The sequence below is a fragment of the Salarias fasciatus genome, chromosome 8 (genome assembly GCF_902148845.1).
Source record: "Salarias fasciatus chromosome 8, fSalaFa1.1, whole genome shotgun sequence".
Lineage (NCBI taxonomy): Eukaryota > Metazoa > Chordata > Actinopteri > Blenniiformes > Blenniidae > Salarias > Salarias fasciatus.
Window position 1 is genome coordinate 7,384,664 of NC_043752.1, and position 144,179 is coordinate 7,528,842.

General features: G+C 42.6%; 2 protein-coding genes across 3 annotated transcripts; both read right to left on the bottom strand.

The window, feature by feature from the left end:
- Positions 1 to 33,758: 33,758 nt before the first annotated feature.
- LOC115393735 (zinc transporter ZIP11-like) lies at positions 33,759 to 38,990 on the bottom strand. The gene is made up of 4 exons (XM_030098844.1): positions 38,968 to 38,990; positions 34,220 to 34,318; positions 33,989 to 34,147; positions 33,759 to 33,897 (listed from the first exon to the last, which is right to left on the bottom strand). Exons 1-4 carry the CDS (start codon positions 38,988 to 38,990, stop codon positions 33,819 to 33,821), a joined length of 360 nt encoding a protein of 119 aa, XP_029954704.1. The 3' UTR covers positions 33,759 to 33,818.
- Positions 38,991 to 43,927: 4,937 nt separating this feature from the next.
- On the bottom strand, positions 43,928 to 113,968 carry LOC115392880 (zinc transporter ZIP11-like). Of its 2 annotated transcripts, none has more exons than XM_030097540.1 (6): positions 113,853 to 113,968; positions 86,730 to 86,897; positions 80,689 to 80,758; positions 45,502 to 45,600; positions 45,268 to 45,426; positions 43,928 to 45,176 (listed from the first exon to the last, which is right to left on the bottom strand). In XM_030097540.1, the coding sequence occupies exons 1-6, from the start codon at positions 113,866 to 113,868 to the stop codon at positions 45,098 to 45,100; spliced, it is 591 nt and encodes a 196-aa protein (XP_029953400.1). In that variant the 5' UTR covers positions 113,869 to 113,968; the 3' UTR covers positions 43,928 to 45,097. The 2 variants fall into 2 exon arrangements, with proteins under 2 accessions (XP_029953400.1, XP_029953397.1); XM_030097537.1 differs by having other exon boundaries at positions 113,832 to 113,968.
- Positions 113,969 to 144,179: the final 30,211 nt, after the last annotated feature.

Below are 144,179 nucleotides of genomic sequence, written 5' to 3' on the forward strand. Positions count from 1 at the left end.
CTTTTGACAGTCTTTCTTCTAAGAGATCTGACAACTGTTTATTTATCCAAGTTCACACACATATGATCCACAGATCATGTGCTGCAGTACTGTCGGCCACAAGGACCAGTGCTGAGTCGCTCTGACCAGCAGTAAACTTCACAACACTGCCCCAACAGGTATTCAGTGGTATTGCTGTTATCTCTGGAGCTGCATATCAAATTGCACAATTAATGAACACTACAGATGGACAGAAGGCAACCCCACTCACTGCTGTGTCATTTTGAAGTAATTATTTCATGTGCTTTTCAAATTTTTTGACTCATGAGTTTCCATGACTTTTTTGTGTTCTGTTTGTTTGATTCATGCTTCAGCCCTCACATTAAACGTTTGACCACTGAACGTGTCCTTGTGCTGTGTTCATGGTAATCACCCTGCAGCAGGAAGCTGTTTCATGGATCGTAGTTTTTCATCCAAGAAAAACTGTCTGCTCTATTTAAAGCAGTCACAAAGCACCCAGTCAATTTATAACAAGATGGCTTTGCCTTCCTGTGCTCATTGATTATTAAGGACAAGGATTTGTGGTCTTGGACAAGCTGATATCAGGTCAGGATTCAAGTGTCTTTGTGGCCCACTGCTCCTGATGCAGTGCATTTCATGAGAAGTGGCGATGGAAAAGGCCAGGAGGCTGGCTTCAAATTACAAGTAGTCAGAAAAAGACACTTCCTGGGACTTACTACGAACAGGTGATCTGTTGAAAGGGTCAGTACAAGGGAAGGATGTTTACAGATTTTAAAAATTCTATTTTTTTAATGAGGAAGCTGGAGTTCAATTACAAGTAGACATGGTAGCAGGAAGTGAAAAAGAGACTTCTTGGGAGTTTAATCTGTTTGAAGGATCTGTTTGAAGGACCAATACAAGGCAAGGATGGCTCCTGAGGATTCGATTAGACCGAAATGGGCAGAACAGGTGAAAGTTAAAAAAATATTGACTGGACTGCAATTGGATTTTTTGATACAGGAGTAATGTTTTTTTCCTTTGAATTGCCAGTTTTTCATACACTGTCTTGCCTTCAGGTGAAAGTAGAACTGCCTGATTGTTTCATTATATAAATACCTCAAATGTTCTTCTGTTAATTTAACAGACTGAAACATCAACAGAAAACTTGAACGCAGAAACATCTTCTTCGTGTTTTTGTAGAAAACATAAAGTGCTGCCCCCATGACCCGGCCCCGGATAATCTGTGGAAAATGGATGGATGGATGGATGGATGGATGGAAGTTAAGAACAGTCAATGAGAGTCGTTAAAATTATGTGATGTCCAAAATCCGTAGCTTCAAAAAGTCAAGTTTTTATTTTTTGTACTGCATGAATCACATTGTGCTTCACTGGTTCTACTTCGTGTGGTGCTTAGCCACCTACGGGCTTCGCTATTGGTACCCTCCTTTAGCGCCAGCCAGACACAGACAGATCAAAAAAAGTTACCGTGACAATCATGTCTGGGCGCTTTCACATGCCCCGCCCCACTCCAAGGGGATATGACCGAGCGGCTCCGTACAATCTCCCTTTTTCTTTTTCCCAGCCTGAGATAAGATCATTCCTCGATTAAAGAAAAAGACAAAGATGGACAAGCCGGCCCGAATCAAGTCGCCATCCAGCGTTGAGCTCTTCACCGCAGCTGCAAGACTATGCTGCACAAGAGGGGCCGACACAACCGCTGCTTCTGAGGTAAGCCTCTAGCTCAGCGTGCTTCCTGGTCGGCCTGCCTCCTTCTTCCCGCTGGAAGAATTTGAGTGCCCAGCTGCCTTCATTGGAGCCGTGTCTCCCACTTCCGCACCACGAACCGGGGGAGCGTCTCACGGCTCTGTTCACCGCAGCCTCCCATGGGCGGCGAGCGCGCGAAACGTAACAAGGTTCCGGCGTCACGTAGGCCTCATCCCAATCGCTCCTCTAACGTAATATATGTAATAGGCTGTCAGGTCTGTTTCATCACTAAAGAGCAATCCTACTTGCACCAACTGATCGTGCCACCGCTACAGAGGCGCACTGAGCTCAACAGAGGTGTCTCCTCTTTGGCCGCTACACGGGAGAAGCACCGGACAAGGACGGGACAAGGCCGGACAAGGGTTGGAAGGACACCTGACTTCTCCTCCCACCCCTAGCTGAGGCCGCGCATGGCCAATTCCAGGGAGGGAGGGAGGGAGCCCCCCCGCTTCTGCACTCAGAGACGGCGGGCGGGCCGGAGTTTCTGGATGTGAACGCGGTGCAGCCAGTGACGCTTCACTTCCACATATGGAAAGACATGCTGGGCCCACTCTCAGGACGCTGAGAAACAGTCACGCCTTGCGGTTTGCACGTCTCACCCCTCACCTACGCCGAGCTCGCGGCGGAGCCGGGGAAGATATAACGTTCACTCCCTGCCGTCATGATTGGAGTGCCAGGACGGCCGGGGATGTTGTGGCCGCGTCCAAGCGTCCCGGGCCCTCTGAAGCACACAATTCCTCGCATCATGTCATGTTCGCACTGCAGAGGTGTGCTGAGCACGGCTGTGGCCTCTTCTCCTCCACGGCTGCTGCTCCACCTGCGGTCACCTGCCGATGTGTGACGCGGAGCATCTTGGCTGCTGGGGATGCTGTGGCCATGGCCAAGCGTCCCGGGATCTCTAATGAGTGCAATTCCTGGCATCACACCGTGCTGAGCCCGGTTGTAGCCTTGCCATTTTCCCGACGGCCACCCCACCAGTGGTGTCTCACCGTCGCATGATGCGGAGCACCTGGGTTGCCGGCCGAGGATGCTGTGGCTGCGGCCAAGTGTCCCAGGGCCTCTAAAGAGCACAATTTCTTGCACCACACTGTGCTCGCACTACAAGGATGTGCTGAGCGCTGTGGTGGCCTCTCCTCTTTCACTGCGGCCACCCCACGCATGGTCGTTTCAGCCCCTCGTGTTGCGCTCATTCCATGGAGGTGTATTGTGCTTGACGCGGCTGCTCTCACATCTGCTCCGGCGGTGGCGGCTTGCTCGACCGCCGGCGCACACAGGGCGCAGAAGAGGGGCGCCTCTGGTGACGCAGCAACTGTTCACAAGCGTGTCAAACTGGTTTCCACGGGGATGTATTATGGCCCCCATTCGTGCTGGTTGGCTGTTTACCGGCTAGGATTGCTGAACATCCTTTCCCTGCGCCTCTCACCCACCCTCCTCCTACAGGTTCAAAATAGGAGTGGGGAAGACTTTGAAGGCGCCGGGACTGTGACTGACAGCCCCCCTGTAGTGGGAAAGCTTGGTGCTGCCTTCCCGCTGCCCAGGGTTTTCAGCGGGGTTGGTGGCCCTACGCGGCTTGGGACCACGCCCCCTTCACCTGCTTTGGCTGCCCCTGAGCGCCGGGGACCGGCCGAGCGGCAGGCTTCCCCGCCGCCTCCGGATCTACGCCACAAGCAGCCCTTTTGTGACAGGCCCCCCACCTCTTTGTTCCAAGAGGGCGAGCAGGCCAGGGCTCCTGGACGTGAACGCGGTGCAACCACTGACACGTCACTTTCACGCATGGCGGGAAATGCTGGGTCCACTCTCACCCTGGTTGTCCAGGATGGTGAGGAGCGGTTACGCCCTTCAGTTTGTAAGCCGTCCTCCTCCTTTCTATGGGATCCTCCGCACGTGGCTCATTTGCCCCTCGGTGACAGCCGCGCTTAGGAAGGAGGTGTCTTCACTCCAACGCCGGGGCACGATGACGGAGTTGAGTGAGGAGGAGGTGCACTCGGGCTTCTACTCCCCTTATTTCCTGGTTCCAAGAAACAAGGGGGAGTAAGACTCATTCTAGACTTACACATCCTCAACACTCACGTGGCCACCAGCAGGTTCCGCATGCTGACTTTCAAACAACTCCTGGAAAGCGTCCACCCTGGGGATTAGATGATGTTGATCGACCTCAGGGACGCCTATTTTTATATCCCCATCTTGATGAGGCACAGGAAGTTCCGCAGGTTTGCCATTGAAGACCGGTGTTTTCAGTATGACCCACGTCACCACGTCAAACGCCTTGGGTTTGTGGTGAACGAGGACAAGAGCACGCTTCTTCCAGCCCAGCAGATGATGTATCTGGGCCTGGAACTGGACGCTGTGACCATGAGGGCTCGTCTCTCCAAGGAGAGGTGGAGCTCACTCCTGTCTCTACTACGGGCCCTGGTTGCATCACCTGTGGTACGGGGCCGCCAGGCAAGGGCCGTTCTGGGAATGATGGCTGCGGCCCACCCCGTGGTGCACCGAGGTCTCCTTCATATGCGCAGGCTCCAGAGATGGTTCCAGAGATGGAGTCCTATCCTCAGTGCAGGACAAGCACAGGAAGGTCTTGATTCCACCGCAGGCGAGCGAGGACCTCCAGTTCTGGCTGGACCCAGTTCTTCTCCAGCACAGAGTCCCCATAGGCTGCGTCACGCATCACGTCGAGGTGTTCAGGGATGCGTCGCTCGCAGGTTGGGGAGGCACTCTAGGCCACTCCACAGTGGGCGGTGTCTGGGAGTCCTAACCCACTCACAACAATGTGTTGGAAATGACTGCGGTGCAGCAGGTGCTACTTCATTTCCAGCCCAGGCTGCGGATCAACCATGTGTTGGTCAGGTCAGACAAGACCACGGTGGTGGCCTACCTGAACAGACAGAGGAGGACCAGATCCCCTCCCCTGCATCGCAAGGCGGTGGAGATTCTGCTATGGGCAGATCTGCAGTTGTCTTCTCTGAGAGCGCGACACGTGCCAGGGGCACTCAGTGTCGGCGTGGACAGGATGTCTCGGGGAGGCCCCCCCTGTGACCGACCTTTTCACCAGTGCAGAGAATGCACAGTGCCCACTCTGGTTCTCGCTCAGGTTGTCAGACCAACCCCCTCTCAGGATAGATGCTTTGGCTCACGGGGTCTGGCCCGGGCCTCCTGTACGCCTTCCCTCCGACCCACCTCTTAACCCCTTTGCTGCACAGGTTGAGGTTGCAGGGCTTTCATATCCTAGTGGTAGGCCCAGACAACTCGAGCGCCAGGTGGTTTCCGGACCTGGTACAGCTGGCAGTTGGGGATCCCTGGCCGATCCCCGATGAGCCCGATGCTGTACTCCAAGCGGGGGAGCCCTGCGGTCCCGCCCTGTCTTGGGCAGGAGACTCCTGGTTTGGATGCTGAGAGGGTGAGACTAGCGGGGCTAGATCTCCCCCTGGCCGGTGTTGGCCACTATCCAGAGTGCCAGGGCCCCCTCTACTGTCAACGGGGTGAGTATGTTGTGTTTGTTAAAATAGTCATAGAGTCTTTTATAAACTATCTTTTCCATAATTTTGGAGAAAGCTGGCAAAATTGCGATAGGACGATACTGCTGCAGATTGTTTTTATCTCCAGATTTAAATACTGGAATGATTTTAGCGATTTTGGCCATCTTTGGTACCACTCCGTGCTGAAGTGAAAGATTGATGCAATAAACAAGTGGATCTACAATGTCGCTAACAATGAATTTTATTATTTTGCTGCTAATGCCATCAACTCCTTCTGTGTGGGAGCTTTTCATACCGAGTATAATTTGTGTTACTTCTAAGTTGTTGGTGGGTGAAAGAAAGAAAGAGTTGGGATAATTCCCAGTGAGGTACTGATGGTAGGTGGCGCCCCCTTGTGGGCTTATGTTTTTTGATAAAGTCTCACCAATACAACTAAAATACTCATTGAAACACGTCGCAAGGTCACCAACACTGGGATCACCGTTTTTTTGGAACACTGTGGTGTCAGGGAGGACATTTGGTTTATGGCCCCGGCTGAGGACTTCGTTGAGCACTTTCCAGCATTGCTTTTGATCACCGCAAGAAGCCTTGAAACGCTCGGTGTGGTGGTTGCGTTTACTCATTTTGATCACTTTAGTTAGTTTATTTCGATACTTACTGTATTTAATTTTATTTTCTTCAGAAGGGTCCTTTATATAGTTTTTGTACAAAGCATTTTTCTTTTTGATCGAAGTCATAATTCCTTTAGTCAGCCAGTTTTTCTTGTCCCCGTGATTTCTTTTTAGTGTCTTTTCGGGAATGCACAATTTTATACTCTCACCTAATTCCTGAATCAGAGCATAATATGCTGCATCAGGACATTTACACTCATACACTGAGTTCCAAGATTTATTTTTTAGATTATTGGATAGTTTACTTAAGTTTCTCTTAGTTAATGCTTTTGCTTTGTTTTTTGTATGAGGTTTGTCATTTTTAGTAGTAAGATCTGCGAGAAGAATGATAGGGAAATGATCTGTAATATCAGATAATATCACACCCGAGTTAAAGCTAGTATTTTGAATATTAGTTATGATGTTGTCAATAATGGACTTACTGGAGTCTTTTTCTCTAGTGTATGTGTTTATTGTGGGGTAAAAAGAAGAGGAATAAAGAGAATTTAAGAAGTCTTTTTTTTCCAGAATTGTCTTTGGCTAAATTTATATTGAAATCTCCAAGAATGAAGCAATTTTTGTTGGAATTATTTATACTATTCAGTAGTTCATCCAGATTAACAGTGAAATTATGTGAGTCGGAATCTGGTGGTCGATAGATCACCCCAACAATTATGTTTTTGCCATTTTTGATATTAAGTTCGATAATTAAAGAATCGGAGTGCCCATCATTGATAAATAGATCATCTCGAGTGGTCACTGAATGGCGTAGGTCTACAAACAGACACACCCCACCACCAGCTTTCCCAACCCTGTTTTTGTTGAATAGTGCATAACCATCAAGATTGAGGGTGTCAATATAAGTTTTCTGATTAATCCATGATTCGCTACATCCAATGATGTCTAACTTGTGATCAAGACTGGCCAGTAATGACAACAGATCATCGTGATGCTTACTTAGGCTTCTTGTGTTTAGATGTAATAAAGAAAAAGCATGTTTTTGGTTGTTGGTTATATCTTTCAGCTTTTCAGGTACAAATCTTTTGCAGTTTATCGTTTCAAAGCAATGCTGGTCAAGTGCGCCACAATTATTGTTAAATGCTATTATGTCATCTGGGCCCATGGATGATACATAATACATAGTACCAGAGACGTGATGTGTACATCAGGAGGGTAATATCATATACAACAGCCATTGTTATACAGGTCAAGCCTAAGCCTAAGCCTACCTATCCTAATCTAAGCTAAAGTGTCAACAATATTGCACAAATGGGAGTTAATGCGAGTAGTCGGAGAGAGAGAAAGAGAGAGAGAGAGAGAGACAGAGAGAGAGAGAGAGAGAGAGAGAGAGACTCCAGAGAACAGGGAGAAAGGGGAGACTCAGACACAGATGGACACGGACAGAACAGCAAAGCAGACACGGACAAGCACACAGACAAGGACACACGTACAACTCAGGAACACACACACATACAAAAAACAAAAATGCAAACAATACTGAAAATTAAATAACGCAGTCAAGACAAGGATCACAGTAAAAGGCTGGATCCTATCAACTTTCAGGCAGTCACTTTAGGAGAGTGACACATGATCCATACTCACAGATATGTGGCATGTTGTTCAAAATGATACTTTTTAAATGATATCACTTTTCCAGAGTTAGGTGATGCGCAGCTTCTTGGCGTCCGATAATTTGTTGAGGACATGCCGCTGGTTTGTTTTAGTGAGCAAGTAAAGATGCCCATCCTGTGTCCAGCTCCCGGCAAGACTCTCTTTGTATTTCTTCCGTAGATCGTCCAAGAGTTTCGCTCGTGTAGCAGTCAAACTCTCCAGAATGTGCATCTTCGGCGTTTTCCCTTTTAGTTGTTTCTCCGCCCTGTAAACTTTGTCTCTGAGATTATAGTGGGCAAACTTGACGATAATTCCCCGTGGTTTGTCCCGCCTGGTGTTTTTGGGACCGAGGCGATGGGTCCTGTCGATATCTCCAGGTTGCACCACTATGTTCAGGTTGTTTTTCAGAACACTCCAGGCACATTGTCCACTTCTAACCTGTTCCAGCTGACACAGGAACAGGTGAACGAAGAGGAATGATGTGTCGCCAGACCCCAACGTGCTCTCCATCAACTCCGTCAACAACCGTTCTGCGTGCTCTGCGTTCGACAGCTGGAACAAACGGAGGAGCTGCGTCTTCAGGGCGGCGTACTTGTCCTGGGCTGGCGGATCCCACAGGAACCCCATCACACGGCAGGTGGTGGACGAATCCAGAGCCACCACCACGTAATAGTACCGTGTTTCATCAGTCGTGATGCCTCTCAGCTGGAACTGGGTCTCGACGTGCTGAAACCATGGTTCTGGATCGTGCTGCCAAACCCCTCAATGTACTTATTTTGTATGTTTTACTCTTCTACTTAGGGATAAGGGGTATTTTGAAGATAGAAGTACAAATTGTAATGGCGGGAATGATGCAAGTCTATGTGATGACGTCACCGATTTTGTAGTTCCTTATGGGGTTTGAACGTAGGGTTACGTTTATGAGCTTATGAACGCCAATAAACCATATGAACAGCTGAACATGTGCTACTGGTAAAGGGTAATGCGTGTCTTATGAATTGAGTGTGAAGAAACACATCGATCTGGATTTATTTCTGTGATTTGCCAGCAACTGTGTGACTGCTAATGTTGCTATTCCCGCGAGATCTTGTGTTCTCGCGATACCGACAATCCCGCTCTCTGGATGAATGGTTTTTGTCCACTAACAGTCTATAAGATGATTTTGGCGCAGCGTCCCGGGCAGATGTGGAAGCACGGATGATCTGGTGCATAAACCTGCCGAACAGATGTGCATATGAGACGCACGCGGCGGGTTATTGTGCATATCGGACCACCTGTCTTGTTTTTCACTACGATTCCCATGATGCATTGCGGTTAGGTCACGTGAGCAGACAGAGCCTGCGTGCTTGTAGCTAAGCTAGCCGGTGCACGCAGAACGGCGACATTAAGCTCCAGGCACATTGTCCACTTCTAACCTGTCAGTCACCAGAATCACACAATTTGTCCTCCAGTCTCCCAACCGGGGAGCCCGGTGCGCGGCTGCACAGCCCAGTCGCCCGCCCGCCCGCGACGAGCGGAGCAGCGGAACCGGCTGCCCGCGGCTGAGCTGTCGGCAGCCGGTAACCAGTCGTAGCTACTTCCTGCGCTGCATGTCCGTTCCTCCCCGGTCAAACTCGCTTTGTTATGTCACTTTGCTCACTATTGAACACATTCGAACTGAGAATGTAACCACGTAGATCGCCAATATGTATTTCCACCATACAGAGAGTGGATAATTTTTTTTCTCCCCTTTTATATTTGAATGGATACTATCGCGATGTTTCCAGCATGTTCCTGTTCAGCTATGTGGGTGCACATATCTTTAAAGTTGCCTTCAGCATGGACAGGGCAATAAAACAGTAAAACTGGCTATTATTTGAGTGTCTGGATAAAAGAAACAACAGTTTATGCCTCATTTAATCGCGAGGGGGGCGTGGCCAGGCGACTCTCATTGAAATGTATTAGTTTGAAAAGAGTGACATGGGACACGAAAAAACTGTGCAAGTCGTGCTCCCGGACACGATGCAATAGATTAATTAACGTGACTCATAGCACGAATTGCCGTGAGACTGGGTTGTTATGGGACAATAGCAATGAAGAGTTTCTTGGAAAAAACCAAGAATAAAAAAGGTGTTAAGGTGGAGGACTACTTCTCAGATCTGGAGGATTTTGCTTATTTTGGTACAGTCAACATAAAGTATAAAGGAACGGGGGAGCTGACGGACCGGGAAAAATACAGACTGAAAAAGCTGGTGCAGAGAGTGAGAAAAGAGCTAAAGGAACAGACAGAATGCAAGTTACCATGACTCTTCTTTTTTTCATGTCGAGGATTCTGTTTGCTGGGACTGATGCAGGCTTTAAACCATGGAGGGAGTCTGTGACCGATCCTGATATGAGAACTGATTAACTACTTGTGAACATGAGAATGGTTATGGAAATGTAAAGGATTTTTTGAAATGTGAATAAAGTGTGTTTTAAAAAACGAAATCTATCTCTCTCTCTCACACACACACACACACACACACACACACACACACACACACACACACACACACACACACACACACACACACACACGAGTATCACAGCCACTTTATTGAAACTTATCTTTTACTTGCTTTATGGCATTTATTAAGAACTCGTATAATAACTTGATTTCACCAAGTAGCTGACGGTCAGTACTCGTACTTGCGGGGGATCATCTTTTTACCTCAACACTGAACTCAACAGAACACTCAGCATAACCTTCAATGGTTTTAATGCAGTTGTACATAAATCATCCATCAGGTTTGGCTTTTGGGATATCGTAATCCAATTTTGCATGGATTATATGTGTTCAATTTCCCCTTTCAACTATTTTTTCAAGCATTATTATTTGGTAAAAATACCTTTCAGTCCCATGCAAATTTGTATTTGACATATTTCATTTTTTTCTTTGTAAACTTGGTCAAAGCGCTCCACTTCTTCTACAACCAGCAATTCCTGGAAAGCAACACACAAACCAGGAAGAATTCAATCACAGCTTCATATAGCAGGAATAAATATCACAAGGATTTTGTTCTTTGTCTTTAAGCTGCTTTCAAAAATCCCCGTTAGTTAAAAACACATCAGGAATTAAGAACTGACAGCATTTTGTACGAGAAGACAGAGGATTTAAATCTTATTTTATTTGGTTTAAGGCGACGACAATAGCTTTTTTTTTTTTTTTTTCTTAAAGGGGCTGTATCATGCTTTTTTAGCTAGTCCAAACCCCAGAAAAAGCATTAACATGGTAATAGTTTATTTTTGGCGCAAAGGAAAAGTGATTTTGTGTGAAATAAAAGATTTTCTGGGGCTAATTCTGAAACCCGGAAGAGAAAACGCTCTGTTTCACTGAAAATCCCACCTCTCCCCCTGTGGACTTTGACTGACAGCGTACTTCAACCAATCAGCGCTTCGTTGGCGTCTCTAAGGGTTAGCTTTAGCTCTTTAGCTCTAGCTTCTCTACACGGAAATACACGTGAAAACGTCTTTTCCTGTTAGAAACTCACCAAGCGCAGACCCTTCAGACTCTTGCTCTTGCTTGACTGTTGCTTTCAGACGGTGGTTAAAGTTTATCTCCGTAATCAGAGGTAGAAAAAAGCGGCAACGCTGATTGCCGAGGGCCTGCGGGAGGGGGGCTCAGGGGAGCCATCTTCTCCGTGTGACCTGAACGTGGGAAAACAGAGCATTTTCACGGGTGCGGGAGGGGCTGCCTCTCTGAGCAGCACAAAAACAAGAAAAGCTCAAACATGCAGGCACGAAGGAAAAAAAAAATGCTTTGGGGGTGTTTTTGGTGAGTACATAACTATATAACAAGGTTAAAACGTACAAAAAGTGAATTTTGCATGATACAGCCCCGTTAAAGGTTGCAGAACCCTGACAAAATTCTGATTCTTCATTTATCTGACCGATATTCACCGGGAGGGCTTGAAGCTGGTTTTGTGGGAATTAATTTGATTTCTAATATTCTTATTCTAATGCTTGCATGCTTCCATATATTTGAGGGGAAAAGTACTATAATATGAATGCATATGTTGTTGCTTGTGTACATTTTGATAAACTCTAATTATGACACTGAGGAAAGCACACGAAGTCCCGGGAAGTGGTCTCGTCTGAGCTCCTGCAGATCAACTTCCATTGAGTATGACTGGATACTTTCCACTGGATGTGGATTACAGTCTTCCGTTTACCGATCGACCATTTATTCATCCTTTTTGGTGCTTATTCCACTAATCAGAAGCTTGTATGAAAGACATTCAAGCCTGAATGAAGCGTAACTTTCTGCTTGTGAACGCAGAGCAAACATCGGTTGTTTTATTTGGTCTAAATCGGTGAATACTGCTGGGAGGTGACACTGGCGTCTCTCACTCACCATGTTTCACTCATCACTGTTTCATGTCGCTGTCGTTCTGCTTCTGTCATGCAGTGTGTACGCTGTAGTTCTCTCTCTCTCTTCAGTCAAGTTTTTCTCAGTGCTGTGACAAGGCTGTTTTGTATTCAGAGCTATAGAAATAAAACTGAAATGAATTCCTTTAATTTGCCTTTAATGTCTGATTGTTTTCCACAGCAGAAGACATCAGCTGGTAAAAACCCAACGATTCACTCTCCAGGACCCTGCAGAATTCAAACTTTCGTCTTGGCAGGTGTATAGACTCAAACCCTTGAACCTCGGTACCGGGAGGAGGTGATTCCAGCAAAAAGCAACAAGCAATTAGGGATGGGTACCGAATTTCGGTAATTTTTTGGTACCGACTGAATTCCCGCTGAAGTACCGAGTATCGATTCACGGGAAATCCGTCGGTACCACATTTTGGTACCCGAACGCACCTTTTTTTTTTTTTTTTTTTTACCCTGAACGCACCTTGACATTATACATCGGCAAGAGCAGAAGACGCGGTTACGTGGGTCCAAAATCTTCGGAGTGTTTTGACTCGCAGACCGGGAGCAAATATATAATATACCGGGAGAGCGGACACGCACACGGGCCGTGAGAGCAGGCGGGGGGGGGGGGGGGGGGGGGGGGGGGGGGGGTGGGGGGGGGGGGGGGGGGGTGGGGGGGGGGGGGGGGGGGGGGGGGGGGGTGGGGGGGGGGGGTGGGGGGGGGGGAACACACCGGCCGTTCGGGAAACCTCCCGATGGCCACCCCGCTCCTGTTCGGAGAGTTGTTCGCAGGGAGGGACAAGCCGCTTCTGCTTCTGCGATGGTCGCGTCCCGCTGCATGTCACTTCCTAAACATGCTCTGCGCATGCGCGGCTCGAAACAAGAGCGCGCATCGAGGCGGCGACTCGACATGATATGTCATCACTGCAAAAGCGGTCCCACGGGGCTTTTGATTGGCATTATGACTGCCTAATCACGAGTTGGAACCATACAATTCTGATCCTCCAGTATAGGCTCTATGCAACACTCAGCCACTTCCTGAACTTCAGGAGGCTCCTTGTTTCCTGTCTTTCATGATAGGATGAGCTGATTAATGCAGGTGTGTCTGAAGCTGTTCCAGAGGTCAGACACACCTGCATTAATCAGCTCGTCCTATCATGAAAGACAGGAAACAAGGAGCCTCCTGAAGTTGTGCATAGAGTCCATACCTTTGAGTGTTTGTTTACTGTAGAGGTGCCTGGTGCTGCTAATGTGAAACATTTCATACAGCTATTTATTTTGAGTCTATTTTTATTATGTTATTTATTATTGTTATTTATTTAAATTTTTTACTTTATCCCTACACACATTTTTCTCAAGTTCTATGTTGGAGTTATTTCAGTTGATGTTATTGAAGCATAAATGTTGAAAATTCCGAAGTTTTGACTATTTTTTTAAATATACAAAATAACTTTAATTACCAAATGCATATTCCCCCCCCCCCCCCCCCCCCCCCCCCCCCAAAAAAAAAAAAAAAAGTATCGAAAACAGGTACCGAAAAATACTGGTATCGATTCGCAGGTACCGAGTATCGGTATCGTATCGATTCAGATGTGAAAGGTACCCATCCCTACAAGCAATGAACATTCACTCTACTTTGATATAAACAGCAACAATTCTCCTTGTAGTTTGCTTGATCTGAAAGACACCTCTGATGTATCAGTAGTCGCCTAAATTCAATTTAATCATCCTGGCTGCAGATAATGAGCACTCTTCAAAGGCATCTCCAGACTTTCTCCAAACGGTTGCCAGTTAGCATTAGCAACCCGTTAAAGTCCACCATGAGGGCATTTCAACAGCAATAAAGATGGGGGCCAATAGGCAGGACTTTATAAGCTGCGAGTCTCCATTTCCAAGCTTGTTTTAACTGATCAATGAGTCCTTGCAAAATGATGCTGCAAAGGCCACTGAGCGACCTCCTCATGTGGTTGGAACGTTGTGGAAGGTGGCTGATTAGCTTCCACCAGGGTTTTGAGTCATAAAAAACAACAAAATAATCGAGTACTCATTACGGATGATGCATTTTTGCCGAATCCGAGTACAGCCCGAGCATTGTCCGTCATTTTTCGTACTCGTGCTGACGGGAGATCCTCATTGGTCTTTCATTCTGCTCCGTGCTCCACCGAGACGACAGGATCCTCGTGAAAGAAGCCAATCGGTGCTGGCAAGTTAAAAATTCGGTATTTTATTTCTGTCGCGTGCATTGTGGCCGAGGAAAACCTTTAAAGGGACACAATATGCTTTTATCACTTTGTGAAGAGTTTTTTAAAGCTCATACTGCACATTTGAATATTTTTTTAAGAAAGTACAGTGTAACACGCTGCAGCTGCAAAACAGAGGTAGAACATTGTTGCTTGGGTCAGTGTGTCAGATTAGATGGAGTCTGTTGCAATTATGTTACAGGTGAAAACGGCTTATACTGTGAGCTATTAATTTATTCAATTTAGGTGCAATTTAGGAGAAGCACACTCGACTGCGACTCCCATCTGCTCCAATGCATTTTGGAGAGAATTTTTCTTGCTGAAATCCAAGTGATCACACATTTTGACAAGATAAACACTTGCGTTTTAATATTTATTTTATTTATTGATTTTTTTTTTCTATTTAATGCTCAAATTGACTCTTTTTTTGTGGGGATACCACAGCACCTGCAGCTGCAGAGGAGCTGTGTGCACATGTCCAATGCAAATTGCCATTGCTATCATTTTCACAATGTCTGCATGTGAAAGTAAAGCATTGTGAAAATGCTAGCAGATGCGGAGCAGAAGCATTGCATGACGCAGCAGCAGCTACAAGCTTTAGCCCCCACTGGAATAAATCTGTTGTGGCTGCAGGTTGAATCCAGCCGTCAGTAAAATGTATCCAGTGGAAATACAGCCGGTGTGAAGTTCCTCTTCAGTTCTGTGTGCAGATCCCTTATGCGCCCTCGGATTTTAACAGTGTAATGGCCCCATCGATGTTACTGTTGTAAACTTCTTGTGTCTGTCTTGGATGGTAGAAGCGCCGGCCCCCCAGCAGCAGCCTCCCTCCTCTTATTGACCAAGGTCACTCTTCTTCCTCCTCTGAAACAGCCTTCTCCAGAAACCCTTGTGCCCGTCGGTCTTGTGGTCCCTCTTGGTGTCCTGTTTTGTTGCCAGCGCCTCCAAATCTTTGAATGCTTCGGTCTGTGAAGCTGTGATCGTGCCCTCAGTTGTCCAGTTGTCATCGAAATCTTTTGTCTCTTCAGAGACAACTTTCTTTTTCTCCACCTTCTTCTCTCCATTGTGTCTCTTCTTGCCTCGACGCCTCCAGAAGCCTCTTTTTTTCTCTTTCTTGGCCTGAATTGTCTCCTCTAAAACCCTGTTGGCCTCCTGTAATCTGATCTTCTCAGATTGGAAGCTATCTTTCTCAGCCCGGAGGCTCTCCTTCTCAGTGCGGAGTTTCTCCATTTCAGCCCGGAGGCTGTCTTTCTCAAACTGGAGGGTCTCCATCTCTTCCTGGAGGCTCTTGTTTTCAGCCCGGAGGCTGTCTTTCTCAGACTGGAGAGTCTCCATCTCTTCCTGGAGACTCTTGTTTTCAGCCCGGAGGTTGTCTTTCTCAAACTGGAGGGTCTCCATGTCAGACCGGAGCGTCTCTGTGTCAGACTGGAGGGACTCCATCTCAGCACGGAGGGACTTCTCAGCCAATGACATCTCATTCTCCACCCTCTTCCTCTCCTCCACCTCCTGCTCCAGCTTCTTCTCAAGAACTTCATGCTTCATTTTCCATTCCTGTTCTTTTTGCAGTTCCTGTTTTCCTCGGTCAGCCAGCAGCTCGGATGATTTCTTCAGCATTGCACACATCCTCCTATTTTCCATCTTATACTGAGACAGCATCAAGTCTGAGTCTCTCAGCTTCCCCTTCAGTTCATCCACTTCTCTTTTGAAGCCTCCAATGTGCTTCTGGAGTGTGAGGTTATCTGTCTCGGCCCTGGTCGCCTTCGTTCTCTCTGCCTGCAGCAGTTCAGACATCTTGTGAAGCTCCTCTTTCACTGATTTGTCTTCACTGTGTTGCCTCTCCTGGTTTATCTTTCCCTGGTCCTCCTCCAGTTGGCCAGTTCTTTTCATCAGCTCCTTCTGATCTTCAAGAAAATCCTCACATTTTCCTGTTTTCTCCCTCAGCTCATTTTTTAAGTCCAGAATCTTCATTTCGCGGTCTGTAACCGTCCGAATGAGCTCATCAATATGAGCGCGCATTTCTAAAAACTCAGGAGGACATTGATTACGATGGCGGGGGTTCCTGGGGAATCCTCCTCTCCCCCTGGGATGCTGATAGTCAGTCATTTCCGCAAATGTGCTGAACAAAACTCAAATGTGCTGAACAAAACTCAAATCTGCTAACTAATTCGTCAGTCGGTGCTGTCGCTGTTCACTCTGAATGGGTCTTCAGTGAACGTGAACTTTTGACTCGAAAACGGCTCTGTCTGTGCTCTAGCAGCTGCTCCACTGGGGGCTTCTGGTAGTTGTGACAGGAGAACCAGACCAAGCTGCAGCTTGAAGCTGTCTGATGACATCACAGTCAGAGCTAAGCAATATGCAAATGAGGCTGCCACTATTGTCGTCGCTAGCAACGGTTGCTAGGGCAGCTCTCTCTCTCTCTCTCTCTCTCTCTCTCTCTCTCTCTCTCTCTCTCTCTCTCTCTCTCTCTCCAACGGTCAGTACTCGTACTTTTTAAAAAGGGGGACCTTCCATCCCTAACAATCCTATTTATTTGCTAAATATGTGGACACAAGATTGATTGTTAAAATAAAGGAACGTTAGACAAATGCCTGTTTAGGGTTCTGGGCTAAAGATTGTGTTTAGGTTCTCCAACATTAACAAATTAACATTCACTTCTTATGGTGCGTTCACACCGGACGCGTCGCGGGCGTCGTCGATGCTTGGGACGCCTCGAAGCTGATGCTTGTGACGCTTCAAGCACGACGCTTGACACCAGGTGGTCACAAAGCTCTTGACGCTCGCGACGCTCTTGACGTCAGTTTATTGGTGCGCGGAAGGCTGATTTCTGTTTCCAGCTATGGCGGATCGCATCAGGAGAGCGGCTTGGCTTTATTTTTTTAAATAAAGCTAGACCGCGTCGTCGTCGGAAAAGTCGCTATTGGCTGCTCTGCTCCTCTCTGCTCTGACTGCAGCAGGGAGCGCTGCGTGAAACTGACCGCTGTGAGAGCTTTGGGACGGGGGAGGGGCTCACGCAGCATCCGCTGCTCATTGACGACAGCAACGAGACGTCCTGTCACGTCTCCAGAGCACCAGAGAAGGTCGCTAGATTTGTCGCTAGTTGCTTTTGACAAAAAAATCGTCGCCAAGAGCCTTTGGAAAGTCGCCAGATTTAGCGAGAAAGTCGTCAAGTTCGCAACACTGGCCGGCCCGCATCGGTCCTCGGTTCACTTGTAGTGACGTAGCAGCGGAGGGATCGTCTCTGATTGGTTGACGCTCAGCGGCAGCGCATCGAAAGTTCAGTTTTCCCAACTCTCAAAAAGCGACGCTCACGACGCCGGGGACGTGGGTCGTGGGCATCGACGCTCGAAACGCTCGAAAAGCGAAGCTCATGACGCTCCTGATGCGCCGCCCCGCCGCCCACCGCTCCACGACGCTCGTCCACCATAGACTTTGCATAGAAAAGCGCCGCTCACGACGCTTGCGACGCGTCCGGTGTGAACGCAGCATTATACTTAAGTACAGGAAACTGTTGGAAATACAGAATATGGATTAGAAATAACCAGCCCATTTAACATTTGAACTGAGAATGTAACCACGTAGATCGCCAATATGTATTTCCACCATAGAGAGAATGGATAATTTTTTTTCTCCCCTTTTATATTTGAATGGACACTATCGCGATGTTTCCAGCATGTTCCTGTTCAGCTATGTGGGTGCACACATCTTTAAAGTTCCCTTCAGCGTGGACAGGGCAATAAAACAGTAAAACTGGCTATTATTTGAGTGTCTGGATAAAAGAAACAACAGTTTATGCCTCTTTTAATCGCGAGGGGGGCGTGGCCAGGCGACTCTCATTGAAATTTATTAGTTTAAAAAGAGTGACGTGGGACACGAAAAACTGTGCAAGTCGTGCTCCCGGACACGATGCAATAGATTAATTTACGTGACTCATAGCACGAATTGCCGTGAGACTGGGTTGTTTGAGGGTAGTAGGAACCAGTTTGGTTAAGGAGCAGCAAGGAACAGATAGAGAAAAAGGCCGGGTGAGAAGAGGTGAAATGTGCGCATGTGCAGGATTATCTTTGGATTAGTGTTTGTTGCTGATCAAAGAATGGAGTTTCAGCCAAGTTTGTCACTAAAACAGTGAGTACAATCAGGCTGCAGAGTGGTGTTTTCCACGAGGAAGCTGAGGAGTTGTCCCTGTCTGCTCCTGACTGTCACTGGGCTGCTGCTGCCAGCCGGCTGGGGGGTGAAGGAGCCTGGGCCTGCACAGTGCTGAGGCCTGCAGTCTGTAGAGGCCTGCATCCGGCTCAGACCTGCATCCTGCACTCAAGACCAAAGGCTGGTGTCCATCAGACAGTTCTTTGCACAAAAGGTACCAACTTTTATTTTCATTGCTCTTCAGAGTGAAGCGGCCATCCAGTTTTAGGACACACCAATCACGAGCATCGCTTCAGGCCTGCATCGGAACTTTTATTTGAGGTCTGTGTGTGCGTGTGAGTGTGGGCCCACTGAGTTTTTCTTTTGCATTTGACGGACGTTATTGGTAATTGGTTGACTGTGGGAGAGGGCACAATCTATTCATTGTTCATTGTTTGATATAATTTGTGGGAAAAGGCTTAATACAAAGTTGGTTGTGATAAAACTTGAGAGAGTGACGGCTGGTCATTAAATTCTTTTTTCTATTTGATTCAGCTGGTAAGTTTAAAAAAAATACAACTCAAGCACATTAAAAAAATTAATCAGTTTAATCGAACTCAGGGGCCCTCCCCCATAAGTATATGAGGAATAGAGGGGCTACATGTGCAACAAGTTGAATGAAGGTCTTTTGTCTTATTTGTTCAGTAGCACAAAATAATTTGTTTAAAGAGACGATTCTTTGGTTCTAGTTTCCTCTACGACGACAAGAAGAGGAAGAGGAGATCAACATAGGGCACGAGCTTTCATATCAAAGGCCGCCACTCAACTACCCCAGATATGTCAATGCACTGCTGTCTCCAGACCACTGGGAGGGTTTTGGAATTGACAGGTTGGAAAGTTGGCAAAAGAGAAAAAAAAAAAAAATCTAGAAAAAACATCTGTCCATTTTAGGTTTAACAAAATATTTTGTTAATTATTTTGACACATTTTGACCACAATTTGCACAAAGACATGTCAAAGCTGCATAATTAATGTTCCAATGAAAGTAATTATGATGCAAATATCTAACAAACCGACATCTCCTCTCAGTTCCCTGCAGAGATTCTCTGGACTCAACTCGAATGCAGAGCTGATTGCTTACAGAGACCAGGTCTTGTATAAAGTGACACCGACAGATATTGGAAATCCTGTCGCAAGTCTGGGTCAAGCATTGAGTGGCTTTGCAGCGGTGCCTCATGCTGTAGGACTGGGGGCTCTCGTCCTTTCCATTATCTTGGAGATAGTTGGAAAGGGCATGCATAAACAGACCCTGGGAACAGCTGAGATGATAGAGAGGGTGTTTGCCCAGGAGAAAGCCAGAGAGGTGAGAACTTTCAAGTCTTCGCAGTAATAAACGCATATTTTGAGCTTGTCACACAACATAGTATGATAATTGACCAGCACTTCAGTTGGAAAAGTTAAAACTTTCCCTAAATAAACAGAATCAGCTGATTAATTAATTTGTATTTAATCATTCATGTGGGATTTCTTCTTTGCCCAAATCTCATGAATTTCAGGAACAAACAATAACTTCGAGTAAATGTTGAGTACTCTGTTGATCATGCAGCAAGCAAATGTTCAATTTGAGAATGAAACCTGATTAAAATCATAAATACACTACAATTCCTCATCATCTCCAGTCAAGGTTGAAATACGACTGAGTGAACAGCTGCTAATCCACAGCTCTCAATCAATCACAAAATATAGTTTGGTGTTTCACAACTCTTATTCACATTCACACAACTATGTTTTGAAGATGTGCCATTTCCTAGAAATCCACTGACACATGTAACCCACCTGGGTTAACTGATTACAAGGACCAGAAACTAGGTTCAGAGGAGGGTTTAAAAGAGAAGTGAATATTCACTATGAATAAATGGAGCCACAAAATGATTGAACTTGAATAACAATGAACTTTATATGAAGTAGAAAACATAGATTCAGTGCATGGCTCAATTCTTTAACAAAAACATAACCATCTCATCAACAAAAACAATCACTGTATCGCCATATCAAAATCAGTTCCTCAAAAAATAAAATGTTCTCAAACGGGGATGGAAATTTCCTGCCAAATGTTCAGTTCAGTGTTCCTTTAGATCCTGGTTTATCTGTTCAGTTCAGTTTCAGTCAAAAGTCAAGTCTAAGAGCTCTTAAGTTCAGTCGGAATAGTCAGATGTGGTTGGGCGATCCTACCACACATCCTCTGCTCGCTGGGTGATGAAGGATTCCCACCCTCAGGAATTCTTGATCTGCTTCTTGGATTAAGGAGGGTTCTGGTCACTCGCTGGGGCTCGCCATCTCCTTCGTCAAGGAGAATCCAATTCTCAAACATCCAAAGGTTTCTGAAAGTTTCAAAAAACCGAGCCTGTATAGAAACAATTCTTTATGGCCATTATGAAATAAAATGAAAATCTGTCACACATTCTTGCAACATAACGGTGATCCAATGAATTATTTATCCATCTTCACCTTTTACTGTAGTTTCTTCTCTTAATAGAACAGTTTTTAATCCCATTTTTAACCAACAAATCCATTTCAACTTCATGAATTAGTATTTAAACACTTTTTTGACTCTTCAATGCATAAATTATGAACTGAATAACAGCACAAACACACTTTCACATTCAATACCAATCATAAAAAAACAGAACTGAACACAATATTTCACACAAAGAATATATCCAAAGTGAAAACAAAACTTAAATTCTTCCTATATCTTTTCCTTATCAGATCATCAGTGTATAATGCATCTACAATTAATTATAACTTCAACACTCAAAAATATAATGAAACTAAGAGTAAAATGAGATGCTTTGTTAAGTGCCTTGTGTCAATTGTGTGGCTAATAGAGTTAGCTGCTTTAGCTCAGCTCCAGCACTCACCAAGACTCACGCTCAATTGAAACAAAACAACTCCTGACGCACAGGTCCAAGAATCATCCATTCACTCAGGTAGAGGTCTTCCTCCAGCCACCCGAGGGATAACAAGCAGTTTAACTTGTTTCTTTTTCCAAAGATGTTAATAGCTTTCGGCACGGCAGCGCACATGTGAGCTCCTGCCGTCACTCCAGCACTTCCGCGAAGGGGCGGGACATGCGCTCCTCTAACCAATCACATGCGTGCATACTGGTAGCTCACGAGAATCAAATACACCAGATATAAATCAAATAGAACAATATAGAAATAAAAAAAACAAGACAAATAAATCAAAATAACTACTGGGTTACACACAGAAATGGCAGAGACGCTAACAATGTACTTGATATTACAGGCCTCTATTTGGTTGTTTCTGTAGTGCATCCATACACAAACACACAGAGAGTAATACACCATAAACATTAACAATTTGAATTTTTATGGTTTACTTGACAAAACTAAGTCCCAGGAGAATATGGACGGGATGTCGTGACACTCTGGAGGCTGCTATTGTTATTGTCAATCTACTTCTGAATTAGAAGAACTATTTAATACCGCTGAGGGGTGCATTTACAGTGTCGGTGGTTTTAAAAAGTTGTGTTTTCATTCATTTTCATGGAGTTGGAGGGTTTTCAAAAAGTTGCACTTTCAGTGGCTCCATAAACAGACACCGAAAATACAGTAAAAGTTTTAAATATTCATATAAAACACAGTTTTCCACCCAGAGACTTCAGGATTGTTCTACTATGGTCACATATGTCTGAGCTACATTATTCATGTTCAGGATTTCTCACCAACTTGGTGAATTACATTCTGTAATTTTCAATTCTCTTATTGTCGTCTGTGAAGGTCCGAGACCTGATGGAGGAGTATCTAAGACAGCTGCAGTTCAACGTGAGGAACCCACAGCTTCAGTTAGAGTCAACCCGGCAAATACAGTCTGATCTCAGTGTCCAGCTCACACGGCTCAAGGTGCAAACCAGTCAGGTTCTTTAATCTGTATTTGAAAGATGATCCCAAGCTTTCAGTCTTTGGGCATATGTATTAATACTGTCAAACTGTGTATTTGTCTTTACTAAAGAATTCCATGCTGGTGGACGGACACATGAACACTCGGTCTCTAAAGCAGTGGGTGAACGGAGCTGCTTTCCACACCCAGGTATTGATCCACGAGGATCGACTACAGGGGGCAGCTGGATCCAGAGCCATTCAAGCAGCGAGAGTCTACCAGCAAGAGATGAATGACCTTATTAAGAAATACAAGGAGTATGTACGCACTGTTCTTCAATTCAATCTATACCGTTCTGTGTGTTTTGAAGTGTGCACCAGGCCAGCAGATCCATATTGTGAAGTGTCATTTCCTGAAAGTTTCAATCCAAGTCCAAAAATTCATCAATTTTCTGGCTGCGCCCACAACACAGAGAAAGATGAAATAGTTGAACAACTTTTTTCTGATCCACGGATTACTTGGGCGAATACATATTTTTCAACCTTACAATCAAACATTCCAACACTTCTGCGCCAAAAGAGCTATTTTTATATCATTTAGTAAGCTCAGCCTTATGGATAGAATCAGAAAAACAGGCTGCTGTGGAGAAAGGTGCAGAAGTTAAAGTTAAAAGAAGCCTCAGTTCAGTAGTGACACCACTGGAGGTCAGACCAGTGTCACCACGTTTGGTCTCATTGGTGTTTTTATGGATGTTGAGGCCAATGTAACACAAAAAAAAAAACGTTTCAACCACTTATTTCTTTTTTCTTTTTAATAGTCTCTTCGTCCAGATGCTCAGGCCAGATAATGGCAGATATGCTTTTTCCAGGCTCACTTTTTGATAGTGTTTCTTCTAAGGAATCTGACAACTGTGTGTTTTTCCAAGTTCACACATGATCCACAGGCCATGAGCTGCAACTGGGAGAAACCCAAAACGTGCAGAACTGCAGGCCACAAGGACCAGTGCTGAGTCGCCCTGACCAGCAGTAAACTGCACAACACTGCCCCAACTGGTATTCGGTGGTATTGCTGTTATCTCTTGAGCTGCATACCAAATTGCACAATCAGTTTGAAAGAATTGATTATTTCATGTGGTTTTCAAATCTTTGGCTCGTGAGTTTTCATGACTTTTTTGTGTTCTGACTGTTTGATTCATGCTTCAGCCCTCACATTAAACGTTTGACCACTGAACGTGTCCTTGTGCTGTGGTCATGGTAATCACCCTGCAGCAGGAAGCTGTTTCATGGATCGTAGTTTTTTTTATCCGAGAAGAACTGTCTGCTCTGTTTAAAGCAGTCACAAAGCACCCAGTCAATTCATGACAAGATGGTTTTGCCTTCCTTTGCTCATTGATTATTGAGGACAAGGATCTGGAGTCTTGGGCTGTGGTCACACCAAAGCATTTGGCTCGACATAAACAGTGGCGTAGCTGGGATTTATTCCACATGGGTTTTCATGCGTTGCCGAGAGTTGCGGGTGTGGGGGGGTTGGCGAGTCCGAGCGATGCCGAGCGGTGCGGTGCGCGCACGGAGTGGCGGAACGGCACAGAGAAGTGCTAACTCGGAACATGGAGCGTCGGTGCGCCCCCTGTACAGCCACGGCGCCCCCCACACTGCGCCCTAGACGGCCGCCTCGTTCGCCTATGCCTGCAACCGGCCCTGCTTTGATGCAAGCCGGGTAGTAGAACATTAGGCACGTTCCAGACGCTGATATCCGCCAAACCGGTGAGTACTCGGAAAGGGCCCCATACGGGGGGTCTTCGACACGCTGTCATTGCAGCGTCTAGTGTGGCGCCCTTAATTTGTCATTGAAATTCACTGATGTCAGCCGTCCCTCGGGGCCCCCTTCAGCTAGCTCAGGACCCTATGTGTAGCGGCGCCTCTGGCCGGAGAGAAGGCAGCTGCTGCGTTCACTCTGCCTCCGATTTAAACAAACAAAAAACAAACACAAAAATCGTCGGCAGTGTGGTGGTGGGACAAGATTTCACCACAAGTGGGTTTTCATAACCCACCAACCCTATGTAAATTACGCCTTTGGACATAAATGATGTGGTGGAGCCGGTAGCGACAGTGTGAACACGTTTTTCACGTTGGAGCGACTTACTTTTGGGCCCAGCCGGGGCCCCTTCGAGGAGGAGGTCCGAGGTCGGCACCGGCTCGATCTACATGCGGTGAGAACACGGTCGCGCCCCGGGTACAGCCAGCTTTCCTCGTTTGTCACACTTTTGTCCGTGTGAGGCTTCCTTAAACCTTTTAAACTGTTTAGATTTTAAACACACAGCCAACACACAGCCAACTCACGACAGAGGACACACCCTGGACCTGGTTATAACCCACGGTCCTCTGTTGTTGACCTGGCTGTGTCTGACCACTTCTGTGTGTTTTTTAACATCACCAGTTTCAACCAGCAGGAAGCCCCGGTGAGAACAGTGAGGAGACGCTACCTTACTTCTGAAGTGGCTGCAGATTTTACAGAGATTTTACAAAGCACTCCTGCAGCGATTTTACCTGCATCTTGTGATTTTATCGTTGATGATTTCAACAGTAAACTGAAGTCCAGCCTGGACTCAGTAGCTCCACTTTTAACTAAAACTATCAAGGGCCATTCTAAACCCCCGTGGAGGAAGGATGATATAATCAATAAACTGAAAAGAAACTGCAGGAGTGCTGAAAGAAGGTGGAGGAAATCCAAGTTGACTGTACATCACCAGATTTTACGTCAACAACTCAAAATTTACAATAATGCAGTTAAACAGGCCCGAACTTCCCACTTCTCTCAACTTATTTCAGAGAATAAAGACAACCCCCGGTTCCTTTTCTCCACCTTCAACATTTTAACTGGCACTAATTTTAATAAAGCTTTTAAGGAACCAACAGACGCTCTCTGTGAGAACTTTGCAGACCCCTTCAGAGCTAAAACCATGGACATCAGGTCTAGTCTTTTACCCCAACAGGTTTTATCAGTGAACACAGCTGAACCGTTGTCCATGCCTGAGGAAACACTGGACAGTTTTGACCTGGTTGATGCGAGGACTCTTGGTCGAGTTTTCTCCCAAGTAAAATCAACAACCTGCCTTTTAGATCCCATCCCCACACCACTTTCTAAATCACTTTATGGATTCCTTGAGGAACAGATTTTAAATATCATGAATTGCTCTCTTCAGACGTGTGTCTTCCCCACTGCCTTTAAAACGGCGGTGGTGAAGCCCCTTCTGAAGAAGAGCAATTTAGACCTCAATGTTCTTAATAACTACAGACCAGTATCCAACTTACCATTTTTAAGTAAAGTTTTAGAAGGACTGGTTTTTAACCAAGTCAATGACTTTTTAATGATAGATAACATTTTAGAAAGGCATCAGTCTGGTTTTAGAGTGAACCACAGTACCGAGACGGCCCTTTGGAAGATTTTAAATGACATCAGGTGGAACTTAGATAATAAAAAAGCTCACAGTGTTGGTTCTACTGGACCTGAGTGCCGCCTTCGGCACAGTAGACCACCACATTTTAATAAACAGATTGAGTCACCTGGTGGGCCTCTCTGGTACTGTTCTTAACTGGTTCAGTTCTTATCTCACAGATCGATGTTTTTATGTAAGTATGGATACTTGTTCCTCAAGAATCCATGAAATTAGGTGTGGGGTTCCCCAAGGTTCAATTTTAGGTCCCATACTTTTCAATCTCCATATGCTTCCACTTGGGGACGTCATCAGGAGACACGGCATCAGTTTTCATAGCTACGCTGACGATACTCAGCTGTACATCGCCTCTCCTGGTGACTCAGGGCCAATAGAAACCCTTCTTAACTGTATTTCAGACATCAAGTCATGGATGGCAGTGAATTTCCTGCAGCTCAACCAGGACAATTCTGAGGTTTTAGTTATCGGTCCCGAAGGTCAGAGAGAGAAAATTTTACCTAAATTACGGGATTTTAAACCAGCACAATCAGTTAAGAACCTGGGCGTGATTCTTGACTCTGAGCTTAATTTTATTCCACACATTAAAAACATAACTAAGATTGGATTTTATCACCTTTAGAATATAGCCAGAGTCCGCCCGTTTCTCTCTCAGGCCAGAACAGAGGTGCTAATGCATGCTTTTATCTCCTGTAGATTAGATTACTGTAATGCCTTGCTCTCTGGTCTTCCCAAAAAGAACATTTTTAACCTACAACTATTACAAAACTCAGCCGCACGCGTGCTGACGAGGACCAGGGGGTGGGCCCACATTACACTGGTTTTACAGACGCTGCATTGGTTCCCTGTCCGCTTCAGGATCGATTTTGAAGTTCTCTTATTAGTTTTAATATGTCTTAACGGCCTTGCGCCCTCTTATTTAAAGCAGAACTATGGAAGATTTGCTTTAGCGCTCCCCCTACTGGTCTCCTGTGAAAGCTCACTGTCGTAAACGTCCTCCACATCACCCCCACCCCCACCCCCCCTCCCCGGCCCCGCGTGCAGAGGGGGTCCCACTCCCGTTTCCTTTTTTTCCGCTCGTTAGACAAAGTTTTTTTTCTGTCTTTTTGGTTCTGCCATCCGTGAGCACCCAAGGGTGGCGTTGCTAACGCTAGCGAGAGTTTCATGTTTGTTTTACACGCTTTTGTGAAATCCTCTGCAGCGGCAGTTCCTCGCGCTGCCCGGGAACTTCCTCTGGTTGCTCCCTCTGTCGTAGACATGCCTGCCTCGCACACTCTCACAAACACAACAAACAAACAAACACACTTCTGCTCAGTGCAGCGAACTCACTCGCGCTCGTTTCTACGAGAGGAGGCGCCACTCCTCTTTATTTTTCAGTTACCAAACGGAAATTAGAACCAATCAACACATCATGCAAAGATCGTCTATTGCAACACAACGACAGATATCGCACTCCAACAGCTTTTATACTTGTAATCCCGTATGAGTGCCGTAAAGCAGGTTTGTTCTCGCGAGATGTAGTCCGGTCCGCTCCTCTGAAATTGCAAGCGCTGTTTTCAGGACACAGACAACGGGGGGAGTGGAGGAACAGGCGAATCAACGTGACAAGTCTTTGTTTACCCCCACGGGGTTTGTGAAACACATTTATTGAGGTAAAAAAGTTGCAAAGTTCTGCTTTAACTGACCTGTTTTTACCCTATCGACCCTCGCGGGCCCTGAGGTCCTCTGGCAGTGCCTTATTGTGTGTTCCTAAAGCTAGAACCAAGACTCATGGCGAGGCGGCTTTTAGCCACTATGGCCCCCGCCTGTGGAACAGCCTGCCAGAGAACCTCAGGACCGAGACTGTTGATATTTTTAAAGGGAGGTTGAAAACACACCTTTTTAATCAGGCTTTTAACTGACCTTTTCTAGTCCTCTTATTCCATCTTTTTTTATGTAATTTTATTCTATTTTATTATGTACTTTTAACTTGTTTTACTTATTTTTACTTTGTAATTCTATCTTAGTACTTCATTTTAATTTCGTATCATATTTTATCACGTTTTAGCTGTTTAATTTCAGTGTTTCCTCAGGGGGGGTCCTTCACACCGGGAGTTGGTCACGGTCTGGTGTTGGGGTTACTGTGCCCGGGTCCTCTGGTCCCGGCAGGCCTGGGGGTCTCCACACTTCGGTGTGCGGGTTTCCTTGGTCTGGCGGGGTCGGAGGTCGGGTGCTGGAGCCCCAGTATCAATGACCCTCGATTTCTCCTGGTGTGAACGGCCCCACTGGTGGTGTTTTCCCAAGATGCTCAGTGCCATGCCATGTCTCCTGTGTTCTGTGACATATAATGGGAGAGTGTGTGTGTGTGTGTGTGTGTGTGTGTGTGTGTGTGTGTGTGTGTGTGTGTGTGTGTGTGTGCGTGTGTGTGTGTGCATGCTTGCGCGTGTGATGCATAATGTTTTTAATTCTTCTGGCTTTTATATGTTTTTAATGTTCAGCACTGTGGTATAGTCACTGAATGCATTCCCGGTTTATGTCACCAGAGGGCGTTATTGTCTTGATTGTTCTTGTGTGACGAGTGAAGAAGAGTGTTCTGAATACAGTGAAGTTAAGCCCTACATTGCCGCTCTCTGCCTCGTTCTTTTGTACTTTTACTGCCTCCAACACAACATATTGGCGACGAGGATATGGCCCTGCTTGGTATTTCGCCACCTCCGGCTTTTTTGCAGAGTCCTGGTAAGCCTGCTGTGCATTTTGAAACATGGATTCGCATGTTCGAAAATTACGTGCTTGCTCTCGCTGATGACATGGAGGACAAGAGGAAACGCGCCCTGCTCATTCATACAATTGGTGCGGAGGCACAGCGTATTTTTTATACACTACCAGGGGTTGGAGATACTTATGATGGAGCTCTGCAAGCTTTGAAGAAGTATTTTGTTCCGAAGCTGAACGTTGTGGCGGAGAGGAATAAGTTTCGACGGAGAGCTCAAATCGTGGGTGAGTCGACTGCGCAGTATGTTGCTGCTTTGCGTGAACTCGCTGCTACTTGTGAGTTCGGTGCACTTACAGAAGATATGTTGAGAGATCAGATTGTGGAGAAAACAAACAATGCAAGGATCAGAGAACGTTTACTGCTTGAGGACAATTTAACACTGGAGAAGGCCATTACATTATCTGCGCAGATTGAGCATGCTGTCGCTGAGGCCAAAGCAATAGCTAATGCACAACAGGGGTCGTCAGCAGCTGAGGTCGGCATGGTGCATGGGGGGTCCAAGTTTCGCAGTGGGAAACACAGACATGCACAGAAGCATTCATCATCTGCGTCCCACCCTGCTCCAAAGACAGCTGCTGATGGTAAGACCTGCTTCCGGTGTGGCTCCACACAGCACCTGGCAAACTACACAAATTGCCCAGCAAAATCAGCAATGTGCAGGCACTGTGATAAAAAGGGACACTACGCTAAAGTTTGCAAAAGCAGATCTACGTCACACAAAATAAAAGAGGTGACTACTGAAAGTGCGGAGAGTGTTGACACTGTTACAGTGCTGCAAGTGGATGAGACTGATGTGAATGCATGGGAGAGTAAACTGAGGTGCAGCGTTTCCCTAGAGGCTTCGGGCAGTCCTGCAACAATCACTACTGAGTTGATAGTAGATACGGGATCCGGTGTTTCTATCCTCCCTGAACACATATACAGAAAGCACTTCAGTCAAGTGGCCCTCTCAAAGCCCAAAAGAAGACTCACCACATATACAAAGAGTCCCATACAAGTGCTTGGTTGCCTAGAACTGAAGGTAACATACAAAACAATCAGCGCCTCCGCACACCTTCATGTGGTGCCAGCAGGAACGCCCATATTAGGCATGGATCTCTTCACTGCTCTGCGGCTTCAGATTGTGGATGGTAAAGTGACTGTCAGCACGCTGCCGACGACAACCCCTGCATCTTCTGTATGCTATACAACTGTCAGCACTGAGCCAACGGTCTTCACAGGGAGACCAGGGACGGTGAGCAGCTTCGTCCACAAAGTGAAGGTGAAACCTGACGTACAGCCTGTGCAGTTGAAGCTACGCCGTCTGCCTTTTGCTGTGCGTGAAGCAGTTTCAGAGGAACTGCAGAGACTGGAGAAGGACGGAGTGATTGAGCGCATCGACTCCTCCCCGTGGGTTTCACCCATTGTGGTGGTGAAACGCAAGTCAGGCCGGCTCAGAATATGCCCAGATCTACGAGAGCCTAACAAAGCTGTTGTTGTGGACAGTCACCCACTTCCGCATATTGAGGAGATGTTTCATTCACTGCGGGGAGCACGCATGTTTTCATCCATTGACCTACAAAATGCATATCACCAGGTACCACTCCACCCTGAGAGCAGAGACCTTACCAGCTTCATCACCCATGATGGACTTTTCCGCTTCACAAAAGTTCCATTTGGCCTTGCCTCAGCTCCAAGTGCGTTTCAGCGCATGATGACACAGATGTTGTCTGGCCTCGATGGCGTGAAGTGCTACTTAGATGACATTGTGGTGTATGCTGACAGCCCAGAGCTGCACGAGAAAAGGCTCAAGGCTGTGCTGCACCGCCTGAACGAGAGTGGCCTGAAACTCAACATGGAGAAATGTTTGTTTAGGAAAACAGAACTCTGCTATTTGGGCCATGTTGTTTCTGCATCAGGCATTCGTCCCAACCCGGAACATGTCACTGCTATCAAAGAAGCTCCGCCTCCTAAGGATGCTACTGCTCTCCACTCCTTCCTAGGCCTTACGGGCTGGTACGCCAAGTTCATTCCCTGCTATGCTTCTGTGGTGGAACCACTCCGTGCTCTTCTGAGAGGAGGGTCTGAGTTTAAATGGACTGATGCTGCACAGGATGCATTCACCCGACTCAAGGAGCTAATCGCTACAAGCCCAGCACTTACCCTGTTTGACCCCACTCTCCCGACGCTGGTCACTACAGATGCCTGTGATTATGGCATTGGGGCTGTGCTCACCCAAATGCATGGGGACACTGAAAAGACTGTTGCTTTTGCGTCCAGAGCCCTTACATCTACTGAACGGAATTACTCAATCATCGAAAAAGAGGCTCTAGCCTGTGTGTGGGCAGCAGAGCGTTGGCGCACATATCTGTGGGGAAGACACTTTACTCTGCGCACGGATCACAGCCCGCTTACAACACTCCTGTCCACAAAAGGTTTCGGGAGAGCAGGTATGAGAATAGCGAGGTGGTCTGCTCGTCTCATGTGGTTCAACTATACTATGGAGTACAAACCTGGTCGTGACAATGTTGTAGCGGACTGTCTGTCACGCCTGCCCCTACCTGCTCATGAGCAACTTGAGCTGGGGGAGGACATGATTGCACTTGTGTCTGTTGACCTTACAGCTGTCACCACAGATCAGCTACAGACAGCCTACAGAGACTGTCCTGTGATGCAGCAGGTGACTGAGCACCTGCGTAAGGGATGGCCGCGTACTCCAAAAGGTCTGGACTCTGCCCTGTTACCCTTCTACCACGTACGCACAGAGTTGGCTGAGCTGGATGGCTATCTGGTTCGAGGTACTCACCGTGTTGTCATTCCCCCAGCACTCCAAACACAACTCATGCAACTGGCCCACGATACTCACCAAGGGATAGTGAGGACCAAACAGAGGCTCAGGGAGCTGTACTGGTGGCCGAGTATGGACTCTGATGTTGAAGCTGCCATTAAGTCGTGTGTCACCTGCTCCCAGCATGATAAAACTGCCAAGACAAGAGCTGCGCCCCTACAACCAGTGCCCCTTCCCAATGCAGCCTGGGAAAAACTTGCCATGGACATAGTAGGCCCATTCCCCTTGGCTTCTCCCGACTGCCGGTTTGCTATTACACTTGTGGACTATTACAGCAAATGGCCAGAAGTAGCGTTCACGTCCGATGTGACTTCTGCTACTGTTATAGCTTTCCTGTCTACCGTCTTCAGCCGTGAGGGTAACCCCCTTGAGCTTGTCACCGACAACGGCTCCTCCTTCGTCTCTGCTGAGTTCGAGGCTTACTTGAAAGCTCAGGACATTAAACACTGCCGCAGCTCCATCTACTACCCTCAGAGTAATGGTGAGGTTGAACGCTGGAACAGAGTTTTCAAGGACTGTCTCCAGACTGCGAACATTGAAAGGAAGCCCTGGAAGTCCTTTGTCTCTGATTTCCTTCTCACTTATCGCGCCACTCCCCATGCAGTGACCCAAATCTCCCCTGCTGAGCTCCTGCATGGTCGCCCCTTCCGTACCAAGCTGAACATTAAAGGGGTCGCGCCGCCTCCTCCCTCTGCTAGGCTTGAGACTATGAGACACACTGTGGCGCTTAAACAAGCCAAAGTGAAGAAATACACTGATGAACGTCGGAGTGCACAGTTCCCTGCGTTTAAGTGTGGATCTTACGTGCGGATTAAGAAGCCTGGCATAACACGAAAAGGATGCTTCAAATTCACCAAGCCTCTGCGAGTCGTGGCTCTTAAAGGCCCTGCCACATATGAACTATCTGACGGCAGAGTGTGGAACGCTGTGCACCTGTCACCTGCATCTGCCCCGGGCCCTGACTCTTGCACGCATGCACGTGCTGTTGTCCAGCCAGAAGATGTGTATGTGCCCCCTCCTGCACCCCCACCTGCTCGGGCGTCTCCTGTTCCCAGGCGGGGTCGCAGGCACATTCAGCCGCCTGCTTGGCTGGAGGACTATGTTGCCTGAATTTTTGATTTTCGGAGGGACAGATGATGTGGTGATGTGACTGAGGACATTTGCATTTTCGTAATGGACTGTTCATTTGTTATACAGAAAAATCAAAGTGATTAAATGTAAAAAAAAATCCTCACTCAGTTAAAAGAATAAAATGTTGCTATGTTGTTGCTATGATAGAATGGCTTATATCAGTTGCCTTACAAGTCTTGGTTGTTTTTCATTTTAGAAATGTTTATTTTACAAGTCCTGGTTGTTTTCCATTTTAAAATGTTTATTTTCTGAATACAGGACTGTTATTCTAAAAAAGAGGGATATGTGGTATAGTCACTGAATGCATTCCCGGTTTATGTCACCAGAGGGCGTTATTGTCTTGATTGTTCTTGTGTGACGAGTGAAGAAGAGTGTTCTGAATACAGTGAAGTTAAGCCCTACATTGCCGCTCTCTGCCTCGTTCTTTTGTACTTTTACTGCCTCCAACACAACAAGCACTTTGTGTTATTTTTATAAATATGACAAGTGCTATATCAAATTTGATTTGACGCACGACACGAACTGTTATTCTGAGCGCGCACATCAAGCATGGCAGAGAGCCTGTGCTTCCTTCTGAAAGTCGGCGATTTGTACGGCCTGCAGAAAAATCATGTACAACAGAACAACCGTTCTTCTGGCTGCGTTTCGTCCACAGAGCAGAATCACCGCAGCACCGTCTGCGGTGCTTCTACAGTACACTGGAGGAGGTTGCCAGATATGTCGATCTCCCACCATAAACCCGTTTAACTCAATAGAAAGCAGCCCAAACCGCCATCTCGGTTGAAAATGTACGTTAAAACCGAATTTGTATAATTAAAAAAACACTTCATAAACACATAATCATTTCATCAACCCGTCAGACGTGTTCAAAAAAAGAAGCTTGATTTGGCGGAAACCTGCCCAATCTGGCAACACAAAGCCGCTCCGGTCAGAGAGCTGTTTTGTGCAATTTTGGAGTCGTTTGACTTTCCTGCAGTGACGAGGCACAAAACCGTTCATTCTTCTAATGCGTATAATGACTACATCACGTTGTTTGTTCTGTATTCGACCAGAAGAAGAAGAAAAATAAAATATTAAGGCAAAAATATGAGAGATTTTATTTTGAAATCACTTATTTTGGAACAAGTATCGCGTTTCCTTCCGGCATCTGACTTGCTTCGGACTGGTTTGACACCCTTTCGGTTCGATGCCGGTGAGAACACGATTCAGTTATTTATGAGGAGGCTGATTTACAAATTCACACTTCCCAAAAGGGGTCCTGGCTCGACTCAACTCGGTGTGAACATGCCCTTGGACAAGCTGATATCAGGTCGGGATTCAAGTGTCCATGTGGCCCACTGCTCCTGATGCAGTGCATTTCATAAGAAGTAGCAATGGAAAAGACCAGGAGGCTGGTGTCAAATTACAAGTAGTAAAAAAAACAACACTTCTTGGGACACACTACGAACAGGTGATCTGTTGAAAGGGCCAGTAAAAGGGAAGGTCAGCATCATTGTGATGTGATCATGGCCACCGAGGGTTGGACGAACGTCACGGTGGAGTCAGCCGAGCCCTACGTCCAGAGACATCATCACCACGAAGCCCAGGATGGAGGTCCAGGAGGCCAGCTTCCCGTTTCCACTGGAGGGAAGGAGCAACAGAGCAGGAGGAAGACGTGAAGGAAACCTCTGATGTATTTTCACTTGAAACCATCCACTCGCTTCTCTCTCACCTGACTTGAGCTTCTGGAATAATGTCGTCCACCACCACGTAGACCATCGCCCCGGCAGCGAACGCCAATGCGTAGGGCAGCAGAGGTTCTGCCAACACGACAGCGAGGGCGCCCAGCAGCCCGGCAGCAGGTTCAACCATGCCGCTCAGCTGCCCGTACCTGAGGGTGAAACACTGGCGGTCATGAAACAACCTCTCGACCTCTGCAAACAACAGGTGGGACGTCTTTGACCAGAAAGCTGTCCATGTCGACACTCCTGAAGCCCGGAGCGGCAGGCTAACCGCCAAGCCTTCTGGGAAGTTCTGGATGTCAATGCCGATGGCCAAATTTCTGTCGAAACACAAATAACATCAGTGATAATCAGTGAATAAACACATGATGCTAAAAATGTGTGCAAATATTGACACACACTTTTCTCCAGTTTCAAAGTTCTTGTTTTTACATTTAGAGGTCATTTGAAGAGAACCACAAAGAAAAAAAAGGATGCCGGGGCACCAGGACTATGAGAAAAAGCATGTATTTTGTTTAAAGAACTATTTAAACATCTAATATAAGCACATTCCTCTGAATCTCTCAAGATATTCCATGACAGAAGTGAAAACTTTGACTTTCTCGTGAGGAAAAACGGAAAACAAAGATCAAAAACATTTTGAACACTCATCTTCACAAAATAAAATAATGAAGAGATTATTTTTCAAACTGTGAATCGGTCAAATCCATGTCAAGCAAACTGAGAAAGGAATTTCATTGATTTGCTGAAGAAGTCAGCAGTCACCACCTCTCCTCTGTGGCGGACATGTCATGTCAATCAATCAATCAATCAATTTATTTTTGTATAGCCCAGTATCACAACAACAGTTGCCTCAGAGGGCTTCAAGATGTTACATTTGTCGGTAAAAGTAAAAACAGTGAATAAGCATAATGGTAATATGTCAATATTTACAGTAACGAGACAGAACGAAGCAACCACCGCCTTCGACCCTCACATCCGGCAAGAAAAAACTCCAAAAACCCAGTGGGAAAAGAAGAAATCTTGGGGAGAACCACAGTATGGAGGGATCCCTCTCCCAGGGACGGACAGCTTTGGCAACAGCTAGCATGAGACAATAAAGAAGTAAAGATAATAGAGAAGTAAAGCCTAGGACTATGTTGAGGACAGTCCGTTGGACGGTCCAGCACAAGAACCACGGATCCCAGCAGTAGAACCGAAGCCAGTCCACGGGCAGGACCGACAGGGGTGTCCTCCCGGTCCGGACGGAGCTTGTTCATAGGCCTTCGTAATAGTGGAGTCAGCAACTGAAACTGGAGAAGACTCCCCCTCGAAGGGGGGGACAACAGGTGAAAAGCAATGAACGGACTAAAGGGAATAACATTCAGACATTAGAGGAGGACAGGGCTCAGTGCACCGTACTTCCCACAGCATTCTAGCTCCTGGGGCAGCTTTGTGGATACTTAACCTGTTTAAACTAGTATTTAGTTAGTATAGTTTAGTTTAGTTTAATTTAGTTTGGTTTAGTTTAATTTTGTTTAGTGTAATTTGGTTTGGTTTGGTTTAGTTTAATTTAATTTAATTTAGTTTAGTTTAGTTTAGTTTAGTTTAGTTTAGTTTAGTTTAGTTTAGTTTAGTTTGGTTTACTGTAGTTTGGTTTGGTTTGTTTTAGTTTAGTTTAGTTTAGTTTGGTTTACTTTAGTTTGGTTTGGTTTGTTTTAGTTTAGTTTAGTTTAGTTTAGTTTAGTTTAGTTTAGTTTAGTTTAGTTTAGTTTAGTTTAGTTTAGTTTAGTTTAGTTTAGAATCCCTAGCTGACCTGATCATAGGCTGCATCGAAGAGAAACGTCTTGAGCCTAACCTTAAATGTGGAGACTGTGTCTGCCTCTTTGACACCACTTGGAAGCTGGTTCCATAAAAACGGTGCCTGATAGCTAAAGGCTCTTCCACCTAGTGTCCATTTAGAGACTCTAGGAGTCACCAGTAACCCTGCATTTTGAGAGCGAAGTGCTCTGATTGGTTGATAAGGCGTTAAAGCATCTTGGAGATAGGTTGGAGCCATCCCATTTAGGATTTTGTAAGTGAGGAGAAGGATTTTAAATCTAACTCTAAACTCGACTGGAAGCCAGTGAAGAGATTTTAGAACGGGAGTAATGTGTTCACGTCTTCTAGTTCCAGTTAATAATCTGGCGGCTGCATTTTGAACCAACTGAAAGTTTTTTAATACACTTTTTGGGCAGGCTGCGAGAAGGGAGTTGCAGTAGTCCAATCTCGCAGAAACAAATGCATGGATGAGTTTTTCTGCATCGCTTCTAGGTAAAATGTTTCTTATTTTAGCTATGTTGCGCAAGTGGAAATATGCTGTTTTACAAGCCAGGTTGATGTGTGCTTTAAATGAGATATCCTGATCAAATAAGACCCCGAGGTTCCTCACAGTAGAGGAGGAGGATACACTGACGTTATCTAAGGTAATAATCTGTTTGGATAGACACTCTCTCAGTTTATGGGGGCCTAGTATAATGACCTCTGTTTTGCCAGGATTCAGACGGAGATAGTTCGTAGTCATCCAGGTTTTAATTTCTCTGATACAGTCACTGAGTCTGTCTATTTGATTAGTTTGATCAGGTTTCATAGATAAATACAGTTGTGTGTCATCTGCATAGCAATGAAAATTGATATCGTGACTTCTAATTATGTTCCCTAAAGGAAGCATATATAACAGAAATAAAATTGGCCCGAGCACGGACCCTTGAGGAACCCCATAACTGACCTGGGAGCACGGTGAGGACTGTTGGTTAACGTGAACAAATTGGTACCTATTAGATAAATAGGATTTGAACCAGCAGAGGGCTTTTCCTCTGATGCCAACCTCACATTCTAACCTCTGCAGGAGAATATTGTGGTCGATTGTATCAAAAGCTGCACTGAGGTCTAAGAGAACCAGGATTGAGACTAGACCTGCGTCAGCCGCCAATAGCAAGTCATTAGTGACTTTAACTAACGCAGTCTCAGTGCTGTGATAAGCTCTATATCCTGACTGAAATTTCTCAAATAAACTATTGTCCTGTAGGTGGCGGTAAAGCTGTTTAACCACAACTTTTTCCAGGACTTTTGAAATAAAAGGCAGATTTGATATCGGTCTGTAGTTAGCTAGAATATCAGGATCGAGATTAGGTTTTTTCAGCAGTGGTTTGATTACTGCGAATTTAAATGACTGTGGCACATAGCCATTTTCTAGAGAGGTATTTATTATAGTTATGATCGTATTTAAGATAACTGGAAGGATATCTTTGAAAAGCTTAGTTGGAATTGGATCTAGGAGACAGGTTGAGGTTTTAGAAGACATTACAATTGAAGTAATCTCAGCCCCATTTACTAATGAGAAACTATCTAGTATTTCAGGTATTTCAGGTGGAGGCAGTGGCTGGATTCCCTGAGCTTGATCTGAGGAAAGCGCTTCACTGATTTTACCTCTAATGGTTATGATTTTATCATTAAAGAATTTAAGAAAGTCATGGCAGTTTAAAGATTCTGGGATTACTGGTTCCACTACAGTATGACTGGTTGTCAGTCTGGCTACAGTGTTGAATAGAAACCGAGGGTTATTTTTGTTTATTTCTATTAAACGAGAGTAATATAATGTCTTGGCTTTAAAGAGAATTTGTTTATAGCTTAGCAAGCTACATTTCCAGGCCTTCAGAGATTGTTCTGATTTAGATTTACGCCACAGTCTTTCTAATTGCCGAGTTTTTTGTTTGAGAACACGGGTTTCAGAATTAAACCATGGAGCAACGCGCCTGGGTCGATTGGTTTTCAGCTGCAACGGGGCCACTACGTCAAGGGCAGATTTTAGTGAGTGCATAGCACTGTCAACAAACTGATCACTATTATCACCACTGGCCAATAAGCTCATTTCTGTGAGTTCACAAGATAATGCAGCAAATGCAGGCTGGATCAATTCTTTGTACCGAGCCACAGATTTTTCAGATAATGTCCGTATCAGCTTAATTTTATCTTTTTGAGCACAGTAGTCTTCAATCAAAACCTGAAAAGTAATTAAAAAATGGTCTGAGAGAATAGGGTTCTGAGGGAGAACATTTAGGTCACTGACTTCTATCCCATATGTTAAGACCAGATCCAGGGTGTGCTTGTGACTATGAGTGGATTCATCAACATTTTGAGTGAAACCGATACTATCTAATACTGCAATAAACGCATTACTCAAACTATCACCAGAATCATCCACATGGATGTTAAAGTCACCTATTATAAGGATCTTGTTATGAGTCAATACTATATTGCTTAAAAACTCTGAGAACTCAGTTAAAAAGTCAGAGTAAGGACCAGGAGGTCGATACACAATAATTAATAGCACAGCTTTTTGATTCTTCCAATTTGGACAAGTAAGCGTTAGTATTAAGCTTTCAAAAGAGTTGAATTTAACATTAGTTTTGGGTTTAAGAAGAAGACTGGAGTGGGAAATCACTGCCACACCTCCACCTCGACCTGTTGATCTAGCTGTTTGGAAATTAACATAGGTTGGAGGGGTACATTCATTGAGCCTCACATAATCATCTTGCTGGAGCCAAGTTTCTGTTAGAGCAAGGAGATCAATGTTATTGTCACCGATAAGGTCATTAACTAACAGAGATTTAGTGGAGATTGCTCTAATGTTTAGTAGACCACATTTTATGTATTTCCTACTGGAAAAGTTATTTTGTCTTGTACAGATGTTAAGCTTTTTACCCATTGACTTTTTTTTAATGCTTTGAGCACTTTGGACAGACTCAGTCTCTGTTAGCCTAGGTAAACCTCCATGCTTGACTTGTAAAAATCCGGGAGCAGGATTAGTGACGGGATCAACAAGATCAACAGAGGAGTGTTCTACACGACTGCTCTGCGCCCGGGGCTCATAGCTGGATTGTCAATTTAGAGTTCGAAGCCGATCATGTCTTACTCGGAAATCCAAATCAAAACTGCTCCTCCTTCTCACCTCTGATAACTGCCGTCATCCATCTCTAGAATCTGTTGCTGGAACTCAGATTTTGAATATCTCAGCTCTGACCTCAACAGCTTCATTTAACCTCGTCCCCTTTCTAATCTGCACTTTTCTATATCTTTGAGCAACTCAAGTGAACTGCCTCATGTCATGTCCAGAAACAACCTCTCTAAACAGTTTCATTCTGTTGTCCTTCATCACAGCACAGACACAGCCCTCGTGAAATCAACAGCAATCTCTTGATTGCAGCTGAATGTGGATTTTTATCCATCCTCCTCCTCGATGTGAGTGCAGCTCTAGTCTACTCTTCCTCGTTCATCTTCCTCCACAGACTAACATCTACTAGAGTATCCAACCCCCCCGCAGACTGGTTATGGTCATGCTGCCATGCTTCCTATCCATCGTCAATGTGCCCCCAAACCCCCCCCCCCACCCCCGGGCCATATTTTCTTTCAATAAAACATGCAGAAAATATCCTGTAATTTCTGAAGGAGGGGGGAAAATTCTAAAGGCCTCATTGGAAAGTAAAAAGAACATTTATCTGTTCTTTTATCTGAACACAGCGATCATGACTTCATTGTACAGCAAGTCGGCAGGAGAGGAAAGAAAAGTCTGCATCTGGTGACAGATCACTGAGAGAACTTTTATATTAAGAGTGAAAAAAAAAACGTGCAGAGTAAACAGAGTAGTTACAACAGATTTCGGAAAGTCCTGTTTGGACTTTCAAAGTTCTCACCTTTTGATGCCTTTCCTCTAATCTCTTGGCTATGTCAACAGATCTCTTCATTGGTGCAATGTGAACTTCAATCCACACTGTTCAAACTTTCCACTAATAAATAAAGAAAATTTACTGGATCGTCTCAGACAGAAGAAATTAACCAGAACTACTCATCTTTGGAGGTGCTTGAGGTAAGCAGTTATCTGTTTTCAGCCTCATTTGATAGTTTTGGTGAGTTAATATACTTTTAATTGATGTTATCATTACAATTATATGTATTTATTGATGTTCAATTAAAAAAAAATCAGCCAAGAACAAGTGAAGATCTTTACACTGGGAGTCACCAAGAGTTAATTTAACCTTTTCCAGTTCTTGCTCAATAACCAAGTCATTCATGTTGAAGATTTATTCTCGTGATTTTGTGTGAAAATACTTTCTCAATACAATCCAGCTACCTTGACATTGACAGGTAGTTCGTCAAAAAGGAGTTCCAATATACTTCTGATAACAGAACAGAGATAACATGAAATGGAACGGAGCGACACCAGCAGCTTGTGTTACATGACACATTGCTGGTTCTTAATCTGCACAGGGAATTTAAGTTTTTTCTGTGCAACAAGTTAAAAGAAGGTCTTTGGTCTTATTTGATCAGCAGCACATAAGAATTTGTTTAAAGATACGGTTCTTTGGTTCTAGTTTCCTCTACGACGACGACAAGAAGAAGAAGAAGAAGAGATCAACATGGGGCACGAGTTTTCATATGAAAGGCCGCCACTCAACTACCCCAGATATGTCAATGCACTGCTGTCTCCAGACCACTGGGAGGGTTTTGCGATTGACAGGTTGGCAAGTTAGCAAAAACAAATCCAGAAAAAACATCTGTCGATTTTAGGTTCACAAAATATTTTTTTAATTATTTTGATACATTTTGACCACAATTTGCACAAAGACATGTCAAAGCGGCATAATTAATGTTCATATGAAAGTAATTATGATGAAAATACCTCACAAACTGACATCTCCTCTCAGTTCCCTGCAGAGATTCTCTGGACTCAACTCGACTGCAGAGCTGAATGTTTACAGAGACCAGGTCTTGTATGAAGTGACACCGACAGATATTGGAAGTCCTGTGGAAAGACTGGGTCGAGCATTGAGTGGCTTTGCAGCGGTGCCTCAAGCCGTGGGACTGGGGGCCCTCGTCATTTCCCTGATCTTGGAGATAGTTGGAAAGTCCATGAATAAAAAGACCCTGGGAACAGCTGAGATGATAGAGAGGGTGTTTGCCCAGGAGAAAGCCAGAGAGGTGAGAACTTTCAAGTCTTTGCAGTAATAAACTCATATTTTGAGCTTGTCACACAACATAGTATTAAAACTGACCAGCAGTTAAGTTGGAAAGGTTAAAACTTTCCCTAAATAAACAGAATAAGCTGATTGATTAATTTGTGGTTAATCATTCATGTGGGATTTCTTCATTGCCCAAATCTCATGTCAGCATGAACAAAGCTGAGACCCAGTTCAAAGTTCAGCCCCTAAAACTTGAAGGTGCTGTCGGCAGGATTTGAAACCCAGCACAGCCAATCCTGTCCTGTTTTCTCTGACATCACGACCTTATGCAAGTTAAGCCCCTCCCACAAGAACGTGTGACGAACGCCCCTCGACCAATCACGGTTAGAGCCTCAGGGCTCTTCTGATTGGTCAAAGATACCTGGAGCTGTCGAGATTCCTTTTCAGCTCAGAACAGAGACAGATGGAAACGCTGCGCCCTCGTGGTAGTGCAATTATGCTACACTCGTAAAGGATTATCCATGGGTACTCTAACATTTAATCCAAAGAAAACACAGAAAAATTTGCATTGACTAGCAAAATCCTGCCTGCAACACCTTTAAGTAACCACCAGTGAATACCAAAATAAGCAAATTTCAGGAACAAACAGTAACTTAGAGTAAATGTTGTACTCTGTTGATCAAGCAGCAAGCAAATGTTTGATTTGAGAATGAAACCTGATTAAAATCATAAATACACTACAATTCCTCATCATCTCTCGTCAAGGTTGAAATACGACTGAGTGAGCAGCTGCTTATCCACAACTCTCAATCAATCACAAAATATAGTTTGATGTTTGACAACTCTTATTCACATTTACACAACTATGTTTTGAAGATGTACCATTTCCAAGAAATCCACTGACAGAAATGGCAGAGACCCTAACAACTTAGTTAATATTCCAGGTCTCTCGTTGAAACTGTTGGTTCTTCCTGTAGTGAATCTACACAAACGCACAGAAAATAATACACCATAAACCTTACCAACTTGAATTTCTATGGGTCACTTGATGAAACTAAGTCCCAGGAGAATATGGACGGGATGTCGTGACACTCTGAAGGACGCCATTGTTATTGTCAATCTACTCCTGAATTTGAAGAACTATTTAATATCGCTGAGGGGTGCATTTACAGTGGCAGTGGTTTTAAAAGGTTGTGTTTTCATCCATTTTCATGGAGTTGGAGGGTTTTCAAAAAGTTGCACTTTCAGTGGCTCCGAAGACACCAAAATGCAGTAAAAGCTTTAAATATTCATATAAAACTCTGTTTCACATCCAGAGACTTCAGGATTGTTCTACTATGGTCACACATGTCTGAGCTACATGATTCATGTTCAGGATTTCAAACCAACTTGGTGAATTACATTCTGTAATTTTCAATTTTCTCATTGGCATCTGTGAAGGTCCGAGACCTGATGGAGGAGTATCTAAGACGTCTGCAGATCAACTTGAGGAACCAGCAGCTTCAGTTAGAGTCAACCCAGCAAATACAGTCTGATCTCAGTGTCCAGCTCACACGGCTCAAGGTGCAAACCAGTCGGGGTCTTTAATCTGGATTTGAAAGATGATTCCAACCTTTCAGTCTTTGCACATATGTATTAATACTGTCAAACTGTGTTTTTATCTTTACTTGCAAAGAATTCCATGGTGGTGGACGGACACATGAACACTCGGTCTCTAAAGCAGTGGGTGAACGGAGCTGCTTTCCACACCCAGATATTGATCCACGAGGATCGACTACAGGGGGCAGATGGATCCAGAGCCATTCAAGCAGCGAGGATCTACCAGCAAGACATCAATGTCCTTGTTAAGAAATACAAGGAGTATGTACGCAATGTTCTTGAATTCAGTCTACACCCGTTTTTGTGTTTTGAAGTGTGCACCGGTCCAGCAGATCCATATTGTAAAGTGTCGTTTCCTGAAAGTTTCAATCCAAATCCAAAAGTTCATGAATTTGCTGGCTGCGCCCACAACACAGAGAAAGATGAAATAGTTGAACAACTTTTTTCTGATCCACGGATTACTTGGGCAGATACTTATTTTTCAACCGTAGAAACGAACATTCCAACACTTGTGAGCCAAAAGAGTGATTTTTATGTCACAATCTAAACTCGACCTCATGGATAGAATCAGAAAAACAGGCTGCTGTGGAAAAAGGTGCAGAAGTTAAAGTTAAAAGAAGCCTCAGTTCAGTAGTGACACCACTGGAGGTCAGACCAATGTGACCACGTTTGGTCTCATTGGTGTTTTTATGGATGTTGAGGCCAATGTAACACAAAAGATCAACGATTCAACCAATTATTTCTTTCTTCTTTTTAATCGTCTCTTTGTCCAGATGCTCAGACCAGATAATGTCAGACATGCCTTTTCCAGGCCAGCTTTTGATCGTCTTTCTTCTAAGAAATCTGACAACTGTGTGTTTTTCCAAGTTCACACATGATCCACAGGCCATGAGCTGCAACTGGGAGAAACACAAAACGTGCAGAACTGCAGGCCACAAGGACCAGTGCTGAGTCGGAGCTGCAAACCAAATTGCACAATTAATGAACACTGCAGATGGACAGAAGGCAACCCCACTCACTGCTGTGTCGGTTTGAAATAATTGATTATTTCATGTGGTTTTCAAATTTTCGGCTCATGGGTTTTCATGACTTTATTGTGTTCTGATTGTTTGATTCATGCTTCAGCCCTCACATTAAACGTTTGACCACTGAATGTGTCCTTGTGCTGTGTTCATGGTAATCACCCTGCAGCAGGAAGCTGTTTCATGGATCGTAGTTTTTTTTATCTAAGAAGAACTGTCTGCTCTATTTAAAGCAGTCACAAAGCACCCAGTCAATTTGTAACAAGATGGTTTTGCTTTATTTTCCTCAATGATTATTAAAGAAAGTGATCTGGAGTCTTGGACAAGCAGATATCAGGTTTGGATTCAATTGTTTATGTATCCCACTGCTCCTGATGCAGTGCATTCTCTGAGAATTACCAGTGGAAAAGACCAGGAGGCTGGCGTGAAATTACAAATAGTCAAAAAAAGACACTTCCTGGGACTTACTACGAATAGGTGATCTGTTGAAAGGGTCAGTACAAGGGAAGGATGTTTACAGATTTTAAAAATTCTCTTTTGATGAGGAAGCTGGAGTCCAATGACAAGTCGACATGGTAGCAGGAAGTGAAGAAGAGGCTTTTTGAGACTTTAATCTGTTTGAAGGACCAATAGAAGGCAAGGATGGATACTGAAGCTTCGATCTGACTGAAATGGAGAGAACAGGTGAAATTTAAAAAAAAAAACATTGGCTGGGCTGAATTGGCTTTGTTGATGCAGGAGTAATGTTTATTTCCTTTGAATTGCCAATTTTTCATACACTGTCTTGTCTCCAGGTGAAAATAGAACTACCTGACTGTTGAATTATATAAATACCTCAGATGTTCTTCTGTTAATTTGACAGATTTTAACATCAACAGGAAACTTGAATGCAGAAACGTCTTCTTCTTAGTTTGTTATAGAAAACAAACAGTTCACAAACAATTAATGAGAGCACTGTTAAAATTATATGAATTCCAAAATCTGTAGCTTCAAAAAGTCAAATTTTCATGTTTTGTACTGCATGAATCACATTGTGCTTCACTGTTTTCAAAAGGCAACATCAAGTCATTCATTTGGAGAACCAGTAAACATCAATCAGAGCATTAAACTTTAAGCATCACCACCTTGAGAAAACTGGAAAAAAGCAAACTGAAACACACTCATTCACCTTTTGAATGATGTTTTTGAGAAAGACTTCAAGAAGAAACATTCACCAGTGTTGACATTTGAATTATTCCTTCAAGATATGATTTTAAATTAAAGAAAAGTGTCCACTGCTCTTCCACTGCACATATTAATTGTAATAAAGAGAGATGTTCAAGGACGACTGCATTTTCAACTTGTTTTAAAAAACACTTCTACATTTCCGGCCGTCAGCTTCAAGTGGCAACGATTCTGACTGAAGTGAAAAACTTCATTTGGTCCTTTTATAAAAAACGGAGGTCAGCATCATTGTGATGTGATCATGGCCACCGAGGGTTGGACGAACGTCACGGTGGAGTCAGCCGAGCCCTACGTCCAGAGACATCATCACCACGAAGCCCAGGATGGAGGTCCAGGAGGCCAGCTTCCCGTTTCCACTGGAGAGAAGGAGCAACAGAGCAGGAGGAAGACGTGAAGGAAACCTCTGATGTATTTTCACTTGAAACCATCCACTCGCTTCTCTCTCACCTGACTTGAGCTTCTGGAATAATGTCGTCCACCACCACGTAGACCATCGCCCCGGCAGCGAACGCCAAAGCGTAGGGCAGCAGAGGTTCTGCCAACACGACAGCGAGGGCGCCCAGCAGCCCGGCAGCAGGTTCAACCATGCCGCTCAGCTGCCCGTACCTGAGGGGGAAACACTGGCGGTCATGGCACAACCCCTCGACCTCTGTAAACAACAGGCGGGACGTCTTCTCCTACCAGAAAGCTGTCCATGTCGACACTCCCGAACCCCGGAGCGGCAGGCTAACCGCCAAGCCTTCTGGGAAATTCTGGATTCCAATGCCGATGGCCAAATTTCTGTCGAAACATAAATAACATCAGTGATAATCAGTGAATGAACACTTGATGCTAAAAATATTGACACACACTTTTCTTCAGTCTCAGAGTTCTTGTTTTTACATTTAGAGGTCATTTGAAGAGAACCACAAAGAAATAAAAAAAGGACACCGGGGCACCAGGACTATGAGAAAATGCATGTATTTTGTTTAAAGAAATATTGAAACATCTAATAAATGCACATTCCTCTGAATCTCTCAAGATATTCCATGACAGAAGTGAAAATTTCGACTTTCTCGTGAGGAAAAACGGAAAACAAAGATCAAAAACATTTTGAACACTCATCTTCACAAAATAAAATAATGAAGAGATTATTTTTCAAACTGTGAATCGGTCAAATCCATGTCAAGCAAACTGAGAAAGGAATTTCATTGAATTGCTGAAGAAGTCAGCAGTGTTTATTTAATTAATTCAGAATGGAACGTGAGATTCTGTGCTTTAGACTTTCTTTACCTTCAGCATTCCATCTGTGTTACAAAGTGCTTTTTTTTTTTTACTGTTAAACACAACTTGAATTGTGACTTCCGGGAAAAAAAAAAAAAAACAAAACTTCCAGACATAAACAGTCTGTACAAATGGTTGCGCTGTATGAAGAACACAAAGGTATGCCACTGGTCAGGGAAAACGATACTTCTGTGCTGCTTTAACCAGTTCTGGATCATACGGGAGCTGGAGCGGCTCTCATGTTTGTCACAACAGATCGGGGACATTCCATTTGGGATCTACTGTCACTACTGCTCTACAGACTGCACCGAGCTATACAATACGACTACTGACGACATCACACAACTGATCACCCAAATGCACCAATAATGCCCTGAATGTTGCATATTTGATTGATGGAACCGAACACCTCAATTGACCCTCATAACTCCAAAGATTGAACACATCTAATGTCCAGCTGAATTCTCCTTGAAGGAGTTGTCCAATAGCAAAGCTGAATTTGAAGAAACAGTACAAAGCCACAGTCCATGCTGTGTTTTGTTGTTCTTGATAGATGTCTGATCTTCACTTGAAGGCTTAAATCTGAGAGTTCTCACCACAAAGCAGAGCAGAAGTTATTGTCTTTATGTACAACCAGACACTGTGCCCAAATTGCCGAATGACACTTTAATGCGTTGCATAAATCATTTAGTTTGGGTTTGACGTGGTTCCTTGAGACCGTTCAAGACCAACCAATAAGAAAAAAAGTTTGTCATCACTGAACTTCTGCCTCTCATTGCAGTGTGGAGATGCAGCCATGAGATGTCAGCACATGCAGTTTTCCTCCCTGTATTTTTCTGCTCCCTCTCATCCAACCATTCATATATTTCCACCTCTCCTCTGTTGCGGACATGTCAGATCTCACTCGGAAATCCAAATCAAAACTGATCCTCCTTCTCACTTCTGATAACTGCCGTCATCCATCTCTCGAATCTGTTGCTGGGACTCAGAATTTGAGTATCTCAGCTCTGACCTCAACAGCTTCATTGAACCTCGTCCCCTTTCTAATCTGCACTTTTCTATACCTTTGAGCAACTGAAGTGAACTGCCTCATGTCATGTCCAGCAACAATCTCTCCAAACTGTTTAATTTTGTTGTCCTTCATCACAGCACAGACACAGCCCTCGTGAAATCAACGGCAACCTCTTGACTGTAGCCAAATCTGGATTTTTATCCATCCTCCTATCCTATTGATAGGCCTCCTGTAAAGTCACACCTTCCCATGGAAATAAAGTGCAATCCTCTTCAAACTTCAATAATACAATCCTCTTCTCTTTTTCCATTATCTGGGTAACAGTGCAATAAAACACCTGCAGTTAAAACACAATCTGCAACTTTACAAAAAGAACAGCAGCCTTTTGAAAAGGTAAATAGGTTATATAAAACGAAATCAAGCTTTTTTATTTTGATTTCAGTGCATTTCTGTGCATTCTGCAAATGCAAAGTTAGGTAGCCGAAGTCAGTGCAAATGAATAAAATGCAGAACAATCCTTTTTCTATTTTCCCACTGGTGGCAGCAACAGACACAAATGAAAAGGCCACAATTGCAAACGAGTAATAAAACAGCCTGCAATTAAAAGGCAGCTTGCTTGAAAAAGTAAAAGACGGTAGAAAAGCTTTCTGAAAATGTAAAGCATAAAGTTAAGATAAGGCATTTGATTTCTGCGTGTTATCCTCTTCTCTTTAGTTTTCTGCAAATAAGTAACTCAGTGAAGGGTGCAGCGCAGCAGCATCCTCTTCTCTTTTCCTCCTCCTCTCTCAGCAACAGACAGCACAACACCAGCGCAGCAATCCTCGGACCTTAGCAATTAAACACAATAACATCCCTGCGTGTCATTCAAAATACTGACAAAAATCGGAAATCTCTTTATAAAATTAACTTTGACAACAAATACGTGCCTTTGACAGGATTGTGTTCTCACCCGTTTAATGTGACTTCTGTTTTCGGATATCACTGGACAGCTTCTCAACATCGGACATGTGAGATGAAACTTCAGTCTTCACTCAGGACTGCAGCTCTCCTCTGAGGCGGGGCGGTGTTTGCACCTGCCGTTTCTCTCACCGTCTTTGCGTAGAGAGGCGGTTTTCCTCCGTTATTATCTCTCGGGTTGCAACAAAGCTTCCAGCAGCAGTGGAGTTTGGAGATGCAATCCACTTCTTAAATTGATCTTTGCGCTCCTCTAATTTCTTCAGAAGCACGTTTTCTCTCGGCGAACTGGGTGGTCGGCTGCAAATGTAGCATGCCTTCCCTGAAAATGTCTTTCCAAATGACTAATTTTGTTATTTGATAACTTCTCGTTACAAAGCAAACATGCAGGCAATCCTTCCGCATTGGCAATGAAAGCAAATGATTCAGTCCATTCTTCCTTGAATCCTCTGTTCTGATCCGCTATCTTTCTCTTTTTACCTTTGGGATCCATGGCCCATGACAGACCCGCCGCTTTGTTTACAGCAGCCACCTGCCTGGCGCCGCGCTGCAGTGTTGATGTTGAAATGTTGAAATTTAAAATTTATTATGCATGCCTTTACAGCATTGTGAAACGCTAAGAATGTTTGTCCTCCCACAGAAACCATATTAAAACAAAAAATATATGCCCCCATATTTTTCCATTTTCATACATTTTTGAAGAGGCTGCAGGGAGCCACTTGGGGGGGGGGGGCGCTAAAGAGCCGCATGCGGCTCTGGAGCCGCGGGTTGCCGACCCCTGTACGAGAGTATCCAACTCCCCCGCGGACTGGTTAAGGTCATGCTTCTCTGGTCACACCACACAATCTTTTATATCTCAGCCATCTCCCCTCTCCTCCGGTGTCCCGCAGGGCTCTGTGCTAGGTTCCATCCTATCCATCGCCACATCGCCAATATGCCCCCAAATCCCCCGTCCCGCCCCCAACCCCCCCACCCCCCCACCCCACCTGGACATATTTTCTTTCAATAAAACATGCAGAAAACATCTTGTAATTTTTGAAGGAAGGGGGAATCTCAATATGAAAAGGCCTCATTGGAAAGTAAAAAGAACATTTATCTGTTCTTCGTAGATTGGTTCATGAACAAAACGATCATGACTTCATTGTACAGCAAGTCGGCAGCAGAGGAAAGAAAAGTCTGCATCTGCTTAAAGACCACTGAGAGAACTTTTACATTAAGAGTGAAAAAACAAAATACATGCACAGTAAGCACAGTAGTTACAACAGATTTGAGAAAGTCCTGTTTGGACTTTCAAAGTTCTCACCTCTTGATGCCTTTCCTCTAATCTCTTGGCTATGTCAACAGATCTCTTCATTGGTGCAATGTGAACTTCAATCCACACTGTTCGAACTTTCCACTAATAAATAAACAAAATTTACTGGATCGTCTCAGACAGAAGAAATTAACCAGTACTACTCATCTTTGGAGGTGCTTGAGGTAAGCAGCTATCTGTTTTCAGCCTCATTTGATAGTTTTGGTGAGTTAATATACTTTTAATTGACGTTATCATTAAAATTATATGTATTTATTGATGTTCAATGAAAAAAAAAAATAAGCCAAGAATAAGTGAAGATCTTTACACTGGGAGTCACCAAGAGTTAATTTAACCTTTTACAGTTCTTGCTCAATAACCAAGTCATTCATGTTGAAGATTTCTTCTTGTGGTTTTGTGTGAAAACAGTTTCTTGACTCAATCCAGCTACCTTGACATTGACAGGCTGTTTGTCAAAAAGGAGTTCCAAGATACTTCTGATAACAGATCAGAGATAACATGAAATGGAATGGAGCGACACCAGTAGCTTGTGTTCCATGACACATTGCTGGTTCTTAATCTGCACAGGGAATTTAAGTTTTTTCTGTGCAACAAGTTAAAAGAAGGTCTTTGGTCTTATTTGATCAGCAGCACATAAGAATTTGTTTAAAGATACGGTTCTTTGGTTCTAGTTTCCTCTACGACGACAAGAAGAGGAAGAAGAGATCAACATGGGGCAAGACTCATCATCTCAAAGGCCGCCAGTCGACTACACCGGATATGTCAACACACTGTTGTCTCCAGACAACTGGGAGGGTTTTGGAATTGACAGGTTGGCAAGTTGGCATAAAAAAAATTCAGAAAAAAACATTTTACAATGTCAGGTTTAACAAAATATTTAGTTAATTATTTTGACAAATTTTGACCACAATTTGCAGGAAGACATGTCAAAGCTGCATAATTAATGTTCATATGAAAGTCACTATGATAAATATCTCACAAACTGACATCTCCTCTCAGTTCCCTGCAGAGATTCTCTGGACTCAACTCGACTGCAGAGCTAAATGCTTACAGAGACCAGGTCTTGTTTAAAGTGGAATTGACAGATATTGGAAGTGCTGTGCAAAAACTGGGTCAAGAATTGAGCGGCTATACACCGGTGCCGTATGCCGTGGGACTGGGGGCTCTCGCCATTTCCATTATCTTGGAGATAGTTGGAAAGTCCATGAATAAACCGACCCTGGGAACAGCTGAGATGATAGAGAGGGTGTTTGCTCAGGAGAAAGCCAGAGAGGTGAGAACTTTCAAGTCTTTGCAGTAATAAACCCATATTTTGAGCTTGTCACACAACAAAGTGTTATAATTGACCAGCAGTTCAGTTGGAAAGGTTAAAACTTTCCCTAAATAAACAGAATGAGCTGATTGATTAATTTGTGGTTAATCATTCATGTGGGATTTCTTCATTGCCCCAATCTCATGTCAGCATGAACAAAGCTGAGACCCAGTTCAAAGTTCAGCCCCTAAAAATTAAATAACCACCAGTGAATAGCAAAATAAGCACATTTCAGGAACAAACAATAACTTCGAGTAAATGTTGTACTCTGTTGATCATGCAGCAAGCAAATGTTCCATTTGAGAATGAAACCTGATTAAAATCATAAATACACTACAATTCCTCATCATCTCGAGTCAAGGTTGAAATACTGAGTGAGCAGCTGCTCCTCCACAGCTCTCAATCAGTCATAAAATATAGTTTGATGTTTGACAACTCTTATTCACATTTACACAAAAATGTTTTGAAGATGTGCCATTTCCAAGAAATCCACGTACACAGAAATGGCAGAGACGCTAACAATGTAATTTGTCTTTCAGGCCACTAGTAGGAACTGTTGGTTGTTCCTGTAGTGAATCCACACACAAATGCACAGAGAATAATACACCATAAACATTAACAAATTGATTTTCTATGGGTTACCTGACAAAACTAAGTCCCAGGAGAATATGGACGGGATGTCGTGACACTCTGGAGGCTGCTATTGTTATTGTCAATCTACTCCTGAATTAGAAGAACTATTTAATACCTCTGAGGGGTACATTTACAGTGGCGGTGGTTTTAAAAAGTTGTGTTTTCATCCATTTTCATGGAGTTGGAGGGTTTTCAAAAAGTTGCACTTTCAGTGGCTCCGAAGACACCAAAATGCAGTAAAAGTTTTAAATATTCACTTGAAGACACCACTTCTCCACTTTGTTTCAGACATCGAATGCCAATAGATTTGTAGATACATAACTCAGTTTTACATCCAGAGACTTCAGGATTGTTCTACTATGGTCACATATGTCTGAGCTACATGATTCATGTTCAGCATTTCTAACCAACTTGGTGAATTACATTCTGTAATTTTCAATTTTCTTATTGTTGTCTGTGAAGGTCCGAGACCTGATGGAGGAGTATCTAAAATGTCTGCAGATCAACTTGAGGAACAAACAGCTTCAGTTAGATTCAACCCGGCAAATACAGACTGATCTCAGTGTCCAGCTCACACGGCTCAAGGTGCAAACCAGTCAGGTTCTTTAATCTGTATTTGAAAGATGATCCCAACCTTTCAGTCTTTGCACATATGTATTAATACTGTCAAACTGTGTATTTGTCTTTACTTGTAAAGAATTCCATGCTGGTGGACGGACACATGAACACTCGGTCTCTAAAGCAGTGGATGAACGGAGCTGCTTTCCACACCCAGATGTTGATCCACGAGGCTCGACTGCAGAGGGCAGATGGATCCAGAGCCATTCACGCAGCGAGACTCTACCAGCAACAGACCAATGCCCTTCTTCAGAAATACAAGGAGTATGTCCCCACTGTTCTTCAAGTCACTCGACACCACATTTATTGTTCTGTGTATAGTAATGACTGCCCCAGTCCATACTGTAAAGCGGTGTTTCATGAAAGTTTCTCTCCAACTGAAAAAATTCATGAATTTAGCGGCTGTGCCTACAACACCAATAGAGATGACTTGGTTGAGGCCCTTTTTTCTGATCCGCGGATTACTTGGGCAAATACATATTTTTCAACCTTACAAGCAGACATTCCAACACTTGTGCGCCGAAAAGGTGATTTTTACATCAGGAGCTGAACTCAGTCGTGTGAAAAGAGTCAGAAAAGCAGGCTGCTGTTGAAAAGAAAAAAAAAAGTAGAAGTTAAAGTTAGAAGCAGCCTCAGTAAAGCAATGACACCACTGGAGGTCAGACCAAGGTGACCACATTTGGTCTCATTGGTGTTGTGGCATTGTTATCTCCCAAGTTGCATATCAAATTGCACAATTAATGAACACTACAGATGGGCAGAAGGCAACCCCACTCACTGTTCTGTCAGTACGAGAATAGATTATTTTATGTGGCTTTCAAATCTTGGGTTCATGAGTTTTTAATGACTTATTTGTAGGGCTGCACAATTAATCGAATTTTGATCACGATCACTGCCGCAATTAAATTTAGATGATCGTCGCGATTTTCAAATTGAAAAAGCAGGCTCTGTTGCGAGTCAAATCAAGCACTTTCTAAATCCAACAGTCAGCCAACCACCAGGGGGCGACTGAGGTTAGGGCCTCATCATTACGCTGCCTAAACAGCAAGTGGGCGAACCCCGCAGCAGCGGCAGTGTCAAATGAAAAAACTATGAAACAGAACAATGTGGAGAGCAGCAGGCAGTGACAGTGCTGAGGCATCTGGAGGTGAGGAGCTGCTAGAGCCTCATAAAGGAGCATCATCTCCTGCAGCGGTCTGCTTCATACACTTTGATCCATATTGTGAAGTGGTGTTTCATGAAAGTTTCTCTCCTACTCCAAAAATTTATACATTTGGAAGCTGTTTCTGCAAACCCAATAGAGATGACTTGGTTGAGGCCCTTTTTTCTGATCCGCGGATTACTTGGGCAAGTACATATTTTTCAAACTTAGAAGCAAACATTCCAACACTTGTGCGCCAAAAGGGTGATGTTTACATCAGGAGCTAAACTCAGTCGTGTGAAAAGAGTCAGCGAAGCAGGCTGCTGTTGAAAAAAAAAGTAGAAGTTAAAGTTAGAAGTAGCCTCGGTAAAGCAATGACACCACTAGAGGTCAGACCAAGGTGACCACATTTGGTCTCATTGGTGTTGTGGCATTGTTATCTCCCAAGTTGCATATCAAATTGCACAATTAATGAACACTACAGATGGACAGAAGGCAACCCCACTCACTACTGTGTCAGTAAGAGAGAATTGATTACTTCATGTGGTTTTCAAATCCTTGGTTCGTGAGTTTTTAATGACTTTGTGTTCTGATTGTTTGATTCATGCTTCAGCCCTCACATTAAACGTTTGACCACTGAACAGTGTCCTCGTGCTGTGTTCATTGTAGTCACCCTGCAGTAGGAAGGTGTTTCATGGATCGTAGTTTTTTACCTGACAAGAACTGTTCACAACAACCCACTCAATTCATGCTTCATCTGGTCCTCTTTTAAAAGACAGTGGTATCATTTTGATGTGATGTTTTCAATGGACACAAACAGAGCTAAAACACCAAGAAAGCCATGAAGAAAGTTCTGTCAAAGTAAAAGCACACAGTAGGACATTGAACCCAAACAACAAAAGTAAATAATTTTTTGGCTTCATAAGACAAAACAGTGACCCACTGAGAGCTCAAACCAATGTTAAATAAATCCAATCAGAGCAGATATCAAAAATTAATTTCCAAAATTCATCCTGATGCAGCTCAGATCAGCAGCTACTATCCAATATCATCCAGGTGACTCTTTCTGAATACAATATGCAGATATTTTCTATTAATTGTTGAAGGAAGGAGGAAACAACACAACACACAACAGAAACCTGAAACTTATCAATGACAGGCCTCACTGCCAAGTAAAAACAACATTCATCTGTTCCTCATGGATTGGTTCGTGAACACAGCTATCGTGACTTCAATCTTAAAAAAGTAGGCAGGAGAGGAAAAAAAAATCTGCATCTGGTTCCAGATCACTGAGAAGTTTTACATTAAGAGTAAAAAAAAAAATAATAATAAAAATACATGTAATCACAGTTGTTAAAACAGATTTCATAAAGTCCTGCTTCGACTTTCAAAGTTCTCACCTCTTGATGCTTAAATTTTCCCGTAATCTCCTGGATCTGTCAGCAGATCTCTTCATTGGCGCAATGTAGACTTTAATCCACCCTGTTCAAACTTTCCATTAATAAAAAAAACAAATGTAACTGGATCGTCTCAGTCAGACGAAATTAACCATCTTTGGAGATGGTTAAGGTTAATGTTCAGGTAAGCTGATTATCTGTTTTGAGTCCCATTTGATAGTTTTAGTGAGTTAATATACTTTTAATTGATGTTATCATTACAATTATATGTATTTATTGATGTTCAATTAAAAAAAAAAAAAAATCAGCCAGGAACAAGTGCAGACCTTTGCTGGAGATGTTCCGATACCATTTTTTACCTTCCGATACCGATTCCAATACTTTTACTGTTGGTATCAGTTGATACCAAGTATCGATCCGAAACTAGTATATTATAAAATAATACCACGCCACGCCTGCATGACTGTCACATGATTATCACTGTGGTCAGGAATGGCTCAGGTTACACCCTCTTCAACATGAATCAATACAGCAAATTCAAGCCATTTATTTTTAAATAGAACATTATAAAAAACAGTAATGCAAATGCAATTGAACTAAATCAATCTAGGAATAATTACTTTCAATAACTTAAAGTGCAGCCCCAAAATGTTTTAAATTAAAAGGGAATTTAAAAAGAACAATATTAAACAATCGTGCAACGACAACTTGAATAAATCGAGAAATATATGTTGTTGCATTTTTAAATTAAAGTGCAGACATATTGTAAAATGAAGTCATTTAGATAAAACAGCATAAATAACAGTAGTGCAACAGTAACTTAAGAAACAAATCTAGAAATATTTTTTTTAATTAGGGTGCAAACATAACATCGTAAAATGAACAGGGCATTTAAATAGAACCTTAAAAAAAGGGTTCAACAGCAACTTAAAAGATTACTTTCCAAAATGTTATAGTCCAAAACCAACCTATGCAGTTACATTCAAAAAATAAAAATCCAAAGAGCAGAAGCTGCACTGTAAACAAAAAAAATAGGCTTCTTTAACGGGCGCTGTACGTCTGTCACGTGATCTATTCTTCTTCTCAAGAACAGCAGCTGCAGCAGTGGCACGGCAAAGCACTGTGTCAGAGCTAACGACCAGCACATGGCGGCAGTGCAGCCAACGGAATGCAAGCTGCCGTAAAACTTTGCAGAAGAAGAAGTGTCAGTGCAAACGGAGCTAAAGGAGCTAACAGAGCTGACAGTACATCAATCACTAATTTAATTGATGACATGGTATCGGATCGGTGCCTGGACTCCAGTACTCACTGATACCGATGCCAGCATTTTCGGCAGTATCGGCGCAATTTCCAACACTGGCATCGGAATCGGAACAACTCTAACCTTTACACTGGGAGTCACCAAGAGTTTATTTAACCTTTTTCAGGTCTTGCTCAATAACCAAGTCATTTTTTTGGAAGATTTGTTCTTGCGATTTTGTGTGAAAACAGTTTCTTGATACAATCCAGCTACCCTGACATTGCCACGTAGTTCGTCAAAAAGGAGTTCTAATATACTTCTGATACATTGCTGGTTCTTAATCTGTACAGGGAATTTATGTTTTTTCTGTGTGCAACCAGGTTAACCCATGGTTAAAAGTGTATTAAGTTTTAAAAAAGGAGATCATTCCTGTAAAACGTTTGTTTAAAAAAAAAAAGAGAGAGAGAATATAGTTCATGTCTTGTGAATTTCTACCGTTAAGAGGATGACATTGTTTGATTGTTTAAAATGTTAAAAGTATTCTGAGTGCCTTATTGCCGTTAAAAACCGTGTATTTGAATGTGTATTTTATTTTAAAGGGTCACTGGATAAACAGGAAGTGCTGTGTGTGTTTGAGGCGAATACTGAAAGCTGATTGGTCATTTGAGGGTAGCAGGAACTAGTTGGGTTAAGGAGCAGCAAGGAACAGATAGAGAAAAAGACAAGGGGTGAATAGAGCGAAGTGGATCTATTAAAGCCGCCACTGACGCACATGGTGTTTTTTGCTGATCAGGGAACAGACTTTCAGCCAAGTTTGTCACTAAAACAGTGAGTACAATCAGGCTGCAGAGTGGTGTTTTCCCCGAGGAAGCTGAGGAGTTGTCCCTGTCTGCTCCTGACTGTCACTGGGCTGCTGCTGCTACGCAGTGCTGAGGCCTGCAGCCTGTAGAGGCCTGCATCCTGCTAAGACCTGCATCCTGCAGCATTCAAGACCAAAGGCTGGTGTCCATCAGACAGTTCTTTGCACAAAAGGTACCAACTTTTATTTTCATTGCTCTTCAGAGTGAAGCGGCCATCCAGTTTTAGGACACAACGATCACGAGCATCGCTTAAAGGGCAACTCCAGTTTTTTGACACCTGGACCTTATTTACAGGTGTGTGCATGCTCATATACTCACTCAGACAAACATCATGCAGCTCGGAGTCCTTCAGAAGTTATTTAGATCCAACCGATTTAGCCGCACTTAGCGGGGGCCACAGCAATGGCGCTTTAGCGCAGGACATAATCTCTGCAAATTCCCTCATTTCTGCTATATTTTTTCATCCATCGCCAGTGTTATCATAAAGTCAGCTCGTCTACCGTCTTCGAGCTGCACGATGTTTGTGTGAGTGAGTATATGAGCATGCACACACCTATAAATAAAGTCCAGGTGTCAAAACACCAGAGTTGCCCTTTAAGGCCTGCATCGGAACTTTTATTTGAGGTCTGTGTGTGCGTGTGAGTGTGGGCCCACTGAGTTTTTCTTTTGCATTTGACAGACTTTATTGGTAATTGGTTGACTGTGGGAGAGGGCAGAATCTATTCATTGTTCATTGTTATAATTTGTGGAAAAAGGCTTAATACAAATTTGGTTGTGATAAAACTTGAGAGAGTGACGGCTGGTCATTAAATTCCATTGTTTTTTCTGTTTGTTTCAGCTGGTAAGTTTAAAAAAACACAACTCAAGCACTTGTAAAATAATAAATCAGTTTACAAGAACTCAGGGGCTGCCCCATAAGTATATGAGGAATAGAGGGGCTACATGTGCAACAAGCTGAACGAAGGTCTTTTGTCTTATTTGATCAGCAGCACATAATAATTTGTTTAAAGAGACGGTTCTTTGCTTCTAGTTTCCTCTACGACGACAAGAAGAGGAAGAAGAGATCAACATGGGGCAAGAGTCATCATGTCAATTGTTGCCAGACGGCTACACCGGATATGCTAATGCACTGTTGTCTTCAGACAACTGGGAGGATTTTGGAATTGACAGGTTGGCAAGTTGGCATAAAAAATCCAGAAAAAGCATTGGTCTGGTCAGGTTTAAAGGAGCACAGCGCAGTTTACTCGTTTTATGCGAAACACCGACCCCTGCAGGCCTTAGGCGTAACTGCAGCTTAGTTAAAAGCTCGTGTCTGTGGCTTGTGCTCATGTACGTGCACAGAAGAGGGGAACTCCTTCCTCGCTCTTTTAGCAGCGCTCGAGTAAAATGCAAGTTTCTTTTGCGTTGTGGGGTCTGTGCTGGAGCTGTGGCAGTGCTAGAAGCCGGTCTTTTCTTACTTTCTGGAAGCTCCATCCTCAGTACTGCTCAGTTGTTGCTGCTAAGCATCTGGCCGAGTAATGGCGGACAAATCGAAACTTAAGGATTACCAGGCCAGCGGGAGCGCGCATTACGTCAGGCTCAGAGCGATTCGTACCCGAATCACTCATACTGCTGTGCCTTCAGTGCCCTGCACAGGAAAAAAGGAGCGACTGCGATCTTGCAAAAATAGCTGTTGCTGCCCATCAGGCAAAGGTGAAAACATGTGTGGGTGTGAATAATTGAAAATTTAACATTTAAAACTGCGCTGTACCCCTTTAACAAAATATTTTGTGAATTATTTTGACACATTTTGACCACAATTTGCACGACAACATGTGAAAGCTGTATAATTAATGTTCATATGAAAGTCATTATGATGAAAATATCTAACAAACTGACATCTCCTCTCAGTTCCCTGCAGAGATTCTCTGGACTCAACTCAACTGCAGAGCTGAATGCTTACAGAGACCAGGTCTTGTATCAAGTGGAATTGACAGATATTGGAAGTCCTGTGGAAAGACTGGGTCAAACATTGAGTGGATTTGCAGCGGTGCCTCAAGCCGTGGGACTGGGGGCTCTCGTCATTTCCATTATCTTGGAGACAGTTGGAAAGACCATGAATAAACAGACCCTGGGAACAGCTGAGATGATCGAGAGGGTGTTTGCCCAGGAGAAAGCCAGAGGGGTGAGAACTTTCAAGTCTTTGCAGTAATAAACCCATATTTTGAGCTTGTCACACAACATAGTATGATAATTGACCAGCAGTTAAGTTGGAAAGGTTAAAACTTTCCCTGAATAAACAGAATCAGCTGATTGATTAATTTGTGGTTAATTATTCATAACTTAGAGTCAATGTTGAGTACTCTGTTGATCATGCATGAAACCTGACTGAAATCATTCATACACTACAATTCCTCATCATCTCTAATCAAGGGTTGAAATACTACTCAGTGAGCAGCTGCTCCTCCACAGCTCTCAATCAATCACAAAATATAGTTTGATGTTTCACAACTCATTCACTCAACTTATTCACATTTACACAACTATGTTTTCAAGATGCGGCGTTTCCAAGAAATCCACTGACACAGAAATGGCAGAGACCCTAACAATGTAGTTAATATTCCAGGCCTCTAGTAGCAACTGTTGGTTCTTCCTGCAGTGAATCCACACACAAAATGCACAGAGAATAATACACTATAAACATTAACAATTTGAATTTCTATGGGTTACCTGACAAAACTAAGTCCCAGGAGAATATGGACGGGATGTCGTGACACTCTGGAGGCCGCCATTGTTATTGTCAATCTACTTCTGAATTTTAAGAACTATTTAATACCGCCGAAGGGTGCATTTACAGTGGCAGTGGTTTTACAAAGTTGTGTTTTCATCCATTTTCATGGAGTTGGAGGGTTTTCAAAAAGTTGCACTTTCAGTGGCTCCATAAACGGACACTGAAAATGCAGTGAAAGTTTTAAATAGTCACTTGAAGCCACCAATTCTTCACTTTGTTTCAGAAATCAAATGCCAAATGATTTGTCGATATATAGCTCAGTTTTACACCCAGACACTTCAGAGTTGTTCTACTATGGTCACATCTGTCTTCGCTACATGATGTATGTTCAGGATTTCTAACCAACTTGGTGAATTACTTTCTGTAGTTTTCAATTCTCTTTTTGTCATCTGTGAAGGTCCGAGACCTGATGGAGGAGTATCTAAAATGTCTGCAGATCAACTTGAGGAGCCAGCAGCGTCAGTTAGATTCAACCCGGCAAATACAGTATGATCTCAGTGCCCAGCTCACACGGCTCAAGGTGCAAACCAGTCAGGTTCTTTAATCTGTATTTGGAAGATGATCCCAACCTTTCAGTCTTGGCACATATGTATTAATACTGTCAAACTGTGTATTTGTCTTTACTTGCAAAGAATTCCATGCTGGTGGACGGACACATGAACACTCGGTCTCTAAAGCAGTGGATGAACGGAGCTGCTTTCCACACCCAGATGTTGATCCACGAGGCTCGACTACAGGGGGCAGATGGATCCAGAGCCATTCATGCAGCGAGACTCTACCAGCAACAGACCAATGTCCTTCTTAAGAAATACAAGGCGTATGTACGCACTGTTCTTCAACTCACTCAACACCAAACTTATTGTCCTGATTTGTGCTTCATAAACTTTGATCCATATTGTAAAGTGGTGTTTCCTGAAAGTTTCTCTCCTACTCCAAAAATTTATACATTTGGAAGCTGTTTCTGCAAACCCAATAGAGATGACTTGGTTGAGGCCCTTTTTTCTGATCCGCGGATTACTTGGGCAAATACATATTTTTCAAACTTAGAAGCAAACATTCCAACACTTGTGCGCCAAAAGGGTGATTTTTACATCAGGAGCTAAACTCAGTCGTGTGAAAAGAGTCAGAAAAACAGGCTGCTGTTGAAAAAAAATGTAGAAGTTAAAGTTATAAGCAGCCTCAGTAAAGCAAAGACACCACTGGAGGTCAGACCAATGTGACCACATTTGGTCTCATTGGTGTTGTGGCATTGTTGTCTCCCAAGTTGCATATCAAATTGCACAATTAATGAACACTACAGATGGACAGAAGGCAACCCCACTCACTACTGTGTCAGTAAGAGAGAACTGATTATTTCATGTGGTTTTCAAATCCTTGGTTCATGAGTTTTTAATGACTTATTTGTGTTCTGTTTGATTCATGCTTCAGCCCTCACATTAAACGTTTGACCACTGAACAGTGTCCTCGTGTTGTGTTCTTGGTAGTCACCCTGCAGCAGGAAGCTGTTCCATGGATCGTAGTTTTTTACCTGACAAGAACTGTTCACAAGAACCCACTCAATTCATGCTTCATCTGGTCCTCTTTTAAAAGACAGTGGTATCATTTTGATGTGATGTTTTCAATGGACACAAATAGAGCTAAAACATCAAGAAAGCCATGAAGAAAGTTCAGTCAAAGTAAAATCACACAGTACGACATTGAACCCAAACAACCAAAGTAAATAATTTTTTGGCTTCATAAGACAAAACAGTGACCCACTGAGAGCTCAAACCAATGTTAAATAAACCCATCAGAGCATATATCCAAAATTAATTTCCAAGTTTAAGCAATTCTTTCAGAAAGGTCCAAAATTCATCCTGATGCAGCTCAGATCAGCAGCTACTATCCAATATCATCCAGGTGACTCTTTCTAAATACAATATGCAGATATTTTCCATTAATTGTTGAAGGAAGGAGTAAACAACACAACAAACAACAGAAACCTGAAACTCATTAATGAAAGGCCTCCCTGCAAAGTAAAAACAACTTTAATCTGTTCTTCATGGATTGGTTCATGAATACAGCGATCATGACTCCATTCTTAAACAAGTAGGCAGGAGAGGAAAATCTGCATCTGGCTCCAGATCACTGAGAGAACATTTATATTAAGAGTAAAAAAAAAAAAAAAATACATGCACAGTTACCACAGTAGTTACAACAGATTTGAGAAAGTCCTGTTTGGTCTTTCAGTGTTCTCACCTCTTGATGCCTTTCCTCTAATCTCCTGGATTTGTCAACAGATCTCTTCCTTGGTGTAATATGATCTTTAAACCACACTGTTCAAACTTTCTACTAATAAATAAACAAAAGAAACTGGATCGGGACTTCCGGGTTAGCCAGCCATGACGTAAGGTGTACCTCTCGGAGCTCCTGCAAAATTTGCTCAAAATTCACTTCAGGTTGTCCTTTATCGACGGTGTGTGAGAATAGCTTAATGTAGGGCTGCACAATTATGGCCAAAATGATAATCACGATTATTTTTGTCAATATTGTAATCACGATTATTCATCACGATTATTCATTATGTTATGTAAAACATACCTTTTTATTGCACTTTTTTTTTTTAAACAAACAAGTGTCAAATTGAAGATGTGCGTCTTCAGCACTTCAGCGAAGTCTGGTGTGCATGCGCACATAATTGAAGATGTTTTAATTAGAATCTAAACAACTATTTAGAACCATGTCAATGTTGTGAACGATCGCTTTCCCTTAGAAACGAACATATAGATGCACCGACTGTGAGTTTTTACAAACGTTTGACCAGACCTCTGTTCTGAAAAGAGCCGGATTATGACTTTGGAACCTGAACGCCTCACAGCTGAGCGACCGTCACTTGCTGCATTCTAACCCCTGAGAGCAACACGATGATCACTGAACAACAAGATGAAGATAAAACAACAAGAGAACAGTAAACAGCCACGCTAAACCCAGAAATGAAACCTACCAGAACAATGATTCCCTCTTTCTCTCCAAGCCGCTGCTATGCCGCTGACATCCTGAACTGTCCGTCAATAACAGCTTTTCCCGTTCTGTCCGAGATGCTCAGCGTTTACATCTTCTTTCCACCGGTACAGAAGTTGAGATGCGTTCCATCGACTGATGTTTGAGCATGAAGGAATCGTTCAAAGCCAGCTAGTTCATCGGTGGCTAACAGCTAAGCTAACAGCTGACTGAGACACCGCAGTGGCGTCCATCAGCAGCTACTTTTACGGAGTGTCCCTGAAGGCAGCAGGAGCTACACGGCTCAGGTCGCCCCCTGGTGGTTGGCTGATTGTTGGATTAAAAAAGTGCTTGATTTGACACGCAACAGAGCCCGTTTTTTCAATTTAAAAATCGTGACGATCATCTAAATTTAATCGCAGCAGCCAAAATCGTGATCATGATCAAAATTCGATTAATTGTGCAGCCCTAGCTTAATGTTTAATATCCACACTTTTCTTTACTGAGCGTGAATATGCCTCCGAAAGCCAGAACTACGACGAGTCAGTCAGACGTCCCAAGCGCGACCTGCTACCGATGCTACATCCTCGGCTTGGAGTGACTGTGCCCACCCGGCTGCGGAAGATGCTAGCGCTAGCCCTACTCCAACATCGAGCTTGGCCCCAAATTCTGAGGATTTCAAGGCGGAACTACTTGCAGCCCTCTGGGATGAGATGTCAGGTATTTGTAAGACTGAACTGCAAATGGAAATGACGCAAAACCTGGCACAGATAAAGGCTGAATTGCAAACGGTAAAGACGGAGCAACCAGAAGCCGCTACAAAGGCCGATGTAAATGAGCTTCGGGACACCGTTATGGAGATGGAAGCATTGCTGTCACTTAAAAACAAAGTGAAGAGTCTATCTGTTAAAGTCATGGCCCTGGAAGACAAGTGTGAAGAAAGGTGGCAAAGAAGGCTAAATGTATCCTGGGTCAGCCTCTCCATGCTCTGTCTTCAGAGTTTTCGCTGATGCCTTCTGGGCGTCGTTTTTATGTACCTTCTCGGAAAACAAACCGCTTCTCCAACTCTTTTGTTCCCTCTGCTATTAAACTGTTAAACTCTGAAGGGATTGTATTCCTTTCTTTAATATTGTGTAATACTATTGTTGGTCTTGAGCCTTACATTTTCTGAATTGTTAGTACCGAAACACAACGAATGACTTTGGTGTGTTTGTGAATTGCGTCGAGGTTTGCTGCAAATGAATTACCCTGCGGGATCAATAAAGTTTTCTCAATCTCAATCTCGAGGGTAGATCTCGGTGCAACAACATGCGTGTTGTTGGGCTGTCCGAGCAACATGGCCCGGTTACTGCAGCCTCTATCTCCGGGCTGCTCCGGGGGGCTCTCAGCCTGGATAAGGAGCCGGTCGTTGACCGTGCCCACAGGTCTCTGAATCCAAGACTCAAACCCGGGAAACACCCACGCCCTATAATCGCACGTCTACACTATTATTCAGATTGTGTCGACATCCTGCAACGAACCAGAACGCTGCAACGGATTAAGCTACGATCTCCATCTTCCCCGACCATACGGCGCGGACGGCAAAAGCTCGCTTGACTTTTAATGACATCACACGCCAACTCCGGGACATTCCTGACATCAGATATGGTCTAATGTATCCTGCTCGCCTCCGGATCACAGCAAGTGATGGCACCACAAAAGACTTTACTTCACCTGGAGAGGCTGCTGTTTTTGTAAAGACACTGAAGTAAATCCAAATGTAAGGTACAGATCTGATTTGAAGTGTTAACTGCCTACAAAAGGACTTTGAATATTTTGGTGCAGTTGACTACAGCACATTGTTCAGTCTGGAAATAACTGGGGCAGTAGAATATACACTTTATTTATTTCTATACAATAATTACATACTCATGTTCAAACACAGCTTCATCACTTATGTTTAGGTTGGATATACCAGCAAGTTTACATACTTTTCATCATGTGTGCAGGAGCTCCTGTTATGGTTGCGTTTTACAACAGACATTAGGGTCAGAACTAGGAAGTTCAGTTTTAGTTTATGACTCCCAGTGGAGTCTGCACTGGTATCCCATCGTTTGGGGATGGGGTAATGGTCAGTGCTGGGGGGAGGGGGATCTGGGTTAGTTCATGGTGTTGCTTTACTGTTTTACTACTTTTTGTTTTGTTTTTCTCCTCTGTCTTTCCTTCTCCAAACGGGATTGGGGGCCCGTGATTTGGTTGCAGTGTGTTATGGTATGATATTCAATGCCTAGTACTAAAAGTCCAAATGTGAGATTTGTAAGCTGGAATATTAAAGGTCTGGGGAGTGCTGTCAAACGTTCATGGGTGTTTTCACATTTAAAACGTTTGAAATGTGATATTGTTTTTTTTACAGAAGACCCATAGTTTGAGATGTCCCTGTGTTCCGGAAATATTCCACTCTCGCTTCAATTTGAAGGCCAGGGGGATGCCATTTTAATTGGTAAAACAGTTTCATTTGAACAAACTAAGGTTATTTCGGACAGAGACGGCAGATATTTAATTATTTTGGGAAGTATCTGCAAAGTCCCCGTCTTGTTAGTCAACGTATATGCGCCAAATTTTGATAATCCCACTTTTATAAATAGGCTATTTGAAAATTTACCCTCCGTAAACGGAAGTTACTTTTATCTTTGGTGAAGACATGAATTGTGTTATTGATTCGCAACTGGATCTTTCTAAAACTGGCTTGGCTCACAAATGGCTGAAACCCTCCACAGTTTTTTTTCTAACAATGGCTACACTGATCCTTGGAGATTCCGAAATCCTACAGGAAGGCAGTATTCATTTTTCTCACATGTGCACCAAACATTTTCTCGTATTGATTACTTTTTCATAGAGTCAGCCAGTCTAATGCCCAAATACAGACGTATCTTATCATCCTATTATTAGCTCGGATCACGCACCTCTATCTCTGGACATTAACATCTCATCCAGATTCCATCATCCTACCCAGCAGCGATTTAATACTTCATTGTTATCTGATGATAAATTTAAAGAAATGATCATAAACGCAACCGATGATTTCATTTCAATAAACCAGTTTCATTCTGACTCCGAGCCTATTTCAAAGGTACTGCTATGGGAGTCTTTAAAGGTCTATTTGCGGGGTTAAAGTAATTTCTTATTCTGCTCATTTGAAGAAGCTACGGATTTGAAAGATCCAGAAACTCTCAACTGAGTTAAAATCAATCGACCATCAACTTGCAATTAACTCGACCTCGGAATTACTAAAAAGACGTGTAGCTCTAAAAACAGAATTAGATGTGATTACTGTAAATGAAGCAGAACGTTTATCATTGCACTCACGTTCGAGATATTATGAACATGGAGATAAGTCGGGGAGGCTACTAGCTCATCAATTACGTCAACAAGCAGCGTCACGTTTAATACGTCGTGTTAAGGACAAATCAGGAACATTAATGGAAGACCCATCTCATATCAATTCGGTATTTGTATCCTTACTTCAAGTCATTATAAAGTTCAGAGCTTCCTTCAGATTTGGGTGATATGCATGCTTTTTTACAAAATTTGAAGTTTCCGAAAATGAACCCACTCATAACTGATCAATCAGAATCTTCCTTAACTACTCAAGAACTTCAATGGGCTTTACAGAACATGTAAAATAATAAGGCCCCAGGACCCAACGGATTCCCAGCTGAATTTTTTAAAGCATTTCACATTCGACTGCGAAGCTTGGGAGTGTGAACGAGGCTTGATTTTTGAAGAACAATGGTGAGAATCTTCATTACGAGCTATTCATAAGTTCTCTGTCTGTGCTCGCTTGACCTCGATACAATTCAAAGTAATGTTTAGATGTCATTACTCGAAAACTAGGTCATCAAAGATTTTTCCAAATATAGTTGATATCTGTGATCGATGTTCTGGCTCACCCTGTAATCTTCCACACATGTTCTTTTCATGTCCAGCTCTTACAAATATTTGGCAGTCTTACTTTGAAATCATGTCTAGGGTACTTCAAAAAATCATTGATATTTTTCCTCATATAGCAATTTTCCGGATTCCAGAGAATTGAGGTTGTGGTCTTCACTTCACTATTGGTGAGACGACATCTTCTTCACTGGAAATCTGCCACAGCCCCACCCCGTAAAACATGGATGAATGAAGTGATGTCCTTTTCGAAAGTTGAAAAAATAAGGTACTCAAGACAATATAATCTGAATAAATTCTACCATAAGTGGCATCCATTTATTGATCTCTTCAAAACAACTTGACCCCCCAATCCCTCCCGTTCCTCTTTCTTCCTTTTTTAAAAAAAAAAAAAAAATTGATTTCAACCTTTTCTTCTTTTACGCTTTTATTTATTTTGTGTATATTGTACGTATGTATAAATATATATTTGTGTATGCATATATATATTTTTTCTTTGTTTTTTCTGTTTTTGTTGCTATGAAAAGTGAAAGCAAGTGTTCTATACAGGTATGCTTAATACTGGTGTATATTCAAAATTGTTCTGTATGCATACTAATAAACATATGAAACAGAAAAGTCACTGGATCGTCTCAGACAGACGAAACTAACCAGTACTACTCATCTTTGGAGGTGGTTGAGGGAAGCTGATTATCTGATGATCTGTTTTGAGTCCCATTTGATAGTTTTGGTGAGTTAATATACTTTTAATTGATGTGATCATTGCAATCGTATGTATTTATTGATGTTAAATTAAAAAAAAAAGAAAAAAAAAAAGAAATCAGCCAAGAACAAGTGCAGACCTTTACACTGCTCAATAATCAAGTCATTTATTTTGAAGATTAGTTCTTGCGATTTTGTGTGAAAACAGGTTCTTGATACAATCCAGCTACCCTGATATTGCCAGGTAGTTTGTCAAAAAGGAGTTCTAATATACTTCTGATAACTGATCAGTGATTATATGAAATGGAACGGAGGGACACCAGTAGCTTGTGCCAAATGATACATTGCTGGTTCTTAATCTGTACAGGGAATTTATGTTTTTTTTCTGTGTGTAACCAGGTTAACCCATGGTTAAAAGTGTATAAAGTTTTAAGAAAGGAGATCATTCCTGTAAAATGTTTGTTAAAAAAAAAGAAAAAAAAAAAGAAAAAAAAAAGAGAGAATATAGTTCATGTCTTGTGAATTTCTACCGTTAAGAGGATGACATTGTTTGTTTCCAGTGTTTAAAATGTTAAAAGTATTCTGAGTGCCTTTTTTGCTGTTAAAAACCATGTATTTGAATGTGTATTTTATTTTGAAGGGTCACTGGATAAACAGGAAGTGCTGTGTGTGTTTGAGGCGAATACTGAAAGCTGATTGGTCATTTGAGGGTAGCAGGAATCACTTTGGTTAAGGAGCAGCAAGGAACACAGAGAAAAAGACATCTGGTGAGAAGAGGTGAAATGTGCGCATGTGTGGGATTATCTTTGGATTGCTGTTTGTTGCTGATCAGGGAACGGAGTTGCAGCCAAGTTTGTCACTAAAACAGTGAGTACAATCAGGCTGCAGAGTGGTGTTTTCCCTGAGGAAGCTGAGGAGTTGTCCCTGTCTGCTCCTGACTGTCACTGGGCTGCTGCTGCTACGCAGTGCTGAGGCCTGCAGTCTGCAGAGGCCTGCATCCTGCAGCATTGAAGACCAAAGGCTGGTGTCCATCAGACAGTTCTTTGCACAAAAGGTACCAACTTTTACTAGTCATCACCGTAACACGTCGTGTAACGGCGAAGGGTATTGTTCTTGCTCAGTTTCTTCTGTATTATTATTATTCTTTATCCCACGAGAATGCATTTTTGGCCCCCTGAACATAGCTGAATGTGGGGTTTTTCGGTATCTACGCGACCGGCCAGGCGAAAAATTCGATAAAATTTATACCTCCACAGTGACAGATCAACACTGGCTCAACAGCGCCACCTACAATCAGACCCCTATGGCCCACAGAGTCGGCATATTTTGACGAAGGAACACGAAATTCACACCAGTGACAGAGCACGAGGGGACAAACAGAAAACTCTCTTGGCTAAAATCTGTGGGACCAACAGGAAGGCTGCCATCTTGGATACAAAATTCACCGCCATTTCGCTTTTCATTTTTCAAATGAACTGAACTCTTACTTCCTTTCTTCCAAATGAGCCCAAACTCAGCACACTGCATCTAGACACATTTACTTTCAATAATCGGCCAGCTTTTTTTGATACGTCGCTCGGTCTCCTCACAGCACGCCGTTGAAAAACGCCTTCATTTCCTTTTATTTCGACAGCCCCTCACGAGCTCAGGCATTGTCCGGGAACACTCAGATTACAGTCAGTTATGTGCCATAACGGTCTGCATGCAATGCATTATAAAGTTTAATACAACTCAACTCTATAGCGCCCCCTACCACAGACATAAAACATTAACATTCTTCCACGGTAACCAAACTATGCAGTAAAATTCTATGCCTGAAGACAAGCAAAAAAATTATATTACCATTTTGATGCATTTATAACCGTTGGCCAGCAGGGGCGCAAAGACCCCCCCGAAAAATACATACAAATTTCTTACAAGCACACACTTTGTCCGACTGTCTTGAAATTTTGATCAATTACACACAACATGATGCTGATTATATTGATGTATGAGTGACTGTGACAGATGCTACAGCGCCACCTATGGGAGTGTGCAAAGGTTACAATGCAATTTAAAAAAAATACTTTTACCAATCTTTTTCATATTTGACAGAAAATTCCTTTGTGGCCTCCTGATCAGAAAAGTCAATCAGCTCTTTCCTGTAGCTTCCATGGTTTTGACTCCAGGGGCTTCTCTAAAACCCATTCATTGTCTACGTGGAAATGTTGTTTGGCTTCCAATTATTCAAATGAACTGAACTCCTAGGTGTTTGGACCAAATGAGCCCAAACTCAGCATGCTGCATCTAGACACATTGACTTTCAATAATCAGCCAGCTTTTTTTGATACATTGCTCAGTCTCCCCATAACAAGCCCTCAAAAATGCCTTCTTTTACTGCCACACCAGTCCACTGTGGGCTGCCTGAACTGCCTGAATCGCCGTGCGCGGCTTTAATTAGGGACCGAGCCCCGGAGGGCAAGGTGGCCGCAGGCCACCTTGCCCGTAGGGCAAGGTCTCTATTGTTATTCGTTCGTTTATTGTCGTCGTCGTTCTCTATTATTATACTAACGCCCAAATAAACGCCAATTTGACCCCCTAAACATGCACGAAAACTCACCAAATTTGGCACGCACATCATGACCGGCGAAAAATTTTATAAAATGGAAAAATTAACCCAATCTGCCCTCTAGCGCCACCTAGAAACAGTAAAATTGTCGCCACGGTCCGCACGAATGTCGCAGAGAGATCAAACCAACACTCACGCGTTCGTCTCATTGAGATCTAAAATTCACGCGCTGACACCCCTGACCTAAATCCGACAGGAAGTCCGCTATTTCCCTTTCAAAGTAAAAGTTTGCTCAAAATCACGCCTCACGAAAAAATTATCTCCTCCGAGACCGTTTGTCGTACAGACATAAGAGTAATGCGACGTGAAAGAGGACAAATTTCTCTACAAAAGTTGTGAACAACTTTGTCAAAAGTCCCACGGTGTGGATTTTATTAGCGTTCAAAGTTGGAAGTCTGAAATCCTGCCTTGCTCCGGCCCTCATCCGTTATAATGGGGAAAAAAGGAAAAAAGTCGCCTTTTTTCAGCATCTCGAACAACTGGCGACTGCGGCTAAACCGTGACTCCTATCAACAAACCGAGCACACGCAAAGTTGCAGCAGGTTCTCCCGAACAAGATGATGTAACATAAGTGGGGAAAATACCATGTTATATGTATGTTTTCACAGGTAAGAAAAGGTGTGCGCTCTGCATTTTTTTGCCTCTCAGTTATAATGGAGCCGGATGGGGAAAAATCTTGCGCTTCTCACAAGCTGAGGCCTCTGGGGTCCAAACTAAAAGTGTGACTGCTCTGAAAGCCTCACCAAGTGAAAGACAACAAATTTTCCTATCAAACGAGATATTTTTTGTTCAGTTATGCCAAACAGCAAAGGAACAAGGACCAGTTGTTTCCCAAACAGAAACTTTTATTTTCGCCTCTCTCCACTCTAACTGAAATTACCATATATGGGCATACAGTGCAGTTACACAGCTGACAGCAGCTGTCAATCAAACTCTGCCACTGATTGCCTTCATTCAGTGACTGTCAAAAGCAGATGGGAGAAGCTAACTACTCCATGTTAGTGGATGGAACATACTAACAACTCCATGTTAGTGGATGGGAGATGCTAACTACTCCATGTTAGTGGATGGGAGATGCTAACTACTCCATGTTAGTGCATGGGAGATGCTAAGAGCTCCATTTTAGTGGGTGGGAAATGCTAACTACTCCATGTTAGTGGATGGGAGATGCTAACTACTCCATGTTAGTGGATGGGAGATGCTAACTACTCAATGTTAGTGGATGGGAGATGCTAACAACTCCATGTTAGTGGATGACAGATGCTAAGAGCTACATGTTAGTGGATGGGAGATGCTAACAACTCCATGTTAGTGGATGACAGATGCTAACAGCTACATGTTAGTGGGTGGATGTCTCAGTCGCTGGCCGGCGGGGAGGCTCGGTCCCGACCAATGCCGCTTGCGGCTTTAATTTTCATTGCTCTTCAGAGTGAAGCGGCCACCCAGTTTTAGGACACACCGATCACAAGCATCGCTTCAGGCCTGCATCGCAACTTTTATTTGAGGTCTGTGTGTGCGTGTGAGTGTGGACCTACTGAGTTTTTCATTTGCATTTGACGGACGTTATTGGTGATTGGTTGACTGTGGGAGAGAGCACAATCTTTTCATTGTTTATTGTTCATTGTTTGTTATAATTTGTGGGAAAAGGCTTAATACAGTTGGTTGTGATAAAACTTGAGAGAGTGACGGCTGGTCATTAAATTCTATTGTTTTTTCTATTTGTTTCAGCTGATAAGTTTAAAAAAACACAATTCAAGCACTTTTAAATAATAAATCATTTTACTAGAACTCAGGGCCCTCCCCATAAGTATATGAGGAATAGAGGGACGAAATGTGCAACAAGTTGAACGAAGGTCTTTGGTCTTATTTGATCAGCAGCACATAAGAATTTGTTTAAAGAGACGATTCTTTGGTTTTAGTTTCCTCTACGACGACAAGAAGAAGAAGAGGTCAACATGGGGCAACAGTCATCATATCAACCGCCGCCAGTCGACTACACCAGATATGTCAACACACTGCTGTCTCCAGACAACTGGGAGGGTTTTGGAATTGACAGGTTGGCAAGTTGGCATAAATAATCCAGAAAAAAACATTTGTCGGTATCAGGTTTAACAAAATATTTTGTGAATTATTTTGACACATTTTGACCACAATTTGCAGGAAGACATGTCATAGCTGCATAATTAATGTTCATATGAAAGTCATTATGATGAAAATATCTAACAAACTGACATCTCCTCTCAGTTCCCTGGACAGATTCTCTGGACTCAACTCGAATGCAGAGCTGATTGCTTACAGAGAGGTCTTGTATAAAGTGGAACTGAGAGATATTGGAAGTCCTGTGGAAAGACTGGGTAAAGCATTGAGTGGCTTTACACCGGTGCCGAATGCTGTGGGACTGGGGGCTCTCGTCATTTCTCTGATCTTGGAGATAGTTGGAAAGGCCATGAATAAACGAACCATGGGAACAGCTGAGATGATAGAGAGGGTGTTTGCCCAGGAGAAAGCCAGAGAGGTGAGAACTTTCAAGTCTTTGCAGTAATAAACCCATATTTTGAGCTTGCCACACAACATAGTGTTATAATTGACCAGCAGTTAAGGTGGAAAGGTTAAAACTTTCCCTAAATAAACAGAATAAGCTGATTGATTAATTGTGGTTAATTATTCATGTGGGATTTCTTCATTGCCCCAATCTCATGTCAGCATGAACAAAGCTGAGACCCAGTTCAAAGCTCAGCCCCTAAAAATTAAGAAACCACCTGTGAATAGCAAACTAAGCACATTTCAGGAACAAACAATAACTTAGAGTAAATGTTGTACTCTGTTGATCATGCAGCAAGCAAATGTTCGAATTGAGAATGAAACTTGATTAAAATCATAAATACACTACAATTCCTCATCATTTCTTCAATACTACTGAGTGAGCAGCTGCTCATCCACAGCTCTCAATCAATCACAAAATATAGTTTGATGTCTCACAACTCTTATTCACATTTGCACAACAATGTTTTGAAGATGTGCCATTTCCTAGAAATCCACTGACACAGAAATGGCAGAGACGCTAACAATGTAGTTAATATTTCAGGCCACTAGTAGGAACTGTTGGTTGTTCCTGTAGTGAATCCACACACACACAGAATAATTCCTCATAAACATTAACAGTTTGAATTTCTATGGGTTACCTGACAAAAAAAGTCCCAGGAGAATATGGACGGGATGTCGTGACACTCTGGAGGCCGCCATTGTTATTGTCAATCTACTCCTGAATTAGAAGAACTATTTAATACTGCTGAGGGTTGTATTTACAGTGGCAGTGGTTTTAAAAGGTTGTGTTTTTATCCATTTTCATGGAGTTGAAGGGTTTTCAAGAAGTTGCACTTTCAGTGGCTCCGAAAACGGACACCGAAAGTGCAGTGAAAGTTTTAAATATTCACTTGAAGCCACCAATTCTCAATTCAGTTTCACTACAGACTTCAGGATTGTTCTACTATGGTCACATACTGTCATACTGTACGTCTTAGCTACATGATTTATGTTCAGGATTTCTCACCAACTTGGTGAATTACATTCTGCAATTTTCAATTCTCTTTTTGTCATCTGTGAAGGTCCGAGACCTGATGGAGGAGTATCTAAAATGTCTGCAGGTCAACTTGAGGAACCCACAGCTTCAGTTAGATTCAGCCCGGCAAATACAGACTGATCTCAGTGTCCAGCTCACACGGCTCAAGGTAGTGGGGTTCTTTAACCTGTATTTGAAAGATGATCCCAACCTTTCAGTCTTTGCACATATGTATTAATACTGTGAAACTGTGCATTTGTCTTGCAAAGAATTCCATGCTGGTGGACGGACACATGAACACTCGGTCTCTAAAGCAGTGGATGAACGGAGCTGCTTTCCACACCCAGATGTTGATCCATGAGGATCGACTGCAGGGGGCAGATGGATCCAGAGCCATTCAAGCAGCGAGACTCTACCAGCAACAGACCAATGTCCTTCTTAAGAAATACAAGGCGTATGTATGCACTGTTCTTCAACTCACTCGACACGACATTATTTGTGTTGAAATCACCTGCATGACATTGAAACCATATTGTAAAACGGTGTTTCAAGAAAGTTTCTCTCCAACTCCAAAAACTCATGAATTTGGAAACTGTGTCTACAAACCCAATAAAGATGACTTAGTTGAGGCACTTTTTGCTGATCCACGGATTACTTGGGCAAATACATATTTTTCAACCTTAGAAGCAAACATTCCAACACTTGTGAGCCAAAAGAGTGATTTTTATGTCAGGAACTAAACTCAGTCGTGTGAAAAGAGCCAGAAAAGCAGGCTGCTGTGGAAAATAAATCACATTTGGTCTCATTGGTGTTGTGGTATTATCTCCCAAGTTGCTTATCAAATTGCACAATTAACGATGGAGAAAATGTTCTCACTTCCAAATAAAACTTTACCCTTTTGTGGTGACTTTAATATTGATTTAATGAATCCGAAGAAACGTGATAACAGATGAATTTGTGAATCGAATGTATAGTATGAGTTCATGTCCTGTTGTAACTCGACCCAGCCGTATAACAGCAAATAGTGCCACACTTATAGACAATATATTTGCTAATATGACTGAATATGTTAAAGCCAGTGGTTTTATGATATGTGACTTAACTCACCATTTACCAGTTTGGTAATGGTAAAAATCATGAGCCGTCACTTAATATTGATGGTGCACTAATAAAAATGGTGTCTGAAAACAAGTTTTTGGGTATCATTATTGACAATAAATTAAATTGGAAACCATACATTAGACACATTCAAAACAAAATATCAAAAAATTGGGGTAACAACTACAAAATTTCTTTACTTTCCCTTTTAAAACTCCAAAAAAGAGCAGTCAGAATAATCAATAAGGCTGGGTATTATGAAACTTTGAACAAATTATTTTTAAATTCTAAACTATTGATACTCCATGATCTAGCTGATTTTTATACTGCGCAACTGCTTTATAAAGCCAGTTAATCCTTGCTCCCAGGACAAATTCAACATTTATTTATAATTAGAGAAGGAAAGTATAATTTCAGAAGATGTATGAACTTCAAAGTACAGGGGGCACGAACAACTAGAAAAAAGCGTGTGTGTGTCTGTCAGAGAGGTTCGGCTTTGGAATGGACTGGAAACACAAATTAAGCTATGCTCAACTCTGTACAAATTCAAATCAAAGTATAAACGAACGGTTTTAGTTCAGTAAATGGTTCAGGAAGAGTTTCAACTCTTGGAGTAACTGATTTACCAAAAAGTACTGTGTAGTCTGTGTGTGTTTTGTTGTGTAGATAAATCAGACTCATTATTGGAAGGTGTTCAGAATTTAGATTACTCATGACATCTTATGTCATATTTTTTTTTTTATTATTGGTATTGTTGCACTACTAATCAAAGAGAGTAGGACAGGCGAGGCATGGACCTGTTGAATAGAGGATAGGGATGAGCCGAATACTCGTTTTAAATGAGTACTCGTTACGGATAATGCATTTTTTCCGAATCCGAGTATAGCCCGAGCATTGTCTGTCATTATTCGTACTCGTGCTGATGGGAAATCCTCATTGGTCCTTCATTCTGCTCCGTGCTCCACCGAGAGGACAGGATCCTTGTGAGAGAAGCCAATCGGGGCTGATGAATTAAAAATGCGGTATTTTATTTCTGTGTAGCGTGCATTGTGCCTGAAGAAAACCTTATAAGGTTGAAACGTCGGGCGATTGTGCATGCTCAAGGTTTTTTTTTTCCCGAGGGTTTTTAAGTTTCGTTTTCTTTTTTTTTTCTTCCTTTTTTCTCTTCTTTTTCATAACAATTTGGGCTTGTGCTCCACTGGGAGGGTGTGATCTGTGGAAGAGAGATGATAACTGGACCGCTATTACTACTACTTCTGTTACTAATTATAATATTAATAAGAATGATGAGACTTGTCCTATAGAACAAAATAATGGGGGGAAATGGTACATCTTCAGGGATGTTGCAGGATTACAAAATGAATGGGTATGCTGAATGCATGTTTGTGGTGTGTATGCATGTAGGTGTGAATATATACATAAATGTATTTAGGTATACATGGTGTTAACAGATGTCCTTGTCATTGGTGTATATATGTGTTTACAGCTGTATCTGTGTTTGGATAAGCACTTGTTTAACAGTACTTGCTGTGCCTTTCGTTATTATTGTAATAGTTTTGTTTTTTTTTTTTTTTAATTATTATGAAAGGATAATGTATATAGCAGGGCCTGGGGGTAGGCATAAAGCTCATTAGTTTCGGCCTACTCCTTTTGAGCTAACAATGTCAATTTTCCATTTTTTTCCCCTCTCTTTTTGAGTGTAAATGATGTTTGTGGACTGCTCAAATAAACTAAACTGGACCGAAGGCAACCCCACTCACTGTTCTGTCAGTAAGAGAATAGATTATTTTATGTGGTTTTCAAATCTTTGGTTCATGAGTTTTTAATGACTTATTTGTGTTCTGTTTGATTCATGCTTCAGCCCTCACATTAAACGTTTGACCACTGAACGTGTCCTTGTGTTGTGTTCTTGGTAGTCACCCTGCAGCAGGAAGTTGTTCCATGGATCGTACTTTTTTATCTGACAAGAACTGTTCACAACAACCTACTCAATTCACGCTTCATTTGGTCCTCTTTTAAAAAAAAAAACAGCTGTATCATTTTGATGTGATGTTTTCAATGGACACAAATAGAGCTAAAACACAGAGAAAGCCATGAAGAAAGTTCAGTCAAAGTAAAAGCACACAGTAGGACATTGAACCTAAAAAACAAAAGTAAATATTTTTTTGGCTTCATAAGACTACACGGTTTCTTTGCTTGATGTTGTCAGACGTCATCTGCCCACAAAACAACTTCCAATACTATTCTGCTGAAATGTGGCACAGGAGAATTTATATAAAGGGTTACATGCTGCATTGTTGGCTCTTAATCTTAATGGGGAATTTATGTTGTTTCAATGCAACAAGTTATACGAAGGTCTTTGGTCCGATATGATCAGCACAGAAGAATTTTTGCGCTCAGATGATTCTTTTGTTTTTGGCTTTTTCCATGACAACAGCAAGAGATCAACATGGGACAACAATCATCGTCAGAGGTGCAACCAGTCAACTACACCAGATATGCCGATGCACTGCTGTCTTCAGACCACTGGCAGGGTTTTGGAATTGACAGGTTGGCAACTTGACACCCAAAATTCAGGAAAAAAAACAAAAAAACATCACTTGTTGTCAAATCTAAACAATTTGATATTTTTGACCAATATTTGGAAGAAGATTTGTCAAAGCTACTGTACATAACGTTCATTTGAAACTAATTATGATCGAAATGTCTATTTAACAAGCTGACATCTCCTCTCAGTTCCCTGCAGAGATTCTCTGGACTCAACTCGACTGCAGAGCTGAATGCTTACAGAGACCAGGTCTTGTATCGTGACGAATTGACAGATTTTGGAAGTGCTGTGGAAAGAGTTGGTCAATCCTTGAGTGGCTTTACCGTGGTGCCCAATGCCGTGGGATTGGGCGCTCTCGTCATTTCCATGATCTTGGAGATAGTTGGAAAGGCCATGAATAAAAAGACCATGGGGACAGCTGAGATGATAGAGAGGGTGTTTGCCCAGGAGAAAGCCAGAGAGGTGAGTACTTTCAATTTCACAGGCCTTTTACAGTAATAAATAATATTCATGCAGGATTTCTTTTTTGCCCCAAGCTCATGTCGCCATGAACAAGACTTACAGTCTTGGTCATTGTTCACTTTCAGTCCCTGAAATGGACACGACGGCACGACAGCAAACTGAGCAAATAGCAGTTATAAACAGCAACTGTTTGAGTACAATGTCAATCATGGGGCAAGCAAATGTTCTATGTTGTATAATACTGCATTGTAGTTTACACAATGCTTTTCCATCGACAAATGTAGGCTTTCTCTTCAGAAGCCAAGGTGCTTTATACATTGTCACTCTGCAGCCTCTTGTGTCTCGGTTTTGGACTACTGGACTCTGAAATAAACTCCTCACAATGCAATCCATTATGTCAGTCCACATTTCTTTGTCGGTCACCACAGGGTGGAAAATGGAGACACAAGAGGTATGTAAAAATGACCAATGTGGTAATTTTCTTGTGGATGACAGTCTCAATGAAGGCCAATGAAAAAAATCATGGATAATCTGCAATTCCTCATCATCTCTAGTCAAGGTTTAAATTCTACTCAGTGAGCAGCTGCTCATCCACAGCTCTCAATCAATCACAAAATACTGTTTGATGTGTAAAAAATCAGATACAGGACGTTAAATTAATTAAGTTAAATTACAACACAGAAAAATCAATTCCAAGTGTGATTCTCAAATTCAGTGAATAAAATGATGGTCCCTGTTTACATGACGATGTGTCGAGTGAAACACATTTTTGTGAAAGAAAAGTTTCACATTTACACGGCAAAGTTTTGAAAATGATCCATTCACATGAAATCCAGTGAACCGGAAAGGACATGATGTTGTTCGTACGGAGGGTCACAAGTTAGTGCTGCTTCTTGGTTCTGTAGTGAATTCACACATCCTCTTGTTGTCGTCTGTGAAGGTCCGAGACCTGATGGAGGAGTATCTAAGACGTCTGCAGATCAACTTGGGGAACCAGAAGCTTCAGTTAGAGTCAACCCGGCAAATAGAGGCTGATCTCAGTGTCCAGCTCACACGGCTCAAGGTGAGACCAGTCGGGTTCTTTAATCTGGATTTGAAAGTTGATCCCAACCTTTCAGTCTTTGCACATAAGTACTAACACTGTGAAACTGTGTACTTGTCTTTACTTGCAAAGAATTCCATGCTGGTGGACGGACACATAAACTCTCGGTCTCTAAAGCAGTGGATGAACGGAGCTGCTTTCCACACCCAGATGTTGATCCACGAGGCTCGACTACAGGGGGCAGCTGGATCCAGAGCCATTCAAGCAGCGAGACTCTACCAGCAAGACATCAATGTCCTTCTTAACAAATACAAGGAGTATGTACTCACTGTTCTTCATATCATTCCAGAACACCATGCTTGCTTCAAGATCTGCCCGCCACAAAGCCAATGGAATTGTGAAGTGTTGTTTCTCGAGAGTAAAAGTTCGTCTGACAATCCAAAAGTCCTTGAAATTCAACACGAGTGTGTCGTACACGTTCATGAAGACAAAGTAGTTGAGGCACTCTTTTCTGAACCACGGATTACTTGGGCAAATACTTATTTTTCCAATTTACAAGAAAACATTCCAACACTTGTGCGCCAAAACGGCGATTTTTATATCAGGACCTAGCAACAGATGGTGTTACAGATGGTTCGCGAAATATAACTGAGAAAAATCATTGGTCCTCCCAGACCATTTTGCTTATATAGTGTCTTCGTCCTGATGCCCAGCTCAGATGTTATCGTAGAAACATATTTTTCCAGGTTTATTTTTTACAGTCACAGTCAACACTCTCTGTCGTATGCTGCTTTACATGACGCTTCTCTTCAGCAGGTTGACCACGAGACTCAGTCCCTCAGTTGAGGCTGTCATTGGCCACATTTTCAGTATTTTGCATTGGTTTCTTGTTTGTTCCTTTTTCCCTGGTGGGGCCAATAGTCCCCATCTACTTCCTTAAATATTAGTTTGTAAGTCAGGGAAGCAGCCTATTCAAATGTACCACAGTGTAAGACAGGGTTTCTTCCCATCTTTTGTTCTTTGTCATCCTCATATCAGATCTTATTTCATTTTGGGGTGGTTTACTGATTAGTGTCTGGTCACTTAATTGTGGCAACCTTGTCTAGCTGAAAGAAAAAAATAAACACTTAATTTTGCATCTATTAATGGCTGTTGGCTTGATTTTGTTCTTCTTTGATTTTATGAAGTTAACTAGGCATCAAAACAGAACCACTGTTCCTCACAGCTTTAACTTAGAAAGCAAAAAAAACTATAAGTCTTGGTAATTGAAGAATACTGTTTCTGCAGTACCACAATGTGACCACTGGGTCTCAGTAGAATGCAACAAACAACTGCCATTCTCTCGTGCTTAACTTGAACTCACGCGCACACACACACACACACACACACACACACACAGACACACACACACACACACACACACACACAGACACACGCTCAGTCTTGTATTTCTATCCTTGTGGGGACCGTCCATTGACTCCCATTCATGTCTAGCCCCTAACCCTGACCCTTACCCTAACCCACACCACAACAAAGCCTAACCCTAAAGAAATGTTTTTGCACTTTTACTTTTTTCAGTAACAACAACATGGTCAAGAAAACACTGTTTCTCCTACTTAGGACTGGAAAAAGGTCCCTACAAGGCACGTCGTTCCACGTTTTGCTATCCTTGTGGGGACATTTGGCCCCAACAAGGATAGAAATACGAGAACACACACACACACACACACACACACACACAATGTGTGACATACAACTTGCTATTACAATAAAAAACTGTCACCGTTTGCAAAGAGGATGACCACAAAAAAGATACATTTGCAGGAAAGGTAACAAGGGATTGGGCATGTTTAATTGATGACGTATTGAGATATTAATTGAGTTGAGTGCCAAATTTCTAAGCCTTATCTGAAAGACATGGGACTGTCACTTTATGTAGAATGATCTCTTGTTTATTTCCAGTAAATCATCTCAGTAAGACTTTACAACTTTACAGGTAATCATTAATCATACATGAGAATGCAAACTGAAAAGGTAGAGGTCACGGTTAAAGTGAAGTGTATTCAAAAGCTTCGCAGTGAAGTGTCTGTGTGACAGGCACATGGGCTCCAGGGAAGGTTGGAGAGGCAGGCTGGGCTGGACTGACAGTTCTACGGTGCAACCACTAGCTGTCAGCAGCACACAGGACAGGATGGATAACAGCCGCGGGATGAAAACCTCAATGCATTCTTAGAGTAATCTGAACCACAGGGAAGTAAAATCCCTTTTTATTTTTTCACATTGAATTAATCAAGTTTTATAGCGACTATTTCCTTTTCATTGAATAAACGCCTGTTATAAAACCACTCATGGCAACCAAACCAACTTGTATCACCCACAGCACAAATCGATTCCTTCGGATGAGTATGTACTTGCTTTCATAATATCTTACCTGGCACTCTCAAAGGTAGCAGATGAAGTCTTTCCTATAGCTCCAAAGCCAACTCCAACAGCCAAGCCCTCTGTAGGTAAAACAACATAAAAACAAAAACTCAAAAAGACATCTTTAAAAACCCTGAGCAAATAAAACATGAGGTGAAAGAAAGGATTAGTCCGTCCATCTTTCATACCTGCTCCATCCACATCAGCAGGGATAACAGACTGTCAGTCCACAACAGGACCCACATCGTCAGAAAATATAGATTCACATGATAACCACAGAAACTGGATTGTGGCAGGAAGTGGAAGGAAAACCATGAAAGTACACAGAAAACGATGAAATTCCACAATAAAGGGACACATTTGAATCATTACATTTATGGCGTAGGATTTTAGTGATCCTGTCCTCAAGGGATCACCAGCTTACCATGGTGGGAAGGTTTACATATCTTCATAATCCCTAGAGCTATGCTGGTTATGTCAGGTCTAGAACTCCTGGCAGGGTCACCCATGCTCAACAAGTCGAAGGATATAGAGTGATCCTAGTGGAAACACCCCAAAATTGCCAGATTAGCTCAGGACTTCAGTAAGTAAGCAGTAGTGCTCAATCTTGTGAGCAAATCAAGTTTCAGGTCTGACACATGCACCGTGTGTTTACTACTCATCTATTCCTGATCGCTAAGAGAAGAAAGTGGACCTTAATCTTCAGCTGTGATGATTTTCTGCTCATGATTCTCTCCTCCTCCATTTGAATCCATGATTTCAAAACTACCCCCAACCTCAGGGTTTGAATAGCTGAGAGCTTCCTGTGCAGCTTCCCTTTACTCTGATGTCTCATTTGTTATGCCTGTCGCGCACACTTAAACTACACACCATTCAAACCGAAGCTGAAAAGGTCACAGAGTGCGACGTATCCATGAGTATCTGAAACGTGTGTGTGGTTGCATGTGCATGTGTTTGTGTGAGCAGAGTCACATCTACAGGCTGTTTTTGCATTTCGCACCCATCTACAGAAAGGCAGCCTCTCTCCTGACGTGCAGTCACGACCTGCCATGCCATTATCGGCTTGGCTAATACAAAGCCGAAACATGCAAATTCCGATTTTCTGAGCTTTTTCTGGTCACGGCTCCCGTTGGAAAAACAGATGAGCGCGAGCATCCAGGAGGAAATTATGCCCACAAGTCATTTGCAGAGCTGTTTACTCACTGCCATCGAAAACTGCATGTAACTGCACTGATTAAATTCAAAACACTTTTCCTTACCTAAGCTGCCATTTGAATCTTCGTTGGGTTTCATTACAAAAACAACCAACAGTGCCTTCTTGTGGCGAGGCATGCAAACTATGTTTGAGCCTTTCAATTACCAATAAAATACTTGTATAGTAAAAACTAAAATGGCATCTGCTGATTTTGAAAAAATGATTTATTTCAAATGCTTCTCATCTTTGTTTGATTCTTCTTACACACAACTTTATTAATAGCCTACATCAGTTTGTCATGAAAAGGTGACAAAGATAGCAATGGTGTAAAAAAGGAAAAAAAAAAAGAGGTATTTCAAACACAGCAAAGAGTGTATAAAGGAAGGAAAAACAGCACAAAGGTAACTGAAGAGTGAAGGGAGATGCTGATGTAAAGAGCCCTGGGGACCGCGCCGCCGCAATCGAACACCTGTCATTATCTCTGATGACAAAGCCCGCCGGTTCCAATCAACGTCTCACCAGCCCCATCCCGGACAGGCACCATTACTGGAAACCTGCGGGTGCGCTTTGCCTTCTGGCTCAATCTTCTGGAAGTGTCAGTCGAGAATGTGTGAACCGAAAAATCTTGAGTTTGAATAAAACATAGAGTGAAGCAAGTGCAACGTCAGGAGCGAGTTTTGAAAACCGACCGGCTCCCACATCCTGAAGATGCAGGACCAAAGAAATGTTTGTTTTGTTTTGCTCAAATAAATGCGACCGGGATTGTATCACACGCCTTCCTCATGCAGTAATGGCTGAGATTGATTTCAGCGGTGCGACTCTGTAAAAGGTCACACCTCGGTAATAAAATCAGTTTCCCCCGTCTGCACTTTTGGCTACAGGACGCGGGTTTCTGAACAACAGCTGCTCACCTGCACACAGCTGGATATGTGATCCAGACACCCACGAGTGTTATCAGAGTCAAATGAGACAGGATTTCTTCCAAAACAGAGTCCAGGGTGAGCAGGGGAGCGCTAAGCACCAGCCCACCTGCCAGCTTGTTCTCACACTGTTTTTTTCTCCCGTTTTAAAGCAGATACTGTGTCTGTCATGGGTTACGATCCCGACAGCCAACTTCAGGTCAATTAAAGATATTCATACTTCACTGGCTCGTCGGTATAAAGTTTGCAGGTTCTTTCAGTGCTTGTGTCGGTTTCCACCGGGTACTCAATGGATTAGCAACCTCTCCAGGGTCCTACCATCGCCTGCTGTCAGCTGGAATCGGCTCGAGGACTTCCTGCAACCTCACGATTTGAAATCCGGCTCATTTGGTGGAGCAGCGTTTGTGTTGCTGTTTCTACTGCAGGTTGAATTTGCTGACAAGGTCTTGTTCAAAGTATTCAGATTTCCTTCAAGTCTCAAAGCCATGCAATCAGGGTGGATTTGTAAAAACGTGCAACAGCTATCGGAAAGTTTTTTTTTGGATATTTCTCTGTATTTTCCACCAGGAGATGTGAGAAAATTGGCTTTATGTTGAGATTGTAGTTATTTTCAGTTGCAATTGTTTGGTTTAGCGAAAATATCAACACTTTCATCATGCGCATTCTGCAGCACAACAAAGAACAAAACTTTAAAGTTTAAATTTAAAGGTTATTATCATCAGTTTGGGACACTCAAGAATAAAATTGGGCTGCATGCGGTCCCTGATTTTCTTACTCCACACAGAAAGGCCAAAGCCCATGACTGAACCTGGATCTTCTGACAGTGAGTCAAAAAGAGCGAAAACATTGCTCCAGAGTGCTGTGGCTCTCTCTCCATCCAGAAATGTGATGTCTCTGGTCATCTCACATGCGTCTCTCACACCACATGCGAGCAGCAACTGTCAGTGACCTTGCTCCATCCGTCACAGTAACAGGGATCAACTCTAATGTTGAAGAGAAGGGATCGCCATCAATCTCCATCCCCGTCTCTGGAGTGTCAAGGTGCGTTCAGATCCTCCTTGAAGATCACTGCAGCTCATTACGCAGCTGCTGTCTGGGTTGCTCGAGGGCAAAATCATGCCTCAGGGGTTCGGTGTTGGTTAATAACGGAACGGCAGCCGTCACATCCGGGACAGAGGTGCTCACGGCGCTTGCCAGATTATAACGTAATGTCAGTCTGACAGAGGCGCCTACCTTTTTATGTACAAAACATCTCATTCAGCAGGCTGCAGCACAACATGGGGTGATTACCGGGGAAGGCCCCGAGGAGTTTCCAGCTGTTGCATGATATGAATACATGCTGCAGAAACACTTTAGAGTCAAACAGGTTCATCTTATTGCTTTTAGAGGGCTGCAACATTCCAAAATCCAACAGAATAAAATGCATTTTAACCAACAAGCATAACAGAGCACATATTCTATTATAGAAAAGGTAAAATATCATTAACAGATGGTTTTCCGAGTGGATAATAAAGAAGATAATGTAAATGTGTTTCTCCATTTCCAATTTTAATGTGAAAAAAGACTTGGTTTGGTGGCATTTTCAACAAAGGATTGAAAGATAAACCAGGACGGAAGCTGGATATGAGAGAAGTTTCTTCTGTAAATGAATTCCAACAACACTGTGTGCTGAGCTTAATGCAGCACGATGCATGTTGCGTCACTGGGGTAGTAATTTTACGAGCTAAGAACTCACCGATGGCCTTCACATGAAACTGTGGGGATACCACACTTCTAAAGGATTTAGTCCTCTTGTCAGACACCTATTTGACGATTTGAAACAGAGTTCACCTGCAAACATACCAACACCTATACCAATTCAGCCTTGTTGTTAGATGTAGAACACGCTGTCTACGGCAGCATTCACACTTCCACAAACACACCACACTAATGCAGCAACTCCATCAAGGTTTGTGCAAACACTAAGGTAAGTAAGCACACCCTCAATCTGCAAACTGGCCACCAGCGCGAGTCTCCTTTTGAACTGGAGTTTGTTGAAATGGTTACAGGCTTGAATCAGGAGTCTGAGAATGAACGCATTTCTCAAATTATGGACAGGTCTTGTCAGATGGTTAGCTGACATTGAAACTTTTCCAAAGATGGAAACCCGATGGATCAATGGTCGGCTTGGAAAGAAGACAAGCAGTCAATAATGTTTTTGCATGGAAAATTTGCAATCTTCATATGAGTGATGCTTTAAACAACAGAGACTTTCAGATCTTTGGAAGCAAAGAAGGGAAATAACTTTAAATCGTTTGAGCAAAGGATAGAAAGGAAACTCAATGTGGTTCACTTCCTCCGACTCATCACAGCTACTTATTCCTCGGGGGCCTCTTTCACAGTGATAATAAACTGCCACACTATAAAAAGCAGCAGTTTGATTAGCGTGATAAAAACTTCAAGGTGTTGACTCGGCCTCTGAATTCCCCAGATCTCAAACCAATCAGACGACTGGAAAAACAAGTCCGGTCTGCGGTAGAACAAGCGTATGTCTTGATGAATGATACCGCAGGACACTGTCAGAGGTCATCCCAAGCTTCAGGCTGGATGAGGCAGAAGACGGCTCAATGTTAGCCGTCCATTTCACTTCACGGTTTGCACAGGAGAAGTATTTTGTAATTTATATGTGTGAACATGCGTTGGCTTTTTTACCCCCTTTGTTATTCATAAACTCCAGAGGAATTTCCCAAATTTACTTCGAAAACAAAACAAAGTGGCCGTCTCAAACTCAGATGAAGTGGCTTGGACCACTTCTGGCACTACTGAATCATTGGAGGGCCACTTCAGAGCTTTTACTTCTCAAAATGCAGCATTTTATTGCACACACACTCACAAATACAACCAACTGTTGGTCCAGGGACGTTTATTCATTCTTTATGAAAAGTCAAATCAAAATCTTTCAATAAACCAAAAAAACTAATAAGCTGTTAATTTCTGACGAGATTAAATCAAACAAAGCATTATTTTTTTTGACAATCGGCTGCCAGAATTTGAAAAATCGCTTGCCGTTTCTCTTGTCTATATCCCTCTACCGTGCAATTTGTATTATCTTCATGGTCTTGGATGAGAAAGAGACAAAAACAAAACCAGAAGACCAGATTTGGTGTTGAGCTTGAAGTCTGACTGACGGGCGGTTCGTCTAATGAGCTCGTTAGGACTGACAGAACGGTATCTGTTTGACCTCTGTAGTGTTCAATAATGCAAGGCTTATTCCAGGGGAAACCAGGCGGATTGACGGGACTTTTCCATCATAAATATTCAAACGATTGATTTGAAGGGTGAAAATGAAGTCAGGAAGCTGTACTGCTGAGTCTCTGTGGCACCAGTTAAACTGCTGCTGTAGTCACGCTGCATGTGTGCCACACCGGCCGTACAGTAGGACACAGTGCTGGATTTTTATCGAACAGTAGGACATGATGCATGATTCTGCCCTCTCTCTCACTGACAGTCAATGACCCTGATCTTGTCACCCACTCCCTTGCGGTAGTTCCTCTTCAGCTCGTCACCGGGGATGAATCTGTCTTCTCGCTTCGAGTAGAAGACAAAGGTCCACGCGTTTCCATGGCGACTTATCCATATGGGTTTACTGTAGTGAAATGCTGAAAGTCACATGTTTGTGGTCCTCTGACCTGATGTTTTCTCCCAAGCTAACGCCTGTCTGTCAAGTTGTTACGAACACTTCGGCTACATGAGATCATGTTTCAAATGAGGTTCAGTGGCATCATGGTCATTTCTTTGGTCATTTCTTTCTGAACCAAGGAAGTTGATTGCAGAAACTACCCAGCAAAATACTGCACTAGCAAAAGTTCATCCACTGTCTTCGACAACAGATTTGAGAGTTCTCTTATTAAAAGCATCACTTTGACACACCTTGTGCTTCCTGTGTTTTGCTCTCACCTGGAATGTTATGGATGGTGATGGCGAGAATGAGGAGGAGAATTCGCCTCCAGCTGCTCCCCGACTGGCCAGCTCCTTCCTGCTGTTTGCTCCCAGGCTCCTGTCCTTCCGAGAGGCCTGAATGTGGTCCTCTCCGTCTCTGGTGGACGTCTCCATTCTCGATTTTATCTGTGTGCCGGAGAAGAACAACGTCGAAATGAAAATGACGCAGAGACTGTGAAACATTCACACTCATAAGCTAGAAATGGTCAAACATTCATCAAATGATCAGGTTGTGGTTGTGCGAGGAAGCCTTCCAGGTGAGAGCTTGCTCAGAACGGATTGTCCCAACATAAAAGGTCAAGAAAACCCTTCGAGGCTTTTCCATGAGTCATAGTTGAATCCAGGTTCAAAACAGAAGCGCTTGTCAGATGGTGGGAGAACGCCTGGAAGCCCGCCAACGTTGTACGGCTGCAACTAACGAGATCTGGTGAATTCTTAAATATAAAATTAGGTCATAAAAGGGCAGCCGAGTGAGAGGAAGGATTTAAACTCGTCTTCCAAACGTTTTCATGAAGAAACCTTCTCTGGAAAAACCTTTTGTCATCATGATCAACACATCTGAATGTAGTATTTGAAGTAAAAATTGCAATAGTTTTTGTCTAAAATCTAGCATTAGTTTGTTCCTGGACCGTCTGGAAGAGATTTAAAAAAAAAAAAAAACTCATGATGATCCTTTTCACTGAACACATTTGATTGGATGAAAACAGAACATATCCTATTTGTTCATTCTACACACTTCCTTCAGTCGCAGGGCTGATTTGGGTGCAAGCTGCTCACTGCAACGCTCACTGCAAATATTCCTTTCCCTGTGAAAATAACCGACACTGAGAGTTTCAGCAATCAGGAAAGTGAGGTTTTGTCAGACCTCATGATTAGGGAGGAATACAGTATGACAGCGCAGCCATCAGCAAGGCAACTCTCCTCGCTTCTTGGAGTGGTCGGAGGAATTATGATTGCAAATTGCAAATATTCTGCTGCTGCTTCTTTTTGTACAGTGGGACTAAGATAATTTCTTTAGACATAGGGTCTGAGTGTTATAATTCGAGAGTGTAATCATGAGTGAACATCTCTGTAGATCGGTAATACCAACAGATTGCTTTGATTGGGGCCTTGACGGGATTCAACAAGAATGGGAGCAAGCTGATGATGAGAAATCAAATGAGTGGAGTGGTGCAATCTTAAAAAGACTTCATGAACTGCGGTGATCAGGATAATTATGCGCTTCGCAATATTAATCAGCGGTTATGTTAGTCTAAATAATACAAAAGCTTATGTTTTCAGTGACAGCTGCCTTTGAGGCCTGAGGCTAATCAAATAATTACAGTATGCTGTAGTTAATGAAATTTCTGCATACAAGGACATTCTTACAGACAATGAAGCTGGGTCGCTGTTATGGTGACTCTCAGCTATGAAGCTACCGAATCTCAGTAGGAAAATGGACTGGGAGGCACGCAACTCACGAGTAGAGTTTTCAAATCAATCCTCGACTAAAAGGTGACGGAAAGCTGAGGATGAACTGGGAATGGTTTGCATCACTCAGACAGAAAATCCTCATGAAATGTGGTGAGAGGTTTGATCCAGTCTGCACTGTTAACTTAATTATGTAATAACTAACACCTCGAGTGTGAGCTGTGGCCTACTTTCAAGCATTTTTGTGCCAAATAGCAGAATTTAACGCCAGAGGGGATCTGCTACAATCAGCACTGTCTGAAAAGCTGAGCATGAGAAAAGACATTAGGCCATGACTCTTACATTATCCTGCCGTAAAACAGACTAACAAAACCATATAATACCATCTCAACGCAGTGAGACGATGACTTATCGATGGGAGAATACCGAGCTCAGCTCTTCTCTGGTGAATCACTCCTTTTCTCCAATAAACTGACCATTATCTTTGCGCCTGGTACTGCACTGATAACAGGTTTCGTAGTCCCCCGTTTCAGGACATTCCCAGGTGAAAATATCTTCTCAATATCTTTCCAATATGAACTCATGCAAATAATCTGCCTGATTGAAAAGAGACCAGCGTGACGAGTCTTTCAGTCATTTCGGTATTCTCACGCTGTACGCGCTGCAGGTACAATTTAAACTGCACCTAGAGGCCTGAAGCAAAAAGTCCTTCTTACATTTGTCAGACTATGTTCATACATCAGTTATTTATCGTCAAAAATAAGCAGATCGATGGAGGTAGAAACCACATCACACATTCTGTGAGGGTGCCAGAAAGTGGGAAACAAATTATCAAAATAGCAGCTAGATAGTTGTGTTCTCCTTGAATATACCAATTTAGTTACGGATGAAGAAATAGCTCATTACAGCTCGAACTATTGACCCAATCTTGTGGGTATATAAAAAGAGTCCAATAAATCATGACGGAAAAACATTTCTGCAGAGCTTCTGGCATTTTCAGAAACTCTGTGAACCAATGATAAAGAGTTTCAAGATATTTAAGGAATACTTTTGTCCTTATCCAACTCCCATCATGCACAGTTTGAAGTAAAGTGGAACCGAATGATCGTCAGTAAATTTAAAATCGGCCTCTTTAGATGCCAATCCGATGTGGGATCTAGATTGTTGGATGACTATTGATCTTTTCTGAAAGGTCTTTTACTGTCGTTTTGTCAGCTCGTGAAAGCTTTATTAAAGCAGAGCAGGTAGATAAATATGTGCTCGTCATTCTGTTAATGCCTTTTTTTTTTTCTTTTTCACAAACTCGACTCTCTAAACCTGAGAACAGAATTCATTTTCAATTTATCATGCCCAACAGAAATAAAAGCACAAAATCACCCGAGGTTATTTGGCAATACTGTCAATGATGCAACCCAACAAGAGGCAAATATTACAAGATAACCCAGACAGAATTGCTCAGAATTAACCATCCCATTAATATTCATGTAGATGCTTGTATATGTGATTGGCCTTCAATTTGTTCAGTCTGTTATTGCTATTTATTCACATTTAACACTGAAAGGCCTTTTTTTTCCCCCACTCCATTTAGTTTAACAGTGACTCACAAAAGGATTTTCTTTGTATATATTCCTCCTTTTCATTTGTGTTTCAAGGTAGCAGGACATAAGTATCTGACGACATAAATGTCTTGCCTTTCATGCGCTACATACTTTCAAAGTAGTTGGTTATCATTTTCAGCATGTAAGGCTGGATCAGGAATCGTCCCCCACTGACGATGTGCTGCTGAGAATTCTCTTCATGTCGTTACATGAATGTGAATTGCAGCTCCTATTCACAAAAGGAGAGGCCGCTCGCCACAAGGACACATTTAATGGCTTGGCACTCGTGAGCTAGGATCTGATGTGAAAAAGAACTCTGCAGCCGACTGACAATCCCTGCCGGCTTGGTCAAGAAGTTACGTGCACGTGTGGAATAGCGCAGGTTTTTATGTAAGTGACAGTCCACGCAGGGAATAAGAAGAAAGGAGATGCAACGTGATGCTGCTGAAATTTTCAGAGGCGTTACCTCATCATGGAAGCTGAAGGTTGATATATATATACTAAAGTCTAGAGAGGGACAGTCGGAGGTGTGCAAAGCGTCGTGGACGGCACTGTAACCAGAACTCGTAAAACATTCATTTTACTAGTGTACCTTAGATGTTCTACTACTTCACTGACTTGTCTTACTAAAGAGGACAAAGAACTTACAAGTATATGGCCTTTAAGTTGGACATCAAGGACAAGGAATAAATGCTGAAACGGCTTGCCACAGAGCGCAAACTAGGCTGAATACTTGGCCATTATAACCACACAAGCTCTTGTGAAATGACTTCTTTATTATTTTCCCATGTTACCTACAATGCTTTCCCACAATTCATCAGTGTCCTTGTAGTTCAGGCAGTTCAGAATGCGACATGTAGCTGCACTGCAGCATGTGAACCTGCAGCGACGATCCTAAAATAGCTGAACTGGATCGTGTTGTCGTCTAAACTCTAAATTCTTCCGCTTCCCTGACAAGAAATGTGGCCGTCTAGTTCGGATTTTCCGCCTCGCTTTGCAGTGTATTGTTCTGTCTTTGGTTGCGGACGTGCGCTGTTCCGCCTTGGTAACTGCCGCATGCTTTACTGTCAGACTCAATGTTCATGCCGGCTGCTGATACCCAATCCATTTGGGTATGAAAGTCATGCTTGAATTACTCAGTGATAGTCAGCGATATTGAGTGGAAGGCCTTTCTGTGTTTTCACAATCACCGGACCTATATCTTAAAGGTCGTCTGCAAAAACACTTTGGTTGAACCCTTCAACTGTCATCATTCCATTCTTGTTGCAATAAATACTTTCACACACAACTTGACCACGGGTGCTGTCCTGATGCATGGAGACATCTATACATGCAATTTGGTGGCCCTCCAGGCCGAGACATCGAGTCAAGGTTATGAACAAGGCACAAGGACTCACAAGCACTTAGTGGACAGCCATACTTCGGATGGATGACTACATGCACTGCACTTTAAGTAGCCAGTTTAATATTCCTCTCCACTCGTGTTCCATCTGACCACATGACTCGTTCTATAAAGATGCTGCGTATAAAAGCATTTGACTGAAAAGGAGCTGGAAAGTTTGTATTCTGAGAGAGACAGGATGATTGAACTGGTCATCCAGATGACTTCTAAGCAAGATGTTTAGATCTTGTGTGAGCGAGAGTTTTCTCCAGGTAATCCTGTTTCCCAGGTGTTTCCCAGGATCAGTTCTCATGGCCTGTTTACTTGAACAGGGTAAAGACGGCATAAGATGGACGATGGATGGATGAATAAATTGATCTACATCTACAGAAGGTGCAATATTCACAGTTTCTCCTTGTGGGGAAGTGATTACTTTCATATCAGGTTGTTTTGGGTACACCTAAACTGATCAAAACCTTGAGTTTTTTTTAAGAACATTTAATACACACAGTGGCCTACGTTTGAAGGGATCGTTTCATCCATAATGAGTCAACCAATCAGGGAACAAACCATAGTTTACACACTAAATTACCACTTTGGCAGCAAATTATTCAAACATTTCTGAAAATGTGGAGTTAGATTGTGGTCATATAGTTATTCTTCTCTTCAAATCTTCAACTATCCACATGACATTAATTATTCATATAACGTTTCAAAGGTTGACCTTTGTCAAACTGGACTGGAATTTTAAACCAAAGCGTATTGAAATGATGAGAAACCCAGAAATAGAGATTAATGAGCACCATGTATTGTTTAATGTTTGACTATTCTGAGTGGGACGTTTGAGTGCGGGCATGCATACGTAATCACCACTGCAACTGTACGGCCAACGTGACTCCTGAAGGCAGCACTGAAGCTGTTTTAACTGTTTGTTTTCAGAAAACAAAACATGACAGTTCAGCACTGAAAGCCAGTCACACTAAAGAGAGAGTGTGGAGGTACATAAAGCAAAGCTGACAAGACAGCCTGTCAAGTATCGACTTCAGAAAGCTTTACGAGACAGTTAGATGACTCCCAAGGGATCCGGATATTAAACCTGTCAGCGAGACAAAGTCTAATCCTAATGTTTTGTTTCTTGAGTTCTTTGTCGACAAAGCGCGTTACTCATGTACTGCAATGCAACACTTTCCAGTGATTTAAGGAATCTATTTCATGATACAGCTCGGTTTCCTGTTTCCTGTATTATGCAGGTGAGCATGGTTTACTTTGGTCTGTCTTCGACAAAGACTTACACAGTATTGGAGCAAGAATCTCTGGTTTGGGTAAAACTTTAAGGAGGTTACTCTCTCAAAATGAACAGTTTTACCTTGAGTTCTGAAGAGGACTCTGACATCTCAAAACACTCTTTTTATGTCCAGCTTGACTTTGTAAGGGCAACTAAGTGTATATGCTTAATCATGCACCCTGTTTTTCCAAGACTTATCTGATTCTTGAAACTAATGGGTGAGTAAGAGTCAAGGTACAGCACCCAAACCGTACATTTTCTTCTTGAAGATGGAAACCTACGAGAAGATGAAATTTTTGTTTTATTCCATCTGAACTACACTGACTCTGTAAAAGGCAAAAGCGTAATTTCTTGGCTTTGGTACATTATGATCCAGAGTAGAACTTTGCACAGTGGTGTCTACAAGTATGCTGCTTCATGCTGGTGTCAGATCTGACTGGGGGATGAATGTTACTGTGACATGCTCGTCCAAGAGTTGGCAGTCCTGGTCATTTGGGCCTTTTTTTGTTGTCATGTGGGCAACCATGCGTATTTTCAAAAGCTGGAGAAAAAAAAATAATAAATTTTTCCACTGGCTACCTTGATCATTGCGCCGTTCAGCCATGAGGCTATAATTTCGTGTTGGTTTTTGAGCTAACATCAGTGGAGGGATAAAAGGGCTTTTCTGTCCTCTGTTTTTCTGTCATAAGCAGTGGGGAATTATGTCTGTTTAGGCACTAAAATTCTACTTGAAGAGGTTCGCACAGCACATACAATACTTGACCTTTTGCCAATGGCTGAACACGCTTCTATCGGGAAACCTTCCCACTCCTTGTTTGTTCAGCTTGTCAGTTCAAACTAAAGGCCTTTTAATGACTTTGTTCCTGACATTTTCTTTAGGGCTCGTCTGTCGACCTGCTTCCTTTCTTGAAGATAAGCTTGGCACTTTGAAGTCCGTTTGAGAAGCAACTATTTCAAAATTGACATTTTTTTTTTCTGATTCTCCGTGGCTTAAATTTGTTTTGCAATTAAAATTTCACATGTATTGAACAACGAAAGAATCAATGTTTAGACAGCTCTGAATGCTCCTGTTTCTGTGATGGTGCATTCAATGTGCACACAACAATGAAAAGCAGTTATTTGCACAGCCAGGGCCTGCCTAAACAATCAGTATAATTTATTGCTGTGCGGCACTGTGTGCATACAGCACAGCATGTAAATTAGTTCACTTCGAAGCACATCGAAGACTCATTTCATCGTAGGTTGCTGTCAGATACTTCTGAACGCCTCCCTCCCTGGCTCAAGCTGAGCCATCATATGTCCAGAAGCTGTCAGTCGAAATGGATTTAAACTGTTGGTGTTGGCTCATCTCAGGCCCTACATTGACATATTTGGGGCACAAATGAAGAGTTTTGGTGAACACTGACAAATTCAATTAAATATAAAAGAACCTCTAACTCAGCTAAGTTCATTATATCTTTATTTTATCGAGAAGCATTTTCTCTTTCTTCTATTTGGACAGGTAGGCTTCAGAAATTTATCTTTTGACAAGTTTCGTATGGATTTTTCCAGGTTGAAATGTTGAATGGCAGCAAAGAAATGCCTGAATCCCCACTGGTTTGAATTCCAGAAGAAAGAACATTTTTGATCAGCTTGGTGTTAGCTGTCTCTTTAGTGTTCAGGATTGGTTTACCACTAAATTAACCTGTTTTGTTCTTTCCCATTAAGGTTTTCACTGGGGAAATCAGAAGCGAGCAGCTGCCTGAACTCCTTTTTCACGGGTTACAGCTTGATGGGATGAGGCTAAAACTAATGATTTTAAATTTCATTAAGTCGACAGTGTTTACTGCTGCCGTCAACTTTAATTTATATAGACAGACTATCGGAGAACATCACAACACAATTTACAAACTCGTGGCTCAGGCTGCCTTCTGCCTTCCACAACGCCAGATATTATATATATATATATATATATATATATATATATACACACACACACACACACACACACACACACACACACGACACATGATTTCAGTTTCTGAACTTGCACAAGAAGCCTGTGGGGTTGATTGACAGGTGGATGGACACACTTCATTGAGGTGATTATCATCCAGTAGAACTCTCACACCCAGTATCGTGACCTTGGGAAGCACATGCACATTTTTTTTTTACACACATTTACCTCGGAATATTGTGCAACTTTGGCTTTTTTAATAAGTTTACTTTTGATTTTCTGACTTCAAGACCTCATTGCCTTGTCCTGCTGATCTTAAATCGTTGTTTAGCTTTGCTCCAGTGCTTATGAATACAGCAGGACACTGTAAATGCATCGTTATCTACTCAATATCTGTAAGAAATAAAACGTATCTCCACATGTGATCCATATGATGGTTTCGTAAATGTACATAAATGTACGGAACAGCAAGGCGCACACAACAAAAAATCCTTCTGGTGCATGAGAAGAACAATGCACTAAGACCACAGTGTGCATAATGCAACAGCAGAGACATGGAGCTGAAGTTGGAGCACCGTCAAAAACATGTAACTTTTAGAGACTCCACACACCGTTGTCGTGTAAACAGACACCTAAAATGCAAAGAAACTTTGCCATTTCCGTGCACAGTTGTCATATAAACTGGTGTTATTTTTCATTCCCCACTTCAAATAATTGAGGTGGATTGTGATCATCCTGTTCAAAAGGAGCTAATATATTTCAAAGAAATGGTAAAATGTCCTGTGTTGAACATCTGACATGTTTATGCCAGCTGTGGATGAAGCAAAGATTCATGATGATTGCAAATCATTGCTTGCTCTTGTTATTTGCATTTCACACACTGTCAAAACCCTTCTCAGCATTAAGGTTTGTTTCAAAAGACCTCGTAAACACGCGTCAGGAGGGTGACAGCGAGCCTGAAACGACAACAAATAGCGATGCTGGAGAATCTGTTGCCATTTTGAAAGGCTCCTCTAAAATCGAATAAGCTTGTGGGTGTCACCTTTGATTGCACCATGAAAAAAAAATTCCAACTTCACATGCTTTCATTCCCTTTGTGGTTTCTGACAGTTTAGAATATTCAAAAGTGAATATGAAAAAAAAAAAATGTCTTGCTGAGAAATAATTACAGGGAAAAGAAACAGTGTGGACTTTGAAAATGGCTTCAGTAAAGAAAAGGTTTGATTTTTTTGGATCTTGAACAGCAAGTTCTTTCTACATGTGGAAACAAAGAACACTGCAGTGTAAGTCCAAACCGCTTGCCCTCCTCTCTTTTCAAGCTGAAATTTTTCAGTCCACTGAATGCAGAATTGAACTCATGCATTGTTCTCCAGTCTGCCAGACCTGAAGAGTAAATCAGAAACCTCTTGTTTTCCGCTTGCCTTAACGTCACACAAACACAATGACTGTGACACCTGCCAATTTTGGATTTCAGTGCGAGATCAACATGTCAACAGTTAAATTCCGGGTCACTGTCGGGTCTCGTGTCGGTGAAAGAATCATCAAGTGACACGAACACAGGTGAGGCAGAGTTCATGATGGGCGGATTGGAAAACCTCCAGCAGAGACGGAGCTGATGAGAAAGACTGATTGCAACCACTTTCAAGAAAATGTCTGCACCGAAGCCGAGAAGCCACTGGGCCCGACGTGCTGTGACGATTATAATTTACCGCAAGATTTGATTTGATGATTGAGCACAGGTAACAATTTCCAAAGAGAGGTCGCCGATTCAGCTTCAAAGGTCAACTTCAGTTCATAGTTCAATGAGGTTAATTAAGCTTTTAGTTTGTCTCTTTGTATTTTATGTTTCTTCTCTTCATTCAAGATTTATTCATCAAACTGTTGACATGTTTCACTGGATGATTCCCATCTTAGTCACTAACTTAAATATTATGAATATCATCTTGTATTAGGAAAACTCCTGAAAAAGTTTAAACTCATATGCCATTCTTGATGAAGGTGGGAGAATCCAGTCGAAACATGTCAAAGGTATATTCTAGGATATGGTCTACGGCAGAAGAGAGAGGCTGCCACTTGCTTTCCTTATTTTTCTGGTGGCCAGTAAACTGCATGTAGATGCAATGTAGACGGAGAGATGGTGTTTGAGCCACTTGTATAAACAACTCAACAATTTTTTGAGTTAAAGATGCAAGTATTTATCTAAGTTTTCAAAGCCATGAATAGCTGCTTTAGTAAACCTTGTTAAATGTTTGTTTATGGTGAAATCAAACAATGCAGAAACCGCATGACAATACCGATTTGTCTCTGCTCTTTCTCATCATTGATCTGAATGTTACCGTGATAACAATGGTGCAGCAATAAAGTTAAATGAAAGTCAATATATATCATTACATATCACTTATTAAAATATTGGAAATTGTCCAATTGTGGTTTCAACTTCTTTAAGGCAGATGTGTTAAGCACGAAGATATAATAATGTGTTTTCTTGTGTTTTTGTCTTTCGAAACCGTTTTCATAAGGAAGAACTCCAACATGCTCAAAGTGCTGAACTCACCCATTAATCTTACACCTTTGGGATGAACTGAAATTAAGACCGTGACCTACAGCCTGACCTTACTAATGCTCTTGTGGCCGGGCGGATGCAAATCCCTTCAGGTGATAAAAAGCCTTGCCAGGAAATAGGCGGCAGCTGTGGCGCCGGCATATTAATGCCGAAAGTTTGGATTAACATGCACAGAATGACAAGCAGGATTTTGTGGAGAGGGTTTGTTGATGAGAGCGCACTCCCTGAAGCAATGGTTTCAGTTTCCAGTTAAAAACATCAATATGGTGCCGACTGAGAGCAACAATAAGAAGTTCTGCTCACAAATAAAATTGTATTTCAGACCATTTGGTGCTAGAGACATTTAATCAGAAAGAAATCTGTTGTATAGGAAACAAAAAACTTATTAATGTGAAATAATGTGGTTCAGTAGACAATCCAACATAAAAGATATTAAAGCATTCTCATATCTGTTTAAATCAGTGGATCAGTCATGTCTAATGAGACACAGTCGTGCTGTTATTGATATACTGTGCTGCAAATGAAGACATAGTATGACCAAAAGGTGCTTCCTCTCAATAAATTACACCTCCTCGGCCCTTTGCTTCCATTTGAACCCCAGCAGGCGTCTTTCATCACCTCGGGGAGCCGTTGGCAGCGCTGGCCTGGGCAGCCTCTCCGATGCCACTGTGATAAACAACAAGCGGTGCCAGAGAGAGTGATGCATCACGAGTGCGCCACAGCTGCGAATGTTCCTCCACATTAATAACGCAAAAGGCTGCGGCTACCTCGACAAAGTCCGCCGAAACACAGACTCACCGAGTTGGAAAAACAAGATCAGGGTGAAAGGAACTCACTGCCATGCTTTTTATGAAAGGATTTTTTTACATTAACAGTGGGTGCAATTATTTCTAATTTCCTGGAGACTGGACTGAGAGTCCCATTCCGCAGCTCTTGATGTATAATGCCGGAGCTGATTAACCTCGGCAGAAGCCCACTTGCTGTCCTTCAGCGGCAGGAGTGACTTCGCTTCCAGTCAGTCACCTCCACCACCCACCGCTGCCTACCGGAGAGCTGCCTGCTATAATCAAAGCACTCTGCCGGCCACTGAGGAGCTCTAGGGGACCCAAGTCAATGTTTAAGGTCAATTTTCATTGACTCTGAACACCTGCAAGGTCCAAACCTGCAGGAATGAACCCACATTTCCTCCACAGCTTGGGGTTTGTGATGCCGGCAATGGCTGGAATGAAGGGAGGCTGCGCCGCTCGCTGTGCGGACCAGCAAGAGACGTATGAAAGGTAAAAATGAATCCCTGTGATTTTTTTTGACAACCTCCATTTATGATGATTAGTCAGGCAATGGAAAGCACTGATTGCTGGCATTAACCGCAGTACAGGAGCTAATGGACCTTTGCGAGGGCCGAACGGTGCGGACGGAGATTTTGTCAGTCACAAATGACCGCGAAGGTACGAGGACAGACGAGCTCAAACACACGCACTGACGGAGAATCTACAACAAATCAAGACAGATGACAGGAAGAGGTAGGAAAAAAAATGTCACAAAATTGAAGGAATGTAGAGAGAATACCAGGGAAGAAAATAGTAGCTGAAGAAAAATTCAGAGAATTGGGAAAAAAAAAACAACCAAGAGAACAGCCAATAAACCTGTATCCAACAATTCATTGGGCTTGGCATAAGCATGGACTGGAACAGACACAAAACGCTCCCACATTTAAACAAAGGGATGAGCAGCTGGACAAAGGCTGGTCCATGCTGCTTCTGAAGGGCCATTTGTTCACTTTGGGGTCATGTATAGTCTCCAAGTCAAACCCGTTCCATGTCTTTTGTGTCCCAGCTTCCCGATCTCAGTATCCAAAGTAAACACACTGATCCAATGAGGGCTTGTGTAATTCTCCTCAACTTGATTACTATCCTAAATCCTGAGACTGCCATTAGGATAAAGTACAACTGATGCACAACTGACACAAATCTTCCAGTGATTGCATTACATTTCCAGTCAGTGCATTCAAAGCAAATAAACCCTTTTAATTTAATTTCAAAATTACCTCAATGGACTCATGGCAAATCAGATTTGCACAATTAAAACACAATATCTGAATGCACTAATCCCACTCAAAAAGCCCCTGAAGGAAAAAAGTTTATCATCAGCAGCATTAAATGAGGGAGATTCTCCACAGGGAGGCCATTATGCTGGCTTGCTTTTCCACGCAGGGATAATTAAACGGTGCATATTTACACTTGGGAAGCAGCTAATGGCATTAATAATGGCTATGTTCGATTCAGATGTGCCAGCTTTGGCGGCAACAGTTGTTTACGCTTACTCATTGGTGAGACTCACTGGCACACCTAAGTGGAACATCTTTAAAGCGGATTAGTTGCACCTGCAAGCTCTCATTATAGCAGAGATGGGCACCTAGTGGCGCATGGCCACAGGCCTATCTCTTTGTGGCCCGTCAGCCAGTTTCCAAAAATAATGCAATATTGGCATTAGTTGTTGCCTGTTATCTCCATATTGTCCTGGGCTAGATGGTGCAATGGCCAAGTTTACATAAGAGTTTTAATTTCCTTTCAATTCCAGTTGAAAATGACCTTTTAAACACATAATTCCACATGAAAATGATTTGTCCAAATTAAAATTAATTTAACGTGGCTGGTCTATTATATTAAATAATTCCTTGATCATGTACACCTTCATTCCGCTTTAAGTTACCTTCAGTCACTCTGTATTAATAGGAGTCTTAGAAGAAATGGATATAATAAAAATAGTGGATGTATGGAAGCATTAAAATGTTGAACTTTTTAAAGCTAAAGCGTCACTTAATCAAAAAAGAAAGAAAGAAGAACAAATTAAAAAAAAATCCTGGCACTGGAGTTTGTTTACTTCCAGTAGACGTGTATATGTCAACTGATCTGCACCAAATTCTGACCCAGGTCCACACTACAGGTGTGGAGGGATCCTGAAATGCAATGTTTTGTTTTTTTCCTGTATTGATCCAAACAAGAGAAATGTCCCAGTAGAGCTCCGGTAGTGCGCTGACACTCAGGTTTTTAACAAACCTTGCCAGGTTATGAGCTGTAAAAATAGCTTGAATTCCCTTCAGCAGTCAAACTGACGTCTACCTACAGCGTTTTTAGGATGTACTGTATAACCACCGCAGACCTCAGAGAAACCAATGCTACACCAATCCTGATGGACATGTAGTGATTTCTCTCGGTGAGTCGAAACGGTGTGAAAGTACTGCTCAAGAATGAAGCAGAAAGACGATTTAGGAGATCATATAACCTAACTGCAATTTTTACCATTTTTATTTCTTCCACCTTGCAGAAAGGTGGCAGAGTGATTTTTTTTTTCTATCACAAAGGGGAGAGAATAACAAAAGGGTAAAAGCGCTGCTTTAGGGTAAACGTGTCAAGCTCTTTTCCCTACAAGGACCACATGCAGAGCTATTTTATATCAACTGTGCCTGACGAGTAAAATGACAGAAAGAAAGAACCCATAGATAAAATCTGTCCTGCTTATTACATTTAGGGCTGCAAACATTCAGAGAACAGATCACACACACTCACTTTTACAAAAAAGTGGAGTCACCCCTCCAGTACTCCATCCTGGCGTCATCCAGGGGCAGGGAGTGGGAACATCTGGAAGCATCCCTGCAGTACGAGACGCAGCTTCCTGGGGATGTTGTGTCCTCACATTCATTATTACCATGAATTCATGAATGTTTCAGACCAGGAGTCGTTCTACACGATCCAGACCGCTGCCCCCATCCTCATTCAGAGCAGTGATTTGCGAGTGCGATAACATTTATTCCTACGAGCTTGTTGTACCGTAAAATCTGTTACATGCCTGCCGCATGTGTTCCAAAGTCAGAATTGCGTGACAGAGGCATTTGTGTGAGACCGAGTCGGTAAAGAGATGCCAAGGATGAAATGGCAACGAGCCATAGCAACACCATGACACAGGGACAAACCGAGAGTGGAGTAAACAGCCAGACTTTTTCATATTTTCATTGGTCATTGTTGCCAGGCAACTGTTTGACCCCGGTGTGGATATCATGTAAGTGTGCAGACACTCATGCACAGGGAGAAAAAAATGGCAATGCCACAGTGACAAAGCCATCCACACCCCCAGTGCAAGGAGAGAAAGTCTGTCTTGTAGAAGTTAATCATGCACGCAGAAATCCAGCGAGAGGAAGCCAGAACCAGATCGAGCCAACTGATCCAATTAAAGCTCCAGAATCACACCTTCTCCTCTGAGACATCTCTGCCATCAGGATTAGCACGTTTATATGTAGCCACTAATGTGGGTATGAAGGGTCCAGGCGCCTTCAGCGATGTTGTACAAGTCTTGGAAACTGACGAGTTGCAAAAAAAAAACAACACAAACTTATGAAATCATAATGCATGAATCGACTTAAATGTCCAACGTTTATGATAGACGGTTAGTGGAGCGTGAACTTTTTAGGTTTTCCATAAGTCTGAGAGAAAAGCCACCCGTAAATAACTTAGTGTATTCCTGTGAAGTTCTAACAAAGTTTCAACTGCATATAAATTATGCACAAAGTTCAACAACATTAATTACTTCCAAACAAAGAGCTAATGATGTTGTCTGTAGTGTGTTTTTCTGTGTGTGTGTGTGTGTGTGTGTGTGTGTGTGTGTGTGTGTGTGTGTGTGTGTGTGTGTGTGTGTGTGTGCATGCACAGTGCCTGAACTGGATTCAGTGGGTGTCGAACATAAATCGCTGCATGAATCGTAAACATTAGAGTGATCAATCAACTGGTCACCGACCTTTGACCTTTTGATTACAAGGAGACAAAAAGGACGACCTGAAAAGACAGTTTTAGATTTACGATTCAAGCCAAGCTGCCAGAAAAGGTCGGCCCAGTTTGATCCGAATCGATGAAATTCCAGCGTATGACACCAGGATTACAGCAGCAAACGAGCACGCTGCCCCGAGGACGGGCTAATGATGAAGCAGCACTTCATCATTAGCTCAATTACACCAGCTGCTCTGGCTGCTGCGGGTTTTCGCTCAAAAGCCTTTTGATGTACCTGGAATGTCTCGGCTTTCGTGACAGGCATTGTAAGATACGGTCTTACGGTCGGCAGACATTCCACCTCCACTTTCATGATTTTTTTTTTTTTTTTTTTTGCCTCCTGCTCATTACATCAGATGTGTGCACAAACACGCTCCGCTGCAGCCATCGTGAGAAATATAGACTGTTCCCAGGTAACAGTTCGACTTCTGCAGGTTTATAACCAGTTGACAATCGGTCTCTGCTGTGACTTCTTTAAGAGAATGGTGCAGTTGTTTTATTATTTTTTTTTTTTTTGGTCTAAATGAGTTTATAATCAAACCTACTCAGAATAGGTATATTGGCAATTTTTACCAGCTCTTTTCATCAGAACCCTCCTGTTTGCCCATCAGGAAAAAAAGAAAAGTTGGAAAAAAATAAACCTGGCAATGCAGGTGCATAGTATTTCATTCTTTAATTAAACCACAGCTCAGAAGGAGAGTTCATTTACAACATATTTCTCCTTACCCGCCTGTCCATCTGCCTCGATTTTCTGTTTAAAATTGAAAATACTAATTAGTATGATGTGTGAATTATTATTGAGCATTTTCTGTTTTGCTTTCAGGGTGATAATTAATACTGGCTCCATATTCCGGAGTGTAAAAACCATATTTTATGTATGATGCACATTATATTTTAAAGGCTTGTTTTTCACTATATTGCCAGGAAAGCGCAGGCATATTCTGAGCAGAGATTTATTTACTTTTTTTGTATGCTGGTGAATGCTTTTCGGGACATTTAAAAAGGACTAAGCCCTCATTAATTTCGTGTCTTTGGTAAGTCTGAATGTCTGCTGCAAAATCACTTAACTGGCAGTGAAGCAGACAACAGCCCGGGGCCTGTCTCAGATTTTTATATCTCCGATTAGCAAGACGGGTTTAAAAAAAAAAAAATCCAAAAACCACTAAATCTCCGTGTGATGTATTATTAAGAAAGCCTTCATTTCCGACGTTCTCATCCTTTCATGTGCACATGCTTAAACTTTTTAAACACAACTCAAACGCTTGTTAATTCCACACAGGGTTTTCAACTTTTCCCAAAGCGTCGATTTGCACAAAACAAATGGGAAGAAGTTTTCGAGCGGATGCTCATGTCGGGACGCCGACATTAATGCTGTTAACGCGCTGATGCAACTCAAGTGTAATAGTTTCAATCAGCATATGCAGAATAACTATTTTCTATGGCCATGCTGCACATGCACAGAGGTAGCGTTTCAGAAAAGTAGTGCTTTTCCGAGTTTACACGGAAACAGGAAAAGTGGCGTTTTTAAAAAGTGGCGTTTTCAGTGGCTGCATTGTCATATAAACCATCTGCAACCTGTAATGTTGCATCATTTCAGTTTGATGGTCATGATTCAGGTTACCCAACATATTACCCATAAGGAGCTGGATAAAACCTGATCTTGTTTCTCTCTCTGTGTCTATAATTTAATCATGAGGACGATCATGATGACACCACAAAACGTAAACACATACGTATTGACAAAAGTCACATATCTAGACTGAGTACATGTATGAGGTACTTAGTAATCCTTTTAATTTGGGAATCAATCCTCCAGGAAAATTGATTCCCGATGGCATCTTTCTGTTTAGATTGTGATTAGGTTTCTATAGGCCTGGTTGTCCAAACAGCTGGCCGTTGTTGGAATATGCCTCTGGTTTCTGTCAAAGAGACTAAATGCAAGTTGAAGTTTTATGTTTAGTTTGTGCAGATACACAAGGGTTTGGTTTGTTGCTGTTATCATAATGAACTCATCTATCTGTTGCTAAAATAGGTTTAGGTTCAAATCGGTACTTACATCTCAAACCCAGCATGGTCGACTGCTAATAGACCGGACAGTTAACTCAAACATACAGATAAGCTTGAACAGGCTTCGTAAGAAACTGCAATCCAATAACTTTAATGGTCTGAGCAGCACTGCCCACCATCAATTGACTTTTAAAGTCTGTGGACTGCTCCTGTATATATTCACCTCACTTTTTATTCTTTTTTTTTTTCTTTTTTTCCAAATCAAGCCCTCTGGCATCTTGTAATTAGTGTTTTAATGGCGGCACTTAATGTTGTGTTGCATTGTCTTGAGGATAGCTGGTACAAGGTTCCTCAAATGTCAACTGCATGCCTTTTGTTTATCCGGCTCCGGTAATTGCCAATCAGTTCAAGTGAGGTGGAACTGCCAATAAAAAGGAGCCATAAAAAAAAGGTTCATTATAAGGACGATATTAATCACAGTTCAGCTGATCAGAATCCAATAATAATTATGAAGATAAACACACATGAACTGTCAATACATATGTATGTAAACTGAGTACATGCATGGGCTGTTTGGTTGTTTGTTTTCCTGTTAAATTCTGATATTAATCACTGTCTTAACAAATACAGGAATTGGAAATCATTCTTGAAGGAAAAATTGATCCATGAAGGCGTCCCTCTGTTTTCTTGATGACTTTTTATTGGCTTGGTTGTCTGCACCATTACTGGAAAACGCCTCTGGTTTCTATCAAAAAAGACTAATTGCAGGCTGAAAGCAACGGAAGTTTCGCGTCGGGTTTGAGCAGCAGCGCGAAGTAACAAGAGGAAAGATTCTATCAATTGGCCCCTCGTGGGGGTGAAAGGAAAGTAAGTTGTGGACCCAGAGGCGATTTTATACTTGACATTTTGCTGATTTAGGGGCTGCCAATGAACCTGCTGAGACGTGGAGCTCTAAAGACGTGAAGATACAAGAGAGATTTCTCCGTCTAATTAACTCCTGCACTTTCTGTTCATTTTTAACTTCTCAGGATTGACACACCACCAAAAAGGAAACAGGAGGAAGAGGAAAAGTCGAGGGGAGATTCAGAGTTTTTTTTTTTTTTGGTGGGAGAGAGAAAAGAGTTAAAGAAAAAGGAAACCGAAAGGTGAGAGGAGGACATGAGACATGAATAAAACAGGAAGTGAGACGCTGCAGAAGGCTCCGTCTTCGAGAGTTTGGAGTGTTTACCCCTTTGGTCTCACTCTACAGGGACCGGCGGTTCCTTCACCACCTTCACTCAACCTTCCTCCACTGTTACTCTGAGGCTCAGCAAAACACGAGGCGGCATTACCGTCCTTTATCAAAGAGCAATGAAGTGGGGGGTGGAAAAAAAAAGGAAAAAAAACACGGGAAGGAAACACGGAGGATATCTGAGGAGCAATCATTCTGGCCAGAAGTTATTTTGTTTAAATCCCAGATTGCCACAACCTCTCCAAGCATGAAGCATTCTGGATACTTTATTTTCTTTTTGATAAGTTAATATCCATTTACTTTTTTTGACAGCCTGTGCTGAACTTGATCTATTGCGGATGGACTTTTTTGCTTAAGGTAAAACCTGCGACTGTATTTAATTCCCATGTGTTGCAGTAACAAAGACCAAGGAAGATCCGGTCACAGTCTGCACTACTGCAGCAGTACGAGCGAGTTTCATGGACAAAATAAAGCGAACTGATTCCAAGCTGGACAAGACTATAGCCGATGTGGATAACTTTCCTCAATATTTACAAACCGCTTCTTCAACTTCAGTTAATTCAGATGCAGCCATCTTTGCCAATTACCAGATTTTCCTCTGCGGTTGGTGTTAGATCATAAAATGAAATGATGCTTTCCCCAACTGAGAACCAGAATCTTAACAGTTCATCTCTCCCCGCCCCAAAAAAAAAAAAAAAAAAAAAAAAAAACCCTTTCACAGGTAAAACCAACCTGGAAGGAATGAAACATGCTGAGTAACCAATTTTTTCACGTCTAACTGCCTGGAGAGACATTTCCTGAGAACCGACCTGCAGGTTTATTAGACCAAATTGCCCTCAGGGGGAAACGCTGGGAAATGTGGAGAATAACTTCCACACATCAAGATGCTAATTCCTGATGGAGGTTGCAGAGTATCCGGAAAGCGTTCACGGTGCTTCAGTTTTTCCACACTTTGCTTTGTTATGGCTCATTCCAAAACGAAATTAAATTTTTTTTTTTGTTCAAAATTCTACACACAATCCCAGAGAATGACAATGCTTTCCAAGTGTCCCTCGAAAACAGATATAATTTGACAATATTTTTGATAATTCTCGATCGCCTTCAAAGTCTTATAAACTAACTCTATCAACCAAAGAAAAGAAGAAATAAAAAAGAATAGGAAAAATCACCGAGCACTGTCGATTGGTCTGGGTTCACATTTTCAAAAGCAAGCATCGGACCTTCCCACAGCGCTGCATCTGCACTCCCTCAGGTGAACATCTACAAATCACTGGATTTCACAGCACTGGGATTTCGCTGTGGAAGCTGGTTTCACTTGTTTTATGCTGTAATTTTCTCCACTCGTTTCACAGCGACGAGTGCATTAAGCCTGATTGCTGCGAGGAACTTGTACATGGATGAATAAAAACAGCAACAATTAACTTAAGTTCTGGCCTGAATGTTTCACTTTAAAATGTATAAAATGTACAGGTGAATAATGTGGCTGGTGAAATACATTAAGGCTTTCATCAAAGACAACAAACACATCCCCCCTCCTCAGGATGAAAAATGGGTCATCCCTTTGCTCCGAGGCTCGAAAATAAAAGACGTATATGTACAAGTATACAATTTTGTGTTTTGAACGGTGCTTCCTGCGTGCGGTGAGATGTTCGGGTCTAATCCGACTTTCAGATTCATAGTAGAACGCTGAATTCAATCAGATGGGCTAAATCATCAGAATGCCATGAGGAACTCTTTGATTTCTCCTAATGTTAACTGAATTATTTACGATGCCATGCATTAAGGATGAGAAGGTACTGGCATAGTTTTTTTTTTTTTTTTTTTTTGAGCGCAGTCATGCGCACGTGTGCCGACACGGACGTCGGAGCGGGAACATGCTTACAAGGGGCTTCTTGCCACTTCAAATACCTGGAGAGCAGCAGGAGGCAAAGAGTGATCTATTAAACATGATTCAACACGAGTACGGCTGGAGAAAGTGGATGTCCGCGGCTAAAACTGGCGGCTTCGTTAGCTGGAAGCATGGGATGCTGTCCGGGTTCGAACTGCTTCCCGTGAACATACTGCAAGACGTGAGTTCTATCCATCAATACGCATTTCTCTGTTTAGACACCTGGTAGTTCAGCCTGTGAAAAGGCAGTGAATTTGTAGAAATCTTTTGACATTTATATTGATTGTTGAGGAAATCAGTGCTCGTAAAGACAAAAACAAACAGAAGGGAGCATCGTGGTTTTGACCCATGTCTGGAACAACCAACTGAAGTCACCGCCATCACTCAAATCGAACCAAGATCAAAACCAAACCAAACACAAACCCCAGTTGAACAAAGTCCAATCAGATTAGGAAGGTTTCACTGCATGGTCACAGGTATTAGGCCTGTGCATCAACTTTTCAAATCCAACAGTTATAGGAGTGGAACTAATCTCTCTCGCTCTTTTTTTAAGTAGAGAATAAAAACCGCAGAGAAGAACCGCAAGAAATGGAAGAATATTTAAATAAGAGGTGAGTGAAAATGACAGTAATCCACTTGAGAGACAGCACTGTGAGGACACTGTCAATCATTCTTGTTTGTGAAGGAATATTATCTTGAGACAAGCCAGCAGAAACTGAAACTCCGTCACATTAGCGAGGTTTCTGTTCTGTACCGTCTGTTTATATCATGAAAAAATCAAACAGATGGTCAGAAAAATGGTACGATTAATGCATACCAAATCATTCCCACTTACGTGACCCATTTAGATTGTATTCCTTGTGTCCATTTGCGTCAATCCGGACCCTAATTTGTGACAAATCCATACAGTCTTTATCAACTGTGTCACATTAGCGCGCTTGGAAGACGGTGTTGCATCCTCCCATGACTCACAGCTGTGGCTATTTATAGACATGTGCATCATTAATTTACCTCGCACACCTGTAAGGCCATCAGAAACTCTCATCATTCCACATAGCCTCCACTTTGTGAAGAGTGTACGGAGAAGCAGAACAGTGTTTGATGCTCCAGTCAGTTCAGTGATTCTGCTATGAGTCAAATTTTTCAGTCTGACACCAAAGTCATAGTTTGAGATCATGTCAGCTGCTTAAAGATGCTTAAATATGGGTGATTCTCGATGATAATCATTGTTGATAGATGCACTTTCAAATTCAAAATGGCTTTCAATACACACAACATATTTTTATGCTTTTCTGAACGTTTTTTTTTTTTCTTTTAATAGACGACTCGGCGAGTCCCAATTGTCCCTTTAGCCAACACCACAAGTAGCTGCCAGACACATCCCGAGTTTGAACACTGTTAAACCTGGGTCTTGGAGAGCGGTTCACTTCTACATTCAACATTTGCCAGGTTTTCTTTGTGTCCTTCGATCTCGTGCACGCTGGAGCTGTATTTGTGGCACAGACTTTTCGCAAAAAGTGAAATTGTGCAATCAAAGAGCCAACTTGAATAGCTCTGCATGTCAGAGTGACACTTGATAATGACCATCACTGACGACAATGTCAAGACGTGCAGATTCTCATTGAAAAATAAAGGATCAAATGATATGAGTTTGGCCATGTAATGGGATGTATTTTGAAATACAAACGGCAGAAATGTTGTCCAGTTTGAAAGCGAAAGCATCATGAGTCAAAATCAGCTGGCATGTTTCCCTTTGTGTTCCGAGCTCCCGATTCATTGAGTAGTCTAAGAAAGATGCTGGAAACCAATTAGTCTGGGGTTCCAAACATCGATCATCATGACAAAGACAGCACAATAAATGGCAAAATATACCATCCACATTCATATACCACACATCTATAGAACCAGATTGAGTATTGTTTTTTTCTTAAATATCTTCTGTGATGGCTGAAAAGATAGCTGTTGGACACCCAAGGGAAAAAAAAACCCCCCACCAGATTACTATCAAGATGAAGTTGAAGGCAAGAGGAAGTAAATGTTACGGCGTTTGAGCACTTTCGAATGGAAAAGAGAGAGCAACCACCAATCATGTTGAGAAATTCACCAAGAAAAAGAATCTTTGGAGATCAAAGCGATTGCTGAAAGAAGCAGAGGGAACAGTGTGCAGGAGCTCAACAGGAATTTTAAACTAATGATGCAAAGAAGAGTATTCTGGAAAATTCCATGCAGAAGCAGCTGATAGTAGAATCTGCTTGATGCAGGCGCCGACGCCGACGTCCTCGTTACTCTCCTTCTTCTGCCTTCATGCAAGTTGCGGCTGCAGATTAATGTTAAAACCACCAAAGCCATTGAAGAACAGCCCGACACGGGTTGTGAACACAAGCGCGACATGCTGAGGACGCAACACGGAACCGCTGCTACGACTACAGCACGCGGCGGTGAGCTGAGCTCAGCACTGTGCCATTTTATCCTCTTGACGTTTCCCCCGCTCTTGAAGAGACCCCGGCACTCAGGTTTAAGCTTATAACAGCACGAGGGCGAAGACTATCAGCTTCTGCGGGAACGGCGAGCTTGATGAGCTGTGACCAAAATGCATTTACTCGTTTCATCTGTTTGAAAACACGGGTCGGTATTTGCTGAAAACACGAGTTGATTTTTTTTGCTGCGTGAGCACATCAAGATGCCTGCCGGACTTGAGTTTGCAATTATCGGAGAGATGTAGCGACCGTTTTTGGAGAAGCCCTCCCTGAAGCACCGACTGTGCATTTAGTACTGAGCACAGCAGATCTGTCAAGATTTGACGTCCCGATATGCATAAGCCGTGTGCACAACGCTGTGGTGAGATTTCTATTCCGTCTTTATAAAGACTGTGGAGATTTACCAACCAATGGTTCCGAACCATTTTCCCAATGTTTTCAGGTGTAAACAGAAAACTTTCATTATGTTTTGGTTTTGGTGTTTGCTTTTCCAGTCCACACATCCTAGGCTCAATAAAAATGGCAAATGACAGCTTGTTTTATGAGGGACAAAAGAACAAATTCATAATAATTTAATAATTATTTTGCAAGAATTACCAAATAAGACCATTGGATCTTTGCTCCATAGTCAATACCACCACTGCAGTGTTGTGAGGCACTCCGTGGTAACCAAGTGGGCCGTGGGAATACCACTGATATAATATATAAGCTCTTTTCTGTTGACTGTGCCTGCTGGCTTGAAATGCCCCCCAGGCCAACCGCAGGGAGGCAATGCATTTGGAATTGATCCATAATCCTCAAAAGCTGACCGGAAACCCACATTCTGCGAATCTGAGGATTGCGGAGCTGCAGAAAATGTAGCATGAATGTAAACAATGGGCAGCGGCCGGGAGGTATCGGTGCATTTGGGAGCACTGAAATGATGGTATATAATATTTTAGGAGTGGAGACGTGTTACTTCAGCTCATCAGAACAGAGCTGCTGTCAGTCTCTCTGCTCAGAAATAGACTCGCCAGTATTTCAGGTACTTGAAAGCGTGACTTTCTAAGTTCAGTTTGCTTCCTGATTGAGGACCTCTGGCTGTGAGCCGCGACGAGAAACTGAAAGCGAAACATCAGAGCTCTTTTGATGGCTCTGAGTTAATACAGAACGTGCAGCAGTGGTACCTGACAACCTGCCTGCATATCAGCGACCTGCCAACGTCCCAGGAGTTTGAAAATTACCAGAAAATGCCATTATTATTGAAAGACTCCAGCATGAATGTGGAATCACTGTGACAGTAAGTGAAAAAATATGAGGAATGAGTCAGATGAAATGAATAAGATGTTCATGCATGGTCTCGAAGGACTTAACCCGAAAATGAATGGATTTTTCCAACTATTGTAATAAACGGTGATGCGAGGCAGCAATCAAACAACAGTGTGCATGAATTATCGTACTTTTTTTTTTTTTTTCTTCGAACAGTCAGCCCTGGATGTCAGGAGGGAAATGTTTGTGTGGAAATGATAAGATCCACCCCGACTTATTTCATTTATCTGGAGGCCAGCAGCTGCGGATGGTGGTAACCTGAAGATGCTCACTGGACTCCAGATTAGTTCCTCAGGTGTGATGAGTCAGAACGTTTGATATTTGAGAGTGATGGCCATGTTGAAGGAAACAAGATGTTTTTTGCACTTTTCAAATTTACCATCCTTTGCTCTTCATTAAAGGACCCCAAAAGCCGAAGTCACACTGTGGGTTCGCTAATTAGACCAGACGAGAGCATATGTCACTGCTGCAGACATAAACATTTCGCCACCTCCTTCGGTCTTTTGTTAATTAGGCAGTGATGTAAGACTCAGAGGGAGATGCTAAATGAGAGACAAGGCAGACAGATGAGGTGGGAAAGTTTGTGCTCGATCGAGAATGTCCTCCAAAGGGTGATTTATTTCATTTTTCCTTCATACTTCAATTAATCGAGTGAGAAAACATGTACTCCAGGTACATTAGTGAGAGTTTCGCATAAAGAGGACAACGGCAGCCTTGTAAAAGGAAAATCCCGCAGAAGTGAGCATTTTTCCCCCACAACTGCTGTAAAAAACCAAGTATTTAGTTTGGGTTTTGTTTTTTATTTCTGTGCTTTAAGTGTGTTTTACGTCACCCTGGTTTCATTTCATGCAATACCATCCTGTCACATCGCCACACTTTTTGTTCCGGCTGTTTCTTCGTCCGTGTACACGCTTATTCTTGTGCACTTGTGATATTTCATCACTCACCGGCCAAACACTGCAGTGGATATTATTCGCAGTGTGCATCCGGGTAAGAACGGTCCAAATATTCCCATGTGAACATGCTAAGATGACAGATTAATGAGTCTTGGAGTTATTTCGGCGGTGGCACAAAACGGCACTGCGGGTGAGCAATTATTGTCTATTGAGATCTGAGCTAATTGCGACAGATGCGGCGCATGGAGAGGTTTGTGGCTCTCCATTGTAAAGCCGGATGGTGTTGACACATTTCCCCATCACTTTGGGAATAGTGAGAAATGAGTGTGTCACAACTAGTGCTGAAAATATGCAACGGTTACCTTCATTCTTTAAAAAAGAAAATTCCTAGTGATTCAAAAAAAAAAAAAAAAAAAAAAAAGAGTAACATGTCGAAGTGTCTTTGAGCAAGACACTGAATCCCGTTTTCTTTGATGTTTAAGAATCAAGACTTGAAGAGGTGTAGAAATCAGAGGTACATCGTGTACTAACCAAAGAAATGTCCGGTCGTCAACAAGAGCAGAGCGGATACACAACAAAAAATGAATCTCATATGAATCTGAACGGTAATTATGGGAAAAGCTCTGTTGTCTATTTGAGGTTGGACGTTCTCGAACCACCCCAAATAACCCTGAACGTTTCAGCTCGGTCCGACCGCCGGTCGAGTGTTTGATTGCAAAAACTAAGAGAAGCTTCTGAACATCTGCTTCCAGTTTGCTGTAAAAAAGAGAAGTGCATCTTGTTCTTTCTTTTTGCGTGACTTCAAACCAAACTGTCACAGAGTGATTCATGATAATTTCCTAAAGGTGAGTCAGGCTCAGCCCTCCGTTGGCATTTCCTGACTAAAAACCAGTGAAACGCAGAAACAAACTCCTTTGGGTGTAATTATGATAAAAGACGCCTCTTCCTCCCCCTCCTCTGTCACTTCTTGGTCATCACTATTCGTGAGTTAGTGGCTGGAATATTAGAATATATATTTTTTATTGGAAAGCTCTTTGTGGCGTATCTGTAATATGCTGTCAGTTACTCCAGCTTCAGTAACAATATTTGCTCTATTTGCCGTTGCGAGTAATCGGATTACTGATCAGGAGCCTGCATAAAACCACTGCTGTGCTCAGAGTCCCCTGAAGACACTCGATGTATGATTCTCACTCTGAGAGCAGCATCTGACACACACACACACACACACACACACACACACACAGACGACCGATTTTCTTTCCTTGGTCTGTTTATCAAGTTTCTTTGAAAATCCTTTTCGCTCATTTCACCAATTTGTTTTTTTCATCCTAATTTTCCACTCGACTCCACTTATGGAATCAGTTATGCATTTTGTTTTTGTTTTTTTGGTGTAATAACTCATTACTCTAAAATCTTCTGTGATTTGCAGAGAGATTTAAAAAAGTGCTCTCATAATGCAGCAGCGCGGCTGAAAATCTGCTCCGTCATGTGTACGATCCATCCAAGTGTGACGACGGCGCCGAGCGAAATGTTGCATTATGAACGTGACTTGCTGGGGACGCCGTTTCGAGACGGCTGCTTTTAGAAGGAGGCGCAGCTCAGAAACCGCGGATCATTTCCCAAGAGACGGCCAGAGTGGAACGCCATTCCGAGTTAGTCAGAGAGCAAGTGTGATTCAAAGAAAGCTGGTAAGAGGGATCGGCGCAGTGTGAGGACAAGTTAGAAGTAGCCATCAAAGAAGCATGAGGAGAGCGTTCACAGCGCCGCCGATACAGTCCACTGAGTGCATTTCCATCCCGCATTAATGCAACATCGTTAAAGGGAACCTGATAAAATGCAGGGGGGCGTTGGGCTTTTTAAAAATGACGTTCTTTCTCTGCCACAATTAGCTGCTTTAGCTTCAATTTGTTCTCTAAACTTACTTCTTGATCGGTAGTTTGACACCAGCCTCTTTTCAAATGCCATCCCAGGAAAAAGTCAATTTCTGTAAAATCTCCATGAACTCACTAATGCAGTTCTTTGGTCAGTTCTCGCACTCGAATGTCACCAGTAGGACAGAGACTTTAAGAAAACAGAAGATCCCTGTAAGCTTTGCTCATTAATGCCGTGAACTGCACTCGCCACAGCACGGTGGTGAAAAGTGGGACTGCAACAGCGACTGCTGTGAACGCTTGGATACATGTGTCGGTTGCATTTTCTTCCCAAAAAAAAAAAAAAAAACCAGCATGAAAGAGCTGCTGTGGGTATATGAAGGGAGGCTTGCCTGAGAGCGGTCCGGCTCTACCTATCCTGATGCTCATCTCGTCAGGGTCCAGGTGCTGCAGCGACGGCTCCTCCGATTTCTCCTTGGTCGGCTTCGAGTCCGGGGCCAGAGCCAGAGCAGTGTGGGGGTCAGTGCCGACACCCTGAGGACCACAGAAGAAGACGGATTTAATCACTTCTATTCCATGCAGACATATACTCCAACTTAAACGGGAATTCGGGAGGAAAATGATGCGAAATTAACTTTACAGCTCTTAAATGCTACTTTGTGGCTTTTTCCTTAAAAAGGGATGAAGCCACTTGGACAAGATGGCAAAACGTCCTCAAAGACTAAATCCAGTTGACCTGATTCAACTGCTGAAATGTGAAGAAACTGATTTAACTGGTTGATTTTAAATTATTTTAAATCGAGTCCAATGAGAAATGCATATTACTTTACATAAGCGCCGATGTCTCTGAAAACGGGCTTTCATCGCCACATGCAACAACTAAACCGTCTGCATTATATAACCGTGTGAAAGTGAGACTTTTAAAGCTTCACAGTACGCGAGTGTCATTAGTTTTACTGCAGACATCTGGAGCTGTAACATTTACCCCGCGTCGCGTCGCTGCTGTGCGCTGGATTGATTTGGAGACTCTTCAGTTCAATCTGTGTTTCATTCACACCAGTTTCATTGGTCTCATGTGAAACAGAGCATCTGAACAAGATCAATTAAATTCATTACGCCTTTAGGTTTTTTTTTTTTTTTTTGCTTTTGTCTTTTCAGGCACGCAGGTTTAAAACTTCAAAACATCGTGTAAATGCAGCTTTAGTCTATTTTCAATTGTTAGACATAACTTATTTCACTCCAAACTAATTAGCAAAGGGAAAATTGAATTTGTAACTTTTTGACTGTAGAGGAAGGAAAAAAAAAAAAACTAAAGACTTTTCACGTCAAAGAGCCATTAAACGACCATGCTTTAAAAAATATGATTTAATTGCAGACTATCTGAGGACAACAAACACTCCACAATGGATGACGAATCAGTCAAAACAGATGTAAGGCTTCATTTAGTGGCTCTGGAAAAAAAAAAAAGATGCTAAATTGATGTAAACAAAGCCCACACATTCATCAGCAAGCCATCAGATGAGTAATTTGTGAAAGTATGGGATTTAAAAAACAAAGCAAAACAAAACAAAGCAAAAATTAGCATTCATGCTTCCTCCCTTTTGTTCCTGTAGTTCCGCGGGTTTTATCCTCCTGGATTCATCTTGCAGTCTTAAAAGCAGAAGGCGCACTCGGAGAGCTTTGATGTGCCCCGAAGTGTTCTTGATGGACTCCCATATTTTCTTGTTAATATTTGATAATGAAAGCGTAATGTTAGTGGGAGTAAATTAGCCTGAAGTGCTGCTGTATTTCGCAAGTACTTTTTTTTTTTCTCTCTCTCTAGGTTTTACTTATGAAATGAGCCACACATCACGGACTGTCAGATTTAAGAGCCTTGTCCACTGGCAGGTGTCGACGTCACAGCACAGAAAGCCGTTTTTGCTCAGGAACTAATGAGTGAGTTGATACATGACATTTGGCCTTGCTGTGTGATTGTTAGGCTGAACACTGACGCTGTGAGCGTTTTAGTCCCTGATAATTCTCTTCCTGCGTGGTTTTCTGTGTGGAAACGCGGCCGAGAGCTCTTATTTATGTGTTAATTATCGGCGTGTACAGTGTGTGTGTATGTGCGTGGGTGCTTGCGAGTAAGTGCGTGTTCGGCTGAGAGCGTGTGCTGTCACGTCGCGGAGCGAGCTGGCGCTCCGGCTCCCGGAGGACGCTATTAACCCGCGGTGTCCTCTGGCACCGACCCCCGAGAGTCTCATCAGCAGGTTCCACTTCGGCACTGAAACACGCTGGAGCACGGCAGCGGCTGACCGGCTCTGCTGGCCAGTCAGGCTCCGCTCCTTTCACCGTTTCCTCGCTCCTTTTGTCGTCTTTCATTTCCAGATTAAAACTGTGCTTTCATTGCCACTGTCTGAACGTGTCTAGTGACTAAACGCAGGGTGATAGGATGCCACACAGTTCAAAAGAAGTGTGAAGAAAATGCAAAAAAAAAAAGATTTTTTTTTTTTTTTTAAGCTTGGATTTCAAGCTGAAATGATTTGAAATACATGGGAATCTGCCAACTTGACATATGGTGTTTCCAAGTAGTTACAGCAACCTTGGAAACAGAAAAAGTTAATTCTGGACTTTATCAACTCAGTTTTTTTAATTTCCTTTGAGGTATTGACCAAATAGTGAAAAAAAAATGTGTATGCAAATAACCAATTTGTGGCTATTTCTATCAATTCTATTATGGGAGAGCCAGACGATGACAGAGACCCTGTTTATACAATGTTTTCAAGTGAAAATACAAACTTTCATAGCATTTTGTTGTTTAGAGTCACTGAAAAATGCCGCTTCACTGAGTCTGGTTCTGCAGAAATTTTCTTTTCTCTGTAAAAGTGCCTTGAAAGGACTTTGTTGTATTTGGTGCTACAGAAATAGAACAGACAAATTGAACAACAAAGTCAATTGCTTCTGAAATTGAATGGTTGGAACTTCAGACACGAATGTGTTAAAAAAAAAAAAAAAAATGGATGCATGTGAAAAAGCAACCTTATATTTGGAAGAACACATCTTAAGGGCCAAAGTCATGACTATAAGATACTAAACTAATCATATTGTAATTTCGCACAGACGGAACTACTACAGGAAAACACACATAAATGTCAATAATGTGCAAACTTCTATCATCTGATCCCTGATCGTGTTTTGTTGTCAGCTGATGTATGAATGAGAAGTTCAGAGAGAAAAAAACCAAGAAACAATTCATGTCTTGAACCTCAAGTCCTGACTGCTGGTTGAGGAGATCTGCTAATCAGCTCATTTGCAAATAGTGAACATTAGATTTTACTGTCCCTCTCTGAAGAGTAGCACCATGGCTGGCTATTAAAAGTATCTCTGGGGGGGAAAAAAAACCATGCCGAGGCTTTAAAATGTATATATTTAAGACAGCTGCACATTTAAGTGGGGTTTACATGTCAGTCGCGAGCGAGGCTCATGGAATCCGCCCACTCCTGCTTGAGTGAAGAAGGGTCTGCCGATCCCGGCGCGCGTCAGCAGGACTCCATATCAAAGCACTGCAGCTATTTGATGTTCACGTGACTCACTCTGTCTGAGCTGAAGAGACGTCTCAGAGGAGTTGTCACACAGCTGAAGGAGCCAATGATGGGGAGAAAGAAAAAAAAAAGTCTCTGTTTCCATCAAAGGTGCGGAAACTTCCTGTCAGGCACACCGGTGCACGCTCGCACTATCAGCACTTCAACATATTGACCAGACTGGGGTTTACTTGAAGATAGAAACTCAAGCAAACTTTCTCCAGCAGAGATAAAACCAAACTTCAAGGAAAATAGATTATTTTCTTCTTGAAGGATTTCAGTCACAGCAATTCTACTGCCGCATTCGACTGTTTCACCGTTTCTCAACACACGTTTATGACCATTCAACTCTTTGACAAAGGACATTCAACCAATTTCAACTGAACAAACGCACCTGTCTACAAATGCAATACAAGTACGACGCCATCATCTGGATCACGTGTGGAGTTTCCTAACATGCTGAGCGGACCAATCCCAGCCCTCGGCGTACTTCCCCTTGAGTTCTATGCCATGCTGAATGTGTAGCGTGACGCTTGCTGGAGGTACGCGTGGCGTCGCCGCAGAGGCTCTACGTAGGAGGTTGGCAGCAATGCATACTCTTCGCATATCATTTGCATATGATGTATAAATTTGGCTTGAGGCTATGCAAACATTTAATCCTTTGGACATTGAACAAGTAGAACCAATTAACCCTTCAAAAAATGGAAGCGTTCAACACATTTAACCCAACTGGAAACGTAAGTTCATCTATTAAACCCTTCGAGGGTGAAAGTTTGTGAGCATGCAACCCTCCAGAAATGGAGAGAATCAAACGTTCAGTCCTTCAAAGTTATGAAAGTTTTCCAGATTCACTTGAAAACGTCGCCATGTTACCAGGGCTCTAATTCTCCCAACAGATACATCCTGACGATCCCTCTCAGACCTCAGAACATTCAACATGCCATGGCAGGTCACGTCAACATGTCATTAAGCTGATTACCAATGTATCAAACTGTCAATTCTAATCAAAATCAAGTCAAATGTCAAGGAAGGTCAACGGGCGTGTTTGTGGAGGATACTGAGCTTTCTTTTAGACCTGGAGGAGAATTCGGACTAATGCTTATTCTTTTATTTGCAGCCTTATAACTTTCTTTGCGGATGCAGTGGTGTGTCTACTGAAGAGCAGCCTGCATGGCATTCTGAATACTTCATCCGAAATAATTACAGAAATAAAACCGAAACAAAACAACACTTGAGCTCCCTTTGAGAGAGTGAGGTTTTCGATAAGGCAAAGGACTTTATCAACCGACCGTTTCTTGTGCAATGTCTGGAGTTTTCCCTGTTGCTTTTAGACCTCCGAGGACAGCAAATCACGACTCCACATCTTTAATTGCCTCTGCTATCAGGTTCGCTTTTCCAGTTACTAAGCGCTTTGGACTTGGAACAGGCTTTACTTTTAAGTTGCATTAATATGATTGCACTGCCATAAATTTATTCATTGTTTTTGACTCTAATTAATGAGTGCTGCACACATTATGCACTGGATGATGAGGGTATTTGGCTGTGTTGATCAGATAATCCACAAACAAAACAAATTGCCTTATTTGAAGTAAACTCACCTCACGCTGAACAGCGTTTCCTCCCTCAAACCACTCGAGATTGACTGAACAAGCCCCAAAAGAAAATATGATTCCTCATTTACGTGTTGTTCGGAATGAAAACTTCATATCAGTTTTTAAAGTATTTCATCAACAGACAAAAACATAACTGTTCACATAGGAAATTATGTCCTTCAACTAGACTATATTAGCTGCTTTAATTCATCAATATGAAAGCTGAAATAGAGACTGAAAGGATCTGTCGTGTCCCTTTTTTGCACATCCTTAAAATAATCCATCTCCCACCATCAACACTTGACAACTTTTACTATATTTGGAGAAAGACATATCTGAAGTCTCCCTCCGGCTGTTTCATTACTCCCATTTCTAAGCACAGTTTGGTCCAGTTCACTTAAGCGACGCTGGAAGTCAGCGAGCCTGGACTGAACTCCTCCCTCGATGTAATCAGGTAACTATGAATAGCTGCGAAGGGCTTCTCACACAATCTAAAACAAATTATTTCCACCACGCTTCGCAGGCGCAGATCAAAAACTGTGAGCAGTAAAGCCTTGAGAAACGATGGTGTGATAAGCTGAAGGCTTAAGAAGTGCCAGACAGCTTCCAACAGGGCTCCGCATCTTTAGATATTTTACAAAACTTATTTTCTTGCCGACTTTGAACGGTAGTGAAGGTTCTGAAGAGACGGGTTGGTCGGATGGAGAAAAGAAAAAAAAAAAAAAAAGCCACTAGGTCTGAATTCTCACCTTCCAGCAGACAGGAAGGTCACTGGAACGGTGATCGGCGAAGCCCTGTGCGCTGTAATCAGCCCACTGATGCAGCGCTTCATCACATGTGTGCTATAACCGCCGAGATGTAATGCCTTCCCCTCTTCCATTAGCTGTTCAAATCAATTCATATGCATCTAGATAAATGTGCAGGAGTGCTTTGTTTTCTTCAAATTACCAGTCACCCTGTCATCCCCTGTGATTGGCGGCTGCAGAGTCACGACGGTTTGTTTTGTTTTTTTTACCCTGGCTGAACAAGTGACATTTGGAAATAATCAGAGGAAGGATGCAATGAGACAGCAGGCCCTTTGTCCATAACATCCCATTATACCTTGGGTATCAGTTAGTGCATTATGTAAATGAATGATGCCGACACACACATAACGGTAATTTTTGTTTCATTAGGCTGCGACAGATTCAATTCTGAAAAGCGATCTGTGGCCAGTTCTGCATCGTTCCATTTAGCGTCACCCCAAGAGAGCAAAGATGAATCAGTAAAGTCTGAAATTGAGCAGCGAGCCCGTTCCAGACGGCTTAAAATATCATTAAGACAAAGACAGGGCAGTTATAGCGGGAAAGGGGATAGATGGCTCTCTCCAGCGACTGGATGCTCCAGTGGTTCGGTGCGTCTCTCCTGATAGATCGGCGGAACGCTGAGAAAGCGCACGGAGGCAGCAAACGGGGGAGTCGGATTTGATTTCGCCACGGGCATCAGCACTGTTCGGGGCCTCCTGAGGGCAGGGGGGCCTTTCTGCAAGAGCCTTCACAGCTGAAGCGTCAATGGCTAACGATCTGCCGAACTGTGCAAGAGCAACAATTTAAAAATGGATCCAAGAGTCAGTCGACATCAAACACAACTGCCCAACTCGTATCAGTAAAAAGCTGAAACAACTGCAGTCATAATGTTGTCTGTATTCATATCCTCCTTATATTATGTGCTTGGATTTATGCAATCCAAACTTTAAGGTGGTGCACTACGTTCAAAAAGTATCAGTTTAATTTACAATAGGAGCCAAAAAAACGGCCAATAAAAGGTGAATCAGTCCAGGTGAATGGGCTGTAATGAGCCAAATATGGCTTCAGGAATGCTACATTTCATTCCACTGTCATCACTTAAATCAGACTTCTTACTCTCTGTGGCTTTGTATATAGTTCCAAAACATTATTCGAAGCGATCACTGCGCCGAGGTGAGTTCCAGCACACACTGCACACCGCAGAGATCAAATCAGTCTTCTGACGCATAATTGCAGGAACTTAAGTTAATGTCGCATGATTAATTAATTCTAAGCATTTCAATGAAGTCTGACTGGCAGAACCACTGAGACACCTTTCTCCTATGAACACAAAAGGCTTTTTAATGTTCTCGTGGCCAATTAAGTGCATATTTCCATCGCTTAATGTATGTGGGAACTGAAAAAGTGAGCGGTGCTATCCGAGAATGGTTCAGGAATGTGAAATCAGCCCTGGAACTGCATTAGTAATGAGCGGAGAGCTTTAATATAAGTGTTCATATTGCAGCAATCCTCCTAATTTAATACGACCGTTCATCCTCTGCATGCTGGAAACGTAATCTCAATGGATCTACACCTCAGAAGAAGAACTTACAGTGTGTGTTCACATGAGCTCATTGGCAATGGATCTTTTTTCTTGTACACAAAGTGTAAAGAAAAGGAAATTTTTTGAAAACAGCTTTAAAGGTGGAACTTTCTGAAACGCTGATAGACATGACCCACTCCAGCGTGTGTGTGTGTGTGTGTTTCTTTGTGTGTGAGTGAATGCTAAGCAAAGAAAGGGAAGTCTGTCTATTTTCATTTAGTGAAACGTCATAATCAAGCGATGAATTTGCTTTATTTAGACTTCAATAAAAAGAATTGCCACTGTACATTAGATTTAATGGTGAAAGTTCGACAGCAAATCTCATAATCTTCCAGATTAAATGGACTGAAGCGGCCTGCCTCCTGGGAGCTGAACCCAACGACAGAGCTGACCTTTTTTTGGCAATAATTTCGGTGGGTGGTTGTTGTTGTAGATGCTGTTGTTGTTGCTGTGATGTGCTTTCTGTCTTTTTCACACTCCGTTCTGTTGGTCTCGCCAATAAATCAATAGAGTTCGCAACAGGAAGAGGTTCTCAGAAGCTTGTTTTGTTAAGCAAATCCGTTCTGGCTTCATAAAGCTTCCAGCTGTACCTCACTGAAGGTTGAAGTTACTGAGAGAACAAAAAACTACATATAACTTGATTTCAGTGGAGTCAAACCCATTTTTACTACTTAGGAAAAATTATAATCATTGATGAATTATTAAGTATTACTTTGACAAAAGTAATCAGTATATGCTTGTAATGTACGGTATTCAAGAAACAGCCTCAAATATCAAAACACCGACTTTATGGCTTTTTACATGTATAAATTTATACACACACAAACACACAGCTCACTGTGTTTCAGATTAAGAGATCAGAACTCAACCTACCATTTACGGCTGAATGAATATATAAATCACAGGCTCTTGGTTTCATTGATTGTTGCAGTTTTTCCGGACACTTTAGCTCAGGGGTGTCAAACATAAAGCACGTGGATCAAAATCGGCCCAGACAGGGAGACCAATCGGGCTGTGGAAAGTCTTGCTTCGGTAACATTAAAAGAACTGAGGTAACGACACAAAACACACGGCATAAACACCGCACACGTGTGTGTAGTTTCCATTACAAAAACAACCAACAGCACCAACTAGAGGCCCAACATGAAAACTACAACGCTCTGAGCGTTTCTGCCATTTCCACGTAAAAGGACATCGTTCTCCAAACGCAGTGTGAACCTGAACAGTGCCTCGCTCACAGCTATCACACGCTGAGTGTCAACCCGGCACCGTGCGAACTGGATCAAAGTATCGTCGGCTGAAGTTTGACAATTAATTAAACTTCACTTGGAGGCATGATGGGTAGTTTCCATCGTGGTCACACGACAGCTTCACCCTCCATCTGCAGCACTCACATTTCACGTGACCATGGATTTTCACAAAATTTAGAGTGTCATTATTGATCAAGCCAACAGTGCAAGCAGTGTGCGCGCGAGTGTGTGTGTGTGTGTGTGTGTGTATGAGTGTGTGTGTGTGTGTGTGCATATGGGCTGACATCCTGTCTGATGAAACGCCGTCTGCTGGTTTGGCGCACGGCCCTTAATTAATGAGCTATTAGACTGGTGCACCAGGAAGTGTGATTTGGGTATTTACCAGCGAACACGCACACACGCACACACACACAGACACACACGGGTAATAAGGTGTAGATCCTGTTGACATGTGAGTGGAAGGGGTGATAATGATGATTATGATGTCAAACTGACATCCTGCAGAGTGAAAGCAAATTGACCCGGGGACATGACGGAAAACAGCAGCCACACACACATACACATACACACACACACACACACACACTGAGAAATCGTCACACATCGGGGCTGCAGGGGCTCCTGTGAACTGGACTTAAAGTGCACCAAACAAAGAAGAAAAAAAAAAAAGCACATTACATGAACAGAAGAGGTCTCTGTTCAGATATGAAGTTTCTGACCAGAAGCAGGTTTAAAGATTTATACCACATCTGTCTTCCAGAGTCAACAACACAAACACACAAGACATATAAATCCATGGTCGCGGCTGGAGGGTAAAATACGACCACAAGGACCTCTGTGTATTCCATTATTTTTCTTCATGCATGACTATTGCAAATCAATGAATCTCTACTTGAAGGGTTCATATTTCTGAAAATGATGGGAGCGGTGCGCAGCGGCATCAATCTGCACTTCAAATCATTCAGTTCTCACATGAAGCCACAGATCCAAGCCACACGTCAATACACACATACTTCAATTCGACACTTTGATTAAAAAAAAGGTCTCTTGAGATCTGATATCCCTGGTTATGCTTTTTTTTTTCCTTTTCTAAATTCTTCCTCCCCGATTGAGAACCTGAATCAGAGCTCTGTGTGTGATTTTGTAAGATCACCTTCTGTCTTTGTCCATCTGCTGCGTTTCGAGTTCACGTTGAACTTTGCCCGTCTCACATTCACTGTGTCATCGAGGAGACGCGGCGGCCCCGAGAACATCACCCTCGGCTGACGTCCGTAACGTCCCCGTCTCCTCTCGGCCAAACCTCGCAGCCAGGCAAGCTGTGCATGTTTAATGACTTGGATACATCGACTGCCAGAGTTCCCTGACACACAGAAATTATGGCAAAACATGAGAATTTGAATGAAAAATCATCGTGATAATAAAGCAGCACAGAAAAAAAAAAAAAAAAAAGGGAAAACCAGCATGGGAATAAAGAGCAGAAATAAAAAGGCGAGTTATTCTATTCAAAATGGCTTTTTGTCGAGCACTTGTACGTCTTTGATCTGCCACTTAAAGCCTTTTTTGCTTATTACAGTAAAGAATAATACAAAGAAGCTTTGAAAGAGCACAAAACACTGATATCAAAGGAAGTGTAGCCTTTTAGCAGAATACCAATTTTAACCGAGGCGAAACGCACACCGGGAGCCGCAGTGACGTGTGTAATTAGTGGAATGCCTCTTGGAATAATTAATCAATGTCTGTTTGTACAGTACAGTGCACGGCAGCCGGTCCTGGGGGGTCCAGCATCTGATCCGCTTGACATTCTGTCTTTCCCTCATAAACACACCCCGCCATCTTCTGTACACGTGTCCCAAACACTGACAAACACGTATACGTTCAGCGGGAGCCTACATTTTTTTTTTTCCCCCCACTCCCTGGAGGTAGTTTACTCTTAAGCTGTTTATGTTTCATCCCCAATGCGACAAGAGGAACTCGGCTCAAGATTTACTGTCCTCATCTATTACACAGGCACACGTGAGCGTGCTTGGCATGTTCTCCGAGTGTCCTAATCCTTCACATTACACTGTAATGATTGTTGTAGACTGAAATATTTGGTTTTACATGATAGGAACTATACATAAATGTTTCCTTGAGGAAAACAGTATGTGGCAGTGGCGGCTAACAGGTTTGATTTGTATTCCATGTGGATCGGTGAGCTCCCGACTCACCAGCAGCCCAGGGCTGCCGGTGTGTGGAGTTAAGGTTCACTGTACATAGGATGAGTCAAACATGGCTCACAAAATGTATACGTACCCACATAGCTATAGCAAGTTATACAGCGGAAATGTTCTCAAACATTATTTGGAGCACTTTGGGTTCAATGCCTTGCTCAAAGGCACCTGGAAATGGTGAGACAGGAGTTCATACAACCGATTTTTGGACTGGAAGACAGACGTCTTTAAATTCAACTCAGATCAGACCGATCAATTAGTCTCCAGTTCCTCGACCTAGCCTGTCTGGATGGAGGGAAGCTTCTGGAAGAGGTAGGAAGAACCCGCATGCCGAGGTAGAACATGCATTCCTCTTCTGAGATTCCTCTAAAATAAATTTCTGAAACAGAATTCAGGTAGTGCAGTAAGATATTTGTCTTCGCCTTCCTTAAATTCTGTCTCTAAAACTGCACATATTTGAAAAAAAGGAATATATTGCAAGATGAAACAAGCAGGAAAGGATCAATTATCAATCATTAAAATAAGTCAGAGGGAAAACGAAGTGGAGTTAATACTTTCAGAGAACTGCCTTGTCTGGAGTGAAAAGCCTTTAAGTGGTAAACTCCTAATTTTCTTGCTTACTTTTCAAACATTTAACTCGCCTTTCGAGGGAAAAAGGACATGAAAGCTCATAATTCCCCAGTCTGTTCACATTTAACAGGGGCTTCAGCGTTTCCTCCCAGTCTCTGAGAGGATCCACGCCGGCTGGGGTTGTTTGGCAGTTTGAAGTGGAGAAAGCGTAATGGCAGCGGTCCTCTGAGACACAGCCGGCAGCAGCCTCTCATACCTGCTTCAGGCCCCACTTACATAACAACTCCGAATGAACACAAAGCAGTTTGTTGCATTTTGGGTGTCCACTTACGAAACTGTGATTGGAGTCACTGAAACCGCAGCTTTCGTGTCCCACGTTGGAACCTTCTGAAAAACACTCCGACTGCATCTCCATGTAGATGAAGGAATGATTTCTGCACTAGATGGACAGCGGCGGCTTCCGGAGCGCCATGACTCCCAGTCCATACTCTTCTGAGACAACCTAACTTTGTCGCTTCCCTGCCTTGGCTTACACTGGGTGTAACAACATGCATGCACAGGAACGGTCTGCAAGAGTGCATGATGCTCTCACATATGCGTTATGTCCTTTTTAATATTTATAAAGATAAGCAGGATGTTACATTCAATTTAAACAGGTTGAGATTATCAGAAGGCGCATGTCATGGGATGTTAATTTCAAGACGTGGGGGGAAAAAGCCTCTCGGAGTCTCACGTAATTGGCACAGGAGTCAATAAAGCATGGCCGGCCATACTTTAAGCCGCTTCCCAACATGCTCTATATGCATCGTTGCTTGCAGGAACCAAGAAGGTGTTTAAATGCATGACTGTAAAACATTTGCATTCATTAAAAGAACGGCAGCTCTCTGTCCAGCGAGTATTTCCCACACGAGATCCGGACCGACCAGAGCCAATATGACACCTTTGACATTCTGCAGCAATTCCAGCACCGGGATCTCAACGCACTGAAACACACATACTCCATGGAAATGAAGTCATGGAATGACGGCATGTTATGCATGAATTTAATACGTTCTGTCCATCCAAATACACTCAGAAACAACGCGGTGTTGACGACCCAAGTGACAGAAAGACCAAATGTGACAGGATGTAAAAAGCCTTCAATATCAAATCTAATATCATCGGACTAGTGCAGGAGAAATATATACTGGTGCTCGCCTATTGTGGAAAAGCTATTTTCTTTTGGGGCTTGCCGCAAAAAAGAAAGTAATTTTTCTTGCTACTATTCAATTCACATAAAGCATGGGGAAGCTTTTGAGACACGTCTCGAAAATAGGATAACCCAAAGTGATGCTTTGTATCATCCTTTTTTTTTTTTATTATTAACATACCGCAGCCCTGAAGTTTACATGAACCCTACACTTGTGAAAACGGCAGCAATGTCACCTCCTTGTATTTGCTTCTATTTTTGCACCAGCCTGTTAGACACTCCTGATGTACATATGCTGCTTTTCGGCTCTTTGATTAAGAAGTGCAGATCCTCGAGCAAGCTGAAATTACTTCTCCTCTTCAGATAAGAGATGCTGCTCAGAAGGCAGGTAAAAAAAAAAAAAAAAAAAAAAATACACAAATGACTGCTATTGCGGCTGAACTCTCAAGAATCGCCTCTAATGCACATTAAGCACTGAAAGATCTGACTGTTTCCTGTTCTGAGAACGTTTTTTTCCTCTCCATCCATTCACAATAATGCATCTGATCTCAAGTATTAACTCTTGTGTTTGTCCTGAACAATGGTTGCTTCTTTCTTTTATGATTAAAAAAAGCCTGTATGTCCATAGAGGGAATGACTTTATCAACATACAAGGAAAAAAAACAAAACAAAAAAACACAAGCTCAAGAGGGAGCAGAGAGCAATTTCAGATCCCGAGAGCTCATTAGGGGGAAACACAACTGGGTTATTTTCACTCGACTCCAGAGGAACTGCTATGCATGGCTTAAAAAACAAAAAGAAAAAAAAAAAAACAGCGTTAAAGTAAAAAAAAAAAAAAAAAACAGGAAAGCTGCATTATTTTTTTTGTTCTAACCTGAAATTTTGGAAAAGACAGAAGCAAATAAACCATCTGTACACAGTACTATAGGTATAGTAACAGATTATTTGCTTCAGAGAGAGCACAAATGTAAAATATCTTTGCCAGATAATGCTTTCTTGATTTCGCTCTGTTAGAGTTCAATCATTATTTCATTCTTTTGTCTTTACTATTATTTATATCCTGCTCAAGTGAAACTGACTTCTGTCTATCGAGATGAATGAACTGTAAACATATCCGAATGCATGAACATGAACACATTGTAATAGTTGTCACCAATCAGGCTCAAACACACTTTCAGCAGCCAGAGAAATGCATACCCTGAATCAACCCTAACCCTTCCCTTGGACTTTTGGCCACCCAAGTTAATTTGGCTCATTTTGAGTGAGCATGTGAGCAGAATTCAAATTAACCAAGAGTTAATTTTAGATTACATTGAGCTTGGATCTTTGTCCACTGAGTCTAATAAGTTTCAAGAAGGTGTGAGAAGAAAACATACGGAAGGACCAATGCCTGGAACAGTGATCATATCCATGAGTAAACCAATGACAGATGGACCAACAGCCAGACCAATGCCTGGACTTACAAACTGAAGGTTAGTCCTACACTTGGACCAACAGATGAACTGATAATCTCTCCATCCTTTGGTGGCGTTAACAGAATAACAGAGGGATCATTCTCCAGCTTGATGCCTGGACTGATGGAAAGATTGACAAACTGATAAATCGACCAAAGGATGGACTGATGTATGAAAAGATTGACAACCCAGCATTCAAATACATTGAAGATATTAAAAACATAAAAAAATATGACCTGAGAGTTATTGTATCTTTTTCTGATATTTCACAATATTGAGAGAAGGACGCCTTCTGAAACGATGGTCTCTCGGGTAGAGGCAATAAAAAGAGCGGCACAAAAAAAAGATTATTTCATACTTTCATTGTTTGCGTGTTGATATGTGACATCTGAAAGCTTTTTTGAAGAGTGTCCACAGTGTAATGGAAAAAAGAATTCTACAAAAACAGCAACAACAAATCACGTGCGCTGTGGAGACAATGAAAGAATAGACGAGCTTCTGTTGGAACGGAAAATAAGTGGGCACAGCTGGAACAGTGACTTCAGAACTGTCAGCTGGCCTTTTCACTAAACCAAGAAAATCTCAGGCATCAAGGGGATATTTAAATCTCTAATCACCACGTCTATAATCTAATGATTGGCCATTGAAAGTTCCTTTTCCTTCAATCTTAATATAGACTACTCAATTGTCTCCATTTCATTCTTTGAGTGTTTTATATTGTATTACTTGCCACTTATTTTGACATGACCAAACGCACCAAAAATAAAATAGTAAATAGCAAAAATAGCATATCACATGAGACAGGAACATTTAAGATCTGTAATGAGCCCATTGGAGCCATAGTAGCAAACGGAAGGCAGTAAACACAATGGAAAGCTGCAAAGATCCCTTTAATGTACAAAAAAAAGCTATTGTCGTTATTCATTTTTTCTTTTCTGATACATCAGAATTAATGCCAGGGAAGACATTTTCATTTACAGGACTGCTTATTTCCACACACACTGTTCAGAAACGCTCTGCCGGATCGAAAAACTGCTGCAAAAAACCATGGCTTCATCCACATGGCGCTTGAGTAGACAACCTAAGAGCAGCAGAATTAGAAAGACCAGTTCCCACCTTGAGAGCTGTGCGTGTAGCAGCATTCATAATTTATCAGGACGAGTGTTTCCCACCTGCTGGCACATTGGTGTCCTCACAACAGCCTTTGGCAAGTCTCTTGGTTAATTTAGGCTACTCCCACAACCCTGCTGGCCATTTAGTCTAATCAAAGATAAGTTTTACAGAAGGACAAGTATTACCCAGAGCAGAGAAGGCTTGAGGACAGCTCAGATCTGATAAAACCTCACCAACACAGCAGTGCTGTGAGAATCTGATATGCATCTGATTGTTTTGGAGGAATCCTGCATGCCTGGTCAGAAAGCCATCGAACTCAAGCGGGCCGCGTCAATATTCATACTTGAAAAGCGCATCTTGAGCTAAGTCACCGCTCGCTAGGGCGAGAGAAACAATCCCGGCCGCACGTCACCGCGCCTTAATCTTCTCAGTGTCTGGAAGCAAACGGTTCCCAGCGTAAACAGTGCCGAGGATTGACAGCGCGGCGCCGGGTGGAACGCGAGGAGCAGGCATCAAGTCTGCCGACAACTTTGAGACTAATGAAGCATTTAACACCGCTCGGCATTGAACCAGAGGCGGGGACCTGTCAAACTGGGGAACTGGAGCGCTCTAAATAAACAACGTACACAGAGGAACAATTGGAAGACACGTTGTTTTTGATCCATCTGTGAAAATGTTCCATCATACCCTCTAAATATTTTACGATTTTGTTTGGTGTCTCTCCTGAGCAGTTGGAGCCACATTGCCTCACACACACGTCTTTTTTTATTCCTGAGAAATAATTTCTGTAGAAATATATTCAGTTTTTTCACCACATTGACAGTCTGTACTGCTCTATTTTCCTTCTTAATATTCAGACAGGAACATTCGATTAAGTCTATGCTTTTAAAAGAAACACGAATGGAAGGAATTGTATATTACCAAAATGGGTCAGTGTTCCCTGCAATTACCGTAATAGCTTGTGCAATGAAATATTAACGATTGCTTCTTTGAGGAAGGCTTAGGTAGTCCTAAGTGGGTTTGAAATAACTACCTGCCTTTATAGCTCTCCTCCACCCAAACACAATCCGTGCGAATGAATAATGACACAGGAAAATATCATCTGGAGGTGGAAGGTGAGAGAAGTGCAGGAACTTGACAGAAGGACAGATAATTAAGTTTCTTCAGTCAAACTTATTCATTTCTTTCCTGTCAGGCACAGGAATAATATATGCTCCAAATTAAATCTGCGGATATGGTTGGCTGGTTGCTTGGGGATCATCTGTTGTTGGTGGCTGCTGATGTTGTGCCTCTGAAAAGACGCGTCTAAATGAGATTTCTGTCACGCCAACAGCTTTATGTCCTATGTGCTCAACACATCACAGCTCCAGCAGCCACTTTGTCTCGTCAAGATGACAATGACAATCTGATCTAGGCCCCGTTCACACAACAACATTTCCAGTGAAAACATCTTTTTGCATTTTTTTTGTTTGGGAAAATTTTCACATTTAGATCCACCTTTAGAAAACGACGTCTATTTACATGGAAAGAGCAGAAACGCTAAAAACGATGTAGTCAGGATGCCGGGCCACGGTTTGGCTCCATTAGTTGATTTTGTAATTAAACCACACACACATGCATGCAGAGAAAAATACACTCGAAACAATAACAACAGCAAGTACACAGACGTTCAGATGGACAGAGGAAGTTGGGTTGCTTTAACAGGTGACGAGGTTCGAATATCTAAATATTTTCAGAAAAAAAGTTGCTTGGTCCATTTCCTGAGTAGAACTTTTAAATCACTGTCTTTTATGAGTCTAATTATACATCATGCATGGAACGATGAAAAAAGAATTATGATTAAATGAGACCCAGGTTGCACAGGGAATAGAGAAGTAAATTAAAAAAGTGCGATCAAGTAACCAAAAAGTGTGTTACATGGCATGTGGCTGCGCACACTGATGAATATGAGAGTAAGTTGAAGGGGAATTTGACATGAATATAAATCGTGTAACCTGTAAAAATGAGCGTATTTTGTGTATGCAGTCATGCAAATTTAACCGGGTTTACGACAGTGAAATAAATAAAACGATCATCTGGACCGCTTCCATTATAACTAATCCAAATTGCTTTTGATTTAAACAGGAATGGTTTAAGCTGTATAGTTGATAAGCGAACCATTTTTGACTTCATCCTTGAACCTGAAATTCACTTTTGATTTGTAATTTGTTGATTCCATCCTGTCTAAACAAAGTGGGATTACCTTCAAATTTACTGGCTGTAATCAAGTGCAGTGCAAACCGAGCGAAAGCACAAGTTACACCAGCAAATACCTTTAAATAAGTCTTTCTGGTTATGTTCAGGAGTCCATATAACTGCTAAAGAGACGATCCAGCAGACCGACAATCCAACAAAGACCACCAATCTCAAACGAGCAGTCGATATATAACGTCATCTTCTTCAGAATAAAGAACAGCAACAAGTCCAGGGAGCGATGCCACGGACCCCAAATAGTCCTCCTCTCGTCATCGGCCAGCCTTCATCCACGTAACATGTCACAATGTCAGAAGTCTCCCTTCAGCATGGCCCACTGTCCAACTTCCTACCCTGAAAAAATTTTTTTAACTTCAACGTAGAGTGAGCCAACAGCAGGGATGAAGGCTGTCAGCGGTTGCCTTACCAACAGGGCTGTGAGTCATTTGGGTACAAGACGAGAAACGGTCTCTCCTGGATCTAATCCTACATGGAAGCTTAGGAAATACAGGAATCAAGGCGTGCTACAAAAATGCATGGACATCAAGTTAAAAAAAAAAATAAAAAGTCTAAAAACATCAGAAAAAAGGCACTTAATTCTGAGCGACGTATGCATGAAAACAGATACATGTGGTGTAAAAGTCACTGCCTTCATACTATCATGCATTTCAAAGAGAAATTGGCATTTCATACACAAAAAAATGCATTTCTTAAAGAGGAAATAAAGAAGTCACATCCTTCCACCTGCAGGAGGGGCACTAATATTGGTTGTAAGAAAACCGGTTGCAATTTGACGCGGAATTGGAGTCAGCGGTGGCGTGCCAGGCCATTATACATATCCGGTGTCACAACAGCTGCTCTCTTCAAGAACCGCATGTTGTCGGATTCTCATCTCAACACACAGATGTTTTTTTTTTTTTTTTTTATTTGCCCACACAGTTACAAATTGTACTTGCTCTCTTGGTCCACATTCTTAATCTTCCGGAAAAACTGCTTCACTTGAAATGTTGTGTAAACGAAGAAAACTCTTCTATGAAAAAGTCTGAGAATGCTCCACAAATTTAATCGCTAATCTCCTAAAACCTGCCTCCCTGGTCCTTTAGGTCTAACAGTACGTCCTCTACATATTTCGGTTCTGATATTTGTGGATGTTAGAGTTAAAACCTGGTGGCAGCGCCGCTCGGAGCGGCCCCTCGGGTTTTACAGCATTTCCCACTTCCAACTCTTGGAAGGGACCGGATAACTGATGACTTTTTTATGGGATGAAATGAATTACAGGGACGCTCTCATCAGCGCTGATAGTCTATCACAAGGGGAGGAATATGGATTTTAGATGACGTTTCCATGGCGACGCGCGGCCCTTATCGCGGAGCGGTAACAAGAGCTGTGGTAATACTATCACCTTTGCTTCGGCACGCTCACCACTCATATACTTCAGAAACCGGCCTCATTTGTGGTCTCTGCTGTTTTCCGTTTGCAGACTGGATTTTTTTTTTTTTTTTTTTTCGGCGTCTCCTTATTACAGTTTCCACTCGCTCGCGCCACACGCACGGCGTAAAGTCACCATATTCCCTCCGCGGCGATCTGCTCGAGGCCACCGAGTTTGGAAGGTGACATTTCCAACAGGAATGATTATTCATGGGTAATCCGGACGGCGGCCAGCGCTCCAGTCGGAAAAACACGCCAAAACCTGCACGCACACACGCGCGCGCTGGCTGGCTGGCTGGCTGGCTGGCGTGCCTTTTTGTCATGTGCGTATTCAGCACGGAGCAGGAGCTCTGTGTCCACGTGGTGAATAAATGAGGTGGAGAACCGCTGGCGGCTGCATGAATCATGGGGCCCCCGCCGGACCCCGGCTACCTGCGAGGCCGGCCAGACGCCGACCGCTGGGGAAACGCTGTCGCTTCAGTGCACACACACACACACAGCCACATTTGAAGTAGCCACCAGGCATTACCACCAACACTTATTGAGAACAAATCAACCTCACACAACCCGGGTTTCCTGTGTTACAAGGTTATTTACAACATGCAAAAACCAGCAGGTGAACCGAGGTACTGAGTTTTCATTGAACCCTTTCCGAGCGACTGTTTGCAATCTTTTCCTTCCCAGGCTGTAAAGAAGCAGCAACATCACAAGTTCAAATCTCTTGGAGCTAAATCCCATTCATGCACAAAGAAAACAAACAAGGGGAAAACTACGAAGGTGCTGTTTGTTGTTTTTCTTTTTCATTGACTCACTTCTGGAAGCTCGTATGCTGAAAAGCAAAGTGAACAGGCTTTCCCAAAACTCAGCAATTGTCATCAAAAGAGGACCGATTGAAAGAGTTTGTCTGTCAAAACACATTCAGACAATGTTCCTTGTAGAAATGAAATCAAATGCAGAGTTTTTTTTCCCCATTTTCATCATTAATTTACTGTGAACAAGGTTCCACAAGGGAACCATACACTGTAGTCATCGTCATACGTAATGCTGCCCACCGATGAATGTTTGATGTTAAGAGTTGTGTTAAATGATTTCATATGTTAAGTTAATAGGAGGAGAAGGGACACTGGCAGAGGAGACTTAATGAGATCCCCATTGGAGACTGGATTGACCAAAAAAAAACCTTTTACCCCTCCAATAAATATGAGAAAGCCACTTAATAATGGATTTTTGTTATAAATCATTCAGACATGACTCAATTATTGCCTCTCTGTAAGGTCAATAACATATCGTACACAGAGATTATGTACCATTTCCTGGACATACTTCTCACTTAGAATTTGATGAATTTCACATTGATCTCTGCTTCGCAACAAGGGAACTGACGCACCGAGCACGTGTGTGCATTGATAATTGTCTTACCATATGCACACACATGGATTGACTATAATTCCCTTCTTGAAATGACGGGAAAAAACCCCCACAATGCATTATTCAAGTTCGGAAATTGTTACCATTATATGAATAATGGAATGAGAAAGCACCTCGTGAACCTACAGGTGGGCGCGTCCTGTTGTCTTTCACACACAATCAAATTGGCCGCAAACTGCTGAGCTTGAGCTTATTTATCCCCATATGCATTATTAACACATTTAATATGGTTGAATTCATTTGATTCCATGTCGTTTGGAATATGCGGTCCAGACAGGTTTTATCACATGCTGGAGCTGATTGGGAGATATCCAGATTAAATTAGCACGCTCGTAAGATAAGAGATGATTATCAGTTGCAAATAAGAATGAAAACTGATCCTCTGTTGATTGTCGAGATAAGCGTCAGATTTTTGTCAATCAGGCCAATAAAATTAAGGAAAGATAAGTAGCAAAATCAAATGTATTATGGCGCCGTTTCCTCACGACATTGTCCTTTTTCTGCATGTGTGTCAGACACACACACACACACACACACACACACACACACACACAGGGAGGAATGAGACAACGTGAAATGACGCCAGCACACTGAGGGGTGGTCTTGGTGTGAGGCGAAGAGGCCATTACTAATGTATCGCCGAGCATCATGGGTGACGCAGCCGTTCATCCTGATTGGTGACCTGGACATTATTTCACACATCAGGCGCGTTGGTGAGCATGAAGATGTACCTGGGCACAGTCCCCCATGCTGCATATGCCCTTCCTCCCACACACACACACACGTTAATGAGTGTACGAACATTTTGAACGTGGCAGCAAAAGCAGGTAAACCTTAAACAATGGCAAATCAGAACTATGTCTTTGTTAAAATTTCAGCATTAAAGTTTAAACCATTTTTCTTTCCCCTTTGACTCAGCTTTGAAACTTATTTCGCAACTGCTAAGACAGAAAGACGGTTGAAACTTGACTTGCTGATCATCTTAACCGGCTGATCTATCATGATCACAATACTTTAACGCCCTCTCTCTGCTTCAGGTTTCCTCATATAGTGTGTGTGTGTGTGTGTGTGTGTAGCTCACCTGTTGCCCACCTCCTTTCACATAAATTGTGTTGCTCACTCTCCTGTTTCTGTGGGTTTCCGACATGATGTGAATACAATCAGTGCAGAGAGGGATGTTTTCTTTCAAGCTGTGAAAGCCACCATGACGCTCCCTCATCCTGTTCAAATAAATCAGCTCCACAGCAGGCTGGCAACTCGGACCACAACTTTGGTTCCGGGGCTCCACAATCGAGCCTGCGGCACAAGCAGTTCCAGTTACTGATTACGTATCAGGCGCTAATTACGTGCGCGCCGAATGCAAAGGGTATGAAAGCCCCTGCGCCGTTTCTGTTGCTAAATCTGGAGCCCAGTAACAGATGGTCACGTACCCAAATGCACACCTGGACCACACAACGGAGACACGGAGGTACGAGCAAAAGGCCCCGGGGGAGATGAACCCCCCCCCGAGGTGCACGAGTATTGTGTGCCTCCATTAGCAGCACTGCTGCTGTTGATGGAAAGCTAAACGCTGCTATTAGAGCCGTGCATCAACCGAAAATCGGGAGAGACAGTCCCCATAAATATTCACTGGTTATGATTCAACACATTTTGAAGCTGTAAACAACTCAAAAAAAAACAAAAAAAAACGTACTTTTAGTCAATTCATATGATGAAAACTGCTGCCATGAACCTGATTTTGCAGAATCAGAACAGAGAGATCTGCACTGTTTTGCGAGACAGAATCAACTAAATTACTGAACATTTCATGAGAATAGCTCACAATTTCAATTTGGCTGCCTTTGTCAGTATGAAGTTTGTACTGATTGGCTGCTAAACGGCGGTGCTGTCATCTACCATCAGCCATTTCTTCAGTCAAGCAAGAAAAGCCATACAGCAGGTAGTAGTTCTGATTCATAGTGAGATATTTGCAAATCGAAACACCTTTGATGGAAGACTGGAAAGTATTTCCCATTGTTTTTAGAAAGTAGTGTCTGCTCAACAGGTTCACATGAATATATATCTTTCTTCAGAAATTCATGAGGTTAGATGTGATCGGATTTGAACACAGTTCCTGCTCCTTTCTCACCATTTCACCCATCAGTGGCACCACACACCCTCAGGCAGGCCTCCCTACAGGCTTTTTCAAACCTCTGAACATGATCCAGAACACACACGCAGATCAAAAGGAGCACGGAACAGCATGCAGCACATTTCAAAAATAGTTGTATCTTGTCAAAATCCGACACTCTCGCAACACAAATCTGCCCCCTGGAAGCGTCTCTTCATTAATATAACCTGTCACATGTAATGCGCTGCACAAATTCTGCCAAGCTCCTGCAGATTTTGCAAGTAATTAAAGGCCCTGATTCTTCTTAAGAAGGAAAATATGTGCATTTCTGCTGCCCTTAAGCAAAAAACTACTCAACACTATACCTCCGTGTCTGTAATCTTCGTGTGAATCTCTTGTTTACTGTAATTATGGATGTGTGGTTGGGCAACAGGGATTTTCCACAACCTTGACAAGCTTGCTGAATTGTATCCTGATGGAAACCTTTCTGTTGCTGGATTGTAGATTTGTGCTGTTTCTTTCTGTCGGCTTGCAAGTAAAAGAAACTAAGATCAGAAATGTTGAGTCTCAACCCTCTCAGCTAATGATGAAACACTTCGAGTTAGATGGAGGAAAACAATACTGCAGTCAGGAACGAGCCAAAATGTATAATTTAATTACCATTAATCTGTCAGGCTTTCCAAGCCAGGGTTGCCAAATTGGCTGTTTAGTGGAAGATGCGATGCGAGAATACGACAAGAATAGAAATGTCAGCTGGGAAGTGGAAAAGGTGTCCCGGGTCTGCCCGATCGATGTGGATACAGCAGCGGGGAATAACAGCAGGACACCAGCACATGCGTAATAAATAGATTAGCTCACCATGACTAGGCAGGTAGTCAATGCGTGACTGTACAATGCCCCAGCTTCTATTTCGATCAGGCAGTATCTTGTGTGTGACTGCTTATGTGATACCCTCGGTATTTGCAGCAGGTCATTAAAACTAACCAATTTAATCCTCTCCAAGCACAGATTACAAATCTGTTTAACTGGCATAATGTTGAAAAAAAAAAGTGCTCAATAAATCTGATGCATTATTGAGACTTTAAAGCTCCCAAAATAGGTATTTCTTTATCTTATCTCACAACCATAATCATCATAATCAACATTGTGTGTGACTAATTAGAGGGACCCGGAAACAAGCTGTCAATACGAACATTGTCACAAATTGTGGTTTATCCATGAGTGTCGCAATAACAATAATAAAATAAAAAAAGTGGTTTCATCTGAAGTCTGAGTATACAGACACTCTTTTTTTTTTTTAAATTATTTATTATTTTTGAGTTTGAGCTGTGTGGAGGAGGTAAATCGATGACTCTAAGAGAGTGAGAAATACTAAAGTGTCAGATTTGATCAACATTGACACATTTGGTCCACTTCTCTCACCTCCAGGCCACCACTGCTGACAACAGACCCAAATAAATTGAGTCCCGAGCCACTCCCATTTGCAGCGTGTTGAAAAGCTTGTGTAAAGCATGACGGATCCAAACAGCGGTGTTATTTCCTTCGACTCATCCGACCAGCCAATCCAACCTTCTTTTGTCCAGCTGTGTTGACTCCATCTGGCTTCATACCGCCGTTTCTTCTTCTTCCTGATAGTAATGACACTCTCAGTTGCTGCCGTAGCTTAAGGTTGTGAGGCCAGAGAGGTTAGTTTTGAAATATTTGAAATATTTATGGTTACTCATAAGATTTAAAAAATACTAAATCTTTTAAAAAAAATCTGTCAAAAGAACTACGATACAAATAGGATTAACAGATTTCCTCATTTCTGCTTTGCCGTGTCTCTGACCATCCGATTGTAAACACAGTGCGTCATCTTCTCTTGGTTTGTATTGACAGTATATACACCGCGGCACAAAGCTTCAAATCACCACAAACTCTCTGGAACAAGTCATTAAGTTCACTTCAAACTATTTGAAGCTGAACGTAAAATGGGTTTCAATGTTATATTAAAAAGATGAACAGACCAGGAGCCATTAAGAAGATCAGAATGGTATTAAAAAGTAAATCAAACACCAATGGACTTTCAAAATCTCAGCTTAGAAAGAGCTAAAAAGCTGCTTCATTTGTCCATTTTGGTTGAAAACGCATCCTTTCCTCAGACCTATGAGTTGAGTCAACATTCAGCTCCTTTCTGGACGAAGTATTCTTCAAACTTACAGTATTTCGCCGGCGCTGTAAAATCCCCACGAGGAACATTTACCGTCCCTGTGTGTCCCTTTTTTTTTTTTTTACGCCCGACGCTGACGAGATAACGTATCAGTGTTTCGCCAGATTCATTCATTAAACATACGCACACGGGGAGCGGCTCAAGTGTCCAGTACAGACGCCTCAGATAAGGGAGACATCATTTATTCAGGGGCCACATAAATCTCGATAACAGAGAGGACATTACAAACGAAGTAGACGGAGCGGAGCGAGGCCACGCATACTCATTAAATGGTCACCGTTTGGAGGTGGGGGAGCTATGATGCTCACAGATGCATTTACACGGCTTCACTTCCAAAAAAAAAAAAAAGAAAAAGGCAGGTGGAGGAGCGAGTCAAAGAGTAACAGCCAGACAGCGCCCTGCTGAAAGCAACACCAGGAAGATGAAAGCCTGCGCAGCCAATCAAAAACTGAATAAATGAACGGCGCACAAAGGTGGAATATAAATAAATATTGCTGTAATAAACAAGCGCGGGGCAGGGGAAGCGCTTTCAAGGTGTTCGGACGCTGTTTGCGCCCCGAAAGCCTTGAACCGGGATGATTAATTGCGGACAGAGTGGTGACAGGTGCACTCGGGAGGGGGGGGGGGTTGCGGCCGGCGCCATTCTTCTTGGTTAGAAACTGTCTGAATGAATTCATTTGACTAATGGAAAAAACACAAATGTGGGTAAAGGTTTTCCGGAAACAAGCTATTTTACTTTCCGTGAGAACAGAAACGGTGTCCTTCGAACATGTTTGGATCGACTTTAGGTGTTCAAAAAAAAAAAAAAAAAAAAAAAGGCAAGGATGTTAATCTGCACCGAATAAAAGGTCACATATCAAACACAATTTAATTATCCTTCACTGTTTTCTATTCAAGTACTGCATTCCATTTACAACACTCAACATAGAAGTGTGGGACCTGATCAGTGTAAAATCTAACCCAACTGGATCAATATCAATACCCCAATAACCAATAAATAAATCACTGTGAAGTTAGAGCATTAAAAAAATCATTAAATGTTGTACAAAATCAGCTGATTTGTTTCTCTCTGTGATAGACCTGACAGGGAAGTGGAAGTAGTTTTAAAGCGGTTGAATGGACAGATGGATATCTGAAGTTTTCTTCAGGAAAAAGGTGCATGTGAAAGTCCACTTCACACAGGTGCCCTGCTGCGAGGCACCGTTCACGCAACAGCAGCGCTTATGTGAAACGTGTTGGATTAAACCAGCAAATAAAATGAAATTACCGCCAAAGGAGTTCTGCCTCGTTTCTCACCTCCTGAAACCATGACGCACATGGGTGCATCTGAACATGACACCCATGCTGACATGAACCCACACCTTGGTCGCACTTCATGAAAAAGCCTCAGCTCAGGGTTACCGCTAACGCAAGTCTGAAAAGAAGTGAAGGAGAAAGTGCATGTTGGGGAAAGAAGAACAATGTTTTAATCGCATTTTGGTTTTTCCTAAGTCACATTTCTTCACCTGATGAAAAAAAAAAACAGCTCAACTTAGAAAGACCTAATTACGCTGAAGTGATTGGATGATGGTGTCACACTCGTGGCAGCGAACACAATGAGATGTTAAATTGGTGCAAATTGAGTTCTCCCGGGCAGACTTTCTGCTTTAGATTAGTCGTAATGAAAACGAGGAGTCATGTCAGTCATGTAACGAAGCTGCAGAAGGAGCTTCTGGAGTAAAACCAGCTGATTGCACTGAGAGCAAAGTCATAATTCTCAAAACTGCCGTTATTCAGTCATGACCTGGTCTTCACCAGGAAAACGCAACTTCTTTTCAAGATGGTGCCGCTGCTCATGTGCACCACGGCCGTAGTAAACAGCCATTTTTATAGACACCATGAGATTCTGGAACGATGGGATGGAAGGAATGAGGTCGGCTTTGAAGCAGCAAAAAAGCAATCTCCCTTTTCAAATAGAGGATGTTTTGCTGACTTCGGGGAATTTTCTTTTTTGAGGACAGTCACAAATGTCCCACAAAAATGGTCGAATGCTCTATGCATCTCGGAGGGGGTGGGGGGTCCAAACAAACAAGAAACCAGGGCTGTGTATTATTCAGTAGAGCTCCTTCTGATTCTGTTTCAGGATGACTCTGCTGTGAAGACATCAGCCAAACCAAAGCCAAGAAAGTCCACTGTGTGCCATTATTTACATCCTGCAATATGCATAATGTGCAGTGTTATCGCACGGAGAGCCGAGCAGGTGCCGAGAGGGGCCCGAGCAGCTCACCACATCACTAAAGCTTTACTGCTGCTGAGATTAGAAGTTCCATCCCCACTGGGTCCCCCCCCCTTCCCTCTTAGCCATGCATAATAGCACAAGGCGATGCGGGGTTCATCAACAGCATACGCCGTGATATCAAAGCTCAATTTGGTTTAATAGCAGGTCGGTCGTATCGACCATTCAGCAGGCACAGAGCCCCCTTATCTACTGCAGCGCATGACTCCAAATGTCAATCGACAACCTGCTGGAAAAGCGGGGCTGAGCTCCGCAGCCGCTGCAGGCACGGCGGCCCAGCTCGCTCCACGACGCCCCGACCGAACCGTCAATGTCAAACAACGTGTCATAAGCACATGACAAGCATTTACATTTGAAATCAGTTTGAAACCCCGGGCCATGCACTACAGAGAATTAAGAAAAGTCAGGCGGCCCTTCTCTCTTGGAGTAAATGTTAATTGTGTCTTCGCTGCTGCACTTTCTCATTTACTGGCAGCAAAAAATGTCAAGACGGCCAGAGCAAATTGGCTTTCTGGTCATAATTTTCAGCTTTTGGCAGTTTTCAGTTTTTTTTCCAGGTATCAGGAGCAAGACGGAGGGATCAGAGCACGCTACGGTACCGTTTCACGTTTCTGCAGCCTTTTAAAAAAAAAACGACGCAAGCAGAACATTGTGCTGCAACTGATGAAAACTGGTTTCCCAAGTCGACAGGTGAAATGTATGAGTGTGGTGAGATCTTTAGGAATCGTCCAAAAATGTGTACATTCGTTACCTTTTCTCATTTCCGCTCCAGTCTGAAGTCAGGGGCTTCATGGTTTCCGCCTTGAACTTAACAGCCTGAAAGAAAAGCACAACTTAATTTCCAATTTGAGGCTGTAAAGTGTTTTAACTCCAAGCTCATTTTCTTTTGACTGAAAATGGCCTCAATAAAGAGCACAGTGTGAAATTTCCACATATCTCAGTCAACCAGAATGATCACGAGAAAGGACAATTATGGCCCATTATGATTATTATACCTGTACGACTCCAGTCTGCGCACAGCAAGTACTTTTTGCCTCGTTTTATAGCGACAGTGATTTTTTTTTTTTTTTTTTTAATAAAGAAAACCCTCGTCTTCCTTTGGTCTGTTAACTAATACAGCGCCCTATTTCACTCAAAATGAGACATTCATCTTATTTGGAAAATTCTAATTCAGCCACTGGCGCTGTCATTTATCCACGCCCATGAAAGGCCTCTAAATCGGAGCCCGAAGCGGCGGAAGCCGACAGTGAGGTAAAAGCAAAGAGACGGTAATCTGCTAAACACTGACAATTTGAATCATGAGTGAAGAAACAATCAAGTCAACTCGCATTTGGTTAGCCGACGCCGTTTCAAATTATCTCCGTTTTCCGCGGCTGCTTCATCTTGCACAGCGAGCTGATGCTGAATTTTTCTGTAAACGGATAAAACGTTTCTCCGAACAAACCTTTCCTCCACTACAATGAGAGCGCCTCACGCCGCGTGCTACACAAAGAGGAGCACTTGTTCAGAGTGTGTGGACAAGAGTTTTATTTTAGATAACGCACTGTGGAAAAAGTCGTGAGTCTCACACGTGTGGGCTGGTAGAAAATTTTGAGGGCGGTACAGCTGCTTTGTGACTGTACTCTGAAGTTATGAATAATGGATTTCTCACAGTCGTAGGTGAGGTGTTTTGAAATTATAATGAAAAAAAAGTACTGGGTCTTAATAAAGATGAAACATTCCTCTGAAATTATGACAGATATCCTTAAATTTTTAGACAATGAACAGACTATCTACCAAACCAGATGGATGGATGGATGGCCAGGAGTAATATCTGAACAGGCAGATGTGAAGGGCAGTGAGAATTATTTGAGACAATATGTATGGTGCTCTGTTGTTATCATGCCTTTCTCCATTGATCACAAAAACAGCAACATAAAAAAGGCATCAAAGTTTTATTTTTCTGTCTCCTGAGGATTTGTCCAGGGTCCTTGTAAAAGAGTTTTTACAACACACCACCAGTATAGGAAGACAAATTCTGGAGGTCGAATAACACAATACTAAAGAGGTGCACAAAAAGTTCAAAAAAGTACCGTCAAATTCTAACATTCCTGATATAAAAGTCTCTTTTTCTGTGGCCGACACAAGGCCATAAAGTATTTCTTTAGGACCCCTTTCATTTTCAACATTTTGTTAAAGGCCTTCTCAGCGCCTTGTTTGAAATCAGCATGGCCGATTGCGTCGTGCATTCGGTTCCTTCACATCCCTGCGTGTGAATCTCTTGAGCGCTCAAGGATCTGAGCAGGGATTTGCTCCCACAGCCATTTGTCATAATACAAACCATCAGAAAATGTACTGTGAGCTCAGTGAGTTATGACTACTTGAATCGCTTGCGAACCTCCCTCCTCATTAGAAGAGGAGGCAGTGAATTGCTGTACCAGTATTGTTGGAAGACGAAAGGTTTTCCAGGTGCAATGACAAAATGTCTGCATCAAATGAGATGTAATAACAGTAAATGTTTTTAAATTAGTATTTTCGTATTATAAATGTTACATTTTGTATCAGCCTACTGATTGCGAAGCGCTTGTCTACAAAACGCCCATGGAGGTGGAATTCTCTTCTCAATATGACCAAGCTCGAGACATCCGAGTGTGTCCCAAAAATACAGCTACTCATCACGAGCATGTTGCTCAAATCAGCCGATGGAGTCATGCTAGATTCCTCAAATAATCGCCACAGTTACTGAGCCAGCACGAAACTCGTTATCAATGCACTGCGCCGTCCTTCCTTAAATGAAACACTTCTGAGAAATGATTCGGAGTGGTTTGTTGTGCTACATGTTGGATGACTAAAAACATAACGGCGTCTTGCTCTTCTTGATGAAATGCTTAATAAGATGCATGGATATATGAAGCGCCACAACTATAATTACTGACTCATTTGAAAGAGTGGGTCATCAGCTAATCACAAGATTGCCCGTCTCTTCCCTTCCATATGCTAAAGTGTCTTGAGCAAGACTCTGAATCCCCCTGAAAGTGAATGCAGCTGACAGCTCTCATGCTATGGACCATTTTACTGTAAATGGCAAGTGCGGTGCAGTATCTCAATACCGGAGAAGAATGTGTCCTCAATGAGAGGCGATAACACTGCAAAACGGCAAAAATGCAAATGAGAGCTGAGGAGGAGAAAAAAGTAAAGTGTAAGGAAACAAGAATTGGTTTAACGTAATTGCTGCTTTTGTTTGTCAGAGACAGTAAGTGATAATCAAGGCTCAGTGAATCGGCTGGAGGAGTTAAACAAAAATCTGACAACACAAAGCGGAGCTGAATTGAAATCAGCCAGTCGCCGATGTTTGCCCTCATTATGCATTTCCACCGTAGCGCGATGTGAGCAAGCAGTGAGCTGATCTCCATTGTACCTCATTATGTATGCAAAAAGTGTAATAAAGTCAGCTCGGCTCTTTTGAGCGGAGATTTAATGAAGACGCGGCATTGTGTCGGCGACTTCGGAGACAGGGAGGACCTGTCTGACAGCGGACGTGGGAGGGAAGCAACACGGAGGAGTAAATAGGCCACGACTGCTGGGCTCTGTTCTGGCATCCCAGACGGCTGTCAACTTCACAAGATGATACTCCTTTGACAAATGTATGTGTGCGAACAGCTCCAAAGGGATTCGGCAAGGATTTGTTATGAGGATAACCATGTATAAAAAATTATCTGCAGTTGGTTCACAGCTATGAGAGATACACTAACACAGCAGCAAATCTGTAACAAA

Bases quoted from the DNA above. Each gene is read 5' to 3' on its own strand.
- LOC115393735 (XM_030098844.1), bottom strand. From the start codon at position 38,990: ATGGATGACGGCAGTTATCAGAG. The intron at 34,319-38,967 runs GTGAGAAGGAGG...GTGTTTCGACAG, and splicing joins GATGACGGCAGTTATCAGAG to AAATTTGGCCATCGGCATTG. The intron at 34,148-34,219 runs GTCAAAGACGTC...TTTCACCCTCAG, and splicing joins TCGACATGGACAGCTTTCTG to GTACGGGCAGCTGAGCGGCA.
- LOC115392880 (XM_030097537.1), bottom strand. From the start codon at position 113,868: ATGAGCATCAGGATAGGTAGAGCCGGACCGCTCTCAG. The intron at 45,601-80,688 runs GTAAGATATTAT...ATGTTTCGACAG, and splicing joins GCTACCTTTGAGAGTGCCAG to AAATTTGGCCATCGGCATTG. The intron at 45,177-45,267 runs GTGAGAGAGAAG...CCTTCTCTCCAG, and splicing joins ATTCCAGAAGCTCAAGTCAG to TGGAAACGGGAAGCTGGCCT.